The sequence below is a fragment of the Candoia aspera genome, chromosome 2 (genome assembly GCF_035149785.1).
Source record: "Candoia aspera isolate rCanAsp1 chromosome 2, rCanAsp1.hap2, whole genome shotgun sequence".
In the NCBI taxonomy this organism is placed as follows: Eukaryota; Metazoa; Chordata; class Lepidosauria; order Squamata; family Boidae; genus Candoia; species Candoia aspera.
Window position 1 is genome coordinate 244,758,112 of NC_086154.1, and position 144,179 is coordinate 244,902,290.

The 144,179-nt window shown below is 40.2% G+C and overlaps 4 protein-coding genes across 5 annotated transcripts in view; 3 read left to right on the top strand and 1 right to left on the bottom strand.

Annotated features, from left to right (window-relative positions):
• Positions 1-461: 461 nt before the first annotated feature.
• On the bottom strand, positions 462-62,657 carry NNT (nicotinamide nucleotide transhydrogenase). 2 transcript variants are annotated; one of them, XM_063295697.1, is made up of 22 exons: positions 62,544-62,657; positions 57,984-58,189; positions 47,938-48,167; positions 43,786-44,003; positions 42,743-42,830; positions 40,876-40,964; positions 39,668-39,855; positions 39,184-39,317; positions 37,559-37,750; positions 36,166-36,319; positions 34,924-35,085; positions 32,526-32,636; positions 31,382-31,527; positions 29,917-30,112; positions 29,341-29,574; positions 28,112-28,272; positions 24,698-24,877; positions 19,898-20,057; positions 17,452-17,533; positions 5,758-5,876; positions 4,704-4,819; positions 462-2,576 (listed from the first exon to the last, which is right to left on the bottom strand). In XM_063295697.1, exons 2-22 carry the CDS (start codon positions 58,132-58,134, stop codon positions 2,427-2,429), a joined length of 3,261 nt encoding a protein of 1,086 aa, XP_063151767.1. In that variant the 5' UTR covers positions 58,135-58,189; positions 62,544-62,657; the 3' UTR covers positions 462-2,426. The 2 variants fall into 2 exon arrangements, with proteins under 2 accessions (XP_063151767.1, XP_063151768.1); XM_063295698.1 differs by having other exon boundaries at positions 62,540-62,657.
• A 3,282-nt stretch (positions 62,658-65,939) lies between these two features.
• On the top strand, positions 65,940-112,321 carry PAIP1 (poly(A) binding protein interacting protein 1). The gene is made up of 11 exons (XM_063295703.1): positions 65,940-66,292; positions 83,401-83,549; positions 83,822-84,010; positions 88,607-88,719; positions 92,013-92,124; positions 101,411-101,536; positions 103,345-103,451; positions 104,917-105,034; positions 105,160-105,214; positions 109,879-109,963; positions 110,695-112,321. The coding sequence occupies exons 1-11, from the start codon at positions 66,076-66,078 to the stop codon at positions 110,807-110,809; spliced, it is 1,386 nt and encodes a 461-aa protein (XP_063151773.1). The 5' UTR covers positions 65,940-66,075; the 3' UTR covers positions 110,810-112,321.
• A 4,416-nt stretch (positions 112,322-116,737) lies between these two features.
• Positions 116,738-132,578, top strand: C2H5orf34 (chromosome 2 C5orf34 homolog). The gene is made up of 12 exons (XM_063295688.1): positions 116,738-117,345; positions 119,042-119,131; positions 121,306-121,943; positions 123,906-124,013; positions 124,569-124,689; positions 126,161-126,252; positions 127,404-127,473; positions 127,563-127,733; positions 129,712-129,809; positions 130,423-130,515; positions 131,656-131,696; positions 132,151-132,578. The coding sequence occupies exons 1-12, from the start codon at positions 117,151-117,153 to the stop codon at positions 132,390-132,392; spliced, it is 1,959 nt and encodes a 652-aa protein (XP_063151758.1). The 5' UTR covers positions 116,738-117,150; the 3' UTR covers positions 132,393-132,578.
• A 2,878-nt stretch (positions 132,579-135,456) lies between these two features.
• The window catches only part of TMEM267 (transmembrane protein 267), an 8,767-nt gene continuing 44 nt past the window's right edge, over positions 135,457-144,179 (top strand). Inside the window, exons 1-3 of the mRNA XM_063295689.1 lie at positions 135,457-135,506; positions 139,161-139,548; positions 143,203-144,179. The exon at positions 143,203-144,179 is cut by the window's right edge and continues 44 nt beyond it. Coding sequence (XP_063151759.1) covers positions 139,225-139,548; positions 143,203-143,538 — 660 coding nt within the window. The 5' untranslated portion in view covers positions 135,457-135,506; positions 139,161-139,224 and the 3' untranslated portion in view covers positions 143,539-144,179. The remainder of the gene's footprint in view (positions 135,507-139,160; positions 139,549-143,202) is intronic.

The following is a 144,179-nucleotide window of genomic DNA, read 5'->3' on the forward strand; positions in this document are numbered from 1 at the left end:
ATATTAAAGGCAATACTGAAATACTTTGGCCACATAATGAGAAGACAGGACAGCCTGGAGAAGATAATGATGCTAGGGAGAGTGGAAGGCAAAAGGAAGAGGGGCCGACCAAGGGCAAGATGGATAGATGATATTCTAGAGGTGACAGACTCGTCCCTGGGGGAGCTGGGGGTGTTGACAACCGACAGGAAGCTCTGGCCTGGGCTGGTCCATGAAGTCACGAAGAGTCAGAAGTGACTGAACGAATAAACAACAACAAAATCGTATTTGATATACAGTAAATAAACTACTCCCTGAGACAGACAACAAACTTCCAAATAAGATTTAATCAGCTGGCCAGAAAATAGATATGCAAATGAACACATATATATATATAAAATTATAGTTAACATACAAACATTTGGTGCCCACTAAAATCTACACCTCTATTTGAGAATAAAAACAATCAGGCTGTCAGAGAATTTTGCAGAATAGATCTTTTGTTTTCTTTATTATTTTCTTTAAATAATTCTCTCCTGCTTCATAATATAAACACAGTTCTAACATCGACAATTGTACTTCGCATTTTCTTAAAAATGGTTTGTGTATCTTCAAATTAAAATAATATATTAAAGATGAAGGCTACAGCTTTAAGGCAGCATTAAACAATCCAAGGCTAACTTCATTGATGCTTCTCTTCTTGGTCACATTTGCATGCAGGGTGTACATAGAAATGTATGGCACCAACACAATGAAATTAAGGTCCTAAAACAAATCTTGCTAAAACAGAGCTGCCCTGTTGTGGCTCAAGTATCCTTATACATCAGAACAATCTACTGATATTTCGCTATTTGTTGTTGTTGTTGTTGTTGCTAAGCTACTAAAAAAAAGGACAGAATTAAAAAAGAAAAACACAGAACATCATCTAGCTGAGTGCTTTTTCTGCAATGGTCCTACTAAAACAAATGGAATTTCATTAAAAACTTTTTCTCTTGATTCACAGGACCTGGAAGCTCAAACTGGATTTAGTTCACTGTTATAAGTTGATATTCCACACAGAGGAAGCTCAACATATAAAGACAGGAGGTAGCTAAATGGACATAATTTTCATTTGCTATTAAATTAAGAGGTCATAAGCCCAATGATAAAATCAGGATTTATAAACAGTCAAGTTGGGCTAGGTTTAACTCACTTCATAGTAGGCTTCTTTGCCCAGATGTTAAGGCTTTCTAACACAGTTACAGCTATTTATTTTGCCTCTGTCACTACAGATGCTTGCTACATCATTATGCAAACATGACACATTTATTGTATTTAGTTAAACAACTGAGTTTCACTCAAGTGCACTAAACACATTCAAGACTGTGCTGGAAGCCATTAAAAATCTATTTACCACTATACTGAAGCTTCAACAGTTGTATTATTTAAAGTAAAAGGAAGACCAGTTATCTGAATTTTGTGTGTATGATCGTGTTTCTGTGTGTCTCTCAAAGCTGACTGGTTTAGCAAGTCTGTCCAAATAAATTATGAATTAAAAAGGTATTTCCAAGAGTCTGAAATCCCATTTTATCTTCAGCATATGAAGTATATATGACAGCATCTCTAAATGCGCTCTCAATGTATCAAAATGCATTTCAAAAGTGGCCATCATCATCATCTTCACCACCACCACCACACCTTTCATCATCATTTTTGTTTAGAACAGTGTAAGTAGATGCTAGTAAAATACTGTAGAGAGTAAGGAAGATGACCTTGATGGAGATATGCAGGAACCATTACTTAGGCAAAAAAGGCTGAAGCATTTTTAAGTCCAGAACAAGAAGGTAACATTCAGAAGCGACTCAGGCAGATGCCTCCCTAATTCGCTGAAGTATGAGGAGGAGGAAGAGGTACAACAGAATCAGATATGCAGGATTCTGTTATTATAGCCAATCTCAATATAAGTAGTCTTCCTGTGGAGTTTATTTCCAGGTCTGGTCTACTGAGTGGGGCTGACAATTATCCAGTTCAGGGTCTGAAATCTTGATTAGCCAAAATGTTCACTTGGAATCATTAGCAAAGTCTGGAGCCAAAGAGTCTTTAATACTTGTTTCCCTTATATCTTATGTCACACAAAATAGACAGATCCTCCAAATTCCTGAGTCTCATTGTGTTAAATCATAGCTACCAAAGGAAAATTCCTCTAAAATGTACTGCATTCAGCTGTATTTATTCCAGGTTCTGATCATTGTGAACGTCAATGTTTCACATCAATGTTTCAATATTTTGCTTCTTTGTTTTTCCTGCTCTCTTATATAAATTTTTACTGCATTTCTGGACCTTAATGTTCCTTTTTTTTTTTTAAGATCTTCATTTCAAGAGCACCTTCTAACCTTTATCGTTTAATATCAATACCTAACAGTTTTCGGATTTTTTGTTCATACTGGCCAAAGAGTATCTTTTAACATTTAATTCTGGTAGAACTCCCTCATTTTGCCCTGCAGAGCATCACAAGTCTTCTTAGCATCTCCTAGAAGCATGGCAGTGTTGGGCTTGTAAAAGATTGGATTGTCAACTGCTGCATATCCAACACCCAGAGATCTCTTCATCACGATCACCTGAAATAAGGACGTTTGTGTTAGATATAGAGCATCCTTGCAGACATTCAGTAAAATCAATATTAAGAAAAGGACGTACTAATTTCTGCATTAGGTTTGTGTGGTAAGTCTGTTATACAGTGCTTCAATTGCTTTAGTTCTGCTTTTGATTGATTTATAGAGATTTTCTTATACTGTTTTTTGCTGATTGTTGTTAGCCACCCAGAGTTCATACGTAGGATGGGCAGCCATATACATTTTTTTAAACAAACAAACAATGTATACAGCTCCTGAAAACTTTATCACAACGTAACTCAGAGATGATGGGCACAGGTAGATTTCTTTTAATTATATCACAGAATCATAGATAGTATAAGGTGGAAGGGACTTTATAGGCAATCTATTCCAATCCCTCGCTCAATGTAGAATCCACTAAATCAGCAATAACAAGAGGCATCCAGCCTCTTTAAAAACCTCCAGCAAGAGAGAGCCCATCACTGTTCTAGCAAGACTATTTCACTGTTTTAACAGTTCTTATTGTCAAGAAATTCCTCATAATAATCACCATGTATTACTTTTCTTTTAATTTCAACCCACTGTTCCCTGCCCGATTTTCAGTTTTGTGACAGAATTAAATCTACCCACTCCTGCACATGAGAACTTTTTAGATATTTGTAGATGACTACCAGATCTCCTTTCAGCCTTTCCTTTTACAAACTAGCCGTGCCCAGGTCCTTTAAAACTTCCTCCTGGAGTTTGATTTCCAAACCCTTTATCACTAGAACTTCCTCTGAACCTGCCCCAACTTCAAATGCCAGAACTAGACACAATCTGCCAAGTGTTATCTAACCAGCACAAAGTGCCACAGAACCATTACCTTCCATAATCTGGGCACGATGCTTCCCTTAATACAGCCCCAGATTGCCTTGATCTTTTTAACTGCTGCACCATAGCAACTTTTTCCTCACATGGAGTTCAGGTTCATCACCTGAAGTCCTCAAGTGAAGTTTAATTCTTCTGATTTTTTAAATCTCTCTCTTTAAAATAGGTCTTAGGCTGCTTGTATGAAACATGGCACTTACTACATTTTACCAAAGCATTATTTCCCCAAAACACCATGTAAAGGATACTATTTGTTATGTAGCATACTTTCCAAGGCTCACCCATGAATTGTGGTGTTAGAGGATGCACAGAGCTCTAGCTGGTAATTACCAGCCGTCAGACAGTTATTAAAAGGCAAAAGTAAGGGAAACCCTTTGTCAGTTAAAACTAAGGAAAGCCAAAAGCTCTCTGAAAATAATTTTGAAGGTATCCACTCTTTTTGTGCATCCAGGAAAAAAAAAGTTCTCCAGAGATTGAGTGATTGATTGATTTATTGTCCCGCCTTTATTTTTATAAATAACTGAAGGTGGCAAACATACCTCCTTCCTCCTCCTCTTTCCCCACAACAACAACCCCGTGAGGTGAGTTGGACTGAGAGAGAGGGACTGGCCCAAGGTCGCCCGCCTGGCTTTCAGGCCCAAGGCGGGACTAGAACTCTCCTATTACACCTGATTGGCTCTTGGGCTGAGAGTGTGTGACTGGCCCAAGGTCACCCAGCTGGCTTTCAGGCCTAAGGCGGGACTAGAACTCTCATACCGCACCTGATTGGCTCTTGGGCTGAGTGTGTGTGACCGGCCCAAGGTCACCTGGCCGGTTTTCAGGCCTAAGGCGGGACTAGAACTCACAGATTCCTGGTTTCTAGCCCAGCACCTTAACCACTAGACCAAGCTGGCTCTCAAGAATCGAGAAGATGTGGGATTCTCGACCTATGTATCGAAGACTGCAGCCAAAATACAATTGCTTTTCCCATGGATTTAACAGTGTACTTTCAGTATATCCACCAGCCCACTAAAAACAGTGTGTGTGTGTATGTGTGTGTGCACGTGCTAGTACCAGCATTGCCTCCAGTGGACAATTTTCAAATAACTGTATTCTTTACCTTCTCAGCTTATCTACTCTTGTACACTTAGTAGCACATTTCTACCTACGCTGTTCAAGGAAAAAATGATAGGAGAGCTATGGGATATTGCAGATTTCTGAATAAGCAAATGACTTTAAAGAAATCAATAAGGCATGGAATTTCTACTACAATATCTTGTAACTCACCTGCTTTGCCTTCCAAACTTCAAGAACAGGCATTCCAGCAATGATAGAATTTGGATCTTCTTGGGCAGCTGAATTAACTGTGTCATTAGCTCCAATGACAAGGACCAGATCCGTTTCTGCAATAAAAACACAAGGAAGAAACACATATCCATTTATGAACAGAACTCCAGTTCCTACTGTTAGTAACATCTTATATTCTGGGTTAGATACCTCTTATCCTGAAGGCCCTAATCCCATTAAGAACTACAAATGGGCAAGAATGGCAGTCCCTAAACTCGATCCTGGAAATAACACATTTGTTTTCTTCAAGCTGCAAAACACTGCATAAAATTAATGAGGAACAGCATGAAAAGTGTAAAGTTTTGAGACATAAACAAGAGTGGCTTTTTTAATAGAGTGTGTTACATTCAAACTGCTATTATTTAGGTTGGTAGTTGCAATATACAAGAGCAAACCTTCTTGACCGGCACTCCCAGGCTTCGCCACATCCTGCTAAGGGAGCCAGACTAGCTCTACCACTGCGGTTTGTCTGAGACCAGACAACTAGTTGTCATTCAGAGTTTAGGCTCTCAAGATGTCTTGTTCGTTGAAAGAGGTTCTAACTAACTTATTTCTTTTATTTTTATATTTTTCTATGACTGTAATCCTAGCTGACGTTGGCTTATCCCAAAAAACTAAGTAGGTTTGGGCCTGATTTGTACTTGGATGGGAGATCGTCAGGAAATCTCAACACTATACGTTAGCTTGGGAAGTCAAAAAAAGAAAACCAGGAAAAGGAAAAGGCAAATTACTTTCACGCTATCCCTAAGAAAACTTCATGGATATGTTCATGAAATTAACAGGATTCAAGCTTGACTCTAGCAAGTTTGTCCTCCTACATCAGTTGGTTTAAGCATTGATTCTAAAGAAAGCACTGGATGCAAACATAATACTGCGAGTTGGGTGGCATATAAATTTAATAAAATATTCACAAACTAGTATAATATTAGACTGCCTTTTAGGAAAACAAACCATCTAAGGCAAAACTAAAGCAAGGTTATCCTCTTTCTCTCACCGGGAAAGTCTTCATTAATTTCATCCATTTCTAGAACAATGTCATATGGTACACCAGCTTCTGCAAGCAATACATTCAGTTGTCCAGGCATACGACCTGCTACAGGATGAATACCAAACCTAAGATGGTAGAAGAAATGGTGAACTCATGTACAGGATACATAAAAAGCATCAGAAATGCTTTAGCCATTCTGTTATTCATTAGCACAGCAAATTTTCACAGTCTAAATCCACAGTCTAGAGATGGAAGCCTAAGTCTGAGAAAATAATTTATTCAGTGTCACATCCAAGGACTTCAGTGGAGTTACCAAAGATCTAATTGACCATACTATCCAATGAACAATTCTCTCTCTCCCCCACTCCCCCCCTTGCTCTCTCCCTCTCTCACCTACTTTAAAAGGTGTCCTGGGTTCATTTGGCCTTTGAATGGTACACAGGAGGCATACTCCAAAAAACTGCAAGGCTACAGCAAAAATTAAATATGATGAAGTTTAAATTGGATTAACAGAAACAAGTAATATGATTATTCCCAGTAAAATTAGTATCTTTTCTCCTCCTTGTATAAAGAATTGACAATGACAACTTTTGAAGGAGTTTAGAGCAACACATCTAAAGCTCTCAGGGTTTCACGTAGCCTTTGGGGCTACAGGTTATATACGTTTTGGTTAGTGGAACATTGTATCATATTAGATAGAATAAAGAAAAATTGGAATCAAGAAGAAGTAGATACAATGAAAAGGGAATTTGCTTTGTTGTAACAAGTGTGAAGCTTCTATGTCGTCTCAAACAGGCGAAGTTTCTGTTTTTTAATTGTTCATGACCTTATTAAACAAGTAGCTTATTTACTGTGTTACATCTCTAACTGATATCCTTCTCCCAACTTCAGCTGCTATTTGCCTTATGGATTAAAATGTACAGATGCTTCCACTGTCTTCATAAATTGTGAGCACTAGCTACTTAGGGTGTATGTGAATGGAGTAAGATAGCCAATAAGGGTGGTGGGCATTTTGCTTACAAAAAACATTTGAAAACTGCACAGAGCCATGAGAGAGAGAAAGGGCAGGGGGGGGGGGGAGAGGAAATATCTGCTATCATTCTACCGAAGACCAGATGTAGAATCAGATATACAACAGCGGAACAAATAGGACAAAATATTAGGGAGCTTAAAGTTTCAGCCAGCCATTCAGTAACTCAAGCCATGTGAAACAATCCTGATTCTTTCCAGAAAACGTGAAGTGCAAGAGTTTTCAGAATTTCTGCACTGAAGTATATTAGAATTCAGGCAACTAATAACGTTAGATTTAGGCAGTTGTTAATTATAATGCATATTTAGATTTTATACACTATTAGCGATTCTGAAAGCAACATACCCTTTCTTGAAATCATGCCAAATATTTTGAAAGAATATACAAATCTGCAAATTGAGAGCTGTCCAGATTTCAAAAGTAACTGCTCCTTTTTTGTTCAGGGCAGAAGGGTTTTTGTTTACTTGTACTACTGACGTCCAGCCAAAAGAAACCCAGTGAGTCCAATAAAGAAGTTACTTAACAATAGGTCATTGGCCAGTTTCTAGGCCAGGCTTCCACACTGGTTTGAGACACAGGGAGACTCTGCTGTATCATCTGTAACAGATTATGTTTGATTCAGATTTGCCCCCATTATCTAGAACCGGATCAAGCCCTTAAAGATTTGATTTTTTAGTTATGTGCCATCGAGGTGGTGTCAACTCTTAGTAGCCACACAGACAGATCTTCTCCAAGTTGATTTGTCCCCAGTCTGGCCCTTCAGGTCTTTCGCAGTGCACCCATTGCCACTGTAATCAAGTCCATCCACCTTGTTGCTGTCGTCCTCTTCTCTTTCCTAGCATAATAGACTTCTCAAGTCTTTGCATAATGTGTCCAAAGTAGGATAATTTGAGCTTAGCCATTTGTGCCTCAAGTGATAACTCCTGAGTTGATTTGTTCAATGATCCATTTGTTCCTTTTCTTGGCTGTCCATGGTATTATTATTATTCTCAGGAGTCTTCCCAACAGCAGAATTCCAAAGCATCAATACTCTTTCTATCCTGCTTCTTCAAAGTCCCACTTTCGTTTCCAGAGAGTGACACAAGCAAAACTACTGCCTGCACAATTCTGATCTCTGCATACCTTAACTCTTTTATTTTCCTTTAAAGCAAGGGTAGAAAAACTGAGGTCACAACATCCCATGTGGCCCGAGTGTACCGTTTTTGCAGTCCCTTCTGACCACTTTTGCCAAAATTTGGCAGCAAGATTTCCCATCAAATTGAGACTAGAAATACACAAAGCCCTGAAATAGGTGTTATATCATTTAACGAATCACTCCCAACAAAAGCCCAAATGACAAACCAAAGCCTACATTAAAAATAACTTTTTTTAAAAAAATCGCAGCACTGCCCGATGAGGTCTTCAACTCTTGCTCCAGAAGACTGCCCATCCATTCTTTACAGTGCCTTGACTTCCAAATCATGTGTTCCAGATAAGCCTTGCATGGTTAGTATGTTTATATGGTTTTTTTTTATATGAATTGTATTCCTGATGAAACATAAGGTGTTTCCAGGAAAACTGGCAGAGGAGTTCAAAGAGAGAATGGGAAGAGAGAATGCATTATGGGATGATTAGGAGCGCAATAGTATACGATGCAACAAAGTTATAAAACTCAAAAATGTTATTGGGGAAAAAAAAACAGACATCAAGCAGATGTAGCTTACTAGCATCACTTGTGTGTCCAGAAATTTGGCAAAAGCTACAACAGCTATTTGCACATGGATTATTAATGAAATTATAACAAACAAGTTCTGGGATAAGTTGGACACATCAGCTTGTATTGTGCCAATAGTCACTGTGTATTTTTTCCAGCTTTATGTAATAACGAAGCTGGCTGCAATCCAGCAGGGCAACCTTGTGCACACAAATGGGGCTTTTCTTCTCTTGACTGTACAGTATAAAGGACAGAAAGCCCAGTATGCCTGCCAGATCTGTTATCAGCAACATCAGTCACTTCCAGTGGTAAGTAAGGCAAGGCAAAACCCATTCTGACCAGCAATATGCACATTTCAGGGGAAAAAATGGCTGTTGCTAAACAGTCAGTCTATTATAACCCAACAATCTTTAACATTTTCAAATCTGCAAATTCCAACCTGCAAAGTACAGGCAGTCCTCACTTAACAACTATTCATTTAGTGATGGTTTGGACTTACAACAGTGTTAAAAAAACAACTTATGACCGGTCCTCACACTTATGACTGTTGCAGCATCCTCACAGTCACATGATCACAATTTGGGCACCTGGCAATCAATTCACATTTATGACCATCACAGCGTCCTGTGGTCACATGACCACCATTTTCAACCTTCCTGGCCAGCTTCTGGCAAGCAAAATCAATGAGGAGCCACATGATTCACTTAATGACCACATGGTTCGCTTAGTGCCTGCAGTGATTCACTTAATGACCACCACAAAAAAGGTGGTAAAATCAGGTCAGATTCACTTAATGACCACTTTGCTTAGCAACCAAAATTCCAGTCCCAATTGTGGTCATTAAACAAGGACTACTTCTAAGACCTTTTTAACACAGTTGCTTCCCTTCATCACCATCTTTTTCATGTCCTCCTGGACTAAGATATTTGGAATTTGTGGGAATGCCAGTGGAAGATTATGCTTTCTCAGTGCTGCCACTTGAGGGAAATGAGGCTACCCAATTCTTGACCTAGATGAGTCCCTCTTCTATTTCGGACACAACCATGAGGAGTCAACTACAAACATCAAGTAAGCTTAGTTCAAACTAATGCCCAAAGTAGAATTTGCGCATATTTTAAACCATGATTTAGTAAAACCAGTGAAGTTTAACCATAGTTAAGATATTAAAACTGCTCTTATTTTAAATAAGTGAATGCTATGAATCTTACAGCGATGCTAAGGCTGGAAAAGGTGATAGGTACCCAGGCTCAAAGTCTTATTCCCTTAATGCTAAACTATGGTTTATCATTACATCCAAACCAGGCCAGTGTTATTTCTCCATTTTCATGGAATTGGGAAAAACAAGTTAGCCTGTAATTTTATCCTAAACAACTATGGGTTAGCCACACATAGCTCTCTTAGACCCATGGAGAAAATACAGAAAAAGCACTCTCAATATAAGAGCATTGAAGCTTGTCAGTAGTTTTGTGCTGACACAACAATTGCACCGCACACTCTAACCTCATGATGCACTGATGCTATAAAAAGGTGAGCAGGCAACATGAATCAAAAAGGTCTTGCAGGTCATATACAATGAGACAATGTATTGAATCTAAAAGAAATAATTAATGAAAGAAGAAGCAAAGAGCATAATTACATGATCAGTATTTTAAAATAATTCCAAACTATTGTAATAAGAGTGCAGGTCTGCACATTTTTCTATTTTCAAACTAAAATATAAAGATCATTTATTTTATTTGTTTTCTATCCCGCCTTTATTATTTTTATAAATAACTCAAGGCGGCGAACATACCTGATACTCCTTCCTCCTCCTATTTTCCCCACAACCACCACCCTGTGAGGTGGGTTGGGCTGAGAGAGGGACTGGCCCAAGGTCACCCGGCCGGCTTTCAGGCCTAAGGCAGGACTAGAACTCTCCTACTACGACTGATTGGCTCTTGGGCTGAGAGAGAGCAACTGGCCCATGGTCACCCAGCCGGCTTTCAGGCCTAAGGCGGGACATTACTATCATCTTTATGTTATTTTGAAGAGGATTTTAGTATATCTCAATACAGATTTAGATAAGGGTCAGGAACAGACTAAAAGAAATTATGCAGCAATGTACTGAAATTTAGCAAGTCTGAGTATATCCTATGCTCAAGATAGAAAGGCGGATCTTAGTATAATACTGAAAAAACAAACATACAGTCCTGGTCACAGCTTCCAACTCACTCTTGGCTTATACAGAAGAAAGGAGGGACAGAACTTCACCCCCAATAAATATAGCTTTACAACCCCTTGAATGAACATATAGAAATAGAAGTTTACAGTGCCTTGCAGATGTTCATGATAGCCCTGAAACCTAACTCCTGCAGTGTATCACAAAAGACAAAAGTGTATCTAAGGATGCAAGAATCAAGCAACCATGGGAAAGACAGAAATGGTATTACTTTCAGACTATAACAAAATAAATGTTTCATTTAGAGTCTGCTGTGTTTATCTTTTACTAAGTGGGATATATTTATAGTTACACAGGGGAAACATTCATTTTATATATTACTGGTTTATATATTCTCAAACTGTTGCATGAATTCTAAAATTTAAGATAATATTCAATAGACTATATTACTGAAATAGCTCAGCATAATACTTATGAAGAACATTAGATTGCATTTTTAACAAATCAAAAGAGCACTCAGTGATCCAGCACATTAATGCAGTAGAACCAATGTGACTGCAGGGAAACTTGATTTCATGACCAATTCTGCATAGTACTTATTAGGGTAGTGGGGAGAAGGACACCAATGCTCATCTGAATTTGAAAGTACAAGGGCAGAAATCTGCTGGATCAGACTGTCCATCTAATCAAGCATTCTGCAGTTGCCAAAGATTGTTCATGGGAAAAGCAAGAAGGCAAGAACTCCCCAACCTCTTTTTGACACATTCTTGTTCTGGTCCTACCATTATTTAGTGTGTTCAGATTTGTTCTATTCTTCCAGAGGGCAAAGTCACAACTAATTACTGTAGAAGAAAGTCTGAATCAACATTAGGGAAACTGAAGGATAGAAAAACGAGTCTCTTTATGAGCAGAATTCCATGTGATGACTGGGATAACATCACATTATCTGGTGCTCATTTTGGCCTGTGAACTCTGAGGAAATAGAGAGGGTGCTCTGGCCATCCTTGCTCCTCTTAGCTTTTCTGTGGCACAATGGTGTTGATGTTGGGCTAGTTCTGGGAGGTTATTAATGCCTTGCTTCAGGACAAGGTTGTCTCTGCAGTCTAAAAGAGGCTGTGATGGCCCCCTTCTTAAGAATGCTCCTTGGACCTGCCTCTTACCTTTCCTTTTGGGAAAGGTAAGACCGTGATCCCTGGGCAATTAGAAAGCACCCTAGAAGAAGTGGATTATCTGGACCCATTTCAGTCAGGGTTCAGGCCTAAGCACGGGGCAGAGATACACTGGTATAAAAGGTCCTTTACAGTCTGTGAAGACTGCTGAACTAAAGGTCAAGAGAGAATGCCATTTTTTTTGCCACAGGAACAGAGACTTTCAAAGTGAGAACTGGATGCTTGACCCCAACTTGTTAATTAGGTGATGGTGTGGGAGGGTATGTCAGGTAGATGTCAGAAGATAATAATCTGGTTCAGAAAGGTCAGCATCAGCTCCCTAGGAGATGAACAAGGTGTCTTTCGTACAATTGCAGTGGACAGAATTTGAAAGCAGTAACTCTCAGAAGAGGCAAGTACAACTAGCTACAAAGCAGTAACTCTCAGAAGAGGCAAGTACAACTAGCTACAAAGCAGTAACTCTCAGAAGAGGCAAGTACAACTAGCTACAAAGCAGTAACTCTCAGAAGAGGCAAGTACAACTAGCTACAAAGCAGTAACTCTCAGAAGAGGCAAGTACAACTAGCTACAAAGCAGTAACTCTCAGAAGAGGCAAGTACAACTAGCTACAAAGCAGTAACTCTCAGAAGAGGCAAGTACAACTAGCTACAAAGCAGTAACTCTCAGAAGAGGCAAGTACAACTAGCTACAAAGCAGTAACTCTCAGAAGAGGCAAGTACAACAACTACAACTAGAGGAAGACAGACATTTCTGAGCAAGAAGCCATGAGGGCTGGAGCTCAGGTGAAAAATCTGTTCAAACCAAGAGGTGAAATGGGTTTTGTGACCATATCTCAGGTTGTTCCAGGGAGTGTAGGGTCTCCAACTTGAACCATGAAAGACTTGGTATTGAGGAGACCAATGATCCACACTGGAAGAGGAAGAAGGTATAGAACCAACGGAAAGCAGAGAGCTGCCCCTTGGAAACAGTGGGTGTGCAGCAACTTGACGAAAGGCTTGGCTATGAGCATTCCCATCAATTCGACAGTGATGTCCTGGAAGATCTCAGGGGGCTCTATCCCAAGTCACTCCAAGAACAACTCCCAATCTCAAGAGTGCCAACGAGGACTGGACAGTATGATGGGGTGTCCATGAAAGGCAGAAGGAGGTGCAGGAGATTTACAGAAGAACATTGTGCAAAACAACTTAAGACTGCCACTGTTTGAGTTCGCTCCCAAAGCGTGCTCCATAAGCAGGAGGTATTATTGTAATGATCCTGCTTCGTAAAAGTCTGGCAATGTTTCGAAAAGTCTAATGTGTAACCTTTGCAAAGGCAAAAAAAGCTCGTATAATCCAAAGGAGGGGGTAGTTTGCCTTCATGGTGCTGCAAAACGGGTCCATGAGGCCAAAGGCCTGTGATAGGAGGACAGGGGTCCCAACAAACAAGAGTCAAGATGAACAACACTAAAACTAAAGTGAAATGATAAGAATAACAACATCTCAAGAAGAACGAAGACCTCAGCATAAACATGCTATCGCGGTGGCTGTTGAAAGTAAATTAAAGGAGTTCACTAGAAGCCACACCAAGCTGCATGATATGCGTGGGACAGAACTCCTGTGACATCTTCTGTAAACCCCAGAAGGTTCTGAATGGGGCTCTGTGCATGTGTATAACCCATATGTGTGAATCACAGAGATGACAATGAAGAAGCTGGTTTAAATTTAAAGAAAGACATGGAAGGATAGTTTAATCTTTTCTACTTACCCCTGAAGAAACCCACATTTACAAATAAATTTTACCTTATAAAATAGGAAATTCCCATTTTACTAATTGTTCAACTCAAAATCTTTTTTTCCCCCCCTTGTTAAACTGGAGTAACTTCAATGGGACTTACTTCCATGTCAATATGTATTTAGGGTGAGACACTGGTAGATCACAGCACATTTAGGTCTGGATCTCAAATTCTTTCTCACTCTCCTCCCATCACAATCAGATTTAGGGGGTGGGCTCCTGTTTCATACATGCAGAGGGAGAGAGCACCACATTCAGTGTAATGGAGAGTATTTTCAGGGAGTGGCAGCTTGGAATAGAAAATTAACCCTTCTTCCCCTCCACTGCTTTGCCACAAAAATTGTTTACATGTGCCATTTAATTTTAGGGGATAAAATCACATTGCTGTCGATGGGGATATTTTTTTAAGCCTAACTGCTAAACAGCAGAAGAATTATTTTTGGCAGGGAAGAGAATGGTAAAAAGAGTACAGCAGGGAAGTTCACTGCAGTTCTAGTCCAACCCACTTTTAGCTTCAGCTCTGGCAACCGTTGACTGCTGCCTCCTGTGTCTGTGCTATGTGACCCCAAGAAATCTGGCCTGAGAGAATGTGCCTCTTCCACATGTTTTTTAAAGCTATCCACCCATGTTTATGCTCAGCTATAATGGTCTCCTCTGACTCGGAAGAGTCGTGGCTGAGGGGCTTCATCCAGCAGGTTGTTGGCTTCAGGAATCTGTAAGCAATCAACCACCTGAGGCTCACTCAGTAAGCAAGGAGCAGGTGCAGGAGGAAGCAGGTACTCCCAGCAGAGCACACAGCCCCAGGACATGCTGACAGTAAAGGCATGAACATCTGTCATTGAACCACATCTGCATCTAGCCTTGTGTCCTTGCTTCCTGCTCTGTCTCCAGAATCTTGCTTCTTGAACTCGGACTGGCTGACTAACCTCCCTGGTGTTTGACCCCTGGACTGTTGTGGACTATGCCTCTTAATCCATGCTCAAGTTTGACTTTGGACTGACTCAGGCAAGACCTCTGCACAGCTGGCCTTTATGTCTGACTGCTTGCTACTTGCCAGTAATCCAGTTCAAATCAAACTGGCATAGGTGCGCTCAGTCTGGAACAGTGCACCATTGTTGCAAAAATTCAGTTTTGGTTATTTGTTATATTTCCATCAGAACACCCACTAATGAAAAGAAGTATCAGTTAGAGCATATATTGTACAGAACTTTCCTATCTCTCTGTTAGCTTTCAAGTACGGTAGTTCCCACATTCACCTGAAAGTTACTTAGCTGTGAGACTTCAAGGAAAAATAATATTTCTTAAAGGAACATACTGCAACAATTTACAAGGCCCCTATTATAATATGAAGTAAGATAGTGGGGACTGAGAGGAAGGGAAAGAGGTAGAAGGAAAAGTATGTAAGGCATATTTCTTGACTGAGTCTATTAACGCATCAAAGATGCAGCTCTACTACGAAGGAGAACTTTGTGATAAATGGTGAGGTTAAGAAATAATTTAATAAATTCAGGCAGGCTTTACCTCTACCCTGGCATCTTTCTGAATCAGAAAGCTCTGGCAACAGTACTAACACAACACAACTGTGATCCTTTCATAACCTGTTATGGCTATGGACAAGATTTGCCAAAAAAGCAGTGTCTCGCCACCACAGACATCAGGCGACTTGTCAGGCAGTGTGACAGATGCTAGCTTTCTTACCATCATACAGGTATTATGCACTGATGACAACTGTGTGTCCATGCTGGCATTTTATCTGTCACAGATGTGTAAATGTGTCATTACATCTGGATGCAGAGTGGTCCAGAGACCTGAGGCTCCGTGGGCCTACAGGAAGCAGAGGGTGAACAGCTGCACTCAATAAACACCATGATGAAAGACCCAACTTACCACAAACAGAAAATACAGATTTCTTTCATTAAAGCCCTCTAGGTAATGGTTGTGGCAAACGCTTGCCAAAACGGGCTTTAAGATCTAATGCAGTTACATCAAAAAGTTCCGTTCTCCTTTCTCCTGTACAAAGCTCTGATACACAAAAGCTGAGGCTTTTATGCTTTCTGTCACTGACTAAAAATAAAATCAAAGTGAAAAACTAGCCCACACAGGAGCCAAAAAAAAAAAAAGATTAAGGGAAGGACAAGGAAAAGGGCAGTCAAACTCTGTTTAGCTGGTGGGTTAATTCCTGCTATAGCAAGCAAAGTGATGGCTTCTCAGATCCAACCACAAGTATGTTCACACTAGAATTTAACTGCTAGAATTATCCCTGAATTGCTCACACAATAGCAGCATTCATATTTTCAGTAGTAGAAAACTCAATTTGAGTGTTGAAAGATCTAAGACCAGTTCCATGATTCAAAGTGTTAAATGGGAAGTATGAACAGATCTAGCATTTCAAGTCAGTATTCCTGTTCACATGGAAGGGGGAAATATGTCCTTAGATGCCCCCATTCTAATGGCATACATAACAACTTCCCCCAACCTGGTGTTCTCCAGATGTGCTGAGTGGGAGGTATGGCAGTTAAACTCCCAAAGAGCTGGAGAGCACCACGTTGGACAAAAGTAGTACAGAAGACCCAATCCTGGTTTTAAAGCGGATGGAGGAAGCGTGAAGTACAAGAGGCAAAGAAGTTCTACTTCAAATGAAGCACAAAACTGATCACAAAACAGCATTGTTAGTTAGAGCCTACTGCTGCTATTCCTTTTCATGGAAGGACAGCCAAGGTATGGCAGCAGAACAGTACGAAGTAGGACTGACACCAGATCTTTTCATGAGCTGAATTCAGCCCAGAAATTCCATTTCTGGCCTTCAGAAGGAGACAGGACTCAATATAGGCCAAGTGAAGTTGCCATTTCAAAGGAGCACAATGTGTTAGAGTTCACTGATTACTTGAAGATATCTCCCAGGATCAAGTCCTATGGCTTCCAATTTGAGATTCTGCCTGAGATTTCCAAAAATCAATGAGCAAAGCAGACAATAATGATCTATGTAGAATGGCTCAGTTCACAAACCACACTGCAGCTATGATCATGGCTTGGTCAATTAGCCAGGGTTAAAGATTAAGCCATGGGCCACGATTTACAAACTGCAACAGCCAGCTTCACACATTACAAAACAAAACTAAGTACGCCATGACACTTCAATGTGCCATTAGTTCATCAGCATCAACATCTTACCTATTCAAATACCATTTTATATACCTGTCATTAAAAAAAACACTTAAGGTACTATTTGAAATCTTGAAATATGAAAAATAATAAAACAAAGCATAATAGAGATCAGTTCAAAATAAACCAATGCCTAGCTCTCAAAAGTTCAATTGCCTCTCTCAAATGTATTACCTTATTAATTCATGGAGCATCAGTGTGCATTATAAAAAAAAGTCCTGCTTTCTGCTCCATGGATTTTCCAATCCTTAATTCAACACAAGGAAGACAAGGAAAATGGAAGAGGGTAATGGAAAAATGATATGCATTTAATTCAGTTGTGTGTTCTTAGCTTAGTAAGAATAGAGTATGAGGAACTCTATTAGAATTTTTGGCCACATGCTATCCTGAACATTTTATGGTAAAACAGGAGGTAAATATAGCAAATACATAAAAACAAAATACAAAAAAAAGGGAAGAAAATGGCCTTTACCAGCTCCTGAGAAGCCCTGCCTTGCTTTTCACAGGAAGTCATAAAGCCACCCTGATGTATGTATGTATGTATGTACTGGGGGGGGTGGGGGGGGTTAAGAAATGCCAGTACTAGAAAAGCTCTCCAGGTAGATTATATATTTTACATTTAGAAATCAAAAACAAGAAAAAGAGAAATTCTGCCAAAACAACAAATCCTAAAAACTGACAACTGCATTATGAAACCACCATCCATGTATCCACTTACCTGACTTTCTTGCCTTGTTCCCTCAGCATTTTCGCTAAATCAGCAATCGGATACTGGGCCTTTGCTGCACATAGGCCATAACCTGCAAAAATGGGGGAAAGATCCACAATAAATTATGCCTTTGAATAAAGCTCTGAGGTCTCTCAGGGTTCAAACCCACAACTGTTCTTTCACATTCTGACTATAAAGGTACCATATGTAACAAATGGTTGGTGCATATTCTTAATTAAGCACCTCCTGGTGGGTACACTAATGTGTCTCTGTTTTCTGTTGCAATGCAGCATGGTCCAGATCCCATCAATTCAACAGTGTCATCTTGTGGAACCCAGGAAGTATGCCTGCTCTGTTGCAGCACCTGCCTTCTGAAACAATGTCCCCCCAGGGATCCTGATGGCTCTCACAGTGATGAATTTCAGGAGCCTATTAAAGCCCTGGCTATTCTCCCAGGTTCTGGGGCAGAGCTGAGCCCTGCTGGATTGCTTTTTTTGGTTATATGTTGTTTTAGGGGATGTTCATGATTCCCTTTTCTTTTTTGTCATTTTTTATTTTTAATTGTAAGCCCCTCAGGGTTGGTGGGAGTCAGGTGGCTTAAAAACTGTATAAATAAAATAAACCTTAAGTGGCCAATGATGTACTGGTTAAGTCTGAGGAGAACCAGGTTGAAGCTGACCCTCTCCCGTGGGGAGCTCAGTGGGTGATTTTGAGGCCACTCTCATTCAACCAACTTATGCCACAGAGTTGGGGAAAAACTGGAGGACGAGTGCTAGATATGCCTGTTTACTCCTAGAATACAAATTTGATAAAGAAAATATCATACACTGTTTGCACAGATTCAGTCAACCTAGCACAAAGTAAGGTATTTTTTCAGAAAAGAGTTCTATGAACACACAATCAATTGTTGCTAGGACCTGTAGTTTTTGCCACATAGAAAGCAATGCACAGAAGCTGTGTCAAAACTAAGATGGGAGAAAGGCAAGATAAGGACTTTTGGCTACAGGACTATCATCATCATCATCATCTCCACTACTCTATCTTCTTCAGGTTCAATTTGGTCATATTCTATCTACAAAAATGGACATGTTTAATCCATTTTTTTAGAAAGAAAAAAAAAGTTCACTTCATAAAATGAGAAACCCAAATATCTGTCTTTGTTTTCATTTTGGAGGAAAAAAGAATTCTTGAGACAAAAGTGCATCAAGAGAGTGCACTGAAAAAAGATGCTGCAGTAAGTTGCAGTCCAAGAATAAGAGTGCTGTGTATGCTTTCATGAGCTGAGTCCAAATTAAAGCACAAACACATTTATCAGAATAGAATCTTGTGCAGGCAAGCATATATAGAACTGAGTACGGAATAGAACAGAATCCCTAACTGGGCTTTACATTTATAGTCTGAGCTACACCATTAGCCTAGTCATGCCTTGAGACCAAAGATATAGTGGAATGGATGCACCATTCTCCTTTTAATTCCTTAGGCCATGGTTTCTCAACCAGCGTTCCCTAGAACCCTAGGGTTCCGTGAAAGGTCATCACGATTTAAAAAAATAATTTCATTAAAGAGGTAAGTTTCCATTCTTTATTTTTAGTTTAAGAACACTGTTAATGCATATATACAGGCCTACACATGAAATGGATATAATAATTGTGTAACTTCTGGCCTATATTTGAGCCTGAATGTGCAGGGGTTCCCCAAGGCCTGAAAAATATTTCAAGGGTTCCTCCGGGGTCAAAAAGTTGAGAAGGCTGCCTTAGGCTAACCCATTTGAACTTAATGTAGTAATGATTCTCTAATATTGTATTTTATTTAATAGATTTTTATCTATGTTTCCTCTAGAAGTTTCAGGTGGTATATACAGCACTCTACCCTCCAAATTTTCATCACAACCCTAGGAAGTACGTTTGGTTTAGAAACAGTGAATTGTAAAGTTCCACAGCTCGGAACAAACTTAAGCCTGGATCTTCAGCAAGCATAATCCAATAGTGTTCCTCAACACACCAGAGAGGCAAGACCATGATGAATAATCCAGTCCGCAAACATTACACCCTCAATGCAGTTCTCCTTTTGATATCTGTGCATTCTACATTAACATCTGAAGGATGGAGTTGTACAGCTTACCTTCGTATATTGCAACATTTACAAGGCCAAGAGTATAAGCTATATAGAAAGGGATTTTTTTAATCTGTTACACTAAATTGCCTCTAAGATGTAATCTCTATGAACTCACTTTTACATGCCCTGTTGTGAAATATAAGCTATTGGGAATTCTGAGGAGAAAGTAGCAACTGCTTATAACTCACAAGAATGTGGTTATTTTTAACAGGGACAAACTGCGGGCATAAAGTTAGTTTGATGAAAGCCTCTCCTTGGCCTCTATGCTCAAACAACTGGTATGCTTGAAAATTCTCAGTTTACATTCAACAGTTACAGAATACAGGCAGCCCAATTTCACCTGGAGTGATTATGATGTTATTGGCTTCCTTTATCATATCAACTGCATTGTCCATATTCACTTCTGTATGAGTGCCAGTAATTTCCATTGGCTTCCCACCAGCTGTTGAAGTAGTACCATATCCTCCAAGAATCACATTAGCAAGAGAGCGATTCATAGCCTAAGGGAGAAAAAAAGCACAACTGGGTGTTTTAAATAAGTGGACATTTAAAACCAAACTCAATGGACACAATTCCACCAAGCAATATTTCAGCAAAGGTTATTTTTTTGAAGTGTCCTCCCTTCATCCCACTCCAAGTTTTGATTTCCCATAATATTCCAACCTCAAGATGATACAATTATGCAAATACCAAACATAATTCTACCTAAAGGCATTGGAAAATATCAAAGGTCTTTCTCTGGAAAAATATGAAAAAGGAAAAGAAGGCAGAACAGACTAGAAGAGGCAAAAAAAATAGAGGATTACTGAAAACAGCATTAAGGTCAACAGAGTATTACTAGCATTTACTGTTTCCACTATATAAACATAATAAAATATTACTTTTTCAATATTTATTTAAAAAAAGAGGAGGAGGGAAAACAGTATCATCACTATAAAGAGATCATTAAATCTTCATAATGAGTTTTACTAGATACTCTTTTCTAGGACCTCATTTATGCAGATTTATCGACATCTAGTGGCCATCGAATGAAAGAAAAGAAAGAAAACTAAGTTAACAGCTGGACCTTTTTAGCTACTTGTCTATAATAAATGGCCTGTGTTTATGTGCAGTTCATAGATATCATGGTTCCAACATTGTTTTAACATATATATTGTCTTCTTATCAAATGTGTAATCAGAAAATGTAAGCATGAACACAAGAATATTCACACATTTGATATGAACATGAACACATCCACTAAGCCAGTTAAGAAAAAAACTATGGCAGCTGAGGAACAGCAATATCGTACTAAATATTTTTCCAACTTTCTGGTATTACAGTAATAAATCAAGCTGCTGCCCAGTTTATTTTATCTTTATGCACTTTCCCAGGAGACAGAATCAACTCAAATGTTATTAGTGTGGTGGACACATACGCTGTATAATAACATTTGAATGAGTTCTGTCTCCTAAGAAAATATAGCAATACTAGATTGTTGTAATGGTACTGCTTGAATCCAAGTGATCTAATTCACTGCACAAATTGCTCAGAATGGAGGTCAAATCAAACTGAGCACTAGCCAAGGCCACTAAAAAGATGGCTGCCTGCCAGACAACCCAAAAGGACTCCCTTGAGTAGTTTTTCTGCAGATGCCATCAGGTAGGAGATCTAGTACAGCTTCTTTCCGACTGCTAGTCCTGCTTTAGCATCCATTCATATTCACTCCAGGTCTTGCACCACAGTCGCTAAAGCTCTTACCCCCTTTGTGCTTTATGACTTGCAATTGTTTCTTAAACCATGGTGTACTTTTGGTGTCAATATGGGGCAGAGGGAGCTACTGTCTCAATTTTCCTACCATCCCTAGGAGACTTCAGTATTCCATACATTGAGCAGAGATGGCAAGGTGGCCAGCCAGGTTAGGAAAACATCCTCGCCTATGACTCAGTCAGATCTACTGGCCTCTCTGGGTCGACCAATCTGTCAGTCCTTCAGGGTAGACTCAGTCAGGAAACAGACACCACAGGAATGCTGGCATCTAAAACATTCTTTATTGATAAAGGCCAATTGTATCAGTTAATAACTCAGCTAATAAACTATACTTTATTCTCCTTATTAATATAATAAATTCTACTTGACTGATATAGGCTAACTGGAGAGCCAGTCTGGTGTAGTGGTTAAGGCATCAGGCTAGAGACCGGGAGACCGGGAGTTCTAGTCCCGCCTTAGGCACAAAGCCAGCCGGGTGACCTTGGGCCAGTCCCTCTCTCCCAGCCCTAGGAAGCAGGCAATGGTAAACCACTTCTAAAAATGCTGCCAAGAAAACTGTAGGGACTTGTCCAGGCAGTCACCATGAGTAAAAAACTGGCTCAAAGAAGCAAACACACACATAAAAAACAGAATTTTGAAAGCCTGTTATCTCCCTGCATAGTTTCTCCAAGGTTATCTCCCTGGCTCTCCACACAAATTCATTTGGTCTCTACCCTTGCAAACCTCACCAATCAGTGGTCCATCAAGAGCCAGTTTGGTCTAGTGATTAAGTACTGGGCTAGAAACCAGGAGTCTGTGAGTTCTAGTCCCGCCTTAGGCATGAAAGCTGGCTGGGTGACATTGAGCCAGTCACTTTCTCTCAGCCCAACTTGGTGCAACGTAGACTAGCCTTCTCGGCACCCAGGGCAACGTGACTTCTCATGGCTAAATAGTCTACACATCTGGCTGCTGGACCTCACAAAGATTTCCCAGCAAGAAAAAGCAGCATGAACACTGAACTGCTATGCCATATGATTAAAAAAAAAAAAAGTGGTCCATCCAATGGTAACGGTATCAGATATCACTTCTGAGAGCCTGTATGTAGACTACTTTGTCCAGAACAAAAGCCAGAACAAAGGTATGAAGGTAGAGAGAAAGGAAGATAACCTTAATGAAGAAATGCAAGTTCTGTTGCCATGGTGAGAAAAGGTAAAACATTTTTTAAGCCCAGAATGTCCAAATAATGTTTGAAAGTGGCTCAGACACCTTCCTAATTCACTGAACTATAAGGAGGTGGAGGAGGAAAAACACAATCAGACTTGCAAGATTGTGTTATTTTAGCAAATCTCAATAAAAGTAGCTTTAGCCTTACTGGAGTTGATGTCTTAGTCTGATCTACCTAGTGGGGCTGACAATGACCTGCTCATGGATAGGCCCCCCAAAAATCTTAATGAAGAACATAGAACCCATAAAGGACATGAAATTCAGAACTGAACTCATTAAAAATAGCCTTGGCATGAATACTGAAGTCTTTGAAGCCCAAAGGCTTGGAGTCTCCAGTCACCACCACTTGTGTCAGTTCAGTCAGGGTTTCTGCCAGGCAGCTGGGTGGCACTAACAGAATCCATGCCTTCACTTAACTGTTCAGAACAAGAACACACCCCAAAGCCAAGTTCCAGATTGGGAATCTGGGGAAAAAAATGATGCTATTCTTATGGGCTATTATAACATCCCTCCCTCACCAACCAGTGTGTACCACTACTTTATGGCATAGCCAACTAATAATAAATGAGACTCCTCCTCTGAAAGTCCACCTACTAGAAACCAATGTATTTTCCAGCTTGCGCATAAGCTTAGTAGCCTATCCACATGGACTGATGTGAGGTTTCTCTCTTCTGTAGAGATTTCCCTCTATGAGGAAAACAAAATACTAGCATCAACAGACTAGAACTTTTTTGAATAAGTTACTTTGTAGGCTTTTTCAAGAGGCTGTTTTAATATTATCTTGGTTTTCTGACATAAAAGAGGCTTCTAAGGGAACTAAATAGATCTCAGTGATCAAGTGGAACAGTGAGATTCCTAGGAAGAATGGAACGTTCTAGAGTTCCCTGGAATATTCTGTCTCCAAAACAGATTTTTTTTAATATACCTAAACCATCATTTGTTTTATGTTCATTTACATTTTGGTAGGATTTAGCTTAAAGTACTCCATGTTCTGAATTTGAATGATACATTTAACTGTAAGCAAGGAATGGAAGGGTAGTTTGAAAACTTCACATCTTGTGGAAGAGGAGCTGAAGGCAGCAAGCAGACAGGTTAACCAGCTCTTCTGATTAATTGTGACATGTAAACACTCTTAAAAACAAATGAAATATCCTTATCACTGTTTGCTCTCCACTTCCATAGCACAGTAAACTAGCAGCCAAAGCAATATATGGTAGTAGCAATAGAATTAATGCTAAATTAAAATATGCTGAGTTAAAACAAATTAATTTAAAACTGGGTTCCTAAAGTTAAACTCCTTGGTACTTTCATCTATCGAGTTGAGTTGAGTTGAATTGAATTGAATTCAGTTGAAGCAAGCCTCTGCCCAATTACAGCTGTGGAAAGATCACAGGATATACTTGTTTATTCAAACCTTTTCATTGTTTTAACTATTTAACAATTTTAATTGTTTTAAAATATATTGTTTAATTGCTCTAATAATATATTAAGGTTTGTTTTTCATCATATTTCTTTAAGTCATCCTGAGCTGTTATGGAAGTGGGCAGCACAGCAGTACTGTAAATAAATAAATGGAATGAATAAATAAATACAAGTCTGATTTCAGTATACATAATATTTAATAGCTGACAAATATAAAGAACTTCTGAAGCAGACAAGTTGCCATTCCTGCTATGACACCCAATCCATCGATCCCAAAATTTCAAAGGGTCTTCAAAAAAGAAATCTTTCTTTCACAGAATTCCCTCCTTCCAGATACCTGTCTTTGAATACCCTTCTCAAACTTTAAAAACTGCCTGGAGGATTTTCATTCTATTGAGTATTTTTGAAGTATCTATTCTCAAGTTTCTGTCCTGTACCAATCTTCCTATTTCCCTTTTCAAATATTTTTAAATTACCTGTGCAATTTTATTTATATGTTATTGTTAGTATGGAACATCAAGTGGCCACATGGCAAGAACATAATGTGTGTCCTACCTCTAAATTGGCTTCTGACATTCATAAATGTACCAATACCATTTAAAAGATATACATATAAAAGTTAGGACAGAGGAGAAAGGAGAAAAAGATAAAAGGGAACAGGCTGAAAACACACAGAAAGAGAACAAAATATACAATAAAAAACTTTTCCCACACATAGAGGAAGAGTAATTAAACAGATTGAGTTGGAATGGAATCTTTTTCTTACCACACACATGATATGAGACAGGATGGCACCAGAAAAGCCAATCAGGGCACCCACAATTGTTAATAAATTGTTGTTAAGCAGGAATCCTTCAGCACAGAGTGCCCAGCCAGAATAGCTGTTCAAGACAGTAATAACTACAGGCATGTCAGCCCCCCCAATGGCTGCTGTCAGAGTAACTCCCTGTGGACAGGAAACAAAGGCAGAATTGAAAAATTCATGCTTTCAAGCAGACAGCATCATTAGGTCAAAACATTTCTGAATACAATCTGGAGCTTACAGACATACTCTTGCTTTAAAACAAAACCCATCAGAATCTCTTAGATACAGGTAGTCCTCAACTTACAACCATTCAAAGTTACGACAGCACTGAAAAAAGTGACTCATGACCGTTGCAGCATCCCCATGGCCACGTGATCAAAATATGGGCACTTGGCAACCGGCATGTATATACGATGTTTGCAGCGTCCCTGGGGTCATGTGATCGCCATTTGCGACCTTCCCAGCCAGCTTCTGACAAGCAAAATCAATGGGGGAAGCCAGATTCACTTAACAACTGCAGTGATTTGCTTAATGACCACATTTTTAAAAAAGGTCATAAAATCAAGTGTGGTCACGTGATGCTTCACTTAATGACTGCATTGCTTAGCAACCAAAGTTCTGGTCCCAATTGTGGTCATAAGTCAAGGACTACCTGTATACCAAATGTGGCATTAAAATAAAACAAAATTTGGGGCTTCCGGTGGAAATGGCATTCTGAGTGGCTGTGCCCGCTGTTTCAGCAGCGGAGTGGGCAGCATGGCAGCTTTTTTGGGGGGCTCAGGCAGGCTTTCTGAAGCCCAGAACTGTTCTCTGGATCAAGGAGAATTCATCCCATTTGTCCTCCAGAATGATGGCTTGCAGCTAGGAGATCGCAAACAGCATTTTGTGGTCAACAGTAAGAGCTCCCAAGAGGCAGGGATGTCATCATTTCCAAGCCACACTGTAGTGTTAAAGGACACTAAGAATGGCCACCCCATTTCTAAATTACCAATTTGTTTTTGTTTTTTTAAGTATACTGTATATACCCCAAGAGAGGCTTTTTACAGCAAGGAAAAGATGTTTTCTTGGTGCTTAATGTTATTTTTGGGATTGCTTTTTCATTTTTTTTTACGTCTTGGATTTTGTTTTCCTTCAAAAGGAAATTTCAAAGATTGAGTAAATAATTGTCTTCCTGTTATTATTTTTGTATTAAATTTGAAGATATTAGCATTTTCCTACACGTTGAATTGGCTGATCTGAACCTTCAGCTTTCTGCCTTCACTTTCCCTTGAGAACAGTCTGCTATTTACTCTTACTCTGTGTAAACAACTTTTGAACTTGCCCTTATCTTCAACTTTCACTGATTAAGTTCCTAGGGGGGCGCCATAATTTACTGTGTGAGATATGGAGGATTTCAAACAGATCCTTTTTGACCTTCACCAGGACTTCAAACAAGTATCTTTTGACTTTTATCAAACCTTTATGCAAGATATCCAAGACACTGTGGAAAATATGAGACCTAAAATGTGCCAGCAGTTTGGGGTGAAATTGAGGAATCTAAGAGCAATAGAAAGGTTTCTTTGAAGACTGAGCTTGGGATTTCTGTCAAGATGCTGGATGAAGATTGGATAATGGAGCTGGAGAAATCTAGAGGAGAAAGAGATCTGCAAGCTATAAATAGGGTCGACCTCCTGGTGGAATGCCATGAAAAGAACCTGGAATTTTGGAGGGGGGCAGCTGGGCAGTTTGATTTTCTTAACGAGAAAGCTCTGTCCGTATCTTGGGAATATGTAACTGCTCTGGTTTATTTTGAAGTGGGATAAGGGTTGAAGAATGTTTATTTGGCTTGCTTTAAGGATCTGACCAATGTTATTTGTCTTTAAAGATTTGGACTTACTGTTTTGAATTGGCTTTGCTTTTTGTGTTTATTAAGATTTTGGGCTTACTAAGATCGAGATTATTAAACTGTTATACCACGAAGTATAATAGCTGACAACTTATGTGCCTTTTAATCTGGTTTTTATTATAGTAGACAGAAATGTATAAAATAGTGGTAGGAAGAGAATAATTAAATACATTTTATCTTTTGGAGGGGAGAAAGATGTTTAGGAAGCTTATATAATTTTTTTCTTCATTTTAATATAAGGGGAGGAGTAACTGTACTTAAGTGATTTTTATTGTGTGTTAAAGGGGAAAGATTTATAGAAATAATGTGGTGTTTTGGTTTAATATAGAGTAAGAGATCGATTATGGAATTTTTGCATATCCTCGATGTTAGCACTCGGAAGCCACATCTTCCTATAAATCTAAAAACATTTTCGTTTGTGTTTCTACACTTTTTTAGTTTTTTTTCTTTTTTTTTGTAGTTTGTTTGGGTTTTTTGTAGTTTGTATTCTTTCCTTGAAACTTAATAAAATTTGCTATAAAAAAAATAAAACAAAACTTGGATGATCATGTATCTCTTGATATACTTTTCATAGTATTGGTAATCGGGCTTTTAATATGCCCACGAGGAGAGCCTAAAAGAATCCCACCGGGCATTATTGAGATACTTTCTCTCTCTAGAAAGAAGTTGTTCAACTGCATAAACTCTGGTTATCCTTGAAGCCAGCCTCACATCAAAAGGGAGCCTCCAGATGTGTTGGGTTACAATTTCTGGAATTCCTAGCCAACTTGGCCTATAGTTATGCTAGCCAGGAATTCTGGGAATTTTAGTCAAACAGGGCTCAAGGCTAGAGAAGGCTGCTTAAGTCATCAGGTCAGCGTTGAAGAGAATTTTTGTATGTAACTCCAGAGGAGCATCTGGAATGGGAACATCTCCAACAAATAAATTCCCAGCTTTAATATAAAGCTTTGAATTATTATGTTTTTAGGTAATAGTTTCCACGGTGGTTGTGCTCTTTTCAGGACAAAGTTTTTCTTAATAATTGATTGAAACATATCCTCTTTAACTCCAGCCCATGAATTCTAGACTTGTCCTTTTTTTAAAAAAAAAAACCAGGCCTTTAAAGATGATTATCATGTGCTTTCTCTATCTCGTCCCTGTTACATAAGCTTTGTTTTCCATACCATTGACCATTTTTGCTGTCATTCTCTGAAATGATTTCAGAATTTATATCCTTCTTAAAAAGATGCATCCAGACACAAAAATCTTTAAAATTTTCTCCATTAAAGAAATGTATTATGCTAGTCTTTGACCATAATGAAGATTTGATTTGATTTGATTCTCCATTAAAGATGTATCACCTTGCTTCTTATTTATGTCTCCTCTTCATTAAAAAGACTTTAGGATTCTCCATACTCAGAAGAACGAACTGATCAGGTTATTTACCACACCCAGTGACAATTTGGAATATCTTATTCACTATTTATAATTTATTATAAATTCACACTCACCATTACAGCAGACAGGGCAGACACAGACCCTAAGCAAGTCAACCCTGTTGTGTAACTTGGATCAATCATATATGGAACCATGCCACCTATGCTGGCTGTTAACAAACCAGCATTCAACAAGTGTCGTCCTGGTAAGAGGAGTGGGGCAGAATTCAGGATGCCTACAGATATAAAAATTATTTAATTCAAATTCTGGAACTGGTCTGGTGAAAAGAAATCAGACACAACGACAAAAAGGTCAGGAGAACAAATCCCACCGACTCAATTATCAGGTCTCTTTTTTCTCTTTGTCATATTAGCATAACTACATCCTATGTTTGACCAGGATTCATCATTGGCTGTTGTCTGCTGGCATCAGATACTTGACTAAACATTCCTTTTCTACTATTCATGATTTCACTGATATGAGCCTTATGAAGAAGAATGCAAAGCTGCTAAGAGGGCCAACCAAAGCTCCTGAACTTATGACAAACTTTTATTTATTTACTAGATTTATATCCTAGAGCTTCCTCCAGGAGCTCAAGGCATGCCCTCCTTCCATTTCAGCCTCACAACAATAACCCTATCCAGAGGTTAATGCGAGAATGCGGAGAATGCGAGATCGGAAAAAGCCTACATATTCAGAGGACTGCCCTCAAAGGGAAATCTAAAGTCTTGTCTTTTAATTAAAAGAAATGCCAGGACTTAGGGTACCATAAATATTACTTGCATTAAAACTGAATTTTTCAGTTATTATCACAAATGCATGAGGGGAAAAAAAACCTTCCCAAGAATTTCTGTTCAATTATGCCTTGCAGACGTTTCTCAGGTGTAAGAGCGTAGTTCTCACTGAGTTGGTAAATCTATGTCTGGGCTCTACCCGCATCTAGTTCCACCTTATCAATTATTAAGCAAAGCATGGTTCTCTCTGACATGTTAGTTTTCTACCTGCAGCATATTTCGATGCATGTGAAGGAGCAACAGAATTCATACCTGAATTTATGACACCATAAAGCCCACATATGGACCAATTACAGTTTTTCCTATTTAATGACCTTCATACACACCCTGATGTTGGCAGAGAATTACAGTAATTGAAATCTAGTATCTCTAGAGTCACCAAGTTGTGAAAGATCGGGTTTAACATCTCAGTGCAATTTTAGCCAGAGAGAATGGATACTGAATGCATGTCTCTCACACACACTTAAAAAGAAAACAGGGCACACTGTGAAAGAAAAAGAGGAATTTACCCTGTAGTTTTCCATACGCAACAAGAGAGCCACTGAAGGTTACTCCTCCAATATATGTGCCAAGATAAGCCACAATCTGTGTGAGATTTGCAGCTGGATCAGTTGCAAAATGGGGAAATTCAATCATGTACTCTGCTATACAAGTGAGAACAGCAGCCAAGCCAACCAAGCTATGGAAAGCAGCCACTAGCTGAGGTAAATCTGAAATCTGGATACGTTTAGCAATTGTCAGACCTGCGGAAACAAAAATAGTTGCATGTTAACTGTGAAAGGGGATAATATTGCTCAATAATTCAGATCAGAGTACACACTATTGCTTCTTCAACATCAGCATGACTTGCGATCTCTGTGACTGGCATTTTGTGCTTTAATTATATTTAATTAGAAATATATTCTAAAGAATCTCAGTGTCTATACACGGAAACTAAGGAGCAGGTTTATATCAAATTCTAACAGTCCTATTACTTTTTCAAGTAGAAATTCTTTCCTATCACATACTGCAGATGCATTGCTATTAGGCAACAGAATTATGTTAAGTCTTTCAGATCATGTGATCCCCCTTTGCCCGGCACTTACCTATGGTGCCACCAAGGGCCATTGCACCCGACATCTGGGCCAGAAGCTCAAGGGATGGTTTTAGACCTCCAAGGGTAGCTGCCAAACCTCCAGCAACACCTATCATACCCAAAGCATTGCCAAGTCGAGCTGTTCCTTGGGTGGAAAGGCCAGCTAGGGCACCAACACAGCACAATCCTGAACCCAGGTATATCATCTTTAAAAGATGAAAATAGATATAGACACATTGTTTAGAAAGCACTTAAAACTGCTGATTTGACCAGGGTACAAAGACTACTCAGTTTGGTTTCAAAATCCTCATAGCATGTACTGCCCACCCCACTTTCTTTTCAAATATATTTCTGTCCAAATGAGATTTTGAGCAAATCTGGCAGTTTGCAATGGAGTGGTGCTAGCAAAATGCACTAAGGAAGTTTGTTCTGCCTGTTCAAAACCCTGTTCCAATATCATCAGCACCAAGAAAAGACAGAACTGATTATATAGTTTGTATAGAAGACCTCTGGATGCAATCAAATCCATTCTTAGCATAACAAATTCTACATGAAGGATGGCCACAAAGGAAAAGAAACATGCACATTAGTGATCAAAGCTTTTTTTTAAAAAAATCAATACACTGTATTTTTGCCTTTGCTAGAAGATCAGGCTTTGTCATCCACTGCAACTGAAAAAGGTTGGGCTCTGCTCAATGGCTTTTGTCAATGGGATAGTGCAGATGCTAATCTGATTATGGGATAAAGAAATATGCTGAAAAATGTGCACTTCCTTCTGTACAACTCTTCCTTAAAGCCAAATCCCCATCTAAACCACCAACATAAGCCATGGTTAAGGTTAACCAAGATTTCCTTTTAACCTAAAAGCCTTCTCTGAAGATGGTTTCTGATATTAAGGCATAATGGTAGTAGCAGCAGGCTCCTGAAGCCTGACTGTGGAATTTACTGCAAGGAGTAGAACAACACTGAAGCTACCACCTTCCAATTCTGTTGGAAATGAAGTAAGGTTTTTGAAAAATGGAGATATTCTTCAGATCAATTTCTCCTTCTTGCTACCAAGATAATACCAAGAAGTTACATTTCTCTAGCTATGTCATTGTGGCACGACTGCAAAGGATGTAACTATTGCATTGGATGCTGCCAGTTCCAATTTCATCTCAGCCAAGAAAACAATAGCTGGTCTTAAGTAAAACATCAAAAAACAAACAAAGAACATCATTACCCTCCAATCCATTTGCAGTATATATATATATGAGGTATTATAAAGGGTATTTTTCATCTATACATGCTAGACTCCCTCCACTTCGTCCTAGCCAGCATAGAAAGACATCAGGCAAGAGTAAGATGGACAACACTGCATCAACAAATGGACAACACATCAGCATCAGATGACATCTGTAACATGTTCACAAGACTGTAGACTTATTCTTATATGAAAAAAAATAGTTCTATGGGTCCCTGAGCAACCTTTGTACCTGTTCAATGTTATACCCGCTTTGGAGTGCTGCTCCATATCCCCCTATAAACATAGCAGCAGGCAACAAGTATAAATAGTTGTATTCAGGAGGGTCCGTAGGGCGCTTGAACATATCCAGCATTCTCTGAGTGACCAGGAAGCCACCTATGCCACAAAAAATAATTAAAAATAATAATTAGATTTGGAAAAGCTAAGAAGTGCTTTAAAACAAGGGGATGGTTATATTGAAGCCACAAGTTCAGTTCAATAGGAAACTGTCAGCCTCCCCTAGGAAGGACCATCATGTGGCTGGGCAACATTTTGATGCAGGCAAGAAAAGCAAGGAGTAATTCAGAACAATTACTATTATTGGAGCATGGGCCATATTTGAGGCATCCTGTCAACTACTTGAAAACAACGGAGCAGCTCAGGCCCCAAGCCTTTAGCTGAGGATTACTGGAAAATCTTGTAGCACTGGTCACAAATTGCTAAAAAAAAACAGGCAAATAAGCCAGGTCAGGTTTAGAATGGAAAGGCATTCCGTTTATAGGCAGTTCTCACTTAACCACCACAAAAGGGACTGGCAAATTGGTTGTTCAGCAGTGTGGTGGAGAAATGAGTCACCACGTGGCCAGACCCGATTTTACGATTATTTTTACAACAGTTGTTTGTTAAGTGTAGCATGGGTCGTTAAGCGAGTCACTGCAGTCGTTAAGCAAATCTAGCTTCCCCAATGGACATTTTTTGCCAGAAACTGGCAAAAAAGGCTGCAAATTGCGATCATGCGACCACAGGACACTGCAACTAGTCGTAAATGCAAGCCGGCTGTCAAGTGCCCGAATTGCAATCACATGACTGTGGGGCCAGTGTTGCAGTTTGCGATGGTCATAAGTACAAGTACAGGTCATAAAGCACTATTTTCAAGGCTGTTGTAACTTCAGACCATCATTAAATGAGCAGTGGTTAAGCGAAGACTACCTGTACATTTGCTGAATTTTGCTGCTATTGCCCAAAAGCTTCGAACTCACTTTGTTTGCTGGATTCTCTCAAACTCCCCAAGCACCCAAGAAAATTGTACCTCTCAAGCTATTCTATCAGCACCACTTTTGAAAATGCAGGTTTCCGGAAGATAGGAAGTAGGAAAGCTTGGAGCTGCTTGGTACCTGCAATGTTGACAGAGGAAATAAAGGCAGCAAGAACAGCAAGGCCCTGAGGCATAGTTCCAGGGAAGTATCCCCCTCCCATCAGGGCTAATCCGCCAACAGCAGTCAGTCCTATTGAAAAAGAAGAACATGAAACATTAACAGTGCTGAACTCCTTGTAGCACAAGGGAAATGCTTCAGGTTGCAGGATGCATTTCTGATTACCACTGCTAGATAGTACCAACACATTTGAAATTATCCCACACACTGTGCATTTTAGGTCTCTGATTACATAGGTGGACCCATCGTCATACTGTTACAACGAGTCTTTTAATGTTGCCAAAATATGTTCTCTCACTTCCTCAATCCTTCTTTCTGTTGATTTGTACTCTCTCCTTTGCTTTCCATCCCTGTTATAAAATTAGCTCTTCTACTATGGGTTCTTGAGTGTCTATTGCTGTCCAACTAATCAAAAGAAAACAAAAACAAAAAATTGCTAAATTTAGCCTTGATTGCTTTAACCCTATCCCTTATAAAGACTATATAAAATTCAATGTAACTGGACTAAGAATGCCTAGATCAAAAATTATTTTATTGTACGTAGTTTTCTGCTATATAGTTATTTGCTATATACATTCTAAAGGCTTAATTCTGTATTTTCAGATCTTTTCACGGGTTAGCAACATGTAACAGCCTTTTCTCTACTACACCTTTATTTTAAGCATATCATATGCCTGCAGCTAGTCAGCAAAGGTTTTCATAATAAAGAATATATTGGATACAAACATCTACCCAATGCATTCTTTGTTATGAAAATCTATACTGTATTGCTGTAGAGGAATATAGAGAAGACCTTGGAGAACATATGCAGAGACTATTAGCAAAAGATGAGCTCAATCCAGGAAAGCCAGACAGAATGAGAAAGAACTTAAACTGCCCTTCCTTTAAAAGTGAGAGAAGGGAAAACATTGTTACGTTTTCAAGATTCTGTTACAGCATTATACCCTATATAAATAAAGTAGAGTGCTACTATTTCCTGTGGTGTGTGTTTCCAGACCTGGCCTACTCAAAGGGCTGAGCACTAGATAATTCAAAACCTGCCATGATATTTTGGCAATATCTTGACCAATTAGAAGTTGGAACTTAATGTAGTCCTACAACTTTAAACATGCCTGAGCAACCATGGGCGACATGCAGAGTTAGAATGTTATTAGTGAATATAACAACTGAAAAATATGACGAAGTTTTATTCATCACTGGTTTACTGCAAGAGCAAATCATAGATAAGATGAAGTAGGTCTTGACTGTTCTTTTCCATCCTGAAGTTCTCCAGGTGTGTTGCACTTCCAGTATCTGTGGCAATATGAGTAGTGGCCATGCTAGAATGGATATGGAAGCTGAAGCCCAACATCTGGATGCTCCAGGTTGGAGAAGACTGTAATAACCTTTATTGTCTATGTTAGTTTTTAAGATATTACAGCACTTACACTAATGGCAAACATAGAAAAGCAAAGCCAAACTCTGGGCTTGGGAATATATTCCCTAACAGGAAGTATGAACTGCCACCAAGTGTACTCTCAAACAGAGAATTGTAACTAATACACATAACTCACACACTGATTTCATTCACACATTTTCATTTTTAATGTATAAAATTGCCCCTCAATCACAGTTAAGAACAGAAATATTAATGTTCAAAGGAAACATTTGCACAGCTTCATCTGGGGCACCAATTGCACCTGTTCCTGGATTGGGAGGTCCTTCAGACAGTCACTTATGTCCTAGCCACCTGATGCTTCACTGTTGCAATGCACTGCACATGGAGTTGCCCTTGAAGACCACTCGGAAACATCAGCTGGTCCAGAATGCAACACAGCCAGTTATGCCTTGATATACTCATGTGTGACTTCTGCTCCGCGAGCCGCACTGGTTGCCAGCTTGCTCCCAAGTGTGATTCAAGGTGTTGGTTATGGCCTATAAAGCCCTACACGGCATAGGGCCCAGTTATTTGAGGGACTGCCTATCTCCCACACTATCTGCCTGGCTGATTTGAGCTAACAGGGTTGGTACACTCCAGGTTCCTTCAATCAATCAGGACCCAGGAAGCATGCCTCCTGTCACAGTGCCTGCCCTCCGCAATAAGGTTCTCTCTGGGATCCATGTGGCTCCCACCCTGTTGGCATTCTGGAGGGCCATAAAGACCTGGCTGTTCCCCCAAGCCTTGGGCTAGGCTGGCACCTTACTGGCTACTGGAAGTTATGGGGTGTTTGGGTTGTTGCCGCATTTTCCAACTTCTTCTTCTTTTCTAGTTCTTGTTTTATGTCTATTTTTATTCTATTTAGTATATTGTGAGCCGCCCAGAAGTCACTTCAGTCAGACAGTACCAAATTGAATAAAATAAATAAAGTCACAGCCATACCTGAGATGGCATTAGTCACCGACATGAGTGGTGAGTGGAGTGCAGGAGTCACACCCCATACAGTATGATATCCAACAATCCCAGCCAAGCCAAATGTTGTCACCATCTGAGGGAAAGCTGAAGTTGGAGCTGCAAGACCCAGCCCAAGCACGCTAGCAAGTCCTGCAAGACAAAAGAACATTTAGCCTTTTGGAATATATGGATCCCCTGTGATCATCATCACCTCCCTGTGCGTGGAGGCTGAGAAGACCATTGCTTGTTCCAGATAGATAGTGAGAGAAGCAGAAAGTATATTTTAACTAGCTGGCTGGCTATGTATGGAAAACAGCTCCCTTAAACCATTGACAGTGTGCTCTCATTAGAGGCTATCCACTCAGTTTTGCATCAGGTTCCTGGGCCTTGTCTAACATAGCCCTGAATAAATGAGGTCACCATCACAAGCATGACTGCCAAACATATAACCCTAAAGGGATTTACCTCTAAAGCCTCTGGGTCAAGGGCCCCCCACTTTTATTTTCATTGATGTGGATACTAGAAGAAGACTGGAGACAGAAATCTGAACTGCTACAGCCTGATGTTAAGAGGTATGCCAGGAAAATGTAGGTGAATGGAAATGAAAAAATGGCCAGAGAGCAAAGAGTGAAGCAATAAAGAGCAGAGGGAGATGTGGTGCAACTTAGCAGTTGCAAGGGGGAAAATGGCAGTTTGCAGACTAGTCAGAAAAGTCAAAGTGACAGCAATGATATTCCCTCTTACCAAAAAGTCCTGTTGTCCAAACCTAGGTCAACTGCTGGCCAAACATCCAGGCTTTAATCCAGGATTTGATGATCCAGGATTTAATCCTGGGTGAAAATACTGACTTGGTGTAGATCACTGAGTCTTGGCTGAACTAACAGAGAGGAGAGGAATATATATCTATCTCTGCTTCTGTCTGCAAAGATTAGATGGTAAAGTAGTAGAGTGTGGTCTACAGGAATTCCATATTGCTCAATGTCCCATTTGACAGTCTGCCAACTTTAAGGCCATGCTGCTGAATCTGAATGGCTGAGTCTGTGCAGGGATTTTCAAACTCCAAGAATTGTCCAGTCAACATAGTCCCTGCAGAAAATTCTAAGAATTGAAATCCACACATCTGGAAGATGCCAAGACTGGAGAAGGTGCATTTTCTTGGATTGGCCAAGGCCAGCTCTTAACTGTGACAGCAAATTCCAGAGAAGCGAAAGAGTGGCACTCATTTCTCACCTGCTGTATACGCAGAAGCAGAGGTCATTGTTTTCCTAAAAGGTGTAATAGTAGCAGCTTTCTCTGCTTCCAGCTCTGCCACCGTCTTCTGCTTCACAGGTGCTGCCTGAGGAATGTTCTTAGGAGGTGGTGCTGGAAAAATCACTTTTCCATCCTAAGAAGGAAAAAACAACAACTAAGGACTTAATTAAAAGATCAAGTGATTTACACCAAAGATTCAAAAACCACAGTCTCCAAGTCAATGAAACCTTCCAGAGGCCCTCTTACCTTCGAAATTGCAAAAGAAAAACAAAAAATAAAATATAATGGGAGTGGTGACTTTGATAACTAGAGGAGTTCTGTTTGTTTGTTTACATTAAAGCAGTCTTTGTCAACATGGCACCCTGAAAATGTTTTGGGACTTCAGTTCCCATCATCTCTCCAACTACTGACTAGGATAATCTGATTTGCAGTCCTAATGCACCAGGAGGCACCTGGTTGGATAAATTAAGGTAACAGACAAAGCAATTTGTCTTTTGGGAAGGAATTCCATGGTAATTACCACACCGACAAATTTTTACCATTGCAGAAGGCGATACAGGGAAATAAATCAGCTCCAAAATTGGAGCAATTTCAGGCTGATATTATGGGGCTGTTAGGGGAATGAAGAGATTTTGGATCTAGGGCCTTCAGTGTACATACTTTCTGCCACCACTAGTGGCAGCTTCTCATGGGTATTTCAGTGGACTTTCAATATTATAGGTATCGTATTTGGGCATCCTAGAGACCTTCCTCTCCATGGGCAGAGTGGCACTTATGTCTCCCAATTAAACTTTAACCACTTTCATAATAGCAGCCGTATATGTATACGTATACGCATATGCATATGCATGTATATTTTCCCATTAATATTCTCTAATACACAGATGCATGAAGACTTTCTTCGCCTTTCATTTCCTAACTCTTTATCCCTACCACATCCTTGGGCTTTTTTTTCCCTTATCCAATTAGATTAAAAGGAAATGAGAAATATGGAACAAGAAAATGGTGAACGGGAAGTTCCCTATCCCCAATTATAATGACCACCTCAAAGAGATTTTTCAAGCATAAAAACTTGCAATCCACACTTTCATGGATCACCACGTAACACTTATTTTGGCCCTTATGATTCCATGGACTAAATTCCTCTGAAGTCAAAGATCCTAACAGAGTAGCACATCAACAGCACTGGAAAATAATATTAATTGTAAAAAATGAATGAAAAACAAACTACTTTCCTTGCAAGGGACATTTCAAAATGGGAATGAATGTTTCATTCACAGGAAGTTCAAAATAAAGAGCTATAAATAAGATTTACATAATGTTTAATAACATTTACATCCTCAGCTTCAGGAAAAAAAAGAGCTTGCTTTACCTTCATTACTACTGTTCCTCTAACAACATGGTCAAGAGTGCCATAATCAAATTCATCCTTCAGGTGAAAGTAAAATTTTTCTTTGTCCGGGCTGATGGCTTTCAGGAGCTTGATGATGTTATTGGAATACAAAGTACTGGCTTGGGTAGCCATTCTGCTGGGCAGGTCTGTGTAACCTATATGTGTGATTCCCTGTAGACACCAAAAATATAGATGATATGAGAATAAGAAACGGCCTTATGCCAAGCCAGATTATTCATCTAGCTCACCCAACATGGTTGCTGCTGCCTGAGACCGATTCTTCAGAGTTCCAGGCCTAAATGCATCTAGCTGTACCTGAAGATGCTAAACTTCTACATGCCCTTTCTCATACTCTTGCATATATGATTAAATAAACTTAGAAATAATTTCTGAAAAAAAGAGTCAAAAGAAATCCAATTCCTCAAAATCAACATCTACCCGTGACGGTAAATGTTGACGTAAATAAAGCAATTATTTTCCTATTAATTTTTTTAAACAATAATTTGAGTTTATATGGGGCATCTTCCATGTCTATAGGCCTACGCTGATTAACAAATATGAGGATTAAGGTGAGAACCAGTGATTCTCAGGATGTATTTATTTGTATTTATTCTATTTTCTATCCTGCCTTTATTATTTTTGTAAATAACTCAAGGTGGGGAACATACATATTATTCCTTCCTCCTACTATTTTCCCCACAACAACCACCCTGTGAGGTGGGTTGGGCTGAGAGAGAGGGACTGGCCCAAGATCACCCAGCCAGCTTTCATGCCTAAGGCAGGACTAGAACTCACAGTCTCCTGGTTTCTAGCCTGTTGCCTTAACCACTAGACCAAACTGTAGATGATTGTTAAGTAAACATACAACAACTTGGTTTCAGGGCCACCAGGCACAACACCAGGTATCTGTTATTTCAAAAAACTGGGAGGAAGAAGCTACAAGTTGAAATAGTGAAACTATAAAGGGAATTTATATCTTCCCCTGGTAGCAGCCAATTAACTGTTGTGCATGGCTTTATTCTTGCCTATAATCAAGACTGTAATCTAGCCATGACTTTCTGGATAAGCCGGCAGGGAAGGCTGCAAATGGCGATCATGTGATCACAGGGCACTGCAACCAGTCATAGTGCGAACTGGTTGCCAAGTGCCCAGATCACAATCATGTGACTGCAGCAGTGCTGGGATGGCCGGAACTCCAAGGACCGGTTGTAACCACCATTCGTTCAGCACCACTGTAATTTCAGACAGTCGCTGAACGAATGGTTGTAGGTTGAGAACTACCTTTAAGCGGACCCAAGCAGTTATTCAGCATGTCCCTGCCCAAGGAACACTAAATATATTAATGGTCAACCTTTTGCCAATATTGACTAAGAAGATGTGTATCTGAACATTTGTTCCACTCAGCTGTGGGTAAATTGTGTACACTGTTAAGTTGTGTAAGTATGATATAACTACCATATTCAGAATCCTAAATATTTAAAGACAAGAAATATTAGGAAATAATCACTTCATAGATGAGAGTGCTGGGCTGGGGACAGTTAGGTTAGGAACTCCTTACTTTATACTAAAAAAAGGTATGGCTATAAACAACCCAACAAAGCTACCTTGTGCACACAGAGATCCCCTGGCTTTGTAGTTTCAATATTCCCCCCTGCTTCAGCAGCTAGATCAACAACAACTGAGCCTTCCTTCATCAATTCAATCATATCTTTCCGAAAGAGGATTGGAGCCTTTTTACCTGAAAAGACAGAGACAATATTCGAAAGTTTTAAGTAGTACTTAATAGAAATAACCAGTTCTGTCATTTTTCCCTAGATAAAAAGAACATTTAAGCTTTTTCAGTTGTATAGATTTCCAGAGAAACAATCTTACATATAGACTTGGAAGGGGCCATTTAGACCACAAACCTGCTACACAGTGTAAAAATCACCACCTTGTTCACTCCTGTTCTAAATCCACTATTCCAGAACTGCAGCCAATCGATTCTTGGCCTTTTACTCACTTTCTTCAACATGAGTTGGAGCAAAATGTATTGCTCCAATTAAACATTCTAGAGAAAAATGAACGTCTATTCTACAGAATACATACCAGGAATAAGTGCTGTTGTAATAATGATATCAACCTCTTCACATTGTTTAGCAAAGAGCTTCATCTCAGCTTCAATAAACTCTTTGGACATCTCCTTTGCGTATCCTCCTTGGCCTTCCCCAGATTCTTTCATGTCAACTTCCAAAGGCTCAGCACCTAATGATTTAAATTGTTCTAATGCGGCATCTCTGTCAAGTAGAAAATAAAGTAAACTCTTAATAGCAAGGAAAAAGGCAAATAATGTACAGAACACTAATACCAGAAATTTTTCTGCACATGGGTCTTCAAAATATGAAATCATGTCCTCCTTGAAAATGACCTGTAGTAGAAGCTTAGGATAAATTCAGATGTGTAACCAATGTGAAGATGAGTTCAACTGTGCATTATTCATAACAATTATGCAGTACTATGGAGTGTCCCATAAAGCCCAATGTACAAATGTTAAAATGGCTTCAATTCTTTGGGAGAAATACTGGGATACCACCCAGAGAAATTCAAAACAACATTAGTCTGAATTGCCTAAGCAGGTGGCACCACCTAGCCAACCTTAGTTCTTCTCAAAAATTGCTAAGCAAGTCTAGAGCTAATAAATACCTGAAGGGAAAGCCATCAGGAAGCCCCAGAACTATAAAACTGGGGAGTCAAAAAATATAATGAAAGAAAATAACGGTAAACCACTACGTGGATGTGTTTGTATTTCATGAAGAGTCAAGTCAAGGTGGTTTTCTTTTACTCCAAAATCTTATGTGAATTATTGGGATGCAAGCCAGAGAAATTTAAAAGTTTGAATTATTCCTTACACCATGTAGTATAGTGGAACTCAGCCATTAAGCCCACTTGGGCTACTCAGTAATTCTGAAAAAAAGCCACAAAAGCCACAAAGTTATTTTAAGAAATGGAGAGAAACTCTGTGTAAGCTGCCCTGGTTGTCCCTGAGGTACAACAGGATTATTAGCTACTAGTAATAAACCTTTAAGAGCTAATTTGGGGTGGTGCTTAAGGCATCAGGCTAGAAACTGGGAGACTGGGAGTTCTAGTTCCTCCTTAGGCACAAAGCCAGCTGGGTGACCTTGGCCCAGTCACTCTCTCTCAGCCCTAGGAAGAAGGCAATGGCAAACCACATCTGAAATCTTGCCTAGAAAACTGCAGTGACTTGTCCAGGCAGTCGCCAGAAAATAAATAAACCTTTTAGATTTATATATATCTACCTGGTATCAAATCCACGAACTACAGCTCCCATTGATTTAGCTGCTCCTGCAGATGCTAATCCAGCAACTCCACCTCCAATGATCAGAACCTACATCCAAGCAATGCATTATAATTACTTATACCAATCTAAATTGTAAATATTCAATGGCTGATGTGAATCAACATACAGTGAAGGTGTATTAAGTAGCTCCCAACTGTCTGCCCAATTACATGAAGCTTCTTAAAAAGGAAAACATCAGCCAATCAATGGTATTATATATCAGTTATCCAGCTCTTAAGGATGCTTGCTGAAAAAAAATAACGATCAGTGAAAGTACTGTTAAATTCTCCCATAGTGGAATGTCTGATTTCCAGTTGATTACCCAGATTCAGAAAGCTGGAGAAGGTATAAAAAGATGAAGATTACTGGAAATGCCATACACCTTATTCTTTTGATTCCATACATACAGGCAGTCAACACAGCAGGTTAAAAATCTAATTTCTTCAGTCACATCCAGAAATGGCCAAAACGATTCCCAGGTTCCACTGCTTGAAATACAGACAGCTAGTCAGGTGCATTACTATGTCAGTGCTGATATCATCAGCACAGCACTCCTGTGTTGCACAGTAAGAAATACAAGCATTCTTAGAGGGACCTCAACTTTTTCAAACCCACAAAGTTGTATTTAGAAAGTAAATTTAATAGAGGAAAACTTTTTAAAAAGCTCAGCGCAGTCTGATTGCACTTAGCAGTTCTGGAACACAAACAGATGATTAGGAGGAAAAAAAGAAAATGGAGGGAAAAGCAATAAAACTGAATTGCTTGAATTCTATATAGCAGCACATCATGCCACATTTCATTGCATATTTGCATAATTTATCGTCCTGCTTGACACAGAGAGAAAACATCACTTTTGATTAGGTTCATCTTTAAACTAACAAGGTTTCACCAGACTTTGTTCACAAATCTGAAGTTTGTTTATCATCACTATAAAGAAAGCAAGCTTGACTTCAAAAGGTTCTGTTGGATATTCAGTCATGCTTTCAATACTTGTTTGCAAGGAACTGTTTGCATAACCTGGAGAAGCATTTTCAGCATTCTTGGCAACGAATTCTGTTATCCTTAGCAGACATCAGACAATTTCTGAGTGCCAAGCTAACTGGTTCCTCTGTCAATTGGAACAAATGGAATTTACTCTTCCTCCTCCAGCAGAATTTGCTGCTACCATCTGTACTTGTATAGTAATACTCAAGAACACTGCAGCACATGAGCAAACTATCTGCCCTTTAAAGCATAGTGCGGATTGGACCTAATTGTCTTCCACTTTGGAAGAGGTGAAGTAGGAAATCCTACAAAGATAAATTTATAACTCTGCAGATTATATTCTGTACTATAGTAACAGAACACAAATGTTACAAAAGATCTGTTACAGGTCTGTAATGAAGTCTCTCTCTTTAAAAAGTTATTTCAGCTACAATTCTAATGACTGGCATAGTCATGTTATTTAGCCTGAAGTCAAGATAAAAATTACAGATTCACTCTATCCATAATTGCAATTCAGCAGACAGTCATTAACAAAGCCTTGTTACTGTTTACCAGCAGCAAGAAGCCAGATTTTATATTAATTTTAAAATCTGTGTATCTTAAGATTCAGTTTGAGAGACGTTAATTAGTAAATTACTCAGCATCACAAATCAACAAATCTCTGCCAACATCAAAAGAAATTACATTTGATTTGCTGGAAGAAGGCCAAAAAGAGATTCTCTGGAGAAGAAAACTCAGCAGAAGAGATTGTAATCAGAATATGAAGGCACAAGGGGCACTGCTACCCACTTGTGACTGTACCTGCCAGTTCATTACAAGCTTGCATCTTTCCCCATGCATACCTTAGCTGGAGGAACTTTGCCAGCTGCCGTGATCTGACCGGTGAAAAAACGACCAAAATGATTCGCTGCAAGCACAACTGCTTTATAACTGTTAAAAGAAAGAAAGGCAGCCATCAATCTTACTGCATTTACATTTCTCCAAAGATATCGCACGGTGTCTGTGTGTGGCCTCAGAGAGCAGCATTTGCTGATCTATCCTCCAATCCTATGTTCCCACCATCCACATAACCAACTCCTTAACTTTAGCATAAAGGATAGTTTAAATGAATCTGGTAACTGAAGGGAAAAGTCAGTCACAATTGGTCATCAGAAAGCTGGACACCATGTAAATAATGGAAGGAGAGTGTAATAGTGCTGAAAGCACAGCTGCTAATTGTGAACAAGTTCTCATTGACACCATTGTGCCAACCTACTTGCCATTAATTTTGCCTGCTTCAATTACTTCAGGTATGAAAAGATTTAAGTCCTACTTCAGTCAGCCTGGCACAGCAGTTAAGGTTTTGGGAAGTTAAGGCCAGGGAAACACACCATCAACTAGAGAGGCTCACAGCATTATGTCAGGCTAACTGCTATTTTGAGCCCAGCTTTAGATGGTGGCTGTGAGGAAAAACTGAGAGAGGACACCATGAACCCCTGGAGCACAGGCTGGCTATTAATCTAACATGAGTAAGATTTGTTTACTACACATATTTTGTTTTTCTACTTCTCTCGTAGCATATCCCATTCTCTGGCTTCCCCAGTTTCAGATTTTCTGACCCCAGAGAATTCCTTCTTCAACTAGTAGATACTCATCCCCAATATGGGGAAGGACCTACTGGGCCTCAAACTTCTATTCTTCCCTTGAACTCAAATAGGCATTGCTTTCTAAAAACTTCCCAGCTGGATTTCTTAGCTCCCTGCCTTGACTAGCACAAGGACAATGAGTTTGTTCTGCTCACTGAAGAGGAAAACACCCATTAGTCTGAAATATGAATTCCACTCAATATCAAACTATTTATTAGTAGAATTCTGCAAATGAGCAAAAGGTATTTGTGGTATCATACCCAGCAATGTTGGCCATGGAGCTGAGAGCATCATATCCCTGAGCGATGGTCACACGTGGAACCTGGTCCATAGCCAAGACGGTTGTGTTTTTTTCTGCTAGTTTGTTCAGCAGATCTGGGTTTTGAGCTGGATAGATAAAACTGATCAGGGTACCATGTGATTTAAACAGCTCGATCTCATGGATGCCAAGTACAGAATTAAACATTGGAGCCCTCACCTGGAGAGGGGTGGAAAAAGAGTAAATCACAAAACCTCATATTGCAGGTATGAAAATAAAGTAAAATAAATCAGTATTCTAATTATATTAATTTTAAAAAGCATTTCATGCTTTATTTTAATTGCTATATATATTTTGTGAACTGCAAATGGAACAGCTCTACAGACTTGGTAAACAAACAAATAAAACGCCATTTAATAAGTTTTTACTTAATAGTTACATTATTATACATTATAATTTATTAATATTATCAATTTATATTATAAATTATCACATTAGTAAGTGTAAGCCCTAAATAGGCTCAAAAGGGCAACTGGGAAATGCCTCAATTACTTGTTTAAGAAGGAAATAGCTAGCACGAGAACTGGAACTGGATAAGGAGTCTAGCAGGAAGACAGAGAATTTTAACTTTTGCTCCCACTGCAATCTCGATGGGACTGGGCTTACAACATCTGCCAATCGTACTGGGGGGAAAAGCCCTAATTTGCTTACCTAGCAATGTTCTTCTAGGGCAAAAGGGTGTTGGGAAGGGGGAATCCAGCTTTAGAGTACTGCACAACAATAGCTATGGTCCTGACCACCACCCCCCTTACATTCATTCCTGTTATTTGCTTTTGAAGACCATCTACACACTTGTTAATTCTGCAGAACATCTAATTTTCACGTTCTTTACTACAGGAAACTCCTTGAGTTAATGGTACATAAGATTTCAATGAATAATTCATGGCTCATACTGAAGTCTTACTCTATGGCTGTACCTCTCACACAAAATATTTTAGAAATGACCTTGTATTGTTTTGGAGAGCATGAGGCGCTGGCTTGCTTAAGGATAACGGCTTGCACATTTTTTAAGCTAGGTTTTCAGTAGGGGCATCCTATTTGCCAATTCATGCTTAATAATGCCTCTTCCTGAAGACTGCTATTAGTTAATTCAACATTTGGTGTGTCATGGTAGCAAAAGATGAAAAGTTCAGTTCCTGAGATCACCTAATACCCTGAAAAAGGATCTTAACAGAATTCCTGGAGAGCTTCTGTCCATCAGCAAGCTGGCTGGGGAATTCTGGAATTGAAGTCCATACATCTTCAAGTTGCCAAGGTTGAGAAACACTGGTCTAGATAATACTGAATTAGATACAGATATTCCTCACTTAATGACCATTCATTTAGTGACAGTTCAGATTTATGAAGGTGCTGAAAAAAACAACCTACAACTGGTGCTCACACTTATGACCGTCACAGCGTCCCCAGAGTCACATGATCACAATTTGAGCACTTGGCAACCGATTCACATTTATGACCATTGCAGCATCCCCTGGTCACGTGATTGCCATTTTCAACCTCCCCAGCCAGCTTCTGGCAAGCAAAATCAATGGGGAACTGCGTGATTCAATTAACAACCACATGGTTCGTTTAACAACCACAGTGATTCACTTAATGACCACTTCACTTAGCAACCAAAATTCCAGTCTCAATTGTGGTCGTTAAGCAAGGAGTACCTGTAATACATTAGTCTGACTAGGTAGCTTTCTCCAACCTGACTCCTCGTTTTGGACCATCTGTTATCACTCAAAACCAGCATTCCTACTTTCAATGTAGACAGGAGTTTGCGATCAACATTAAAGATTCCGTCTGTAGAAGCTAAGTGTTAGCACAATGTTGCCACTGACGAGTAACAGCAAAATGGACTTTGCCCAGTCAACAGTTTGACTGATAACTGCATCTGCTCTACAGCAACTGAAGTTTGCTCTCTGCAAGACAAAGCTTTATCAGATGTGCTTTGTCCTAATTCCAAAGAAGCTCGTGTTAGCATTTATAATGCTATGCATGTTTTTAAAAAGTATTGCCAGTGAAAGATTTCGAATAATAAATCTAGCTAGTAAAAAGTGACTGAATTTGTAACTTAGACACTATGGTTCATATTCAAAGTGCCACCACAGATCAAAGTATACTGTGTACTATGCAAATAATATTTTAAGATGTTTGAAGAATTAGGCGAAGTTCACAGTTCCTGTTGGCTAGTAGCACAGCAATTCTTATATGAGGATGTATAGCAACTATATAGCAATTATCTTACATACAGACCCAGCTTGGTGTAGTGGTTAAGGTGCTGGCCTAGAAACCAGGTGGCTCTGAGTTCTAGTCCCGCTTAGGCATGAATGCCGGCCGGATGACCTTGGGCCAGTCACTCTCTCTCAGCCCAACTCACCTCACAGAGCCGTGGTTGTGGGGAAAATAGGAAGCAGGAGTATTAGGAATGTTTGTCGCCTTGAGTTACATATGGTATGTGCAATGTTGCAAAATCAAACTTTGGAATTCAACATGCCTATTTTCTGAGTTCAAAATGGCTGTTGGGCATTTGAAAGTTGCTTCACATTTGAAATGGACTGTTTCCCCCATTTTGGAGGTGTTTTGAGCTTGAAATGTTTCCAAAATGATCAGAACAGCTCATTTCAAATGCAGACCAACTGCTTCAAACTCAGTTGTTTTAAAAATCTGAATTCAAATGATTTTCCATAACACACATACAGGTTGTCCTCACTTCACCACCACACTGGCAACTTCGCTGCTAAGCGAGAAGTCATGTGACTGCAATGGGCTTACAACCTTGCTTCCACTGTGGTCGTTAAGTGAATCACCTGCAGTTGTTAAGCAAGACATCACGTCACCGCTACTTGCAGTTTTGCTGCCAGCTTCTCCATTAACTCTGCTTGTCAGAAGCCAGCTGTGAAGCATGCAAATGGACTGAAACCATGGGAAAGCTGCAACAGTCATGAATTTACTTTTCAGTGCCATCGTAACTTCGAACAGTGACTAAACAGGACAGTTGTTAAGTGAGGACTACCTGTATATACTTAGATTGTTTTGACAGACTTGAAGCAATTACACCCCCAGACAGGATCCCTGTTATTTAAAATAAATTGTCGAACACCGTAAGGATAAACTGATGAGTAAGTGGCACTGACCTCCTTTAATGTACCTTATGCCATAAGCCTACTATATATGTGTATATGTGTGCGCACGTGCGCTCATGCGTGCGCAAGCTCTCTAAATTCAACGGAGCTTTCTCGGTATTCCTTTTTCATGTGTGTGGTTTTTATATTAAACACCTATATCTTCCTACATTTAGGAAGCTGATACTGCTTTGTCTCCTATGAGCTCCTGTATATTCCCCACCAATTCCAAAAATACCCAGCAATCTCACTTGATAGAAGCTCTGGGCAGGCATGTTGTGTCCAGCTGTAGCATGTGTAATTCATACATCCAACTTTTCTCTGCAACTGTACATAATCAGGGAAGATTGGGATTTTGAGGTTTTTTTAAAAAATAGGAACTGTTACATAAATATTTTAAATAAATCCATGATAAGAGCTGTCCCTCAAGAAAGCTCATTGCAGCCTTATATTGCAGTTTTATGGAACCCAGGTGCCTGATAGCTTTCAAGAAATTCAAGGATTCTCTGGCAGATAAATAGGAAAAGCCACCTTTGGATCAAATAAGTATTAGCCTGGGGATTCACCCTGGGAAGTACTAGGAGCTGCTCTGGCAGAAAGCAAAATATTCCATGTTCAGGTGCATGTTCAACATCATTATCAAGCTGAGAATTTTCCTCTGTTCGGTTTTATTCTATAATGGAAACAAAGCCAGACTTAATACTCTCTATTAGGACTGGGTAAAATATTTCAAGCATGAAATATTTCAAGCTAAAATAGTTGTTTTGAAATTGAAATAGATTGTTCTGACCATTCAGGAAGTGCCTCACATACAAAATAAACCTGTCTCAAGTTCAAAATACTTCCAGAGTGGTCAGAACAATCTGTTTTGAATTTGAAACATTTTGGGCACCCTTATTATCTACAGTCTTCAAATTTTGTTTTTGGGGAAACACTTAAAGAGTATGGTCTCATAAGAGCAGTAGGAAAAAGGCAACTGTTACCTTGAGAACTATGTCAGAAGCCAATACTTCCTTTGTGCCTTGGATCTGTGCCCCAGCCTGTCTATAGTGGTCATCAGAAAACTTAGCAGCCTCTCCTGCGCTTGACTCCACAATAACATTAAAGCCCTGCTTAACCAGGGCTTGAACTCCAGCTGGTGACAAGGCAATCCTTTTCTCATTTTGAAAGATCTCCTTTGGAACACCTATAGTCAGGTCCTTATATGGAATACCTGTGAAGGCAGAAATATAAACACCAACTGAATTAATAGTTAGAAGCCTGAAAATTTTGTAACATCCTATGGAAAGGGCCATTTGCACAAGTCTTTTCTTAAAAAGCACTTAAATGCATCCTTGCTTCAAACATAATAGATTTCAGGAACACAGCCTAGAAGTTATGCACAACACTAAAAAAATATTTTACAATTTTCTTATTGTAGCCTTCCCCTACATGGCACATTCAAATTTATTTATTTATTTATTTATCATATTTATTCGCCACCCATCTCAAATAACGACAACTCCGGGAGGTTTACAAATGAATCAAAAGCATAAAAGATACAGTATAAAATATAAATATATAAAATATGAAATAGAAAATGGAAAATAGAAAATAGAAAATAGAAAATCCAAGGCAGTCTTAGTAAAATTTTCTGGGGCCACATCATGGTATCAACCACCCCCATGCTTGACTATCCCCCCTCTCACCCCAAGCAAGGTGGCATAACCACGTCTTAACTCCCTTTCTGAAGGCCAGGAGAGTGCGGGCCTGCCTCACCTCTGGAGGTAAGTTATTCCAAAGGGCAGGGTCCGCAGCAGAGAAGGGCCCCCTCCTGGACCCTGCCAATCGACAATCTCTCATGGACAGGGTCCGTAACATGCCCTCTCTATCTGACCTGGTGGGACGGGTCTATGTAATGGGGCTGAGGCAGTCCCTCAGGTAGCCTGGTCCCATGCCATGTAGGTCTTTACAGGTAATAACCAACACCTTGAATTGGACCTGGAAGCAGACTGGCATCCAATGCAGCTCACACAGCAAAGTTGTTATATGTGCCCTCTTTGGGGCTCCTAGGATTGCTTGCGCAGCCACATTCTGAACCAGCTGTAGCTTCCGGATACTCTTCAAAGGTAGCCCCATGTAGAGCGCATTGCAGTAGTCTATGCAGGAGATGACTAGGGTATGAGTGGCTGATCGGAAGGCCTCCAATCCATGAAGGGGCATAGCTGGTGCACAACACAAAGTTGTGCAAAGACTCCCCTGACCATGGCTGCCACCTGCTCTTCAAGCAGGAGCCGTGAGTCCAGGAGAACCCCCAGGTCACGCACCGGGTCTGTCTGGGGCAGTGCAACCCCATCCAGAACTAAAGGTGGTAAATTCTTGGACGCTAAGGGGCCCCCAGTCCACAGCCACTCCGTCTTACTAGGGTTCAGCTGAAGCCTGTTGTTCCCCATCCAGACCCCTACAGCCCCCAGGCACCGAGAGAGGGTGGACACAGCTTCACTTAAGTCACCCGGGATAGAGATGTATAATTGGGTATCATCAGCATATTGATGATATCTTATCCCATGGCGACGGATGATCTCACCCAGCAGTTTCATGTAGGTGTTAAAGAGGAGTGGAGAGAGTACCGAACCCTGCGGCACCCCACAAAGGAGGGACCGCGGGCTGGATTTCTTGCTCCCTATCACCACCGACTGGGACCGGCGCTGGAGGAAGGATGTGAACCAGCGCTGCCCACCCGCAACTCCCTCAGCTGACCCAAAAGGATACCATGGTCGATGGTATCGAAAGCTGCTGAGAGGTCAAGAAGAACAAGGATGGATGCACTGTCCCCCTCCCGCTTTCACCAGAGATCATCCAAAAATGCGACCAAAGCTGTTTGGGTTTCCAACTCTCATAATTCCTAATGACCACAGCCAACAAGAAATTGTATAAGAATGAATTTGCATTATCTTGCATCTCTCAGCATAGCAGTTTAAGTTCAATGGCTTTTATAATCTCCATGTCTTGCGCTATTCTCCCCTTATTCCATGGACAAAATATCTCAGCTACCTCCTAAGGCCAATTAGTTCATCTATGTCTAAAGTAGATCTGAAGCCATATTTCACTATTTATTTATTTATAGAATTTATATGACCGCCCATCTCACACAGTGATCCTAGGCAGCTCACAATAACCAATAAAAACAGAACACCGCTTCCCACCAGGTACCAGACTAATCAAACTATTACCTCCTGACTCAACCCCATCCTAGCCCAATGCTTGGGGGAACCAGGACTTCATGGCCTTCCAGAAGGCTAAAAGTGTAGGTGCCCCTCAAATCTCAGGTAGAAGACTACTCCAAAGGGCTGGGTGGTTACACAGAAAGTGTGCCTCCGAGTCCCATTAGATGACAGCATTTAAGGGAAGGGACCTAAAGCATACAATCAAAGTTTGAGATTCTATCAACATCGAGGTAGCCCCAAATACTGTGAAAGCTATTCTTGACTCACATACATGATAACCTTCCTAGGGTGCTAAAAGTTATGAAGCAGGCATGGACAATTCTTTAGCAGCTGTGAGTTTCATTTAATTGTGGGGGGGAGAGATGGTGGAGAGGTAGGGACGGAAAGGTCCATAATTGATGAAGCCATATAACAGATCTGGGCAAAGCCAGGCTTTTGCTTTCCAACTGGGGTTGGCAGTTTTATTTTGTTTTTTTAGCTTACACTTTAATATTCCATGTTTGCCATCTCAAAATGTCAGTTTTGAACAAAAAGTAGAGAGGCTCTGGGGTCCACAAATGGGGCTCCAAAGATATGAGTTACCCACTCATGCTATTCATATTCTTTTAAGTACAACTCTCCCTGTGAAGGTTCAAATTAATTTGTGGCAGTACAAGTACATATTAAAACTCTCCTGTCTACACGCTTGGAAATAGCCTTTACAAGCATGAGAGAGGTTAAGCACGCCTTGAAGCCAACAGATGCATCAGATAGCCCAACTACATATACATGATTAAAGCTCAGGAATTAATGGTTGTGAATCAACATCTACTTATTAGCACTGCTGGCTGTACGCTAATTTCTGCTCTGTCTCCTTTGAAAAGGCAGATACAGAATGCATGATGTTTAACAGTAGCCAGTTCCATTGAAGAAGCAAGTACATAGTTCCCCTAATTCTATTATCTTTCCCCAAAAGGAAAGTCCCAGCACAAATTGTAGACTAGATAAGCATAAACAGAGTAGAAAACAACAGTGAGAACTGCAGCTATCACATATGTAGGGATCCACCCTGCAATATTAATTAATTCATTCATTCATTCATTCAATTTAGCCACTGCCCATCTCCCCCAAAGGGGGGACTCTGGGCGGTATACAACAAAAACATTAAAATACTCCAATAAATATAAATACAAATATGACATAAATTTAAGTACAATAGAAAGCCCAGATGACAGTAGCAGTTGGAATATGAGCACCATCATGGGGTACCACTTGCTTATAGGAGACATTTACCATTGAGCATTCACTTTTCTGAACCAAGTGTCAGCCTGTATCCACAGAAGCAGGGAAACACTACTGCCACTGCAGAATTTTTATTCACATGTTGATAAATTCAGCATTACTAGTTAATTAAGCCAGGCAATAAGAATTAACAACCTCCTAGGAAGAAGCTCAAGTTTCTTCAGAGCTGTACATTAAGCATGTATTTATTAGTATAACTGAAAAAGTAGAAAAGTCCACTTTCTCACCCAATCTAATTTTACTCCAAAATTCAAGCAGCAATGTTATATATACTCAGGATATTACTGTGCAGATTCCCAATACCACAACTTCCCTAAGATATTCTTCTTGTTTGGCAAAATTTCTGGAAGACACCTGTTGGAGAAGACTGCCTTACAACTGCAGTAGTATAAGTGTTCTGTGTAGGCAATGCACTTTTAAATATGCCATTCTCATAATATTTCCTCACAAATATGTTTGATGCATACTAGTATCAATCTTTTCTATTAGATCCCATTCCAGCTTGTACATGATACCAAAAAATTAGATTCAGTCCTGTAGACAAAATAAATTGAACTCATACAATATTTTACAGTCAGCCAAATTTTCTATTCAACAATGTACTAATCTTCCCCTGTCCTATCAGGAAAAGAAAAAGACAGAAATATATTTCTTTGAAGAATGAGGCAGAGACCTTCTCACAGCAACAAAGGCGGTAATTTTTGTAATGTAACAAGCCAAAAACAGATACTGAAGTTATTCCTGTTTGGTTCAGCAGGAACCCCACTTAACTGTGTTGCATTATTTACAAAGCTAACATTAACATGATATAAAAACCAAAGCCATTAAAAATAAAGATAAAAACTGGGTTTTTTTCTGGGAATGAATCCAATTAATAAACCTCAGTTACTCTTAATATCTCACAATTAAGCAGAAAACCAATACAGAACTGAAAGGAAGGCAGGCAAGCAGCTGGCTGTGTTGACCCTCATGAACTCCTTTAGTGGCTTCCACAAGAGAAGAGTAGACACACTAAGCCAGACTTAGCCCTTTATATGAATGATGAGGATTCTAAACTAAGAGATCTATAAAAGAGATTGTTGCAAAGACTACTCATTAAGGTAGTCTTTGCACTAAGGTGAGGAATAAAACTGCAAAACGTGTACCTCATTATTGGTTTACTATATCAACAGCTCTAGAAGCTGCTGCTCATCTTTTTTCAGAGTTCTGCAGAAAGAGAAGGAAATAGCCTAATAGAGCGAAATGAAATGAAGACAAAAGAATGCAATGAATAACATGGAGGAAACAGATATTAAACACACATTCTTGCAGTCAAATATACCTACATTTCAAAGGAAACAGACCTATTTAAAAAATACACAAACACACAGTTTTCAATATAAACATATCACATAAAGAGCTGAAGCAACAGAACAGAGGTAAAAAGTGAAAGAAAAGGAAGAAGAAAATTTAAGTGTGGAGCCCTTGATACTCAGCTTGGTTGTTTGCTTGCAGATATTTCATTACCCAAGTAGGTAACATTAGCAGCACTGATGATGTTACCTAGTTAGGTAATGAAATGCCTGCAAGCAAACAGCCAAGCCCAGAGAGCACCAAGGACTCCACAGTTCAACCCTGAGCTACAAATATTCTCTTCTATTGGAAAAGTTTAGGGCAGCTATGGAGGCTGGCAATCAGCCCCTGGATGAATGGTAGGCTTACATAAACTCCAAAAGTAATCACAGATCTTGAAAGCTATAAAAGAACTGCAGGTTGGTTGCTAGTGGTAACGAATAAAAATGAATTTCATACACCACTTCATTAGAAGGCTAATTGAAACTACAGTTCCTCCAACATAACAACTTTCAGGTGGGTCAGAATGTAACTCTCACTGCGCCAGACAATATAGCCATTGATTTTTCTGACCGGAGATAATGTATGCCTACATCATACAATGTATGCCTAAAGGGCAACTGGAGAGGGAGGCTGCTTTATTTCAACTATTCTAAAATGAATGTAGGTGCAACCAAAACAGGCAAATAATATAACTATTGAGCAGGAAATGCCTCCATCAAGAATAATTGGATAGTTAATATGGTGCTTGTGGGCACCAATGAGCCACAAGTACCATCTTTGGTGCCCACCTCTCCCTGCCTCACCTAACTTAATAAATACTCTTTTAACTGGAAAAATATATAAATAGAAAGCTAGTATTCTAAGAACAAAGCACCAGCATATTTATTTGTAAACTGTCTTTGGGTCCCACAGCAGAAGCACTGGAATAGGAGAAAATGTTCTGGAGATCTCATTTAACAACTGGTAAAAGAGGGTTGCATGGTTTGCCCTGTCCACTGTGGCAATCATTTGGGGAAGAGGCAAGTCTTCCAAGGAGCCATTTTGTGAATGTACCCACTGTATACTCTCAAAATTCTAAATGAAATTCTCAGTGCAAAAAGTGCCTTTCCTTGAAGTTATCAGGGGTTTTTTTCTTTGTTTTGTGGATAATTCACCTTGATCCTGAACTTTTCATATTAGCCACTGGCAAAGATGAAGTATTAATATTTCCTGCACCATTTAATTACTGAAAATCCCATGTTTCTCTTTTTCCAAAAAAAAAAGGAAGCAGAGTACCCATTTCAAAACCCTAGTACAGTATATCATTAATTTTCACTCTCATTTTACTCTCCAAGACTTTTATTTGAGCTATTCTTAATCACTGAGAGCCACCATTCCGCCACCTCGTGCCATGTGCCAAACTTCAAGGAAGACGATCTCCAGACAGGCACACTTCCAGACATTTTAAGCATATGTGTAAACATGTCGTTCAGTGATTTAATCAGAAGAAAATGACACCAATTTTTTTTTCTTCTGGCTACAGAATGTAAATGCTCTTCAAAGAAAACAATTACTTTTTACAAAGCAAATATGCTCTAATGGCTGAAGTGGCTATTATAGTTACAGAATTTTACAACAATTAAAAGTGGGTTTTGCTGACTTTTGTTCTGGAATTCTGTATCTACCTGCTGGTACTCAATACCAAACTATTCTTCAGCAATTTCACCAGCTCTGTACTGCACAGTTGAATTCCCTTTTTTCAGGATTACACATTGCACTCCTCAATGCACTATGACTAGGAAAATGCCGTGACTTCTCAATAATATGGTTTCCCCCAAATTCTTTGATTGTTCATTAAAACATCAATATCAGGCACTCTATCAGTCTGTCAAGATTCTTCAGCATTGTTTTTTGCAGAAAACATCACCAATGTCTCAGCTTTTTTTTTTTTGCACCCTGCACAAGCACTGCCACAATTTTCTGTTTCTTCTATCCCTAGATTATACTGCCAATTTATGACAAATCAATTGACTTTCACTCATGCAATTATTTCTCATGAATTTTTGGTCTTTATACTGAGAGACAAAATACAGAGGTTAAGTTCTATGCGACTCAACGTATTTATCATGGCCCTAAAGCCCAAAGGATGAACCAAACATGCAGGTATATGCAGACACATGTAAACAGAGGCCTGAAAACTTCAGCTTTTACTTCAAAAGGATGATACTCCTTAACATATTCTCTCTGCCTCCAATTGGTATCCCATATCAATATTGGGCTGTCAAAACAATCAGATATGTGTCTGATTTTGTAATGGTATGTGGGAAAGACCTTGGAAGATGGGGCAAAGAGATGCTACCAAGGGAATGGTCAGATAAGAAACAGCATAGCCCACAGCTAGATAACGGGCAGGACAAGAGGCTCAGAAGACACCCTCCCTAGTTTCTTGAGCTATAAAGGAGATGGGGGATTGTACTTTCATACTTGCAATATTCTGTCAATGTAGTTTTACAATAAAGTAGAATTATCTCATCCAGCTGTGATTCCTATCTGGTCTGCCCCATGAGGCTGACAGATTTGAAGAAAACTGATAGACAGTAAGATACAGCATTACAGGACTTAGAAGTCTATTTGGACAAGTAATAAGTCATAATCAGATAGTCACATTAAGGACCTTCCTTTATACAAACTTTACTTTAATACAGTGCCTTGAGTGTTGGAGTAGTTTTCCAAAATGTATGAAGCCATGAGGCCTTTGTTATATTTCTTATGGAGTTCTTATTATTTAAAAAATACCTAGGAAAGACTTCATAGTACATATCTGAATATATTCTGTATTAGCAAAATATAATCTCCAAGACATCACTGATTTAATAAACAAGTTGAGAGCTTGCAATCTAGTGAGCATGAAGTTTTCATAGCCAAGAGCCAACCCTCCACATTCAAAAGAGTTTCCACCATTCCCTCCAACTTACTATCTCAGAGAATTGCTTAACACAACAACAATAAAAAAGTGATGTCTATAATTTTATATAAATGCATTCAGACTGGATACGTTATACTGTTTTTTAACTGACTAACATTACATATTCAAACACCATTAAGAGCACTAACAGCACACAGTACTATATGAACAAAAATGACATACTGTCAAGTTCGTCATTGCAATGTTCACTGTACATCGTAACGTTTCGCATGCCATGGTGCTGACGCGCGTTCTGGTTGGGAGGGAGCTGCTGGGAGACCTTGTACCAGGCTTTCTTTTCATGGGGATGGAATGTGTTTGGGTTATCATTTGTGTTCAAGGTCCTTTTTACCCGTTGATTAGCAGAACGCGTTAGGAGCACCTGGGATGGGGAATTTGAAACAGCTGAACGAGGGGGGAGGGATCACATTCGCACCGAGGGTTTTTAGTTTGTATTTGGCATGCTTTTGCTCATTCTCAGCTTTCTTTGTGATTGCTTACTATGCTTAAATAAATCAGATATTACCAAGCTCCTGCTTGAGAGTCTGTGAGTGTTTTGGGATAGGCAACCGTTACGCATACTTCCTATTGCAAAAGACAAGGCCACACATGTTAGGAACTGTAGTGTCTTCTCTGCTGGGACTCCAACTCTTTGAAGTACTGATAGCTGCAGTCCCAATGCATCTGGGAATAGATTGGGGAAGGCAATAAATGGGAGTAGAAAGATGAATTAACACTTTTCTAGGTCCCATGCCAAAATATATAAATCACTTAAAAACATGTGTGTGGAAGAACGTGCTCTGTGAAATTCTGCCACTGCAGACTAAATTGTAAAACATGCATGGACACATGCCCATTACATTAATTCAGGAGACAGTCTTATCAGTCTGTTGCTTTACCAGCTTTGTTATAAACTGGTTTGTGTAATGCATCTAAAAGCCATTCATCTAAAAACTGTTCTAGACAACTAAGTAAAAGAGCAGTTAATTCACACACACATTTCTAAAGCGCAATTCCATACTTTCAAGGAGAACTGTTATCTTAGTTAGCAAGGTACCAGTTGTTACAATAAAAGGACAAGTGCTTATATAGTACAGGGAGCATCTGAAGGACATGCATTAATGCGGGCCAGGGCTCTTGAATGAAAGGTTTTGTTCTACATGCTAATTCTGAAATGCAGTGTTTTGTTTTCCTCTGAGAGTACATCACTACTATTATAAGAAAGAAATAAAGAGATACAAGTAGACAGTAGAGTAATAGTTCTCATAAAGTCCTATTTATTCAGATTCTACATTTCCTCCAGAGCACCAGGTGACATATAAAGCACCTTCTTTACCATTTCTTCAGCCACACACAAAAAAGTGTGAGATTGATGAATACTGAGTGGTCAGTTTCCATGGCTGAGTGTGAACTTGAACCCGACTGTCGCCAGTCTTACCCCAGGTCCTTAACTGCTATACAAGCAGTTCTCATAAACTATAATGTACTTGGTTTGGGTTTGGTAGAGCTGGAATGTGAACTTAGGCACTAAATTATGAATTACAAGTTTCTGTCTTATGTGAACCAAATCAAATCAATGTTCTTTTCAAAAAGCCATGGTTTAGAACAGTGTACAAATCCTTTGTATTAAAACTTTTTTTTGGAGAAGAAAAAAACATATATATACATCAATATTTTAATAAAACATACAGCTCACCATCATAGATTATTTTTTGCTCTCATATTTTTCTACTGTTTCTTTTCTAATTCAAAATAAACTAAACAGATGCTAGCACAGAATCTGAACAGGCAACAATCAGATCAACAAATGAGTATTGGCAAAGACTATATGCACACACACCCAGCTTAGTATCCTCCAAGCTAGTCTTCTGGACTGAGATAGGGTGAAGGATCACTGCAATTGCTGTAGGTCACTAATGTCTATTATTCAATTACTTCTGCAGTTGGCTTCTGCAGATGGAACGCTGGAAGTACTACGTTGCTTTTTCTCTAGGGTGTAAATGGCTAGGCTTTTCACATCCACTCCTTTAGTGTGATGGGTGAACCCAGTTTCAAAATCTCTGTTAGAACAGAGCTAAAATCTACTGCTTATCTTTAGTAACTATGATTCCTGTAGAACACAGTTGAATCCTGGATTCTTTCTCTTTGTTATATTAGTAGTGTGATAGAACGCTGGAAGGCCAGAAGAAGGTATTGGGAATTGCCTTTGTGTGTTTTAACACCAGATAGAATTAAACTGAAATCATGAAAAGCAGTTACATACCTGGTTTGATAGCTGCTTTACACCAGAGAACCTGGTGGGTAAGGAATGTCCGCAAGCATGGTGTCTTCACAGTCTTCACCTTGTGACACATCACATTGTTGAAAAGGGGACTGGAGAAATTAGTAACAACCGTACGTAGGATGCCTGCCATATTGCCCAAATCCAGCAAGCAAGATTACACCTTAGGAAGCTGAGCAGCTGCCCTGCTGTATACAAAAAACATTTCCAATTTTAGCAAATAATGACACTTGAAACTTGAAAAGTGTGTATGTTGCTGAAAAGAAGCCCAGTTTGGGGTTACAAAATAGACTTGGATTTTAAAATCTTTGACAAGGTCTGTGATCTTTTGTCCGTAAATATATAGCATTTAGTAATCCTTTTAGATACACACCTTGAGAACATGTACAGAATATTGCAGCAAAAGTACAACAAAGATTGTATTTCATCATGACTTCGATGCAATGTTAAAATTTAAGCTAATATATACACAATTATGTAGTTGTAAATCCATCTTATCTGAACAGGAGAGTTGGTAGGGGACATATTCTTCAAGTACAAATTCAAGTATAGTTCAATCCCCATCATTTTCAAGTAAAGGTAGGAAAGAATGGTACCTGAACTTGAGATTTCCCACTAATTTTCAGTAAGTGAAAACCAAGAGTGATTCATGATGGATAGATGGATGGATATGAAGTTGCATTTTTTCAGAGATTAAGACCGAATTTTCATATTTAAATTACTTAAACAACTGCACCTCAAAAGCAAGTGCAACAATTTAAGGTATCAAAAGAGTGCTTGTTGGTTTAGCTTCCACAAACGAATATGGACAAAATAGTAAAGAATGCCACATTATCAACTAGTGACATACTTCAAAATGGGTATTTTATCTATTTAGGAATGGGATTAAATGTCATTATTACTCTAAACTGAGGATATTTGGTTATCTACCTGGACTGCAGATAACCCAAAACCTTGAAAATAAAAGTAGCAAGATTAAGCAAATTGCAACCATGAAAACAAAGGCTGACAAACAACAGGAAGAATTTTTAAAAACACAAATTATACATAGGTGGTAGCCAATGGCACAGATCTGTTAAGCTATACCCAATTCTAAAGTAAGGTTACACAACTGTCAATGCAGGTATTTCATAATATGCACAGTAATTAGAATCTTCATTGCTGGAACAGTTAGCACATTTTAAATCTAACCATGGGAACATTCAAAAGATTTAAAAGTGGAGTCTAGCATTCCAAGGTACTCATACCCACAGGAAGTTCATACAATACAAAAGCCAGTGTAATACTAAACTAATAAAAGATTTACTTTTTGGATAATGTATATAGCAACAACTATTGCATATTTAGCAACACACAGGAACCATATCTATTTTCCTACTTATTAGAAATCCTAAATTTAAAAAAATCACTAGAGCATTGAAAAAATGCAGAACTATTCTAAGTTTTCAAAGTAACTGGAATCATGGACAACATTTTGGTAATATTTTCATTTTAAAGATGAGCTCCCTGGAAGCTGCTTCCTATTATGAAGCTACCCAACTACAGTGAGGTACAGTAATAGTATTTCAACTATAAATATGTGTGTAACCATTTCCAGCACCAGCATGAACAGTTTCTAAGGAAACTGCTATAAATAGAAAACACTAACAGTGAGAAACAGACTTATGCCACGTACTCAGACATTCAGAACACATATTCTTTCCAGCAAAGGGAAAATTAACATCATTTGTGGTGCTCTATGCCCTCAAGGGTGACAAGCTGGCAGATAAAAGAGTTCCCTTAAATCAATAACCCACATTAGTGCCCTGGCTAACGAGGCATTACCAAGTCTTCAGGAAATGCAGGAAGCTGAATTCTCCATTCATTAGGAAGCTCCAAATCCCTGTCTGCTAAAGACAAGGCTGTGCATAATCTGCCCCAGACGTAGATGATTGGATACAGTTCCTGTCAATCTCCAACCGGAGTCAAGTTCATTCATTGAGTAAAGGACTTGTGAAAGCTGTCTTAGCCTGTGAACTTTTAACTTACAAGCAGTCTGCTGTCACTGTCCAATCTGCTTCAAGGAGCCCTACTTTTTACACATCAGACGTTTCGGCCTCTTTTAAATCTTTAATCCATCATCTTTAATCCATCCACTGATATAAAAATAAAATGATTTTTCCCCCGCTTTTGGAGCTATTTGGAATGCACCTGTAAATTTTAAATTAATTTTCTAATCATGGGGTTTAAATACTTAAAACATTTGGTTTCTCTTTACTTCAATAGCTTACTTTAGATGGTATAATAGAGTACCATCTAGAGCCCATCTTCAGGAATCCTCGAACAGTATTTTTTAAACATTGATAACTAGATTCCCAAAAGGGTTTTCTAAAGCTTTACAGCAACCATTTCTTATTTTTCTTCTTTCCTATGCTGTACAATCCTGGCATATACATAGCATTTTTAAAGAAGTCTTCCAGCCAATTCTGAACATCCCAGTTAAGACAGGGATGGATACAGCAATTACTGTAAATTTATACTGCTAATTCTTGGTCATGAGATGTGTATACCTAAAGCACTAAAAATTACTGGCAGAAATAGACCTAATTACATTTCCCTGGTTTGCATCTGATGCAAGATACACATTTTCTTTTCCTGTTTCATTGGGGTACACTGTCTGCAATGAGTGAAAGCATGAACTATCTGCACTAGGTCTGAATATCAGAAGTAGGTTGAAATCCAAGACAGATTCAGACTTCTACAAAGGCATCCTCAAAAGTACAGGCAGTCCTTGCTTAACGACCACAATTGAGACCAGACTTTTGGTTGCTAAGTGAAGCAGTTATTAAGCAAATCCAACCCAATTTTACGATCTTTTTGCAGCGGTCATTAAGCAAATCACCATGATTATTAAGTGAAACACGTGATCGTTATGTGAATCATGTGGCTCCCCACTGATTTAGCTTGCCAGAAGCCGGCCAGGAAGGTTGAAAATGGCAATCACATGTCCACAGGATGCTGTGACAGTCATAAATGCTAACCAGTTGCCAAGCACCCAAACTGTGATCACGTGACGGTGGGGACACTGTGACAGTCATAAGTGTAAGCACTGGTTATAAGTCAGTTTTTTCAGCACCATCATAAGTCTGAACCATCACTAAATGAATGGTCATTAAGTGAGGACTACCTGCATTATGCACGTAAGTATGGTCCACCTTTTAACATCTTCCAAAGACATTTTGACAGGTGTGCCTCTATGACAGTTTCACAGACAGTATTCATTAAAGCAGGATTTAAAAGAGATCTTACTAATAATGTAATGGGCACCCTCCAGCATTCATCTCAAAACTTAAGAGGGAGGGGTGTGACTCCCTAGACCAGCGTTGTCAACCTCAGCAATTTTCAGATGTGTGGACTTCAACTCCCAGAATTCCCCAGCCAGCATGGGGGTTGAAGTCCACACATCTGAAAGTTGCTGAGGTTGAGAACAGTTGCCCTAGACTCAAAACTGTTGAAACGATGTGGAAAACACACAGTCCTAAGTCATTGTTTCAAACCTCTTCCCACAGCCCCTTCTACTCATTGTGCTAAAAAGCCTCACTAAATCTTGGCTGATAGAACTCCGAGACTCAGCCAAGGTCATCGCCACCATTCCCACTGCACGTTTGACCTCCACATAACAGAACACCACTGTGTTTGACTTTAGTTGCCCTCTGTCAGGGAGAAAAACTTATTAATTCCTTTCTTTTCCAGGGTTTTTTTTTTTTGCAATATGCAACATTCACTGATTCAACTGCACGCAGATTCCTGCTATCTTTGGTTTTCTTCTTCCGCTCCCCACCTACCGAAATAACTTTTCTTTCCTTAGAAGGCACGCCGATTTTTACATATCGGGAGCCTGCCCGCGGAAAATTCCTACTCTCCGCACGCGCCTGGGGGTGCCAGACCTCTGCACCCCGCAGCCCAGCTAGGAGGCCCGACGCGCCCCAGAGATCCCCACCGAGCCCGAGCGGGTTTCTCCAAAGAGCTTAGCAGCCAAGCTCCGCTTCTTGCACCGTGAAAGGCGCTTCCTCACGAGAAGATCGATCCCCGCCTCCGGCAGCAGCATCCACTGACTTCCAACAAGGAAGCAAGCCTGGGAAGCAGCTGTTTCGTTTCCCTCTGCAACTTGGGGGGGGGGGCAGCGTCGCCGCAGGTTTGCCACCCCTCCTTTGCCCAAACCCGCATTGCCGTGCGCGTGAACGGCAAGTGGCCCGGCAACGGGACAACTAACCTCTTTGTCTCGCGCTCGGTCCCAGCCAGGAGACGGCTGGGCTTTTCCTGCCCGCTCCCCCGCCCGTCCCTCTCTCGCGGGCGCTTGGCTACAGCGGTGGGCGATACAACGAGGGCGAGGGAAATCCTCCAGAACGCCTCCGGGCTGCCTGCTCGCAGGGTGGCCCTCGCGCGGGGCATTAAAGGGCGAACCGCTCCCACCCCAGGGCAACCGCAGCGAGCAACGGTCCGCGACAGGCCGCCTCCCCTCCCGGAAGCGCACAAACAGGGAGAGACCGAGCACCTACCTACCACCTCTGCGTCCTGCCTTGCAAACGCGGCGGCGCTGACCTCCCCGACTCGCCCGAGCCGGCTCGAGACGGGAAGCCGAGGGCCGAGCCAGCGCGAGGCCCGGGCCAAGAGGGCGGGGCGGGGCGGGGCGGGGCGGGGCGGGCGGGCGCGAGCCTCCCGCAACGCGGGGCTGGAGGGAGGCTGGTTGGGACTGGAGCGCCTCCTACCCTGAGCGAGCTGGAAAGAGCGGGGAGGGGACTTCACGCTCCTTCAAAGCGAGGGGGCGGCAAAGGGTCTGCGGGCACGTGACGGCGCCGACGGCTTTGCGCCCGCTCGCGTGCGCATGGGCTCGCCCTGCCGTTTGCAGAGCGAAAGCGGGGAGAAGCGCTTAGGTCTGTCTCCGTCTTTGCCGTAGGGTACGAACTGGCTTCCTCGGGGAAGACTTAAGGAGGGAGACGCTTCTCTGGGTCATGCAGGGGCGGGACCGCTCCAGGCATTTCTGTTCCCCTTTCTCTTTCTGCAGACCGGGCAGGGTCCGAAAAGCTTGAAGTGTTTCCACCCAGCGCCTTGTGGTTTGCTTTTGGTTCAGCCCGAACGCTATGTGGGAATCCGGAGACTATGGCATACTCAACAAGCCATAGTTTGAAAAACCCTCCTTCTTGTGACGTGTGATGCCGTTCGTTAGCCAGGCTATTTAGGGGCTAATGGAGCGCTTTTAAAGCACAACAGTTTGAGAAAAGCTGATTTATTACAGAATCATGACTACCACGTTAAAAATAATGTTTCAGAAAGAAGTATCAAAAATTCATTGCCAATTTTTCCAACTGAATGTGAAACCCAGGTTGAAAGTGTCGCTTTTTTAAATTGTTTTTCTGTGGTGTGTGTGACCCAAATAAGATTATTTTCTCCCCTCCTAGTATTAACATGTTCAGAGATTATTGACCCACTTTCCTAATGGAGTCCTAGCTTTAGCTGAGAACTGAAAAAATAACTCTAAAGCTGCCAACCTTTGAACTGATAAAGTGCTGTGATTATATGGATTGTGCTTATGCCACTGGGGAACCTGAAATAATAAATGGTTTATATAAATAAACCTTGATATGTTGTTTTTTTACACAAGCCAGAAACCATGCACATTCCAGTGACTGGAGCAAGCATGTAATATGCTAAGTCAGAATTAGGCAAACTACATTGTTGCTTCTCACTACAGGTAGTCCTCACTTAACAACCATTTGTTGAGTAACAGTTCGGACTTAAAATGTTGCCAAAAAAACCAACTTGCAATCAGTCCTCACGCTTATGACTGCCCCACTGGCCCCACAGTCACATGATCACAATTTGGGCACTTGGCAACCAGTTCGCATTTATGACTTACAGCATCCTGTGGTCACATGATCACCATTTTTGACCTTCCTGGCTGGCTTCTGGCAAGCAAAATCAATGGGAATGTCATTCACTTAACAACCATGTGGTTTGCTTGATGCCCGTGATGATTCACTTAACACCTGCTGCAAAAAAAGGTAAAATCAGGTTGGATTTGCTTAATGACTATTCCACTTAGCAACTGAAATTCTGGTCCCAATTGTGGTTGTTAAGCAAGGACTATCTGTAGTGATTTATAGCATCTGCAGGTGTGACCTGATTGTCGTCGTGGCAATAGAAGGCCTGCTATCTCTGTTCATTGATGGTTGGATGATGCTAGAAGATGCTATAGATCAATAGTGAGGAAATCTTAATTTGTGAACCTAGCCAAAGAGTACTTCAGGAGTTGTTGCTTGTACTAGACACACAGCTGGGAGAGGTAGCTAATACTTCAGACACAAATACTATCTTGAGATGCATTAACAGCAGCATAGAATCCAGATCATGGAAAGTAGTTGTGCCTTTTACTCTGCCCTGGTCAAACCTCACTTGGAATACTGGTTCTGAGCATTACAGTTCAAAAAGGGCAATGACAAATAGTGAGTTCAGAGGAGAGTTAACAAAGGGTGAAGAGCCTAGAAACAAGCCCTATCAGGAACAGTTAAAGGCCCTGGGTATGTTTAGACTATAGAAGAGAGACGATAGCCACATCCAAGAAGGAGTGGACTTATTCATTGCCCCAGAGAACAGGGCCAAAACTGGTAGGTTAAAACTATAAGGAAGTAGAGTCAAGGTAGACATCAGGAAGAACTTCCTGACTGTACAAGCTGTCAGCTGGTGAAACAGGGTGGCAGATGAAGAGGTGAAATCTTCCCTGGAGATTTTCAGAGGCTAGATCAGTGTTTCTCAACCTTAGCAACTTGAAGATGTGTGGATTTCAACGCCCAGAATTCCCTAGCCAGCATAGCTGGGATTGTTGCAAAATAATAAGACCAAGCCCCTCTGCTTTCAATCCCTGTTCTAAAATAACTTAGAATTAGGTTTGTAGCATATATATTGCAGAGAGCAGGAGATCATTGATTCTACTTTCTCCTCTGGCTATGATTAATCAGCATCAGAGAGTCCAATAACCCACTGGATTCACACATTACATTTTCTTGTTTTTGTTTCTTTGACAAAAATGTAAAAATATAAAAACCAATTTACATGTTCTTTAATGCTGTGTGAATAACATATATATTATATTAAAAAGAAAGGGAAAACAATAAATGGCTGCATTCAGATAGATAGATAGACAGACAGACAGACAGACAGATAGATAGATAAAAAAGCAAGGAAATTTGACCAGATCGTTGAAAGACATCTTCCTTGTCATTCTGTCCAAAGAATGGATTGTTTTAACAATGGTTTTCTGGTCAAACAAAAGCTGGAGTGGAATTCCAAGTGCCAGTGAAGAATATTTATTAATCAAGCCTGATGCATTTTAGCTACATGCCTTTTCAAAGGGCACTTTGTAAAGGTGGTAGAGATCTATTGCATTGATACCCCTAGTTCGCAAAGGGCCCTCAAAAAATTAGAAATGTTCTGGCTTGATTGCCTCCATCCTCTCTTTTTTTCTCCTGCCCTCTTTCCTTTGTTTTTACTGAACAAGCTGCAGTACCTGGACTGGCTCATAAATCTAATAAACTCAATCCACCCAAATCTTAGCAAAAGGTTTAAACCAAGGGCTTTGCCTTGTTTTGAATTAGTCTGACGGGCAGTGATTTCTGGCGGAGTGTTCTGCATGAACCAGCCCCTATAGCGCATTCAGCAAACATTGGCTTGCGATGCGTCCCAGTGGAGGAACGAGACTGGAGGAAGATGAACTCCCTCCCCTACACTGACTGCGGACGCTCCGAGCATAGGGGCTGGAGGTACTCCTCGGGCTGCTAGTCCTGGGTTGCTATGGCGACGGCCTGGGGGAGGCCTCCGGAGCGCTGGGGGCGCTGTGTGCAGATGGGAAAACGCAGCCGGGCCGAGGTTTGGGGGACGAGAAAGCGCTGCTTCTCGTTCGCTGGCGTATGTGACCAGAAGCGGCGAACCGGAGGGGGAGGACGGAGAGCGGCGGAGCGGGTTGAGGGCGGCGGGCGGCCCGGACTGTGCTGCTGCCTCCGCACCCGGGAGGACCCGAAGAGGAGGCTCGAGGGCTGATATGTCCGACAACGGCTTTGACCGGGCTCCCGGCGCTGGTCGAGGCCGAGGGGGTGGTGCCCCTTTGGCCCCGGAAAGCGGAGCTCGCTTGGGAATCGGCGGCGGCGGCGGCGGCAGTTTCGGAGCTCCCGAGCAGCTCCTCAAGCAGGGCTTCGTGCGCCCCCAGGAGCCTCTCCGGCCGCCCAAGACGTCGCCTCCGGGAACCAACCCCGCCTCAGGTACTGCGCTCCGTCGCTTCATTGCCGCCGCCCCCGGGTCTCCTTGACTCCCAGCTGCAAGTTTCTGGTTTGGTTGAGGAAATGGGGCGGCTCAGCCCAGTCACGTCTCCAGGCTGACGAGGCTGGGCCGCCGGGAACCGTCCCCCGCTTGCCTATCCCCAGGAGAAGGCGAGCCTGGTAAGGAAAGGACTATTCCCACCCCCAATCCGCCACCCCTTCTATTAATGCACCATTGGAGGCTGGGGTTTGTTTTGCTTCTCGTCTCCTTCCGTCCGCTTCAAATGGCTCTTAACGCCCTGTAGTTACTCCTCAGATTCCTCTGTTTCTAGCCCTCTCGGGGTTCTGCACATGGGGTTGCGAAGTAATAAGCCCAGGCCTCTCTGCTTTCAAATAAATAAACAGGCAGACTTCCTAATTTATACCGGGTATCCTTTTGCTGTAGTCTTTATACAGTACCATCAAATCGCATTTAACTCTTTTGGGGTTTTTTGATGGGTGTGCAATTTGTGTGAAATTTGGCAATTTCATCAGAATAGATCCAACCATAAGCTTTTGAGTTTTCATTGCAAATATTAGGGAGCAATTCTAGGCACATTTTACTTCGGTTTAAATATCAGTGAATGTAATCAGACTTCTCAATAAACTATAGGTTGTAGCTGTTACTCATCTTTTTCAAATATCTCTGCTCATGGAAATCAGATTTCCTACTTGAAGGGATTCAGAAACAGGATTATTAACTTATGGAAGGCTATCTGGCCTCATTTTATTAGTGGGGTGGGGATATAGGTATACATATTGTTGAAAAGTATCTCTAGGTCTGGCTTCAGCTGCAGTTATCTATTTATTTTTCAGATTTGTGCTACTGCCCATCTCCCCCCAAAGAGGGACTCTGAGCAGCTAGCAACCCTATTTCCTGCATACCCCTTCCTCTGTTTAGATTGCCCTTTAAAATGACCTGGAATAAATATGTTGGGTTGTAACAATGTGTCATTGATCTATATTTGTGTAACCTCTGATATTACATAGTAAGGTATGTCTGATTTGACCTTCTCAGTGCATGAAACCATTCATACCTGTATCTCATGAGAATAAGAAGATGACTGCACTCTTAAATAACTTATTTTTAATTTTTTCTGCTTTCACATCTGATGCTAAATTTTATGCCAATTGATTTGGACATTTTTTTCAATCAGTAGAATTTAGTTCCAAGTTAATATGTTGTTGGCTGAGTGAAATCCTAAACACGTGAATAAAAATGCAAATACAAAAACCCAGTCCTAAATGGGATTCAGAATACTCAAGCTTAGGGTTGCATTAAATTTTGTAGTACTATACTTAATCCAAGTAAGCATCATTAAGATACTCAAGGAGTAATTCTATTCTAGGCATATAAAAGATATAAACTGAATCTATATTTTAAGTAATTTTACATGACACAATAAGACAATATGAATAAATAGCAAGTCAGGTAACACCCTTTACCTGTTAAGCTCTGAGAAGAAAATTCTATTAAAATCATTAGCTTATTTCTAAATTTCTAAATAAATTTGATGTTTTCACTTATTTGAAAACTTTCTGGACCATCTTTCATAGATCTCAATAGTTCAAAGTCAAAAATTAAAACAGAGAAATGATGCAGACGTCCCTATTTTTGTACTTTACAAGAATATTATCAAGCTACAAATGTGAGTGAAAAAATCAGAACATGTGTTTTCAATTAATGCCTGCTCTGGAAAAAATATATTTTTATGCAATTCTGTCAAAATAAATATTTATGGCACTATTAAAATAATCATGAGATAATGTGCTGTATTAAATACTGTTAAAGCAAGTTGATTGCTAAAAAATATTTCTCAAAAAATAGGATTTATATTCCATACAGTACTGCTGTTGATCCATTGTATTTGTACTCTTTACACATTCATTTTAATAAATATATCTTCTTGCATATTAGAAGGATGCTCACAGAGTTGTTATGTACGAGATGGGCGGCAGAGAAATTTAATAATAAATAGATAATTTTTTGGCTTCCTTTCCTCTTCTGAGACTGAAGGGTGGGGAAAAAAATAATATTTAGACAATATAAAGGCCTGTACTGGGATGGAAGAGGTAAAGTTTTAAAACAAAAATGTTCTTATCTTGAAATTATATGTTCTAAGCAGGATTAGTTAACTTTTCTTTTTTTGCAGGGGGGAACTGAAACACCTGGGGTGTTTAAGTCAACAAGAAGATTAATATTTGCATTTTTGTTTGAAAGATAGGAGATTCACTATTCACTACTCTAATATCTTAAATGTATGGCAGGTCCTCCATTCTAGCTTGCTCTAGTGTAAGAATGAGCCTCCTGCTATTGCTGGCAGAAATGCATGATGTTATTCTCAACTCAACCCCAGCTGGTAGCTAACGTAACTTATGCCTCTGTTTTCTGGCTCCACATCAGATGTGTTTTCCATCTTGCACAGGCTGAAGGCTGTAGGCCAGAGAAGTCCACTGGGTATTACTCCCTTTAAACAATTCTACAGCAGTCCTTCCCCAGCCTAGTGCTTTTGGATTGTGTTGGAATTGTAGCTCCAGAATTCCCATTCAGCATTCTGGAGAAGGTAGGAAGGACAAGACACTTTGTTTCAGGTAATCAGCCAGATATTCTACCTATCAGATAGTTCCTCAGTTCTGTCTTTTGGATGCTGTTGGAAAAGAGCTGCATTAGCTTGCTTATTTATTTTATTTATTTGTGTCAGAAGCATCACAATTAAAATAGTCATACTGTAAAACATAGAATTTAAAATATAAGATATAAAAGTTAAAATATATAAAAGTTAAACAGATCTTGCCCAGAAACTGGCAACATTTATTGTGTTCTGTCGCGCTGTCATGAGGTCCTCAAATGTGCATTGATCAGGGCACAGAGGACAAGTGTATATACGTGTTGTTGTCTGTGTGTCTCCACATTCACTAAGGGCAGAGGCCACCGGATAGCCCCATTTGTTCAGCGTATCTCTGGATCTTGTTATGCCCATGCACAGTCTGTTCAGCGATTTCCATACCTCCCAACTTTTGCCAGACCCAGGTGCCAGCTCCTCTGCTGGTTCCATCCAGTGTTGGTTCTTTGTAGCTTTCCATAGGTCCACTCTACTTTTAAATTCATCGAAATCTTCCATCAACCTAAGGAAACTTCCTGGATTTTGATCTCTGTGGAGCTGGTTGTAGGCCATAGAGAGGGTGTTGTTTGGATATTGATGATTTAAGCCTCTCTCTATATGCTGCTGCTGCTCTACGGAGAGCAGGCGGAGCAATTCCGGCTAGATGGTAGATCTTATCTAGAGAGGTAGGTTTCAAACATCCAGTAATACTTCTGCTAGCTTCATTCAAAGCAAGGTCTACTTTCCCAGCATGTGCTGATTTATACCAAACCTTAGCTTGCTATACTATATGAACACAAATCATTATGCACTATAATTTTATTTTGCAGCTTTAAAATGACTCTACTTGAGAACAGTATATGAACAGAATTAATTATGACAAAAATGTTACAAAGTCAACTTTATTTATTCTAAATATTTTGGAATTGTGTTTTTCTATGTGACTTGCAGATTTTACATTGAAGAACCCTATCAATAACTTTCTTAAGTTTGAAATCTGCTGTAGATGTTCCAATTCAGTTTGGGTTAGAGTCAGGGTCACTGGGCTTATTTTACTTCATTGATTTGAAAATAGCAAAGAATCATTTTTTATTAGGACCTTTTAGAAAAATCTTGGACTGTGAGATTAGTACAACACTGCCTCTGTTCGATAGCAATTTAAATTATCACAGATTCTAATAACGAACTCTAAAAATGCAGAAAATCTTATAATTAAATTGATGCATAAGAGATTCTTACAGCCCCATCGTATGTATTCTTGTAGACAGCAGTCTCTGAACAGAATTACTGTGACCAAGAAAACAATACCAACCATTTCTATTGTTATGGGCCATTTTTATTCTCTCAGGAACCTCTCTTTACTTTATTTGAATATATTGTATTGATTTCAGTATAGACTTGTGATATCAGTAGTAGTCATTTTCAACTCCCATTACTTTTTAACTTCAGAGTGCTTCCATTGCTTTCAGAGGACATTCTTGTATTTTAGTACAACCCTTTCCAAAGTTAGTCAAAAATGAGATTGTTTGACCAACTCTGAGGGGATGCTCTATGTTCAGCTTCTACCATCCTTAAAGCGGGAAAAAACAACGTAATATGTGTAGGGTTGAATTCCCAACTAGTAATTATATCTGAGCATTTCCTTTCAGAATGTTGTTACTGGTGAGAGCTAGGGTGATTATCATCCTGCCAGGGTAGTAGAATAGATGGGAAGGAGAAATGTGTATGAGAAAGCCAATGTAAGATTGTATGAGGGGGTCAGAGGAAGAGAAGCTGATTGAAAATAAATGATTTAGACAAATATTTTTAATTTATAGATTTAAAGCATTAGTTGTATAAAATAAAAATACAGAAATATTTAAAATTAAAAACAAATATTAAAATATACATGGAAAACAGGTCTACCAGTGACTGCAAATCTTGACAGCTACAGGTAGCAGACTTTATCATATGCTGTGGAGCAACAGTGAAAAATGGTATTTTCTTCATGTCCTGCTCATTATCATCTTTAATGGATCTGATTGGCCACTTTTGCTGCAGTGGCAACAGAGCTGTTCTTGAACAGGGAATGGACTACTGTCCAGTAAATGCAGCTTAAGTTAAAAAATATGTACACACTTATTATTAGTCATGAGCTTTTATGTGACCTTGTCTACCACATGAGCAGAATTTATGAGCCAGATGGCTAGAAGAACAGTAATTGGATCTGGTTAAGTGACTCTGATTAATTCTATTTAATGTATTACTATTTATCTGTTGTTCGAGGTAAGAAAATTGTTTATTGGATCTGTAGATATCCAACAATCAGAAGCTCCAAATGTTCATACAATTCACTTTCATCCAATTTGACAGATCTCCCATAGCTACCACTTCCACCTAGTGTTACAGCCAACAACATTCAGACTCTCATCCCAGGATGGGATTTGATAGGAAAAGGAGGAAGGACAGATGACCATTGATTCTCATTCAGTCATAGTTTAGTAGTCCAGCATTTTATAAATGCAAGTTATCTTTAAAAAATTAAGATCACTGCCTCACCCTCAGGTTTTAGAGATTCAGAGTCAATCAGTTAAAAAACAAATATGCTAGGTCAGAGTCTGCCAACACAGCAAGGATAGAGAAGTAGAAATGCCTCACCATTCTTATCATAAAATAGGCTCAGATGTGAGCACGTACTCATCCTTAGTCAAATTCACTTTTGCTCTTTCTCCATCAGTGTGCTAGATGTCTCTTCATTTCATCTCCTTGAGTTCCTTGGTAAACCAAAAAGCCCCTCAAATCTGTGGATTCTGCTCATTTCAGAGGAAAAGAATACTTAATGGGAAATAACGTATTTCCCAAGTTTCCAATTTCTCTTTCCAGATGTTTTTTTTTAATGTTCCTAGACATCCTCCTCCAATTCTGTTCTTTCCCTAGGCTTTCATATCTTGAATGATGTTACTGAATTTAAAAAAGGTAGAACAACTGGGGAAAAACTAAAACAACAATCAAACAGTCCAATCCATTAATGACAATCAAAATCTCTAAAAACATCTTAATGGAATACAAAAATGAAATGACATCTGAGCCAATCTCTACCTGTCCTCAGTAATTAAAAATAAAATATAATTATTTTTTATAATTTTATTAAAATTACAATTGCAACAATAAGAACTAATGCAAACTAAAGAAAAAATAGAAGGTACAGAAAAGGAAAAAATAGAAAATATAAGAATATAGTAAAAAAAAAAAAAAGAAATATATAAAGAAATGACTTCCCCCTTCATCACAAGTATAAACAATTTTAATAACTTAGCACCTGCTCTTAAAATACAACAGATGATCTCTTCTTCCCATATTCTGTCTCTTATCTATAAACAAATCCTTAAAACCTTGTCATTTTAGTCCTGATGTCAGCAAAAGTCCATTAATGGTTACCAGAGATAGCAATATATCTATTTTAACCTTGATCAAATAAACCAACTTTATATTCCTTCCTTTTACTTTTAACAGTCTTGATCTTTAATCCCTTCAAATAATGTCCTCAAACTTGATTTCTTTTCATTCATTCTTTGTCCCTTCTCGCAAAATTCTTCAAAGCTTTAACAAGCCTCTTTTTTGTAAATCCAATATAAGAAAAATTATCCAGGTCACTCTTTTGGTTTGTTATTTGTATATTCATTTTAATTATTAAGACATCAGCCAGTTTCATTTGTATATCCAGTGTAACATCTTTTTCCATGTCATTCTTGTAGCCTGTCATTTTAAAATCCACTTTCAGATCAGTCTCAGTCTTGTCCAGTAAAATTTGTTCCTCTTCCATAACATCTTTTAAACACAGTCTATCTATAATGGCAGACACTCTTAAAATTAACTTCTGGGTCCATTATTCAAAAATATCCTTCAATGTTAAATTATTTTGCTTCATTCTGTAGTTGTAAGTTAAATTTGTTCTTTTCCTTTAATTGTAATTTTTAGTTCCTTCTGGTTGCATCTGATATCCAACCTTCAAAGTACCATCCGATCATGTCTTTCTTAAAAGAATTCAAAACAACAGCATTTTCCAACAGGAAGGATTCTTAGAATTAATTCCAAAATCTTATTTCAGATCCATCTGGATCCTTAGCCTGTTTGTAACTTTCCAAAATCAAAGTTTTAATCACACTTTTGCTGTTTATTTCCCCCCAAAAAACTTTCTTTAAGTCCTTAAACTTGTATTTACCACTTCTTTCACTAAGGATTGAAGGAAACTCATCCAGTGCTGTAAAACTTGTTGATCCAAAAGTTCCTAATAGCTGGAAAGCAGTTAACAAGCAATTTCTGAAAGTGATTAGAAGGAAATTTGCAAACCCAGTGTCCTTTTAAAGGCACTGACTGTGTTTTGAGCAAGATAGCTATTCCCTCATCTCTCAGAGCTCTAAACTCACCAGAGACCGCTATCTTGTGGTCTCCTCATGAGGAGCAATTGTCTGGAGCACTTGTGGGCAATCTCAAATCCTCTCCTTGTCCGGAGAGGAATTACAAAGAGCCGATCTACTTGCCAGCTCTTAATTCCACTGTGGTTGTTGGCTCTGCTGTCTTCAGTTCACCATTTCTTCCGCAGAAGTCCCAAAAATCAAATATAATTCTTTGACAATCTGCATTTTAGGTAACAAAGAGTATGAATCTGAATTTCTTAGATCAGTCTAAGCATAATGGGAGTTGTCTTGTGGGCTACCTGTGAGAGTTGGAAGTTTAAAGTCCTAAACGGGCACTTCCAGTCAATGATAATGTAGAAAGAGACTACTTTCCCCCCTGTTTTTTAATATTAGTTATATACTGAGTATGCTGGTGATACTCAGGTACAAGTAGTCCTCATTTAGTGACCACAGTTGGGACTTGCAACTCAGTTGTTAAGTGAAGCAGTCACTAAGTGAAACTGCAACTGTGCTTATGATCTTACTTCAGCTTTCCTTTGCTTTATGGACCTGCAAAGTTGTAAATGCAACGTTTGGTCGTAAAGTTACTTTTTCATCACCATCGTAACTGCAAATGGTTGTTAAATGAGGCAGTCACTAAATGAGGACTGCCTATATACTTAAGTACCCTGGGCTGAAATAGTAGTTCCATTTTGTGAGAAGAGCATACAGGACTTCCATTGTTTAAGAATTGCTACTTGCCTTCTGGGATATTTTTATCTACTTGAGGAATACTAAAATAATATATTTAATGCCTTCTGTTCGTTTGATCTGGATTTTCCCTTATCAATCTTAGTACATGTATTATCCAATACCTGTGATAGGCATCCTGTTACAGGGTATACAAAGTGGCCACTGGTTCAGTGACCATTCAAAGTTATGACAGCACTGAATGAGGAAACTTATGGCCAGTCCTCATAGTTGCGGCCATTGCAGGGTCCCCACTGTCACATGACCACGATTCAGACACTTGGCAACTGGCTCACAATTATGATGGTCACAGCATCCTGTGGTCATGTGATCACCATTTGCGACCTTCACTGTCAGCTTCTGACAAGCAAAATCAATGAGGAAGCTGGCAGGAGGTTTCAAATGGCAATCATGTGACTGCAGGACACTGACCATGTGGGATTCGCCTAACAACAGCAACTGGCATTGCCACAGTTGGCACAATCACATGACATTGCACTATAGGACCACATCACTTAGCAGTTGAGTTACTGGTCCCACTTACAGATGTTAAGTGATGACTACCTGTATAATATTTAAGAGTATGTTGCTTTTAGTATCTAAATAGGTGATTGTATAAAGCTATTTCTACTGAATCATTCTGGCTTTTTTATTTATCCATTCTTCTCAGATACTAAGAATCAAGATACAGTATATGTTTGTCTCAAGTTGTGGTTGTTTATTCGTTCAATCGCTTCCGACTCTTCGTGACTTCATGGACCAGCCCACGCCAGAGCTTCCTGTCGGTCGTCAACACCCCCAGCTCCCCCAGGGACGGGTCCGTCACCTCTAGAATATCATCTATCCATCTTGCCCTTGGTCAGCCCCTCTTCCTTTTGCCTTCCACTCTCCCTAGCATCAGCATCTTCTCCAGGGTGTCTTGTCTTCTCGTTATGTGGCCAAAGTATTTCAGTTTTGCCTTTAATATCATTCCCTCAAGTGAGCAGTCTGGCTTTATTTCCTGGAGGATGGACTGGTTTGATCTTCTTGCAGTCCAAGGCACTCTCAGAATTTTCCTCTACCACCACAGTTCCAAAGCATCAATCTTCCTTCTCTCAGCCTTCCTTATGGTCCAGCTCTCGCAGCCATATGTTACTACTGGGAAAACCATTGCTTTAACAATGCGGATCTTTGTTGTCAGCGTGATGTCTCTGCTCTTAACTATTTTATCGAGATTTGTCATTGCTCTTCTCCCAAGGATTAAACGTCTTCTGATTTCCTGACTGAAGTCAGCATCTGTAGTAATCTCCGCACGTAGAAATACAAAGTCTTTCACTGCTTTTACATTTTCTTCCTCTATTTGCCAGTTATCAATCAAGCTGGTTGCCATAATCTTGGGTTTTTTTGAGGTTTAGCTGCAAGCCAGCTTTTGCACTTTCTTCTTTCACCTTCATCATAAGGCTCCTCAGTTCCTCTTTGCTTTCAGCCATCCAAGTGGTATCATCTGCATATCTGAGATTGTTAATGTTTCTTCCAGCGATTTTAACTCCAGCCTTGGATTCCTCAAGCCCAGCATGTTGCATGATGTGTTCTGCGTACAAGTTGAATAGGTAGGGTGAGAGTATACAACCCTGCCGTACTCCTTTCCCAATCTTAAACCAGTCCGTTGTTCCATGGTGTGTTCTTACTGTTGCTACTTGGTCGTTATACAGATTCTTCAGGAGGCATACAAGATGACTTGGTATCCCCATACCACTAAGAACTTGCCACAATTCGTTATGGTCCACACAGTCAAAGGCTTTAGAATAGTCAAGAAAACAGAAATAGATGTTTTTCTGAAACTCCCTGGCTTTTTCCATTATCCAGCGGATATTGGCAATTTGGTCCCTAGTTCCTCTGCCTTTTCTAAACCCAGCTTGTACCTCTGGCATTTCTCGCTCCATGAATTGCTGAAGTCTACCTTGCAGGATCTTGAGCATTGCCTTACTGGCATGTGAAATGAGTGCCACTGTTCGATAGTTTGAACATTCTTTAGTGTTCCCCTTTTTTGGTATGGGGATATAGAAAAGGTAAAGGTTTCCCTTGACGTAAAGTCCAGTCGTATCCGACTCTAGGGGGCGGTGCTCATCTCCGTTTCTAAGCCGCTGAGCCGGCGTTGTCCGTAGACCCCTCCGTGGTCATGTGGCCGGCATGACTACACGGAACGCCGTTACCTTCCCGCCGAAGCGGTACCTATTAATCTACTCACATTTGCATGTTTTCGAACTGCTAGGTGAGCAGGAGCTGGGACTAGCAACGGGAGCTCACCGCGTCACGCGGATTCGAACCGGTATGGGGATATAAGTTGATTTTTTCCAATCTGATGGCCATTCTTGTGTTTTCCAAATTTGCTGGCATATAGCATGCATTACCTTGACAGCATCATCTTGCAAGATTTTGAACAGTTCAGCTGGGATGCCGTCGTCTCCTGCTGCCTTGCTATTAGCAATGCTTCTTAAGGCCCATTCAACCTCACTCTTCAGGATGTCTGGCTCTAGCTCACTGACCACACTGTCAAAGCTGTTTTTGATCATACCCATGTTTGCCTGGAATTTACCTCCGATGTTTCTAATTTTCTGGAAGAGGTCTCTTGTCCTTCCTATTCTATTGTCATCTTCCACTTCCGCGCATTGCTTGTTTAAAAATAATTCCTTATCTCTTCTGGCTAACCTCTGGAATTTTGCATTTAATTGAGCATATCTCCCCCTATCACTGTTGCCTTTTGCTTTCCTTCTTTCTTGGGCTACTTCTAGTGTCTCAGCAGACAGCCATTTTGCCTTCTTGGTTTTCTCTTTCTTTGGGATGTATTTTGTTGCCGCCTCCTGAACAATGCTGCCAACTTCTGTCCAGAGTTCTTCCGGGACCCTATCTACTAAGTCCAGTCCCTTAAAGCTATTCTTCACCTCCACTGCATATTCCTTAGGAATATTAGTGAGCTCATATCTAGCTGATCTGTGGGTCTTCCCTAATCTCTTTAGTCTGATCTTAAATTGTGCAATAAGAAGTTCGTGATCTGAACTACAGTCAGCTCCAGGTCTTGTTTTTACCGACTGTACAGATGTCCACCACCTTTGGCTGCAAAGGATGTAGTCAATCTGATTTCGGTGTTGTCCATCTGGTGAAGTGCATGTATAAAGCCGTCTCTTCGGTTGTTGGAAGAGAGTGTTTGTTATGCAGAGTGAGTTGTCTTGGCAAAATTCTATCAGCCTATGTCCTGCTTCGTTTTGTTCTCCCAGGCCATGCTTACCTGTAATTCCAGGTGTCATCTGACTGGCCACCTTAGCATTCCAGTCTCCTGTGATGAAAATAACGTCTCTTTTAGGCGTGTTGTCCAGTAGGTGCTGCAGATCCTCATAGAACTGCTCTACTTCAGCTTCTTCAGCATCTGTGGTTGGGGCGTATATTTGGATCACTGTGATGTTAGATTTTGTTTATACCTATACCTATACCTATAGCTATTTCTTATAAGAAGAAGAAAAAAGTGATGCTGTAGGGTCTGGTCCTTTTGCTTTATAGCATGCTAGCTTCCATTCTACTCCCTTTTTTAATTTAAAAGAACACAGATCAAAGTGAGGCAGGAATGCTACCCAGAATAAGTTTTTTAAGCACATACATAGCTTTCTCTTAACACGGGCATTAAAAGCTGGTGTAGCATTCCAGTCTCCTGTGATGAAAATAACATCTCTTTTAGGCGTGTTGTTCAGTAGGTGCTGCAGATCCTCATGAATGCAGCAATTAGCATATCTCTAATATGTACTGTATATAATAGTTTTGATTGTACAGAGTTAAGGAATATGTCCTTTTTGGGCTTCAGTTCTGTGGGGCTTTTCCCCTGACTGAGTTGTAGAGTTATTATCCATCCTTGAGTCAACTCCAGTATAAAATTTGCTGTCTGCATTTCTGATCTCTATTCTGCCTCTGTTGTCTCTGTTTCCAGTCATTGCCAGTCACCCAACTCCCTTCAGATTTACTGACTTTGGGGCTGTGAAGGCAAGTCATAGGGGGACACACACAAACACACACACACACACACACACACACACACACACACACAAGATGTTGTCAGGGCATGTTTGTGCCATAATTAAATGCAAGTGCCAGCATGGCCTGCATGCACTTACCTGGAAAATGAACAGACTGGGATTTTCTTCTGAATAAACATGCATATTCTTGCTTTGCGAATTTTATAAGTATGTTGCATAGTTTAAGCTAAATTATACATTTGATATTGGCAAAGCATTAAAATTTGTTTAGACTTTAGTCACAAAATACAGATTTACGCATACATGCACCCTCCTTTTTACCCTTCCTCCCTGAAAATCCTAGTAGCTTTTTCCCAGGACTTCAACTTTTCTGGAAATTTTGCTTTCTGAATGCAGCTGTATAGCTTAATAGATGCCCTATATACATATTATTGTAGATTGAATACCTACAGTGAAAAGGAGTCATTTCTAGATGAGCTTGTCTCCACTAGTAAAGAAATAAAGGTACACTTGCAATTTTTGTAATATTTCTTACAGGGGTGTAGAAAGACAGAACTACAGCAAAGTGCTTTCATTTTTTAACTTAATAACATAACATAATGACATTATATATAAAAGAAAAATTCCCTTCTCACCCCTGTGGATGGTATGTGTCTTCCTCAACCTTGGGTCCTCTGCCAGAGGCCTGGGAGTTTGAGGGTTCTGCGCAGTATCTTAGCTGTTCCTAGCACTGCACTATTTTGGACAGAGAGCTCTGATGTTGCTCCCAACTTGGGAGTCACAGCCGCAAGTGCCCCTACCACCACTGGGACCACGTTGGCCTTCACTTTCCACATCCTCTCTAGTTCCTCCTTCAGGCCCTGGTACTTGTGCAGGTTCTCATACTCCTTCTTCCTGATGTTGCTGTCACTTGGCACTGCTACATCTATCACCACCGCTGACTTCTGGTCCATGTCTACTACCACGATGTCCGGTTGATTGGCCAGTACCTGCCTGTCTGTCTGGATCTGGAAGTCCCACAGGATCTTAGCCCTGTCATTCTCCACAACCTTCTGTGGAATCTCCCATCTGGACTTGGGAGGGACTAGCCCATACACTGCACAGATGTTCCTGTACACAATGCCATTCAGTGTATGCTGTTCCTGCCTGCATCTTACACCCTGCCACTGTGTGTAGGACTGTCTCTGAGGCCTCTCTGCACAGTCTGCACCTCAGGTCCTGTCTTGTGTGGTAGACCCCTGCTTCTATGGATCTGGTGCTTACTGCCTGTTTTTGTGCTGCTATGATCAGTGCCTCAGTGCTGTCTTTTATTCCAGCCCTTTCCAGCCACCGGTAGGATTTCCCAGCCACCTCAGCTATCTGTTGATGGTACATCCCATGCAGGGTCTTGTCTTGCCATGGCACTTCCTCTGCTTGATTTTCCTTCCATGTGTGCTGCTGCCTCGGGCATTCTCTCAACAGCTCATCTTTAGGTGCCATCTTACTGATGTACTCCTGGATGCTCTGGGTCTCATCCAGGACAGTGGCTTTGACCCTGCCCTCCCTCTTTCCGCCTGGTGTACAGTCTCTGGGTGTTGGACTTGGGGTGGAAGCTTCCGTATATTGTGAGGAGCTTCCGGGTCTTCGCATCAGCAGCCTCCATGTCCTCCTTTGGCCGGCTCACTATACGGGCAGGGTATCTGATGACTGTCAGGGCATACATGTTGATGGCATGGATCTTGTTCTTCCCATTAAGCTGGCTCTTCAGGACCTGTCTTATCTTTCAGTGGTACTTGGATGTTGCTGTCTTCCTTGCCTCCTCATCGTGGTTCCCTTGAGTCTGTGGGATACCAAGGTATTTGTAGCTGGTCTGTATGTCTGCTATGTGGCCTGCTAGTAGTTCCACCCCATCAGTCTTAACTACCTTCCCTCTCTTTACTACAGTCCAGCCACACTTCTCCAGTCCGAATGACATCCCAATGTCCTCACTGTGGATCAGTGAGTTGATGTCTCATTCACTCTTAACATACAGCTTGTTGTCATCCATGCAGAGGAGGTGGCTGATGATAGTTCCACTCTTGAACTTGTATCCGTATCCAGTTCTGGTGATAATCTGGCTGAGATGGTTCAAGCCCATGCAGAACAGCAGTGGGGACAGTGCATCACCTTGGTATATGCTGTACTTGATGGCCACTTGTGCAAGCTGCCTTGAGTTGACTTCCAGTGTTGTCTTCCACAGTCCCACTGAGTTCTTGAAGAAGGTCCTGAGTGTTCTGTTGACTTCGTATAGTGCCAGGCATTCACAGATCCATGAATGTGGCATTGAGTCATAGGCTTTCCTGTAGTCAATCCAGGCTGTGCTCAGATTGGTCTTTCTAGACCTCGAGTCTCAGGCGACTGCTCTATCTATGAGCAACTGGTGTTTGGAGCCTCTGGTGTTGTTCCCAATGCCCTTCTGAGCTGTGCTCATGTACTGGCCTATATGGCCCTGCAGCTTGGCGGCTATGATGCCTGATAGGACTTTCCATGTTGTGGGGAGGCAGGTTATTGGCCAGTAGTTGGATGGTGTTGTTCCCTTGTTGGGGTCTTTCATGATCAGCAGTGTCCTACCCTGTGTTAGCCAGTCTGGGTGGGAGCCTGCTGCTAGTCTGCTATGTCCTGCTTCATTTTGTTCATTTTGTTTGTTTTGATAAATTTTTATCAAATATGATAGGATGTACAAAAAGTAAAATGATTTATTACATACTCTTTACCCTTTATTTTAATTTATTAATTTATTTATCTAATTTATCCCTGCCCATCTCCTCCCGTCAGAGGCCTCTGGGCGGTTTACAACAAGCAATTAAAACCATCACAATAGTACAAAAAAATACAGTAAAAATACTATAAATAAAAATAAAGAATAAAGAATAAAAAATGCAAGCAATGATGCCTGATAGGACTTTCCATGTTGTGGGGGGGCAGGTTATTGGCCAATAGTTGGATGGTGGTGTTCCCTTGTTGGGGTCTTTCATGATCAGCAGTGTCCTACCCTGTGTTAGCCAGTCTGGGTGGGAGCCTGCTGCTAGCAGCTGGTTCATCTGTGCTGCTAGGCATTCATGCACTGCTGTTAGTTTCTTTAGCCAGTAGGTGTGGATCATGTCTGGGCCAGGTGCTGTCCAGCTCTTCATGTTCTTGACCCGCTGTTGGATGTCTGCTACTGTACTGTGATGGTGACTGGTTCCTGCTCTGGGAGATTTCTGTGGTCTGCTCTCAGGTCCTGCAGCCACTTTGCATTGGTGTTACGTGTCTTCTCTTTCTCCCATATGCTCTTCCAGTACTGTTCAGTTTCTGCTGTAGGTGGCTGTGCTGTTACTGTGTTGTTGCACTGCAGTTGGGAGTACACCTTGGATGGTTCTTTGGTGAACAGGGCATTTATTTTCTTGGCCTCTGGTTCTCTAGTGTATATCCTTAGCCTGGTAGCCAATGCTGTGAGCCTTTATTTAGCAGTCTCTAGGGCTTCAGACAGAGTCAGGCCATTATATTTTTTCAGTAGTCAAGTCTTATCCTTAATCTCCACACCCTTCTGTAGTTCCACCAGCTGACTGACTTCTCTTCAAGTTGCCTTGATCGTAGCCTCCAATCTCATTTTCCAGGGAGGGGTATGTACTGCTGTTCTTCTTGATCGTGTAGCCAAGCAATCATGTAGCCAAGCATCTCCAGGATTACAGTGGCTGTAGAGTATACTAGTTCATTGGTTTGAGTTATAGTGGTAGTAGGGATTGTCGTGAGGGCTCTGTTGGCATCTTCTAGCATACTATCTGATGGTACTTCTCCACTGAGCCTTGGTAATCGGTCTCGAGAGTTGACTGCAGCTAGTTTATCCATGATCTTTTGCCTCATATCAGCTGCAATGCTTTGTAATGGAGGGGGTGGCAGTGATGTTCCAGCTTCAGGTGTTGGCTGCACCTCCAGTTGTTCCTCTGGGTCTTATTGAGTTTGGGTATATAATGTGTAGTTAGTCTATCTCAAGTTGCGAGAAAATGCTGAAAAGACAAAACAACATTTAGTGATGGCGTGTTATCTAATCCAATTTAGAATTCTTAAATATTTCCATCAAATTATAATATAATGGCAAATACAGGATTAACTACTGTTATAAAGATTGTACTGCAAGTTGGTAATGAAGTAAAATTATAAGCTGAAGAAAAAAATGTGTTTTATTACAGTATGTTTGTGTAATACTGATTGAAAGTATATAGCTACAGAAAATTAAACATTTTCTTTTACTATAGGTCTAGAAGAGACTATAGAAACTAAATCTGTCAAGAAGACATAATTTGAGATGTATGTTTGACTAAAAGTGTAACTTAAAAAATATTCAGAGTTATTGTGGATGGTTTGTTAGGTTGCCATTCAAGAATTCTGTTCACAGCTTCGTCATTAGTTAAGATCAGATGAGTGGTTTCCAGGTACCACTTTTTCAGAGGTGGCTTCAGAGTCACAGAACTTTCAAGGAGCTTTTGCTTCATTTAGATGTGCTGTTAAACCATTTCCTGTTTCACAAAGCTTTCTGTCTATTGACTTCCTAGTGCTTTAAAACCATTTTGCTGAGGCAATACTTCATAGTATTTAATTGCTTTTTACTATTATTGAATCTAATATTGTAAACTGCTTTGGAAAGATTTTTTGTCACTAAGGATGAAGTATTCATAGAATACAATAAAACAGTGAGTGAAATCCAGTTCTATTTTTATGTTCACAGAAGCAGTTTCCATTGCCTCCAGGTGCCTTGAGGGTATATAAGGAGGGAACGCAAACATCCTGCCATATGCGGGAGTTCACCTGCTCAATGAATGCACTTAATATATTTTACTGGTTTATTTATATAACCTTTTATAATTGCGTATCTCCTAATTATTTGCCAAACGGGTAATTTTATAATGGCAAACTATACTGCCAGAATAAGGTAAAGATAGGTTTCCCTTGACGTAAAGTCCAGTCGTATCCGACTCTAGGGGGCGGTGCTCATCTCCGTTTCTAAGCCGCTGAGCCGGCGTTGTCCGTAGACCCCTCCGCGGTCATGTGGCCGGCATGACTACACGGAACGCCGTTACCTTCCCGCCGAAGCGGTACCTATTAATCTACTCACATTTGCATGTTTTCGAACTGCTAGGTGAGCAGGAGCTGGGACTAGCAACGGGAGCTCACCCCGTCACGCGGATTCGAACCGCCGACCTTCTGATCGGCAAGCTCAGCAGCTCAGCGGTTTAACCCGCAGAGCCACCGCGTCCCTAACTGCCAGAATAGATAGAGGTAATTTTGAACTGTCATATGGTACAGCATATGACAGCTAATTATTTGGTTTTTGTATAATTTTTCAGAGCAAGCAAGAGCTGCATCATTACCAGAAAAAAAAATGTCTGGCTCAGCAGTGACTAAACCTCAGGTAGCTGTGCCTCCAGTGGTAATGTCAAAGCTGTCAGTAAATGCACCTGAATTTTACCCATCAGGATACACCCCAAATCATGCTGTAAGTATTGAGAGTTCCTCTTCGCCTTCTACACCTAAATAAGTGAAATTTATAAATTTATTAGATTTTTTAGGAGATGCATTTGCTCTTAAAAGACCAAAGACTTCACTCCAAAATTTCCTTTTGTGATATAGAAGTATCTAAAAACTAAGATGCTTAAAATTAATAAATGTTATTCCATTAGACACATGAATGCTAAACTAAAAATACAGACATTTTAATTATAAATAATGTTAATGAAACAATTCAAATTGTCTCTTATTTGTTTTTAGGAATCTGCTTTAGAAGATGACTGTGATGAATATCCAACTTCAAGAGAATATGTGCAGGATTTTCTAAATCATCTTGCAGAGCAGCCAGCCTGTTTTGAAACTGAAATAGCACATTTTGCGGAAACTTTAAATGGCTGTGTGACTACAGATGAAGCTTTACAAGAACTTGTTGAACTCATATATCAACAGGTAACTTGTTGGCTGATTGTGGTGTTAGAAATTTGTGTAAAAGCAAGTTTACATGACCCATGGCACAGGACCAGGTTATTTGAGGAATTTATTGTCTCCCGTTTCTGCCCATCCACCATGCTCCAACAGAATGGGAATGCTCCAGGTCCCTTCTTTGAAACAGTATCATCTCATGGGACCTAGGAGATGTGCCTTCTCTGCTTTGGTGCCTACTCTCTGGAATGATTTTCCCCCTGAGATTCCACTAGCCCCAATCCTGCTAGCCTTTAGGAAGACTTTGAAGACCTGGATTTTCCCTCAGGCATTAGGGGCAGGATGGTAGATGAGTTCATCTTGCAAGGTCTAACAGTTATGTGCCAACTGTGTGATTTGTTCTTGTAATTTCAGGTTTTTAATGAAGTCTATTGTAGTTTTGGTTTTATTGCTGTGCACCACTGAGAGTCCCATTTTTTAAAATTAGGTAGCCATATAAATCCTTAAAATAAATAAAAAGTAATGCAATGAAGCCTTTACCTCAAATAACTAAAAGCTTAATGTAATTCAAGCTTTTGAGATGTGGAAGTTAATTGTAAGCATTTAAAATAAAACTTAGCCATACAATATAAAATAATAATAGAAGTATTCCTTTGAATATTGAGCAGCAAAATAATTGTGCACTTTATCTGCTTCAGTACCTGATACAGAAGAATATTACAACCTACATAACTGAGAAATATTTACCAAAAAATGTTGTTAAAATAAATGGAAAGTATGTGTAGTAAACTTCTAGGCATTATTTTTAGAGGAAAATCATCAGAGAATCAGCTGTTTTTGATTAGAATCTAACCAATAGGGAAGTTTTAGTATTTAAAGCAGAATTAATAGGAACTTGCGGGGGAAATGACCATATATTTTGCAAATTATTGATTTTAAAGGCAACTAAAGCTGAAAGCTCTCACGTGTATATTCTGGATATAAAGAAAATGGATTATAATAGAGTAAAAATAATACCATTATATTGCTGGAGAAGCTAATGTGAAAATAGAACTTAAGATGAGTGGGAAATCCTAAAATTTGAGTTATTAAAACAAAATTGCTAACAGTTCGAACAAAAAAAATGAAAGATAGTTGAAGAAGTTAGTGCTCAGAATGTTTTTTACAGAATCTGAAAATCAGAAGGACACATAGATAGAAGAAATCTATCAAGAAAGAGAGCTTAGAGATAGTCCAAATTTGTAGAGATGGTGTCAGGGAGGCTGAAGCACAAAAATCATCTGAATTTAGTGAAGGATGTTAAGAATAATAAAAAGGGCTTGTGTAGATATGTTCAAAATAAATGGAGGGGCAAAGAAAATAATATACCATCCCTTCAGTGACGATATAAGGAATATACTTATATTCCTTGTAGGGAATATAAGTAGCAAAGAAATAGCAAAACTATTCAGCGTCTATTTTGTCTTGGTCTTCTTGGAAAAGGGGGCATGGATTCCACTAGGAAATTGTAAAGAGCAGGTAAAAGATGCAAATATTCCAGTTTGAGTTAAGGGAATGTTTACTGGCTCTGAATTGAGTTCAGATTTTTAGACCATATGGATTGCATTTTAGGGTCATAAAATATCTGGATGATAGTCTGGCCAAACTTCTCACTATTATCTTTGAGAAATTCTGAAGGGGTGAGGTACCAGATGACTGGAAGAACATGCAATGTCTATTTTCAAAAAGGGAGAAAAGGCAGATGCAGGTAACTATAGATCAATATCTCTGACATCAGTACCTGAGAAGATTCTAACACAGATTCTAAATCAGTCTGTGAGTGTCTTGAAAACAATGAAGTTATTGCCAGAAGTCAGAATAGATTTGTCAAGGCAAATTTGCTAGCGTTGGATAAATTCTTAGTAGATGGTGGACATGGAATGGGTATAATGCATCAGGACTTCAGCTAAGCATTTGACAAAATATCCCATGATACTCTGATTGGCAAGCTAGTTGAATATGGGCTGGGTGGTATGTTTATTAGGTGAATCCTTGGATGACTTGGAAGCCTTACAAAGGGTGTTGTTGATCATTGTTCTTTGTTCTCAGAGAGTGCTTTTCAAATGGAAGTGCCACAGAGTTTGGTCATTAGATAAATATATATTCCCTAATGGCTCAAATGAAAAGGGGAAGGGATTTTTGCTCAGATGTGCAAATAACACAAAAGTTAGGAAAGCTAAAACTCCAGAAGATGGAAACAAAATACAAAATCATCTTGATAGACCAATGTCAGAATTGAACTTAGCAGGATGAGAAGAGGGAGATGACAGCTACCAGTTCTTTACCATGAAAGGGCAGGAGAAAGAAACCGAGGATTTAATACAGCATTATGTATCTATATATGACTGAAATCTTTAGCTTGATAGAAACTGCTCTTCAGCTCATTTAGGATGTTGTGACTGCAGTAATGGAATTTTATCCATTCAAATCAGGGCCTAGATTTCTTGTGAATGTGCCAAATTCCAGAGAAAATTATTGCTAGTGTCTGAGGCAATCTTGAGAAATGATAAAGAAATGGGCTGAAAACAAAAAATTAAATTCAACAGAGATGCAAGTACTTTGCTGAGGAAAAAGAACAGAAGCATCAACAGTAATATAGTTTCCAATCATACAAAATGATCGTTTCACTCTATTTTACAGTGGTCATGACTCATTTTGAATAGTCTGTCCAGTTCTGGGCTCCAGTCTCTTAAGAGAAATTTGAACAAACTGAAACCCAATGCAAATGATGTCACTGAAGATGATCAAGGAGTGTTATACAGAAGGCAGCAAAAGCCTGTTCCCTGTTACCCCTGAGTGAAAGACATGGAATAATGGTCTTATGTTAAAAGAAGGCAGGTTCTGATTGGATGTTAGGAAACAATTTGACCAGAACAGATTATCTAGGGAGACCTAAGCTCCTTTCTCTGGATATGATCAGACAGATTTTAGACAGCCATCTGTCAGGGATGCTTTAATGTGGATTTCTGACCTAAACAGTGGGTTGTACTCAGTAGCTTAAATGCCACTTTGAACCTTTTTTCTGTGAGGGAAGTTAGGGTAGGAGTTGGTAGGTACCAATTCAGTACAAATTTATGTAAAACTTCTTAGATATGTAACAGAGAGTAATAGGTGGGTTTGCTTACAATGCTTTCATAATAAAATAGTAGGTATTAGGACAGTCAGTCTTGGTTTCTTGATTTGGCATCTCTTATAATAATAAAAAAAAAAGCCACCGGTCTTTGTTAATGTTATGTCATCATCCATTTAATCAAACCAGAAATCCACTCAGTTTTTTTTAATGGATAAATCTTGAAATAGTATCTTACGCATGACATCTCTCTATCCTTTTATGACACTATACTAATAAGTTTATCTTATATATGTATATCAATAAATTGTTTGTTTTTTTTAACCTTGGAAAACTGCTGCTGCATAAATGTAGCTAGATAATACTTACTGTGGAAGATAGTAGTTGTAAAAAAAAAAAAGAACATTTGAATACCAAAGTTGAGGCCATCTGGATATTTTGAAAATGAGGACAAAGAATATTAATCGAGAATGTGAATTCACTAGGGAATTCATTTGAGACTGCAAAGCAGCATGTGTTGGTAAATATTCTGTTGTGAATTACATTAAGTGCATTTAGTTTCTGTTTAGTTTCAGCATGGGTTTTAATTGTTAAGGGAACGTGAAAGTAGCTAGGGCAATTCCATTTATCAATGTAACATTAAGTTTCAGGGAAATATATCTCTAAAAATTGAAATAGTTCAAGAATTCATAATACTGGACACATCTGATTAGAATCCTTATGCTGTTTATGTGCATGTTGGATAATATTGTATCTTCACAACTGTACCAAGGGAAAGATTGGGTGATTCTAGTCTTAAACATGTAATGTATCTTCTTGTGTGTGTGTATGTGTGTGTGTGTGCACGCCTTTCAGTCAGTCTTGACTCCTGGCAACAGCCTGGACAAGTCCCTGCAGTTTTCAGAAGTGGCTTGCCAGTGCCTCCTTCCTAGGGCTGAGAGAGAGTGACTGGCCCAAGGTCACCCAACTGGCTTTGTGTGGGACTAGAACTCATGGTCTCCCAGTTTCTAGCCCACTACACCACACTGGCTCTCATAAAGAAATGAACAAATAATTTGGGGGAGTTCATATATGCTTAAATGAGGGATTGCCTAACTTCTAAGCAATCTCTCAGTTCTTCTCTCTTTATGAGAGTGTAAGAACTCCTAAATCTGAGAAACTCTTCCATCCCATCCTCAAAATTCAATTCTGAAGTCAAATATAACCTGAATATTCCTTTAATAATTATCCAGTAAACCATTTTTTTTGTTTTGCTAATCTCCATATTCTGCCATTTGTTCTATGTCTGTTGTACACTGTTTGCTGCTTTGAGTTATCTGGAGTTTGTGGTATAAATTTTAAGAATTTAGCACTGTGTACTATTGAGTTTTAGCAAAAATCCAGAGTGAGGTTCCCCACCTGAAATTCCTGAGGCAGTGTTCAGAATATTACCTGTATTTGAAATAAGTTGAAAACATACAACTACCACAGGACTTTTGAAAATGTCTAATTCTGATTGTTCTTCTGTTTGGAAGGCTACATCTGTCCCCAATTTTTCCTATATGGGGGCAAGGCTGTGCAATTATCTTTCTCATCATCTTACCATTAATCCACAAAGTGGCAACTTCAGACAATTACTGCTTCACAGGTCAGTACATATATATGTGTTTAACAAGAAACTCATGATTCAATATTTCCCGGCAACTTTTCAAAGCAATTTTATTCCAAAATTAATTCTCTATGCGTTGTTACCCACTTTAATTCATAAGTTCTTGTTTCAAATTGAAATGGAAGTTTGCAGATTTTATAGTATTGAGAGAGAAGCTGCCATTTGCAGGAGACAAGACTGTCAACCTTGATTTAAGCTGTGTTGTGATTTATATGTTATTCTGCATTAGAGCTCTGTACACTTCGAAAATGATTCAAGAGGTAGTGCTTCAGACTACATGCTAGTACAACACCTTTCTACTCTTCATTAAAGCAGCCCGTTTTTTCCAGACTTTCACTCAAGTGTGCAGAAAGGTGTTGCTGCTTTAAGATGTTCGTTATTAATGGAACATTTTAAAGCAGCAGTATCTGTTTTCCAAGCTCATGTGAAAAGCTGAAAAAAAATAGGATTTGTAATATGCTAGATTAGAGTTTCTCAGGACTGTTTTTCAACTTTTAAAATCATTTCTCTTTTTGATATAAATGAAGAACACTTCAGACTTGCTTCTTCCAATAAGTTCATTTGAAATTTCAAAGTGAATAAAATATCTTAACTAAAAACAAATCAAATCATCTGCAAATTTAGGGGGAAAAAACAATCTCAGGATTTTGTTATATCAGACATTTGTTTCAGTTATTGTAAGCATTGAGGAAGTTTGCTTGCCACAGACTTGAATTTTGAGCAGTGTGGAAGAGCAGAGCACTGGAGACTGAGACTTTGAACGTCAAACCTTTTATGCTGTTTTGTTTTTATATTCACAAATGTAGAACAAACAAGCTTTGCAAATGAATATTGATGAAAGCAAGATGATACTCAGAGCCTCTTTACTTCTTTTTAGAACAGTGTTTCTCAACCTCAGCAACTTTAAGATGTGTGGGCAGGGCTGGTTGGGATGTTCTGGGAGTTGAAGTCCACACATCTTAAAGTTCCTGAGGTTGAGAAACATGTTTTAAAATAAACAAAAACATACTATCCGATTCATCTTGCAGATAAACTAGCTGAAACTCCTTTTTTCCCCTTTGAGATCAAGAATCTTGCCGTTGAGGGCTTCATCAAGTCAAGAAAATGAAGCTTGAGTTTGTCTATAAACACCTATTTATTTATTATTTCAGTTTTGAGCCCACTTGACTCCATAGCAACTCTGGGCAGTTTACAGATAATAAAAAATTAAAAGAAACAAAGTGTATCAAGAAAAAAGAAGATAAGTGACCAAAAGACTGAACCAAAAAACTAAAGACACAGAACTAAAAAACTAAACCGCGATGTAGCATTTGTCCCTTGAAGCTTCAGGTATAGAATATTCAAGGCTTCAAATATATCACCACTTATGACAACTTATTGTTTTGAAAGTTTAAAGCGCTTGGACTTCTAATGATTGGAAAGATAACTTGGATAACTTCCTTCAGCTCATATATTTGTCGAGACGTATTTCTCTTTGATACCTACTGGGTTTCAGTAAGGAGCAGAAGAACATCATGCTTGGGCCTCAGTCTTCATAAAGGAAGGGAAATAATCTGTATTATGACCCACCATTTTTCACAACTTAGTATTGCAGCTGAGGACTGGGGTTCGAAAGCCAGCACTTGGCAGTGAGTGACACAGTCCGTTCTAAAGTCAACGTTTGGGATTTTTGTTTTGTTTTGTTTGTTTTTCTTTTTTTTGTTGTTTGCAAGAAATCCTGATTGTGAATTTGCTAATTGTGTCCAGTTCTGCTCATTTGTTCTGAAAAATTTCACTATATCTTCCAAGGATACCAGCAGCTTTAATACATAGTCGCCTTCAGGACATGAGAAAAAATTTCTTCTTCCTTGTGAAATTTAGCTACACACCACATATGGACAAGTTGAATGCATTTTTTTCATCAGTCGATTTTTCATAACTGGCAGCAAAAGGGCAGTGATTTGATCTTTTCCCAAACTTGATGTTTGGTATCCTCAGCTAAATCATAAATTTAGCATCTCACCATGGAATGGGAAATTCTCAGTTTCCTCTGCAAGCAAAATCCTGGCAGTAGTCAGAATTGAAGTCCTCATGAGAGTTTCTCTAAGTGTGTGAGGTATTCTTTCCTCCGCAATGAGAAGGGCTATTTCAAAGTTTCCATGGCCTTTGGATAAAATATTTTAATAACGTTCATTTCTGTATGCATATTTTTTTAGTGTTTTACTGCAGTATTAATATGCCCCCGAGAAAAAGTAACAAGTAAAACAAAAAAAAGTTGAAAAATGTTCAGAGATTCATATTTAATTCCAGCCTTTATGTGCTCTGTACATCATCTATTTTATCATATATTTTTGTACTAAAATACCAACTTTTATTTTGAATAAGAGAGAACTACTGCAAAACTGGAGATTTTTTTCTGTCCATTCCAGTGCAGGAAAAGCAACAACCATCTTTCTGTTCTTTCTCAGGAGAAGTTGCTGATAAGGTCTGGGGAGAACCTCCGGTGTAAGATCAGCCACAGAGATTAATTAATTAATTAATTTTTATTTGTTCAATTTATATAGCCACCCATCTGAAACCAGTGACTCTGGCCAGCTAAGAATCATAAACAGTCAAATAATTAAAACAGCACAGAATAAATATAGATTGGAACAAGCTACCTGGGAGGGGGGGAAAAAAGGAAGTGATTCTTTATCTGGTATTTAAGACTGACGTCCTGATATGCCCCTGGATGAAAGTCATACTAGATATTCTGGTGTGAAATGCTATTGCCCCTAAATATGTCAGACTGGAGTTTTACTTTTATATGGGCCAGTCATTGTTTACATGTTTAATATTATTCAAGAACTCAGTTGAGATGCTTTTTCACAACTTTATCCTACACAGTGCCCTTTTTTTACTTTTGTTATGTAGGAAGTGGAAGACTTCGAGAATTGAACAATATAAATGTGTAATTTCTCCTTGGGTTCCCTTCTTGGCCATGTTAAAGCAGACAACTGGCCCTCAAGGTGGTGTTGGATGATAGTTACGACTGTTCTTAAACTTTGACCATGCTATCAGGGGCTAAAAGGGTTCAGAAAGTGACATCCCAAGTACCAACAAAGTACATAAAGTGTCTATTTTATAAAGTTGCGTAATCTATTTGAATGTTTTGTTACTTTGCAGCTATAGATATGTAACTGGATAAATTTTAATCTGTCTTTTCCCTGTCACCCCTTATCATTGTATTTGCCTCAGTTTTTAATCGTATTTTATAAACTTTGCCAATATAAGTACAAAGTTGTCTCTTTTAGGTGTCGAAAAGAGTATGAAAATAGAGATGGAGCTGCCAAAGGAGATGAAGCTGTGAGGAAAAGATTTCATGCATTTGTGCTGTTTTTGGCTGAACTTTATCTAAATCTAGAGGTAAAAAATATTTCTATCTAGTTTAATTGTTTCTTAAAATATATAATTCTGGCCAGACATTTTATAAGGAAAGCGGCAGAAAAATTCATCTGTATAGCATTATAGATGCTTTAGATATATTTGCAATATTTTAACTACCATGTGGGATGACTGTTTCGTTGGGGCAGCCTGGTACCGTGTCTTATACATACACAAAACACAGATTGAATCCAAGATGGCGACCGGGAGCAGACACCGTTGCCGACACCGACTGCTGCTCTAAGGGGAAGACTCCTGGGTCCCCCCCCCGGGCTTTCACCTGATTGGCGGGGGGGTTGGAGGGGATTTCTAGACTCCCCGGCCCTCATACCTGGACGGAGCACCCTGGACGGAGCGGTGAGGGGCAGCGGACCTGGGCGAGCCCCGGCAGCACGAAGTGACGCAGCAAGTCCTGGAGGTTTGGTGGTGCAGCAGATTGGTGGCGCATGGGACTCGGAGGAGGCTCAAATGGCGTGAGGGGTGTCAGGGTGACCCCTGGGGATGCTGGATGGTGGCCTGCGGTGGCCTGGAGGCACGGGGGAGTGGCCTGACAGCGCGGTGAATCGACGGCGTTGCGGGCCAGCTGACCGGCCTCGGTGGACCAGCCTGGTGGGATGGTTTGGCGTTGCGGCAGATGTACAGCTCAGTGGTGCGACGGCCCAACTTTGGAGGGCCAGCCCAGCGGAGCAGTTCGGCGGCGCAGCAGACCAGTGGTGAGACAGACCTGAAAACCCACCTTGGAGGTCCAGCCTGGCAGAGCGGGTGAGCGGTGCAGCAGCCCAGCAGCGCAGCAAGCCAATGGAACGAGCCTGGAGGCCCAGTTAAGTGGAGCAGATCAACTACCAGCCAGATAGTGAACTGCCTGGCTGACCAGGGAGAGCCCGGGATACGCCTAGGGCTATAGGCCTTGGCGTAGGCCCGAGGACATGGAGGGAGCTGGGCAAGGAGATCTGGGCCATCCCCTCCCTACCTGCCGGAAACGGTGGAGAGCTGTTGGGGACCCTCTAGTGTGAATGAGGACTCCCTCCTGGGGTGAGAGACGAGGGGGGAGTCAGGAAGTGTCTGATCGTGTGGGAGAGCACTCTCCTCCTGAGTGAGAGGCAGGAGGTAAGGGGGAGCGAATGAGATGCCCCTGGCCGACCGGTGAGAGAGGCCGAACAGGGAGAATTGTGATTGAAGAATGAATGGGTGGGCGATGGCTGGGCCCAGATGGCGCCGAGAGCGTGAGGTGGTGCGCCAGAGGGCTTCCCATTGCCCTGTGGGTAACTGTGTATGTGTGAGGGAGTGTGATTGGATGGAGGGACCTCTACTCCAAGCAGGAGACTCCGGAAGTGCTGGAATGGGGCTAGGTGGATTTGGAGTCTCTGGGGGCTGCAGGGCGGGCCATACTATTGAGGTGGTGATGGGTAGGGGACATTATGGCGGGAGCCAGAGGGCAGGCCATCTTTGGGGAAGACGCCCCCGGTGTTTGTTACTGGTGGCGTGTTCCGGCCTCTGCACTCAGACCCAGGCGCTGGTCAGCAGACCCACAGGGGCCCTGGTCTTCGGCTGTTGCTACTTAACACCAGGTCTGTTAACAACAAAGCCCCCCTCATAAGTGACTTGATCACTGAGGAGGGGGCAGACCTGGCATGTATTACTGAAACCTGGCTGGGCGCCCCTTTCGGAAATGTGCCTGGCTGGGTTTACAGTATGGCACCAGCCGAGACTCCAGGGCAGGGGGGGAAGGGTGGCGGTTGTCATCCGGGAGTCTCTGGTGGCCTTCAGGGGCCCTGCCCCACAAGTGGCCGGTTGTGAGACCCTGTTTTTCAAGTTGGGTGCACGAGAGCAGTTGGGAGTGTTGCTGCTGTACCAGCCTCCCTGCTGCGTGGCAACCTCCCTGCCTGAGCTGCTGGAGGCCATCTCAGGGTTGGCAGTGGAGTTCCCCAGGCTTATGGTTCTGGGGGATTTCAACCTGCCTTCCCTGGGGCGGGCCTCTGAGGCAGCTCGGGAATTCGTGGCTGCCATGGCAGCCATGGGCCTGACTCAGATTATTCGCGACGCAACTCGAGACAGTGGCCTCACCCCGGATTTAGTTTTCTTGTCGGAGCAGTGGCAATGTGACCTGAAGGGAGAGTTACAGCTATCCCCATTGTCATGGTCAGATCACGCCCTGTGTCATGAGTACTGATGGGGAGCTGGAAGGGGCCTCTATCCGGGGGGAAAACGCATGCGTAGTACTGAGGAATTAAGCAGCCATTCAAAGAGACACAGATCAGACCCGCCTTAACTTTTGGGGTTTATCTGTCTGGGTTTTTCACACGCTTCTTCAGTTTGTTAGGATTCTGTTTTATGTAGCAGTAATAAACACTAGAGACCTACTTGTCGTCTCAGCGTGATTTCTGACTGTTAGGACATCAATTGATGTACAGACCGTACAAGACTTCAACATCCCGACCATAGAATTGCCATGTCCCATAGAAGTGGAGACCATTGATGGCCAGCCCCTCAAGGCAGGGCCGATTAGAAGGTTCACAGAGCCTGTGCAACTAACAACGGGAGACCACACTGAGTGGATCCAACTTTATGTTATGGCATCATTTAATGTGCCTATAGTCCTGGGCACACCTTGGCTGAAGATCTACAACCCATTGTTGAACTGGACTACGGAAGCAATCTCCTTCCCAGCTAAGGAATGCCAGCACCACAAGATTCAAGCCGCTCTCCTCTCTCCAGCAACCAACGCAGTCACGGAAGCAGGGGGGGTCCAGTTGCCAGCCAAGTATGCAGATTTCGCAGACGTTTTCAGCGAACAAGAGGCCACAGCACTACCCCCCCATAGGGACTGTGATTGCACCATTGAGTTGATACCAGGAGCCAGGATTCCAGCAAGGAAACAATATCCCATGTCCCCCAAAGAACTAGCCACCTTAAAGGATTACTTGGATGCTAATCTCCAAAAGGGTTTCATCCAACCATCTACTTCCCCAGCGTCTGCTCCTACCTTCTTTGTACCAAAGAAGCCTGACCCGTTGGCACCGACAAACCAGGAGGCACCCATGAAAGTGGTACACGATTTCAGTTCTCTCAATAAACTCACAAAAAAGGAAAATTATCCCTTGCCGCTAATATCAGATCTGCTGGATCGCTTACAGAAAGCACGCATTTTTACTAGGTTGGACCTCAGGAATGCATACAATCTGATCTGGATGAAAGAGGGGCATGAATATCTGACTGCCTTCGACACCAGGTTTGGTAAATTTGAGTACCTTGTTTTGCCCTTTGGCTTGTCTAATGCAGGAGCCATATTTTCCCGATTTATGAATCAAATTTTCTCTGATTTACTAGATAAGTATCTGGTCATTTATCTAGATGACATATTAACATTCTCTGAGGATGCTACAACTCATGTAACCCATGTACGTAACGTCTTACAAAGACTGAGAGAGAACAAGCTGTTCGCCAAGCTAGAGAAATGTGCCTTCGATTTAACTGAATTACATTTCCTGGGCTATAAAGTATCAACAGAAGGCATATCCATGGATCCTTCTAAGCTTCAGGCAATTCTCTCTTGGCAACCCCCCCAAAATGTGAAAGATGTACAAAGTTCTTAGGGTTCTGCAATTTTTACAGGCGGTTCATAAAAAACTTTAGTGACAGGGCGAGACCCCTCACACAGCTTTTGAAGAAAGGATCAAAATTCATTTGGGGAGAGAGGGAGCAAGCAGCATTCCGAGAATTCAAGCAACTCTTTGCATCCCAACCGCTGTTAAAACACCCTGATCCCACGAAGCAATTCATAATGCATTCAGATGCTTCCGATATTGCCATTGGGGCGGTGTTATTGCAATATACAAACAAAACCGAGAATACCTTACTTCCTTGTGCCTTTTTTTCACGCATGCTCTCACCAGCAGAGAGAAACTATGATGTTTTTAACAAGGAGTTGCTGGCAATTAAAGCAGCATTCCAAGAGTGGAGGCACTGGCTAGAAGGTGCAACCTTTCCTGTGAAAGTTTGCACCGATCACAAGAATTTACAGCTTCTACAAAACACCAGATCCCTCACCCCACGCCAAATCAGATGGAGCCAGTTTTTCTCCCGTTTCAATTTTGTTATTTCTTATGTGCCCAGGGCGCAAAGCTGCTTGGCAGATGCCCTGTCTCGATCCTTTCAGGCAAACCCCCCCACTCACCAGGAAGTACAGGCTGCTATATTACAACCTCACAACTTTGATCAGTCTATGAGGGGGAACCAAACAGAGATTTTAGCAGCAGGCAGACAAGCAGAGGACCTATTTACAAGAGTCAGAGCTCAGCAGCAACAAGACCCATATGCCAGGGCCAGGATGGATGGCCTCCAGAGGGGCCCGCAAGACACTGCCTCACCATTCAATGTGGAGGCAGGAATCCTCTGGCATAGCGGGCGATTATACATTCCCCCCTCATCGAGGGAAGAAGTACTGAGACTTTGCCATGACCATCAAACGGCAGGCCACGGAGGTGTTTTCAAAACTCTCCATAGAGCTCTGAGAGACTACTGGTGGCCTAAGATGACTGCAGACATAAAGGGCTACGTGGCTTCTTGTCATACCTGTAGACGAGTCAAGCCTCTCCCAGGGAAGCCCACAGGACTTTTGCAACCCCTACCCACCCCCAGTCAGCCTTGGGATACAATCTCCATGGATTTCATCACTGATTTACCCCCGGTCCAGGAGCTGACTTCCATACTAGTGGTGGTGGACCTTTTCACAAAAATGGCGCATTTTATTCCTTGCAAGGGCCTCCCATCTGCGCAAGCCACAGTGCAGTAGTTCATGGACCATGTTTATAGAGGCATGATAAATCAATTGGTGAGTGACAGAGGCCCTCAGTTCACTTCCAGATTTTGGAGGGCGCTTTTCCAGTCATTAGGGGTCCAGATCCACCTATCATCATCGCATCATCCGGCTAGTAATGGGCAAGCTGAGAAAATTAACCAATGGTTACAGCAGTATCTCAGGTGTTACACCACTTATCAGCAAGACAATTGGCCAGCCCTACTCCCCATGGCAGAATTTACATATAATAATTCTGTACAGTCCTCTACCAAGATGTCTCCTTTCCAAGCACTCTACGGGGTTAACCCTCGGGTGTTGCCCACCTCTTCCCAGCAGGGAGCTGTTCCAGCCGCGGCTGATTTTCTTAAAGAGCAACAAGCCACACAGGAGTTGTTAAAGGAGCAGCTGAACAGGGCAAAGAGTGCTTACAAGAGAGCTGCAACGGTCCAACGGAGGCCCTGGCCACCACCTGGAATAGGGAGGCGGCTGGGGCCTTGGACAGGATCGCACCTGTGCGACCTCTCTTGCCTCATCACACTCGATGCTCCCTGTGGTTTACAGAGGAGCTGAGGGTTTTGAAGAGGACTAAGAGATGTCTAGAGCACCGCTGGAGGAAGACAAAGACTAAATCCGACCGAACACTGGTTAGAACCACTATTAAGGCCTACCTGGTGGCGATAAAAGCGGCGAAGTGTCAATACTTCTCCGCTCTTATTGCGTCTGCAGAATGCCACCCAACGGCCCTATTTAAAATCACTCAATCCCTTTTGGGGAAGGTGGGTGCAGTGACCCACCTACAGGGCCATGCAGAGGAGTTCTCGGAGCATCTGCAAGACAAAATCGCTCGGATCTGCTCTACGCTAGACTCCAAGCGTGAGGCAGGGTCTGTGGAGATACCAAGGGATCGTACTTACCATGTTATCTGGGAACAGTTTGATCCTGTTGGACCCGAGGAAGTAGACAGGATCCTCCAGACTGTAAATGCCACCACTTGCCAATTAGATCCATGTCCCTCCTGGCTGGTGAAAGCAGCTCAGGAGGTGACATGTGGTTGGGTCTAGGCGATGGTTAATACATCCTTGAGGGAGGGGGTGTTTCCAGCTGCCTTTAAGGAGGCATTGGTACAACCTTTCCTCAAGAAACCAGGGCCGATCCCAGTCGGTGGTGATAGGGGGGCAGAGATCCGACCCTCGACCTCTCCCTTGTGGGGTGCCGCAGGGCTCGGTCCTCTCTCCTCTCCTATTTAACATCTACATGAAACGGCTGGGCGAGATCATCCGTCACCATGGGATGAGGTATCATCAGTATGCCGATGATAATTGTATATCTCCATCCCAGGTGAGGTGAGTGATGCTGTGACTGCCCTCTCTCGGTGACTGGGGGCTGTAGGGGTCTGGATGGGGAACAACAGGCTTCGGCTGAACCCTGGTAAGACGGAGTGGCTGTGGGTTAAGGGTTCCTCCGTATCCGGGACTTTGTCATCTTTAGTTCTGGATGGGGTTGCACTGCCCCAGACAGACCCGGTACATAACCTGGGAGTCCTCATGGACTCACGGCTCCTGCTGGAAGAGCAGGTGGCAGCCGTGGCCAGAAGGGCCTTTGCACAGCTTCGTGTTGTGCACCAGTTGCGCCCTTTCCTGGATCGGGAAGCCCTTCGGACGGTCACTCATGCCCTTGTTATCTCCCATATAGACTATTGCAGTGCGCTCTACATGGGGCTACCCTTGAAGAGTATCCAGAAGCTTCAGCTGGTCCAGAATGCGGCTGCGCGGGCTATTTTTGGCGCCCCCAGAAGGGCGCACATAACACCTTCGCTACATGAGCTGCATTGGATACCAGTTTGCTTCTGGGTCCAATTCAAGGTATTGGTTATCACTTTTAAAGCCTACATGGCATGGGACTGGGTTACCTGAGGGACCGCCTCTTCCCCATATCATCAGCCCGTCCCACCCGCTCATGCAGGGAGGGCATGCTGCAGACCCCGTCAATAAGAGAATTCCATCTGGCGGGGTCCAGGAGGCGGGCCTTCTCAGCAGTAGGACCTGCCCTTTGGAACATCTTGCCCCTGGAGGTAAGATTAGCCCCATCACTTTTAGCCTTCCGGAGGAAGTTGAAGACCTGGCTCTGCCACCAGGCTTGGGGCAGGGAGGAGAATCGACATACATGGGGTTGGCTGGTGCCTTGAAGTGCCCCTCCTACATGATGGTTGAAGAGATCATAGCGATCTGGATTTTATGAGCTGGGGTAGTCAAGAAATTGTTTTGGTTTTTAATGGGATTTTATTGGAATTTTATTGTGTTTTTATTTGACTTTTTATTGTATATTTATTCTGTGTTGTAAACCGCCCAGAGTCCCTCCGGTTGGAGGAGATGGGCAGTGACAAATTTGATAAATAAATAAATAAATCTTCATTTTATATATGTATAATTTTTATTAGCAATTTTAAACAGAAAATAAAAACTAACAAGAACTGATACAAAGTAAAGAGAAAAGAGGGAGAAGAAGAAAGAAAAAGTCAAAAGTGCAAAAAATAAAAAATAGAAATAGAAGTTGCTTCCAATTTCCTTTACAGCAAGTATAATTACAAATACAAAATTACCTCTTACTCTATGGTTACAAAAACAAACTCTTTTTTCTATTATCTGTTTTTTTCTAATCGACTCCAAAGAGTGGAAAGACTCTTTTGTGCGTATAATAATCTCACTGCAGTCATTATATATAAAAACAAAGTTCCATGACTTTTTTCCAGCTGTTTGTCCATCAATCCCAAAAGAAAAGCCTCCAGTTTCAATTGTATGTTAATCTTCTGCATTAGTGTATGAATTTGTATCCAAAATTTTCCAGCTTTTTTACATGTCCATCAAAGATGATAAAATGTCCCTTCATGTTGTTTACATTTCCAACATAAATTTGAAGTACCTTTATACATTCTAGACAATTTCTCTGGTGACATATACCAATGGTACATCATTTTATCAATCAATCAATCAATCAATTTTATATACGGCCAAATGGCCCATTTTATAGAAATTCTCTTTAGGAGTATAACATAATGTAAATTTCAATCCTTTCAACCACATATTTTCCCATTGTTCCATATGTTGTAACCAAGTTTTTTTGCTCATTTTATCATACATTCTTTCACCACTTCTTCTGATTCATATTCCAATAAAAGCTTATACATTTTAGCAATTACATGTTCATCATTTGTACACAATTCTATTTCAAATTCAGTCTTACAATGTTCAAAACCATATCTACTTTAAACCTTTCTAACAATTGTATATGAGCAAACCATTGATAAGTGTATCCCTCTGCAATTAAATCTTCTCTTGGCCTTGAAAAAATAATATCTCATGGTAAGCTAACCATTTATGTTTACTTATCATTTCTTGTCTATAAAATGCTTCTTTTGCTGAGAGCCACAGAGGTGTTTTCAGACACAACCTGGATTTGTATCTATTCTATATTCTCAATATGGCACATCTGACACAATGATTTTTAAAATCTACATTAACCTTAGCTTTATCATACCACAAATATCCATGCCACCCAAATCTCAGTTCGTGTCCTTCTAACTCCAGAAGCCTTCTTTCAGACTTGCAAGATTGATGTTAGCCTTCCCAGGTAAACCAGACAGGAAACACAACCACTTTATTGTTAGGCAACTTTAACATTAACATTAAGATTAACATTGCAAGTCTGAAAGTAGAAATCTCCTGCCATCCCTATTTACCACCTAACCAGTTAGGGTGGGTCCTTTCTGCTGGTTACTCAGTTGCAGACTCCTCCCTCTTTCATCAAATCGTTCACTAGGCAGCATCTCTCCCCCCACCCTTTCCAAGGTCATTCTCACATTCCATTACATTTAGCTGCCATTTTAAGAAAAAGCAGAGTTGCCTGTTCTTGTCTGAGTATATCACGCACATTCACAGAAGCATCTTTTTTTTTTCATGGAAAACTGTAATGGTTTTTTTATGATCAATTCATGATTGTACATATAGTCCCTGTATAAGCTTTATATTCTGGTGAGAACTCTAAATCCAGTATTGTTTTGTTGATTAACTGGACTGAACTGAACTATGCCATTTCGACCTGAGTGAGATATCTCCCTGGATTTTAAAACTACTTCCCACTGACATAAAGGGCAATATTCAGATATCCATGGTGTAGAACGTATTGTTTCATACTTTTTACTTTTTCCCTAAGCTAGAAAAGGGTGCACACAAAATTGGGAATTCTGTCCAAAATGAAAATTTTGTAATTATAAGTATGAGAATTGTTTCTCAATAATCTGGAAAGTGCCCACTTGAGGAATATCTGTATTCTATTATATAATCAGCTGTTCAATTAATATAGAAAAAAAATAGCTCCAGATATTTTCATTTCAAGATCTTGGAGTAGTTTTTTAATTTCCAATACTGGTTTTACAAACTTTCATGCAAATATTATTTTTTTATATATTTATAGATTAAAGGATCTAAAGGACAACTAACTCGAGCTGAGATTCTTCAAAGTGGACTTCATGAGCTATTAAACACACTTTTTTCAAATCCTATGGACAACAATTTAATTTGTGCAGTAAAGCTACTAAAAGTATGGCATTTTCATGGCTTGAGGTTCTTAACTATCTTTTGAAAACAGTTGTGTTGATTACTAATAGTGCCTCTTTAGGTGTTGATTACTGTGAGTATTAATATAAATACTGCAAGAGCTGGTGTGGTTTAGTGGTTAAGTTGTTGGATTAGACTCTCACAGAGTCTAGTTGTTTGGGGAAAATAGGAGGAGAGAGTGGTATGTTTGCCAGCCTGAGCTTCTGTACAAGAGACAGGATATAAATAAATGCTTTGGGACCTCCAGTAGATAGTGTTCTATTTACCCTGGGGAAATAGGTTCAGATCTCCTGGCAAAAACGGGCTGGAGGCTGCATGTTGCCCATGGACAGCCTGTCCTATTACAGGGTATTCTAGTGCACAGTATGCTGATGATAATCCAGTTGTACATCTCCACCCCAGCTGCCCAAATGAGGCTGCCAAAGTTCTGTTCCAGTGTCTGGAGACTCTGGGGGTCTGGATGTGGAGGAATAAGCTTTAACTCAACCCTTCTGAAAAAGAATGGCTTTTGGTGTAATGGGCAGAAGGAATAACCTTGAGGAACAGGAGGAAGAGCCACAACCAAGACAGTGGTCAGACAAAAGAAACCTGAGTCTGGGACAGAAATGTAATTTGAGGAAGTATCTCAGACAGGACCCTCCCTAGTTCTCACAAAGATAAAGGGGGGGGGGAAGCATATTCATACTTGCAAGATTATGTTACCTTATAGTAAAAGCATTCATAACTTTAATTTCCTAGTCTGCTCTACCTTGAAGGACTGACAGATCTTGGGACCCACAGATCTAAGAATTGGAGAGTTTACATCTTTGACTCTGAGCTGGGCTGCACTACCCTGTTCAGACTCAGTGTGTATCTCCTCAGCTCACAACTCCTGAAAGAACAGGTTACAGCTGTGGCCAAGGAGGGCTTTGCACAACTTTGTCTTGTGTGCCAATTGCTCCTGTTCCCAGACCAGGGGGCCCTGCTTCCTGTTCCCAGACCTTAGTCAGCTTCCAATTGGATTACTGCAATGCACTGTACATGGGACTGCTCTTGAAGAACATCTGGAAGCTTCTATTGGTCCAGAATGCGGCAGCTCAGGTTGTTATGACCAGGGCATTTCTCTTGTTAGGAGCACACCTCTATTCCACAAGCCACACTGGCTTCCAAAAGGCTTCTGTGTACCATTCAAGGCTCTAGCTATCACCTATAAAGCCCTACATGGTATAGGAGCTGGTTATATGCAGAACTGCCTGCTCTAGGATTGTCCCACATGCTCCAATAAGGCACACTCTGGGTCCCCTCACTGAGACACTGCCACCTTTTGGGACCTTAGAGCTGTGCCTTCTCCCTGGTGGCCCCTAAGAGAAACAAACTGCCCCCGATATATGGCTGACTCTGACCTTGCAGACCTTTAGAAAGGCTTTTAAGACATGGCTCTTTCCCCGGGCATTTGGGTCCAGATGAGTGAAGCCCCAATTGCTTGAGTTGCGGTATATTTTAGTCTGGTTGCCATTTTATTGCTTCAGTTGGTCTTTAATGTATTACGTTGCTTTTGGGGGATGGGGGCAGGGTTTGTGTCTGTATTTGTTAACTTTTGGTATGCCACCCACAGTCACTTGGTTTGAGTTGGGCAGCCATATGCATTTTATAAATATATAAATAAATATCTTTGTAAGAAGCATAGACCCTAATAGAAAGGACGTCAGAAAGCACAGTGCTTATCCAGCTCTGAATGCAACCCAACCCAACTTTTTAAAATCAGTTTAGTCTAACAAATGTTGTCAGTCAGTGCTTTTATTTGTTTCCTAGTTGACAGGATCGGTCCTTGAAGATGCATGGGAAGAAAAAGGAGAGACTTATATGGATGACATAATACAGAAAATTGAAAATGTTGTCTTGGATGCAAATTGCAGCAGGTAGTAAGATAATTGTGGTTTCCCACTTATACTATACCTTAAAAACTTTCGTGCCATTTCTTACAGAATCAAAAGAGTAGTTCAGCTTATAGCTGTCTTGCTCATTTCCTTTGAAAGTTACCACTTTTTGTAGGAAAAATGGACTGTGCAATGTATATTAAAATATCTGTCATATTTAAGTAATACACCTTTTAATCACTTCAGTTGTCAGGTTGCATCTATTTGCTTATCATTTATTTAAATATGTACATTACAAAACCCCAGGGCAAGTATCTTTGAGGATCCTAGGAAGTAGACATCTGCCTACTTTAAAATCTCCTTACATTTATCTTGTATAGTGATATGATATTATGTATAATTATATTTAGCTTTATTCACAGAATAATGGAATCTGTCCCATGCTTTATTCACAAACAGAACAGTGGGATATCTTCCATGCTGTAAGATTAAAAATAGCAAATAGAATATAAGATTTATTATAAGATTAATACCAACTGTGTGCTGGAGCTCTGCAGTGAACTCACAGGGTGCTGCTAGATATTTTAAATTTTGCAGTGTCCATTTGCAAAGCTGGGTTTTGCAACAACCTATCTTTGCAACACTAAGGGTACCATGAACTGAGAAAATTAGGGAACCTCTGGATTAATTAATAAAGCAAATAATAACCAGGGAGCTTATTATATTCCTAATTAATTCTACATTCTAATTCCATACTCATTCTTTATTCTTTCATTGCCATACTTAAACCAAAGTAAGCATCAGATGGACCAAGATGAGCTTTGGCAAACTGTCCGGTGCTTACCAGCAAAGTCCTCTGTGCCATTCTGTACAGTCTGTGACTTTTACTAGCCCTTGCATTGCAACCTTAAAGGAACTTCTCAAAGAAACATCTGTCTTTAGGCTTACAGTGGTCACACTGTGTCTGTGTCTGTCCGCTTTCTTCTTTCTTATTTGTGGAAATCAGCACATGTCCCAAAATTTACTGCTTGTCTAGATCTTGCCTAGGAAGGTAAATTAGGCTACTTATCATGTATGAATCATTGCCTATAATAGGTATTAGGAAAGACCAGAGCTGCTTTTCCCATAAATGTTACAGAGTTAAGGAAATGCTTACACAAACGTTTCAGAGAAGGCCTTGCACTTAGAGAGTGATAAGGAAAGAGGCTGGAGTCCTTGAGCTGAACAGCAAGGACAAAACAGAGATGCTAAATTTAAATAGCTGGGTTTAACCAACCTAAGCAGCGTTGGTTCTTCAAAGCCATGTGTCATACTTAATGTATATATTTAACACCCCTTTTATGTGTATGAGAATACTGATACCAAATTAAAACAAAAGTTAGTTACTCTTTGACAATGCATTAGCATTACATTTTATTACATTCTGAGCAGCTATAATAAATTACTCAAGTATGTTCTGATGGAAAACGGTGTAATAATTTTTATTTTCTACTTTTATCTGTTACAGAGATGTAAAGCATATGCTACTAAAACTAGTAGAACTGAGATCAAGTAATTGGGGAAGGGTACATATTACTTCAACATACAGGGAAGCAACTCCAGAAAATGATCCTAACTACTTCATGGTAAAGTATACTGGCATTCCTCTTCCATAGATTATTCCTGAGATAACTTTACTGAAAGATATTTAAAAATGCTAAGGCATATAAGTTTAAAATACAGTAACTAATGAATCATATTTTAATTTTAGAATGAGCCAACATTTTACACATCAGAGGGTGTGCCTTTCACTGCAGCAGATCCAGGTATGTTCTAACAATTGCTTTGCGAAAAATAGCTAAAATAGGCACTAAGTAAATTTAAATTTTATAGCTATCAAAGAAGGCAGACAATCAAAAAGTGAGACAGAAATTTATTAAAAGTTCTAGAATATGCTTTCTATCCATTCAGATGGAAGTCTAGTGCCACTTACACTACATAGTTTCATTGTCTGCAGTCACATCAACAACATATTGAACCCATTGTTTTCTCTCATTTGTAGACAAATTATTAGCGAAGCTGAGCAAAACCTAGAAATACATTGTTTTGTGGCAGATCATCATGGAGAAAATCCATCTACAGGTAGTCCTCGTTTAGCAACCACAATTGGGACCAGCAACTCAGTTGTTAAACGAAGTGGTTGCTAAGCAAAACCTCAGCTGTGCTTATGATCTTTACTTTGCTTTCCAGACCTGCAAAGGTCATAAATGTGACGATTGGTTACTTTTTCATCACCGTCGTAACTGTGAATGGTTGCTCAACAAGGCAGTTGCTAAATCAGGACTATGTGAGGATTGCCTATTCTAAAACACCATCAGACTCATAAACAGGATCATAAAGATATCTGATTTATTAAAGAATAGTATGCAGGATCACAAAGAAAGCTGATAATGGAAAAAGCACGCCAAATGCAAACTAAAAAACCCTTGGTACAAATGAGATCCCTCCCCCCGTAGAATCTTCCCAGGCTCACAATCCCAGGTGCTCCTAATGGCTTCTGATGGTCCACGGGAAAAGTCCTTGAGCAGAGCACATAACCCAAACACATTCCATTGAAATGAACATAGATACAGAGCTTGGCTTCAGCAAAAGATCGTTACCTTGTCGTGGTGCTGGAGCTTGAGCACCTCAATGATGCCATGAGCTAAACCATGAAGGGCCACCCAAGACGGGAAGGTCATGACAGAGAGGTCAGACTAAATGCGATCCCTGGGGAAGGTAATGGCAACCCACCCCAGTATTCTTGCCGTGAAAACTAAATGGATCAGTACAACCAGAGATATGTCAGTATACCATCGGAAGATGAGACCCCCAGGTCGGAAGATGGTCAAAATGCTACTGGGGAAGAACAGAGGATGAGTTCAACTAGCCCCAGATGTGATGACGCAGCTAGCTCAAAGCCGAAAGGATGGCTAGCAGCCGACGGTGCTCGTGGTGAACGGCGAATCCGATGTTCTAAGGATCAACACACCATTGGAACCTGGAATGTAAGATCTATGAGCCAGGGCAAATTGGATGTGGTTATTGGTGAGATGTCAAGATTAAAGATAGACATTTTGGGCATCAGTGAACTAAAATGGACTGGAATGGGCCACTTCACATCAAATGACCACCAGATCTTCTACTGTGGACAAGAGGACCACAGAAGAAATGGAGTAGCCTTCATAATTAATAGTAAAGTGGCTAAAGCAGTGCTTGGATACAATCCAAAAAACGGCAGAATGATCTCAATTCGAATTCAGGGCAAGCCATCTAACATCACAGTGATCCAAATATACGCCGCAACCACAAATGCTGAAGAAGCTGAAGTAGAGCAGTTCTGTGAGGATCTGCAGCACCTCCTGGACAACACGCCTAAAAGAGATGTTATTTTCATCACAGGAGACTGGAATGCTAAGGTGGGCAGTCAAATGACACCTGGAATTACAGGTAAGTATGGCCTGGGAGAACAAAACGAAGCAGGACATAGGCTGATAGAATTTTGCCAAGACAATTCACTCTGCATAACAAACACTCTCTTCCAACAACCTAAGAGACGGCTTTATACATGGACTTCACCAGATGGACAACATCGAAATCAGATTGACTACATCCTTTGCAGCCAAAGGTGGCGGACATCTGTACAGTCAGTAAAAACAAGACCTGGAGCTGACTGTAGTTCAGATCACGAACTTCTTCTTGCACAATTTAGGGAAGACCCACAGATCAGCTAGATATGAGCTCACTAATATTCCTAAGGAATATGCAGTGGAGGTGAAGAATAGATTTAAGGGACTGGACTTAGTAGATAGGGTCCCGGAAGAACTATGGACAGAAGTTCGCAACATTGTTCAGGAGGCGGCAACAAAATACATCCCAAAGAAAGAGAAAACCAAGAAGGCAAAATGGCTGTCTGCTGAGACACTAGAAGTAGCCAGAGAAAGAAGGAAAGCAAAAGGCAACAATGATAGGGGGAGATATGCCCAATTAAATGCACAATTCCAGAGGTTAGCCAGAAGAGATAAGGAATTATTTTTAAACAAGCAATGCGCGGAAGTGGAAGAAGACAATAGAATAGGAAGGACAAGAGACCTCTTCCAGAAAATTAGAAACATCGGAGGTAAATTCCAGGCAAAAATGGGTATGATCAAAAACAAAGATGGCAAGGACCAAACAGACAAAGAGATCAAGAAAAGGTGGCAAGAATATATGGAAGACCTGTATAGGAAGGATAACAATATCGGGGATAGCTTTGATGGTGTGGTCAGTGAGCTAGAGCCAGACATCCTGAAGAGTGAGGTTGAATGGGCCTTAAGAAGCATTGCTAATAACAAGGCAGCAGGAGACGACGGCATCGCAGCTGAACTGTTCAAAATCTTGCAAGATGATGCTGTCAAGGTAATGCATGCTATATGCCAGCAAATTCGGAAAACACAAGAATGGCCATCAGATTGGAAAAAATCAACTTATATCCCCATACCAAAAAAAGGAAACACTAAAGAATGTTCAAACTATCGAACAGTGGCACTCATTTCACATGCCAGTAAGGTAATGCTCAAGATCCTGCAAGGTAGACTTCAGCAGTTCATGGAGCGAGAATTGCCAGATGTACAAGCTGGGTTTAGAAAAGGCAGAGGAACTAGGGTCCAAATTGCCAATATCCGCTGGATAATGGAAAAAGCCAGGGAGTTTCAGAAAAACATCTATTTCTGTTTTCTTGACTATTCTAAAGCCTTTGACTGTGTGGACCATAACGAATTGTGGCAAGTTCTTAGCGGTATGGGGATACCAAGTCATCTTGTATGCCTCCTGAAGAATCTGTATAACGACCAAGTAGCAACAGTAAGAACACAGCATGGAACAACGGACTGGTTTAAGATTGGGAAAGGAGTACGGCAGGGTTGTATACTCTCACCCTACCTATTCAACTTGTACGCAGAACACATCATGTGACATGCTGGGCTTGAGGAATCCAAGGCTGGAGTTAAAATCGCTGGAAGAAACATTAACAATCTCAGATATGCAGATGATACCACTTGGATGGCTGAAAGTGAAGAGGAACTGAGGAGCCTTATGATGAAGGTGAAAGAAGAAAGTGCAAAAGCTGGCTTGCAGCTAAACCTCAAAAAAACCAAGATTATGGCAACCAGCTTGATTGATAACTGGCAAATAGAGGGAGAAAATGTAGAGACAGTGAAAGACTTTGTATTCCTAGGTGCAAAGATTACTGCAGATGCTGACTGCAGTCAGGAAATCAAAAGACGCTTAATCCTTGGGAGAAGAGCAATGACAAATCTCGATAAAATAGTTAAGAGCAGAGACATCACACTGACAACAAAGGCCCACATAGTTAAAGCAATGGTGTTCCCTGTAGTAACATATGGCTGCGAGAGCTGGACCATAAGGAAGGCTGAGAGAAGGAAGATCAATGCCTTTGAACTGTGGTGTTGGAGGAAAATTCTGAGAGTGCCTTGGACTGCAAGAAGATCAAACCAGTCCATCCTCCAGGAAATAAAGCCAGACTGCTCACTTGAGGGAATGATATTAAAGGCAAAACTGAAATACTCTGGCCACATAATGAGAAGACAGGACACCCTGGAGAAGATGCTGATGCTAGGGAGAGTGGAGGGCAAAAGGAAGAGGGGCCGACCAAGGGCAAGGTGGTTGGATGATATTCTAGAGGAGACGGACCCGTCCTTGTGGGAGCTGGGGGTGTTGACGACCGACAGGAAGCTCTGGCGTGGGCTGGTCCATGAAGTCACGAAGAGTCGGAAGCGACTAAACGGATAAACAACAACAACAGAACTTGGCACAAGGTTTCACAACAGCTCCCTCCCAACAGAAATGCGCGCCAGCACCATGGCATGTGAAACGTTACGATGTACAGTGCACACTGAAACAGTGAACATGACAGACTATGTGTATGTGGTTGCTAAGAGTTGGCACCAACTTGATGGCGCTTAATCAGCGATTGCTGTCAGTCAGGCTTTATTCCATGCCCTCATCCTATATTCAGTGGAGCCCTTTTGTCTTTGACTTTTCACAGTTGTACTCCTTTGCTTAGGCACTTAGTTGCTTTTGTCTAATCACTCAAAGCACATACTGTCTCTTTCCACTTTATTGTGCATTGCAGTCCTTTACTTTTGTTGGCAATGAGAATAACGTCATATATTGCAAGTTCTTTAATGGGGAGGTATGCTGCTTGAGTGCAAACATTATTTGAAGAAAAGCCTGGGGAAGAGAAAACTCAGAATAACTAAACACAATGAACTAGAGTACAATAAAATGATATGTTTAAGCAAATTATTTCAGTGGTGCCAATACAACTGCAGGTCACACAAATTATGTTTGCCTATCTGTTATAAATGTATCTGTAGAATATCTTTAATAATAGATATAGTGAATAAAATAAACTTGGATGTGGCACTTCATAAAAATGCTGATATTATAGATTACCAAGAGAAATACCAAGAACTTCTTGAAAGGCAAGATTTGTTTCACGAGTATGAGGAAAATGGAACAGGAGCTGAAGACCGGTAAGTTCTTGTTTTAGTCAAACATGTGATGCAGACAGAGTCACTTTAGTTTGATCATTAAAATTCATGAATTGGGCATCACTTTTCAAGAGTATTCTTGTCAAAATGTATCATTTTGAAATACTTTAGTATTCATGAACTTTTTATATGCATCTGAGTACCTCTTTTAATTTTACTTCATTATTTACTCTGATAGGCTACTAAATTGTAACAATATTGAATCAACTTTAGTGATCTACAGAACTATATTTACTAATTGTTGCTTTTGAAAAGAATATTTGCATAACATTTTAGGCACTACAGTAAAAAGCTACTTTGAAATTATTGTTTCTACCTTTCTTCCTGTGCAAAGGGATATCATCCTTGTTCAGTTGCTTACCTGATCATTTTTTTTCTTTTTTGGATCCCATAAATTTATCTGTTTATCTTTGAATGTGCAGTGGAGACCTTCGCAGCTGGGATGTAGGGGTTTCCTGTTGGAAAAAAGACTTGTTTTGTACTTGGGAATTTAAATTGCCAATTCTTGTAAATAACTGCCGCTAACATTTATAAATGTGAACTTGTTTGCACTTCAGCTATTTAGACTTAGTTTGCAGTGGGAGATTGCCAATATTCAGCTTATAGAAGTATAGAATGATAACATTAATATTGGTGCTTATCTTTTTTTTAATTAATGTGTTTAACATTTGCATTTTGAAAAATCTGTATTTAACACTTGAATTTTGTTGCAGATATTTTGTTGATGAAGATGATGATGATGATGATGCAAATGATGAGATGGATCCAGAAATTGAAGAAGCATTTGAAAAATTTTGCTTAGAATCTGAACGCAAGAGGAAACAATAAGATGTTCTTCATTAATATAAATGTTCGTTTTTTTAAAAGAAAAACCAGCATAGAATGAACAGCAAGTAAATGAATAGAAAATCCTTTAGTCCATATCAGAGGAAATTAAGTTTCTCCAAGTATGCAATTTCCATTTTGTTAAACAGAATCTGCCAAAAAAAGCAATTGTAAAGTTAAATTCTATAACTTGAATAATATGTAAATATTATAGTTTATTTTATGTACAGTTAAATAAGCAGTGTTTTTGCTGGAACAAAATTATTTGGCGTGTCACATTAATCTAAAGTTCAACTTAGGTTAAATTTGTATTAAAAAGTCACACTTTTTCTGAAGTAAAATCCCTACAATCATAATACATTTTGACTTGCTTTTGGAATGGATTTATACATCCTTTCCTTTGCATAGGTCGTAGCATTCATCCCATATTCTTAGGTTCATGGAATTGCCAAACTGTTCTCTTAATGTTTTACAAATCATGAAAATTGTAACCACCCAGGAGCAATTTGGAAATGTGCACAAAAATTTGATTTTCAAACGGCTATATAGTTAATTGGTGTGTTAGTTCATGGAAGCAGTCTTCAACATTATTAACTCTGTTTTAGGTGTCATATTAGTGATTTTCTGAATTATGGGTTTAGATGATCAGAAATGTGTCATGTGTTTTTTCCTTTCCCCATTTCCATCTTAATACTTCCTGCTTTGGCCATTGTTTATTGTCATGCATGTTTTGACAAAACACTGATTAATGCTATTCAGGATTACTTTGAAATTCAGTTAGCAAATCTGGTTCATCAAGGAAAGGAAAAGATTGCAAAGTCCCAAAAAAATCTATGGTTTGGGCACCTTCCTAAATCTTGATTCACATGTAGCAGCCTAGAAATTCTATGACTCTGAGCTTTGCTCACGTTTGCGGGGGATAATTAGATTTTTAGTCTAGCAACATTGGGTCCTAAGATGAGGAGTTGCTGTTTTAGAGGTTTCAAAGCATAATGTCTGAATTCAGCCATTTTTTGTTGATTTTCACTTTGAATTTTTAAACAAGCTACTTTTTTGTTCAAAGTTCATAATAATTTGTGTCTTTGGAATACATACTAGAAAGAAAACAATTTTGCCTCTTTTTAGTTTCCATCACATTTATCAAGTAAATTGTTTACATATTAAATACGTCTCCTGGTTATTATGTCTTCCCTTTAAGTCATCTGTTTTTCTCTCTCTAAAATTTTTTCCAAGATACTTTTAACATTTTTGTTCACCATTTTATACTGAATAGATGATCTAAAATCTTACTTCCTAACACCAAATGTGTTGAACTTCTTGAGAAATAGGTTAAATAACTTATATAAAGACAGAGGTTGTAAATACATATGTAAATAGTGCTGTTTAATATTGCACTGTTATAACTTGGTACAATTTGTGTCTGTTAAATGAGTTAGTAAAAAATTACATCTTCTGGTTGTTTAGCCTTTAGTTAACACCATATTTTGGAAAAAAAAATAAACAGTTTTTTTTGTTGTTGGGTACATTTTTGTTTACTTTTTTTAGTGTTTTCATTTTCATAAAAAAGGATATTAAATCTTGTTTTCTTCTGTGCTGAGCAGCAGTATCTTTATAGTTGCTGGTGAAGTCTCCTTTGAGGCTTGACTCTTGATGACTACATGGACATGTCCATATTTTCTTGGTAAAAATATATATTGCTTCCCGTTGCCTCCTACCAGGATGTTTTTTTTTTCCAATTTCCAGTCTAGCCTAAGGCCTAGCCTATATTTCTTGGTGGTTTCCTCCCAAAATATTAACTGGATTCAGCCTTGTTTACTCTCTTCAAAATCAGTCAAGATCAGCTAAGTGCTAAATTTGTAGTCATACAAAAGTGTCTCTGATTAATCCTCAGAAGAATGATTTACTCCCTAAAGGATGGTATACTTTGTCAAGATAAGGTTGAATTAATATGTAGCATCATAAGATGTTCTTTAAAATCATATCTTAAAGCAACATATACAACAGAAATATTTTCAAATACCTAACTGATTCTTAAATTGACCTGCACATTCTGCACATAATTAGTATCACTTTTCTTTTGATGGATATGGTTATAAAAATAAAAATCAGCCACTTTGTATGACTTGTAATTGAACATATACCTAAGACTTACAGATAATTGCATGTATTAAATTGTCTACATGAGCCTTAGCAAGTAGTGTGGATTTATCCGAAGTGAAATCAATGTATAAATTGCCCCGGTTTTAAATTTTTGACTTAAAATATTACACCTGCCACTTAAATGTTTTGAAAGTATGAAATTAACTGATCAACAGAAGTTACTTGTTTGCATCATAACTCGCTTTTCATTGCAGTTCATATTCCTTTTTGCATTAAGAGTTAAATTTGTTTAAGATCAAACTACATGGTATTGCAACTTTTCCTTCTCAGAGAAAGATATGGGTGTGGGATATGTATGTAAAAAAATCATTTCCTGGCCCACCGTCTCTTTTCAATTTGTACAGCATTTGTATCTATATTTTACTAGCAGAATACTACACTCTCACTCTGCCCAACTGAACATCATTTGTAGTTTTGCCCTTCATGAGAAGAATCAGAAGCTTAGCATTTATGGTTTTATGAGATTTTAATGTTTATGATTGAAGTTTGATTTTATTGTAAACCGCCCAGAGTCCCTCTCTTGGGGGAGATGGGCGGTAATTAAATTTGAATGATAATAAATAAATAAATACATTCAAGGATGCTAAACTAAATCATTTTCAGGCCACAATTTCTGGGTGTCCTTGTTTAAAGTAAGATCTGGTTAAGTGAAAGATGCCCTTCTAATTATAACAGGTTGATCATTGCAAGTCCAGAGCAATGATCATCTACCAGTTCAAGATTTCCCTTCAGAGGTTTTTGAGCTAAAACATTCTAAGATCAGATAATCATGTATTTAATGAGATTTCCCATTAGACTCAAACTTCTAAAAAGAAAAAAAATCAGAGAAATCTTGTGTGCACAGTGAGTGATTGTCATGTTTTATGCCTTCTACAGTGTTTTGAGTTCCATGCTTACAGAGATTGGGATCTAGTAGGCGCTGGGGCAGACAACAGCTTGGAAGGTGGTTGTGTTCTCATCTGGACTAGGTTCACACATCCACAGAGCCACTGGTGCAATAACATCAGTCCCCAGAGTTACAGGTGGCTCTGCAAAATCTTGGATTACTGAATCCTAGAGCTGGAAGAGGCCACTTAGGCCTTGGCATCCAACCCTGAACTCTGGGCAGGAACTGAAATATCCTTGGTAGATGTTCAGCCTTTGAATACAACCACTGAAAAGGAGCCCATCCACTCACTAGAGCTTGGCTGGCTGGGGAATTCCGAGAGTTGAAGTCCACACATCTTAAAGTTGCTAAGGCTGAGAAACACTGCACTAGAGAATTAGTTCTATTACTGTACTACTGTTGATCGGAAGGTCGGCGGTTCGAAACCGCGCAGCGGGGTGAGCTCCCGTTGTTAATCCCAGCTCCTGCCCACCTAGCAGTTCGAAAACATGCAAATGTGAGTAGATTAATAGGTACCGCTTCGGCGGGAAGGTAACGGCGTTCCGAGTCGTCATGCTGGCCACATGACCCGGAAGTGTCTATGACAACGCCAGCTCCAAGGCTTAGAAACGGAGATGAGCACCGCCCCCTAGAGTCGGACACGACTGGACTTTACGTCAAGGGAAACCTTTACCTTTACCTTTATTAGCATTAGCAAAAACACATTAGCAAGTGTTTTCTAATATTTAGGCAGAGTCTGTCTTGTAGCTTAAGACCATTATTCCAAGTCCTGCATGCTAAAACAATAAAAACATTCAGTGGTCTTAACTGTAAACCTATCTAGTGCCCTCCCTTTCTCCTCTGTAGCATTTCCTGGCTGAGGAGGAGGAAGTAACTCTCATGGCCTGGATACATCTTGGCAGCTTTCCCTTTCACGGTTGGCCTATGATGGCTGGAGGGAGCACAGCTCACGAGTCAATTGCTTCCACACAAATACCAAGATCCTTTTTGTCTAACCGCAGCAAACAGTTGCATCTCTTCCACTTTTCAGGGCTCCAGCCTCTTCATGCTCAGCAGGTACCATTAAAACAAAAATCTAAAGACTCAGAACCCACTTTATCTGCAGGAATCTGTGTGTGTGTGTGTGTGTGTGTGTGTGTGTGTGTGTGTGTGTGTTTCAACAGTGCAGAGTACTAAATCTGGGAGGAACAGTATTTGCACAGCACGCTTCAACGTGTGTGTGTGTGTGTGTGTTTCAACAGTGCAGAGTACTAAATCTGGGAGGAACAGTATTTGCACAGCACGCTTCAACGTGTGTGTGTGTGTGTGTGTGTGTGTGTTTCAACAGTGCAGAGTACTAAATCTGGGAGGAACAGTATTTGCACAGCACGCTTCAACCACAAACCAGCCAGCATAATCTCAACTAGTATGTTGTGTGAACGCAGACCATTGTGGTTCAGTGTATTATGCAATCCTAGAAAATGAAGTTAATGGGGTACATCACTGTTGGATTTTAGCTTAATGTGTGGTTTGAACAACTCAGCCATTGCTGCTTACCAAGTTTTACAATCTCGGCCAGCTGTGATTTGCCCATGAAGCCACGGTGAGCCAGATCATGACTTAGTGTGTGATGGGCATTCTTAATCAGCTGTGTTGGAAGATAGAATCCCAAAAAAATCAGAAAAAGAGAAAAGCTGCAGTTTGTGGGGGCTGGTTTGTGTGGGGAAGGGAAGAACATTGGAAGTGGCTCACTTATTGTCCCTCAGAGGCTACTGGAAATGACAGTGACCACAATTGGACCATGGCCCTAGATCAGTGTTTCTCAACCTTGGCCACTTTAAGATGTCTGGACTTCAACTCCCAGAATTCTCCAGCCAGCCATGCTGGCTGGGGAATTCTGGGAGTTGAAATCCAGGCATCTTAAAAGCGGCCAAGGTTGAGAAACACTGCCTAGATGATGCTTCCAAGTACTGTATTGCATCCACTGACCAGCACGGAGGTGACTTTTGCTTTCCTTACAAACGTACAAGCTGATTTCACGGGGATGTGCACACTCTGTGCATGGTATCCGTACAAATTCATAAGGATCTCTAAACACTTCAACCTCGGCGGAGGAATCCCATAACGTTTCTGATTCAGGAAAGACCAGCAGTGAGAAACACCTGCCTTTTCCAGAAACTAGCGGTTCAGAGAAAGGCGCCGTACCTCCGGAAGCTAACCCTCTCCTGGGTCCTTTCCAAACTCCGCCTTCCCTAAAGAGGCGCCGCTAATCCGTATGAATCCGACCCCCTTCTCTTAGCGCCGCCCCTTGTGTTTTCTCCCGCGCTCCTTGGTTGGTTTCCCGGCTTCTTCGCGCGCCGACGAAAGAAGGTTTTAGTGGAGTGACTCTGCCGTGAGATACGTTGTTTATATTGGGTTTCATATTTGCACGGGGGCAAGATTAACAGGCGCTGCTTTGCTTCGCGTGGAAGCAAGGAACAAAGCGCTCTCGTCTCGGGGATTCCTGGAGAAGAAATACGTATGTGTGTGAGCAACCAGGCGGGTCGGAGTTTTAGCCAGCCCTCCCTGGTCTGGTGTCGTCCGGATGTATTGCACGACAAGTCCAGGCAAAAGAATTTCTAGCTAATAAGAGATGATGCACGACTAGCATCTCACGCTGAGCATCCTTGCACCGTTTTATGTTGGAGGTTTAATCACCCAGGCCTTGGGGGAGGGAGAGGGAGACCCCTGGCTTCATCGCTCTTGCCATCTTTTATCTTTTTATTGATTTTATTGTAATATCTTTGATCGTTGTGAGCCACCCAGAGTCACTGAGAGTTGGGTGGCATGCAAGTTAATAAATTATTATTATTATTAATGTAATGTCTGCAAATCTGGGCAGGGTGGGGGGTTGTTGAGCATGTGAAATAACTTCCCTTTCATTCCCTGGTAGTCCGATTTTTGGAGGAAATTCTACTCGAGCAGCTTCTGTGGCACTCAAATTCCAATCAAAACAGTTGTGAATGGTAGGTATCCCAGCCATTTACTTTTATTTTCAGGGAAATACCTTAGGAAATCCATCAGTCTTTTATCCTTGAGTTCAACCGCTGATGAGTCCCACAAATGGATAGGCTCAATTTCTGGTCCTGCTTCACAATCTTAACTGTAAATGTAGTAAAAATACAGTCTTCAAGTCAAGCTGGGCTCCTGGTGACTTTGAACGGTCACTGAACAAGCAGTAAGTGTAATCTTACTGATACTTGTGCCATTCCTTGTCCACACCCCATTCAGTTGTGATTCTTTTTACAGATTCACTTTGAACGTGTTTTTTATTGTTGTGATGGGGTCGGAAAGCCTCATGATCCTTTATGAAGATAATTCAGTGGAAGTCTACTATGCAGACAGATCCAGATTGCTCCTTTCTCCGTGTGGATCAGAGTTCTTATTCGAAAAGGCCATTCCTCCCTCTGCTCATCCAGTGCAGCCACCAGAAAGGGTTCGTCAGAGGACACCGTTTGCTATTAGCATCTATCGGGTAAACAAAACCTTCTTTCTCTAAGCAGGAGAGAAAGATGGAGTGCTGTGGGATAATAGGATTGTAGCAGGGCATGTTTTGATCAGCATAGAAATCAATGCTAAAGAATAGCTATTGAAAGGGCTGAGCAAAAATTTGGCAATTCTGAAAAGTCAACAGAGGGGATCAATTTATCACTGACATACCAGCAGACTGAGGCTTTGTTCAATTCAGTTCTTTCTGTAATCACGCCCAGTGCACATTATATGACTGCTACTGCCTACACAGCCAAAATGCCACCACCCACAAATACTATAAGGGGGCTTAGAAGACATTCAGTGAAAACAATGTTAAGCCCCCCAAACAATCCAATTAAAAAGTTAAATATGTTTTGAGTTTGCAGAATACTGACTGTTGCAGGGACAATGCTTAGGAGTCCCTAGAATTCTAAACAGGAACACTCCAAAGATGTTTTTGTAGGTTGCATTGGTTCCAGTTTCAAATTGTGTTGTTGACATTTCTTTGGAGAACCATCATACTCATGTCCTAAGTCTGGGCAGCCCATAAGTATTTAGCTAGCATCTCTTTTACAAGAACAGAAAGCTGGACAAGGGAATCCAGTTAGATTCTTGTTCTGTTTCTAGGATACCTCGTGGGAAGAACGGTACTGTGGACAAAACTTTGACAATCTTCCTTTGTAGTGGGCAGCTATAGAAGAAGGATGTTTTGTTCATATGAGGCAATAATGAACAATAGGAAACCTCTGTGGAATATTTCCTCAATCTCTGTAACATGAGAGGGTTTGGGGGAGGTGTGCAGAAGTTCCTTAAAAGGCAAGTTGATTTAGGAAGGATCCCTGAAGATAGAAGAATCTCGAGAACCATCGTTATTTTCTTGTTTTCCAGCAGCTCTTGGATGTCTCAGGCAGAAGTTCATCCTTGCAAACTGTTCAGTTTGAGACTCTCTAAGTCAGTGCTTCCCAGACCTGGGTAAATTACCCAAAATTAAGTAAAAGTGGTTTTCTTTGGGTAACAACACATGAACCCATTAAATGGACTTAAAATGTTTTACCTACACTGGGTAAAAAGGACTTTCTGATAAGTGGTTTTGGGTAATGAAGGAAAAAGTTTGGGAAGCACTGCTCTAAATGGAAAAGCAAGATTCTGAACCCAGGCCAAGAATTTTGAATATGTTCTACCTTCCTATTATATTTGCTATCTTTAATAGCCATGCTTTTTTGCTTCTTAGCTATGCCATAAAGCTTAAGCTTGTTCTTTTTTTCTTTATTATTTCTTTATTTCCTTTTTACCAGTATAATAGAGCAGTCTTTATTTGAGCCCAAGGAGGGTGGACAGTTGTGATTCTGTTTGTTTTTAAGTCATCTCTCAGGGCTGCAGCACTGAGTGGTGCAGGCCTGGATGCCAGTAAATCACCTTTGAGAAGACTGAGTAGATGGATTTTGCTCACTTTCCAATTACAAGTCAAAAACTTCTATTTCCCCTGTTAAGATCAGAGAAATTATGCTGGAGGACATTTTAAAATAGCTTTTTGCCTCCCAATATAGAAGCCTATTACTTTATTTTTCATATACTAAATGCAGTAGAAGAGAACATAGATCCTTCATGGCCATTCTTGTAAATATATACCAATAACGATAAAGAATAAGAATTAAGTGGTTTTGCTAATACAGAAACTCAAACTCTTTCCTTTGTTTTAGAAACAGCTCTTGCGGGCAATAGATTTCCGAAATCAATACTCGGAACGACCCTATTTACCTTCAGACATTATACCCCCAGAAAGGAAAAATGTAAGTTTTGAGTATATGTTTGGATTCCAATGACATATTTAATTGGCTAATTTTATGTATTACCTTCTTGGATTATCAGACAATAACATATAATTATACTGATTCAGCTGGAAGTACAGACATGAATTTAGTACACGGGCCTTTCTTTGCACAACACACTTTACTCATGCAGCTGCCTACCCAGTCATAGTTAATTGCTGATAGATCAGTAAGCCCAAAATCCTATTAACCTGGTCAAAAGCCACCATCTTCTGCACTACAGGCAGCCTGCCAATTTCCTCCAATCTTGCTTGGTGTTTGTGTCAGGAGATTTGTTAGAAGTTCATTATCCAATAGTTACTTCCCCATTGGCCAAATCAGGTTTGAGCACTGCAGTCAGTTTTGGGCAGTATACTCTGTTGTCATTGGCTTTGATGCTAAGCTTTGTAGTGGGACACTTTCCATGTGAGCCCTTCTAGTTTGCCACCTCATTTTTACTGGAGGACTAAGTGGGGCTTGTCTTCTACTTGTGAGGGTGGCCTTGGAAGACATGGAAGAGATGCCACCTAGAGAATGGTCAGATAAGAGAGAAAGGAGTCCACAACAGAGTAATGGTCAGAGGAAGAAAATTAGGAAGGGCCCACCCTAATTACTCAGGAGGTAAATAGGGAGGGCGGGAGATTTGTACTTCAGACTTGCAAGATTCTGTTAGTGTAGCCTTACAATAAAGTAGAATTAGCTCATCTCAAGCTGTGTTTCCTGTCTGGTTTACCGGGGGTGGGCTGACACTATTCCAGTTGCATAGGCTTATTCAAAACAGGAATAAGGGAAATTGTCAATAATTTTACAATAATTGTAAAACAAAATTTCAATAAGGGAAAATCATCTGGCTCAGAATTACCCCAGATCTGGCAGAGTCACACATTGTGCTGAACAATTTATTGACCTGGTTGTGCATGTTGTACAAGCCTTGCAATTCAGTCTAAATACATACAAAATGAATAATTAATCATTCTTACCCACAAGTAATCCTAAAATCCATGACGTAGCAGATCTGTATATTCTTAGCTGCATTTAACATGTTCTTCTAAATCATTGATAAAACATGATTTTTATGTTAAGGATGTTATTTGATTCTGAAATATGTACATTCCCTTAATTGGTATCTGCTTTAGGTAGTTTCTCTATAAATAATTACACCAAGAAAAATAATCCATTCCCATTTTCCATATTTAAGGATCTCAGCTGCACCCCTGTTAATGAATCATTTGTACCTGTAGAGGGCAGAGGGAATGGCCTTGAGGGACAAGAAGAAGAGCTGCTACCAAGGCAGATGAAAGGGGCCTGAGTCCAGGACAAGAATGTAACATGAGTAAACATTTCAGACAAGCTCCTCCCTCATTCACAAGAAGGTGGAGGGAGGGGGGCAGTGCTTTCAGACTTTCAAGGTTCTGTTATAATAACTCTATACTAAAAGAAGTACTGACCTATGTGACATTGGTTTCCTAATCTGATCTACCTTGAAGGGCTGATATCATTTTAGCGCAGCTAGAAGAAATGCATCAGGTTAAAGAGCCTTATCACAAACACCCATTAAATTATATGAAAATTAAGTTTGTAATATTACCATTCTTTTTTGTTATTCATAATAATTCTTGAAAATTCCTGGAAATTATCTTTGCTTGTATAAGCTGTAATGCTTGCAAGCTGCATCTGTTTGTTCCATTATCTACTCTGGTCCACTTATTTGTATTTAGCCTACAATCTTATGCCTCCTGAGGTAGCATCTCAGGATCCATAGGATGATTGAATTTCCTTCTCTAAGATTGAACTCAGTATGTTGACCTCCAAAGAGGGGAAGCTCTGACTGAGATTCCCACTGCCACCTCCATACCAGCCTTGGTAGCTGGCCGTTTCTAAGACATCCCAGGGGAAAAAAAACCCAGTAAGTTGTGGTGGAATTTGTATACGTGCCATGCCAGAATAAGTGCTGTTGGATATGTCCCCTGTCCTTTCCATTCCTCAAATCAGAAAAATATCTTGAGTTGCTCTAAATGTATTCTTTCCTACTACACACATTCCTCTGTGAGCAGAGAAGTACAAGCATTTCTTCATCTTCTTTTCTGTTCTGCAGTTGGCAGGGCATTGGGAAAGTCTAAGCTATCAGAACTTTTAAGACTCATTCTCTACTGCAGGTCATTTTCACAGATATCACTGAAGCCAGGTGGCCTGGCCTTCATGCAGCTAATGAGGAAATACATCTGCTAAACGGCAACGTGAAAGTCTCTTCTTTAGATGGGCATGCTTCTCTTTTTTTATCAGAGCTTCAGCAAGAATTTACAGTGGAGTTTTTATGCAAAGTAAGCGAGACGCTACCAACTCCATTAACATTTTCAGAGAGGAGCTTCTGTGAGTCAACCCAAGAGCCTTATGGAAGTTCCAACCAACATTCTGACTTAAAAACATGTTCCAGGCTGGTGGGAACAAAAACGAAGGACAACAGGGGTATAGAAAATTCTGTGCAAGAGAACAATTCAAGTGCTCTGCGAAAAGAAGATAAGATCTCCCAGTCTTCCGAAAAGAGTTCATTTGAATATTCTAGGGTTATACAGCATATATCGGTGTCGTCCTGCCCTGAAGAATGGAAGTACCCTTTGTCATTAGCATTAAGGGTCAATCAGTTGTTTAGTGGAAATGAAGTTGGGTCTCATAAAGGAAAGAATGAAGATGATGGTGTGGGCCTGGATATTCCTAATGAATACAGAATGGCTAGCGTGGTTACTTGTTTACCTTCGGCTTTACCTCTCAGTTGTCATGCTCCGTTTCTACACAGGTAAATTAGTTTTATACATTAAAATGTCTTTATTTATATATTTGATTGATTGATTGATTGATTGATTGGTTTTTATAGCCGCCCATCTCAGCAACTGACTATATCCTTTATCTTTTTAAAAACTTTGTCGCCCTTAAATAGCTAAAAATCTGTTTAAAATCAGGGACAAACATCCATACTCTTTTCAGTAGCTTTTTTATGTTGGGAGTTTCCAAATACAATGAAAACCTTATTTTAAGTGACTAATTGGGGAAGATGCTGGCTGTTAATTCCCAAATGGCCAAGAAATATGAGTCGTCATGGTGGTTTTGGTTATTTGTATAGCAGTGTTCATTATGCAAATGACACAGTTATGTCATTTGTATTAATTTGCATCGTTTGGGTGATGATACCATTAGGCAAATTATGTTAATCCCCATGGAAATTTGTTCCAATAATCTCTTGAGGTCTGCTCAATCAAGGCTTCTCTGTATTACCTTTGTTCTTCTAGCAGAGTGCTACACCCATGTTCTAAACCAGCTTGAACATTGGCTAGCAAACTTGGCTTGGTTGCATTATGAAGAGGCAGAGATGAAGCTTTTCTCTCTCACTCTGTCTCCCCCACTTTCTTCCAGTTCACTGCTCTGCCCGCCCCCGCCCCCCATGTCTACCTCTGATCAGCTGCTGTCTGGGCTGGTCCAGACCTCCAAGCCTGGGCTGGTAAAGGGAAAAACCAAACATCCCTAGTACCGAAAGCCTTGGATAAAAGTGTCCAGCTACTGGAGGGGCAAGCCCACATCAACCTAATATAGCCAGTAGGTATCATGTTGATCCAATCCCACAAGGATCCCTAGACAGTGACACCAACATGGTCAGCGAAGTCCATCATATTGAACTCATGGACAAGCTGCCATGGCTTGTTGCCTCCTTAAGGAGGAAAACTCTACTTCAAGACCTGAGCAGTTGAGGACAACATAAGGCTGACTCATATATAGGTTGGTGATGAGGTGAAGGCAATGTCATGAGGATAGGGCAGAAAAAACAGATTGCCAGGCCATGGTCATGCTGTGGTTAGGTTCAAGTTGGGAAAGGCCCCTATTGATCCTAATAATAACTAGTGAGGTTTCTATCCACCATCCAGTTTAACCCCATGGGTACATTTCCAAACAAAGTTTCTGTTTTCTCTAAATGTGTGCAACTCAGAAGTATTACTGTACCTAAAGGTGATTCTGGAAGCTGACACTTTGCTTGGGAGCAAGCCAGAGCATTTCCCCCTCCCCCTTTTTTAAATTAAAAGTATTTTTAAACAACTGAAGTGAGGTGATGGAGGGGGGCATTAAGGAATGTTTAGCGGACTATATTGCTTATCCCTGGTGTACACTTCAGGATGCAGTTTTGTGGATATGTTCCAATGAGACCTCAGTGGGATTTCTTTCTAAGAAAGTAGGGGTTCATTGTGGTTAAGTATTTGTTTTCAGTTTTAAGCATCCTCCCCTAACTGATTCCTTTCCAGATAATGCTGGGATATCAACTCCAGAATTTCTAGCCAATACAGACAATAGCGGGTATTGCATCCATGCATCTGGAAAGGACCAATTTGGGGGAAGTTACTTTAAGGATTCCATTCAAATGTTGATTTTGAGACCTTAATATTAAGTATTCAGCTTAAGACAGAAACCTGTATTGTACAACAAATACTTTGATGTAATTTGCAGCTGTTTATTACGTTACATTCAGCTTTGGATGTAAAATCTAAATAATCTTATACTCATTAACACTGATATTTTAAATCTTAGTTAATACTGTTATAGTTTCATTTTTTCTATCTTTAATAGTCTAAGTCATCTAAACATTAGAGTTTTAATAATCTCTAGTCAACACTATAAATCCCATTGTATTGAAATAATGTAATGTTTTACATATGTCTTATACCAATATAATAAAACAATTCTTAACAAAAGGTACTGTTGATTTGATCCACAGGTGGACTTTCACTGATTTTTTCCAACAAAAAGAGGAGGAGGAGGAGGATGGATATTATTCGTACTCACAGCCTGTCAAAGTACTTTGGAGCAAGGGTATTGTTTACAGGTGTGTTTGTCTGTGTGAGTGTGTTTATGAAAGGAGATTTAAAGGCTAACAAATCTGTATTCTTATCTAATGGTAGGAACACTGAAGAGTTTGCAAAATAATAATTACAGATTTTTAACAAGCATTAGTTGGTCTAAAGAGTTGGTGAAATCTGATACCTACAATATGTTACACTGACTCTGCCTTTAGACTACTAACTCCACCTTGGGAGTCATTTCAAAATGAAGACCTTATGGTTTAAGACAACTAGCATAAGTTTTTGCTTATTCCCTAAATCCTGTTTTTTTTTTTAAAAAAAACTTACTTGATTAATTGTTCTGTAGAAAGTGAAAACTTGCATACCTTTTGATATTTCTTTAATTTTGGTATCATCTAGTTACGGATTTTAATTCTTTCTTCCGAGGATCAATAGGCTACAGTTGCTTTTTAAATCCCATTGGTTTCCATTAGCCTTCTTCCAGAATAATTAAGGCTGGATTTGTCTACAATTAATCCACACAGCCTATTGAGATACTAAAAAATATAGTGGAGGTAATGACCAATACTTTCTATCAGGTTTTCTCTTGGACTGAGAACCATAGAAATTTACCCTGGAGATGGATCTGTTTTTAAATCAGAAGGTTTCTTTCTGGGAAAATATTTCACTCGTTATTATGTTCACCAACAAACAAAACAGGTAAATATCACAATGTAAACCTATTCTTGAATATTTTATGCCAATTATTTTTCAGGAATACTCTAAAAATTAGCCCATAGGGTTTCTCAGCCAGGGATCCATGGAACCCCAGGGTTCTGCAAGAGGTCACTAGGGGTTCCCTGGAAGATCACAATTTTTTTAAAAAATTATTTCAAATTCAGGCAACTTCACATTAAAGAGGTAAATTTCATTCTTTATTTTTAGTTTAAGAACACCGTTAGTGCATATATAGAGGCCCACCCATGAAACGAATATAATAATTTTGTAACTTCTGGCCTATATTTGAGCCTGAATGTGCAGGGGCTCCCCGAGGCCTGAAAAATATTTCAAGGGTTCCTCCAGGGTCAAAAGGTTGAGAAAGGCTGCCATATGAGATGAGTATTGTAGATTAAGAACCATGACTACTGTTAGCATGACTACGTAGCTAATAAACTAGTGAGAGAGAGGGAGGGAGACATACAGCATGAATGTGTACACATGTGCAGTATAGTTTTCTTGCCTCTTTGGAGATGGCAAAGGAGAGAGGGGAATGCACAGTCTATTAGGGAGAAGATGCTGATGCTGGGGAGAGTGGAAGGCAAAAGGAAGAGGGGCCGACCAAGGGCAAGATGGATGGATGATATTCTAGAGGTGACGGACTCGTCCCTGGGGGAGCTGAGGGTGTTGACGACCGACAGGAAGCTCTGGTGTGGGCTGGTCCATGAAGTCACGAAGAGTCGGAAGCGACTGAACGAATAAACAAAAGGGATATATTTTATTTACTTATTCATGTATACCCAATCCTTTGTATGTAGGGGGCTTACACTTATACTGAATCCACGAGATGTGAGTTGTTTGACATCTAGACCTGCAACCATGGTTTGGATGTTTGGTTTGCCTTTCATGAAACAGAAGATAACAAAGCGCAAGGCTCTCCTGACTGCTCCTAACATAATGACATCTAACTCAACCTTAAGAGAGCCCTTTCTTCACAGCCAGTGGCCAAACACCTTTTCCAAGAAGGCAAACTGGTGATGTGCTTCCTCATTATGTTATCCAGCCTCCCCTCTTTCCAGGATCTTTCCTACCATCACTACTTACCTTTTCTTCTTTTCTGGGCAGATAGTCCTACTTCCATATTAATCCCTGGATTTTGCTCTAAGAATGAGGTCCTCTATGTTCACACTGAAATTCCTACAACTATCAACCGTCTTGGGCAGTCTTGCACTTCTAGATTTTTGTCAGAGCTGCACCAGAAAGCAGCAGACCTACAATCTTTTGTGGCATTTTGATTGCGCATAGCACAAAAAATAAGAGATTAGAGCAACGTAACATCAAAGGAACAATTTGTTTTAACCTTATAATGAGCAACTGTTGACTTGGGGTCCAGTAGTTTAATGATCTGTTACACTTGCTCTGTTGCTTAGCGCTTTTGTAAACAGCTATCTTTTCTTTTTCGTTCACCTTTTAGATAGAAAAAACTATGTATTCTGTAAGCAGCCTCCCACCTGATGTCCCTGGGAGTCTCTACTCTGTGTGGACAATCATAACACAATCAGTAAGGTGAAATACTTTGTTTTCTTACAGCTGTTTGTTCATTTATGCCACTGGAGCTCAGTTTACGGGGTAATTTGCAGTAAAATTTAGTCATTTTCAATAACAATGACTGAAGGACCACAGTTGGTCAAAACTGTTCAAAACACCAAAATCCACAAACCTGGATTAATTCAAAACAGAAAATAGAGGCATAAAAATTCACATAGTTAAACTCCAATATTATGGGGGCCTTTGTTTGCATCAGAAGCATTAGAGGAAGTAACAAGACTGGGGCCACTACTGAAAGGTGTTTTTCTTGTAGTCATCCTGCTCTACCTCACTTGCTGGAAGTATTCAGACAAGGATTATAGATGAAGATCTCAACCTTTGAGTAGATCCACCTGGTTCCAACTTATGCAAAACTTTAAGTGTCAAAACCAGCACATTGCATTGGGCTTAGAAATGGATCAGAGGCCCCTTAATCATCAAAGATGGCCCTGGGAGTCTCTTGAAGATGATTCAGTGGTGGCATCCTATACCCTCAAATTATGACTAGACTTAGTTCCTTTACTGATTTGGCTTAAGAAGGAACAGATCCCAAAAAAGTTATTTGAGGTAGATCCAGATGCAGAATACTATTTGAGAATAGAACCAATTACCTACTCTCATCCATAACAGATCGGTATGACATATATGGATGCCTTATAAAACAAATCTGTATCTTGATTCTGAGGAGGAACAGCTGGGAATTTAATGCCAGTCTACTACAAATCATCAAGCAGTCTTTCACCAGACCCTTCTCTCCCTTCTGCTTGTTCCAGATGTAAAGTGTTGAGCATAAATTGGTAATACTTTTTTCCCAAACATTTTTATTTTATTAAATATTTAAAAATACAGTCAAGAAATAAAACAGAAAAAAAGATAAGAAAAGCAAAAAATAAATAGCGTAGAGATTTAAAAGCATTATAAGAATAAATTTTTTTTTTCAAAGTAACATTTTTGTGTAGTAAAATACCCTTTGTTAATTTAGAACTTCAGAACATTAAGATCAAGTTCATGTGCAATAATTAACAACAGTGAACAGTATGATATGTATAAATATACAGTATTTAAATGTTTTAAAGGCCTGCAACTTAATCTGAAATTGGGGTCTCTTTTTTTTTAATTTTTCTAATTAGGGTTCTTCAACATGATCTTGAGAATATGCTTTCCTTAACACATAATTATAATGTTTGCTGCTGGAAGTTGGTAGGTATAAATATAATATTCAAATACTTGCATAAAATAGGTTTTACTACTAAAATGTGTCCTATCTGATTTGATTTGTTTTGTAATAGTCTCCTGAGACAGGTGGAAGAGAAATGTTACCACTCCCTCTGGCTGAAAAATTTGTTCCTAATGTGGGAAGATTCTTTGCATATTCAGATAAGAAAGTATATGCTGTGTTTTGCGATGGGGCGGTCCTGAATATGGAGTGGGATTTCGGTTCTCGCTCTGGAAGATCACAGGTGAGCAATAAGGAGAGTTAATTATATTTATTTAATATTTAAAATAACTGCTTTCTGTTCCTCATTTTCCTGAGTGAAAAATGTGCACTTTGCATGGAAGGTAAACACAGCTTAAATTTTGACTGGTTAGTATTTTACTTTTTCAGTTTTATCATGTGAAACTATAAAATAAAACGAGAAGACATGAGTCAGTGGTTCTCCAAACTGAACTCAGCTCTCCAAAAAGCATTAATGCATAATAAAAGATATGGCACAATATCTTTTGAAGCAATACTATACTCTGCGGGAGAGCTGCCCCCATTAAAAAAATCCCAAAGGGATAAATCAGTTCAGAGTGGCTGCCCAAGTGCAGAGTTGCCATCCTTTAATCTAAGGTTTCTCAACCAGGGTTCCATGGAACCATAGGCTTCTGCAAGAGGTCACTAGATGGGTGATCAAAATTTATTGAAAAAATTATTTCAAATTCAGGCAATTTCACATTAAAGAGGTAAGTTTCCTTCTTTATTTTGAGTTTAAGAACACTGTTAATGCATATGTAAGGCCTACACAGGAAACAAGTATAATAATTGTGTAACTTCTGGCCTATATTGGAGCCTGAATCTGCAGGGGTTCCCCAAGGCCTGAAAAATATTTCAAGGGTTCCTCCAGGGTCAAAAAGTTGAGAAAGGCTGCTTTAATTGGTGTTTCTCAAACCTGGCCACTTGAAGATTGGCTGGCTAGGGAATTTTGGGAGTTGAAGTCCACACTTTTTAAAGTGGCCAAGTTTGAGAAACACTGTTTTAAATAGTCATATGTTCTGAGTTGGGGGAGGGGGGGAGACATGAAACTGTCCAACACCTGCCCTGCATTCAACACTGCCCAGGATAGACTCTAGATAGACAGACAGACATGCACACATACACACACACACACCAGGGCCTGAAGGAGGAGCTAGAGAGGATGTGGAAAGTGAAGGCCAAAGGCGTCCCAGTGGTGGTGGGAGCACTCGGGGCTGTGACTCCTAAGCTGGGAGAGGGGCTCCAACAGATCCCAGGAGCAACATCCGAGCTCTCTGTCCAGAAGAGAGCAGTGCTAGGAACAGCTGAGATACTGCGCAGAACCCTCAAACTCCCAGGCCTCTGGTAGAGGAGCCGAGGTTGAGGAAGACACATACCACCCATAGGGGTGGGAAGGGAGTATCTATCATCTGTCTTCTGTCTGTCTGTCTATCCTATCTATCTGTATGTGATGGATTATGGCGGTGCCGCTGGTTCTCAGGAATGAGGGAGCACATTCCAAGGAGGTGGAAGAGATAAGAGGAGGTACAGTTTGGGGAACAATAGTGGGAAAACGAAGAGGTTCACAGTAGTCCTGCTCTAGGGCCTTCCCAAGTTATTTCCCCTTAGGTTAGGTAGAGTAGCTTTAGTCTGGCAAGATTCTGTCTGTACGGTGTGAACAAATAAAGAACTGGAGTTTGGCTGGACTGACTCTTTGTTGTTCTTGGGCTGGGCCTGACACTGTAGGAGCACTGTAAATACGAAAGAAACAAGGTAGGCTATACAGAACCAAAGGAAAAGGTCCCCTATTCTAATAAGGGTCCTTTCCAAGTGTTGAAAAATACAATCATGCGTGCAGCACAACCCCATCTGCACATAGTTGAGGATGGTTCTTTTAAAAGAACAAACCAACTCTTCATTTCAGTGTTACATCAGGGAATGTATGCGCAGAAGCATACAGATGTGAAGATTTAGCTTGCCAGCAGGTGGCAGTCAGAGAAGAGACTTAATGCGCAGGGGGTACAACTGTGGCTTATTTAAACAGGAAGGGCTTGTTGTGGATCTTGCAGAAGATCCAGAAAGCTACCTAGTCCCCCAGTTTAGAAAAAGACTAGGAAATAAACAGTGACCTAAAATAAACGACAGTGGACAGGCAGGGATTGACTAAGGGACAGGAGACATTCTCTCCTAATTTTTATTTTTTGTTTCTTCCTTCCTTCAAGAATCCTCAAGAGGCTAATGACACAGGTTGGTGTAAACTGACTTCACCTGAAGGAGCACAACAGCTTTTCCAGATTGATCATCCTGGGCCCTATGAGAGGTACTTGTGGGGAATTTTAGCAGACTTAGTCCAGTTCAACTTCTCTAAAACAGGTGGGGGAAGTTGTTTTACAAATTACTTTAGCAACATAGCCTTTTTTTTAAATGTGGCAGATGTTAACATAATTGTTGACTCATTTTCTTTGCTTTTTCTGAATCGCATTTTAACAAACAAGTTCAGAGCCCAAACAGCTGCGCCAAAGACATGGTTGGAGTAGTTTTTGAGAATTACTTTTTTTCCCCTCACTTGTGTGTGTTATGACAGTTCTTCAGATTTTGTGCAATCCTTATATTAAGCAGATAATCATAGATAAATTGGTGATTATTTTGTATGTACTTCATACTGCTGCCAAAATGGCTTCTAGGATCAAACACTCAAGTCCCTCCTGTCCCTTACCTGGGACAAGAATGTCACCATCAGTTCCATGTGTCCTTTATACATTTTGTTGATAAGCCCATAAAAGTTACGGGCCCTCCTGCATTTTTGTTCTGCTCTTTAGTTTACTTTTTACTAACTTGCTTGGTATTCATAAGACATAACATGCCTGCCATGAGTTTTTAAAAGCTGTGTCCCATTTATACCAGATATAACAAAACCTCTTTCTCTAATGCAGATATATCACAACAGTGGTGGAATGGTGCAAAAGCCTGAACAAGGACAGAGGGATGTGTACCAATACACGAGAATCCATTCAAGAACAAAGCTGGTATTCCTTTTAACTAAGAAAACAAAATATTCTCAAATCTCCAGTGCTGCATTATAGGAGCCAGGTCTTCCATTGGATTCATTATCTTGGCCTTGATATTCCAAGGGACTTTTTTCCTATTTACTTAAAAGCATAGTTTGTTCTGCAAATTAATAGCAAACTGTGCATTCAATTGAGGCAATTCTTTTTTTTTAGTAGAAGTATGTTAAATGGAAGCAATGAAACAAAGGAGACTGTTAATGTAGCCCTCCTCCTTCCCCAACACATGACCCAGAGCTGAGTACATGCAGCTTTCACTGCTTCACCAGTGCATGTAAACATAAGGCCACTGCTGGTGTAAGGATCAGAAAGAATTACAGGAGCCATGGTCTGCTTGCTTTCTCAATCTTATTTGTTCATAGAGAACATTGACCATTATGAGTGGCAAGGAACATAAAATTCAGGACTGAGAAACTTTCAGCTCTGATGTTGTTACTGGACTTCAGTTTTCAACATAGCCAGTGCTCAAGAATAAGAGTCATAGTTCAACAACATCTGGAGGTCCTCAATTTCTCAGCTCAGTATAGCTTCAGGCACGGGGCCACTGCTTATATTTTATGTCTTAATATATTTTAATCTTGTTCTTGTATTTAAATTCTATAAAAGTTTTTTAAGTTATAACTTGTCTAGAAATGTGTGATATGAAGGCATAATAGAAATATTTTAAATAATATTTATTGGCTGCATGGTCTATACGTATTTAACAAATTCAGGCAAGAACAAGGAAGTCACATTCATGTAAGAATATAGGTGAATAAAAATGATATTTAAATCTTAAAAGGGTGTTTTAGGTCTGGCTCTTTAGGGAAAACTTTCCAAAACTGCAGTGATACAACTGAAAAAGCTAAGCTGTCCAAACCAGGATATCTCAGAATTGGTGAGATGCTCTGAATTTTATTGGTTGAAAATGTCACAGCCCTAGTTTTGACAGATAATGAGTTACATTTTCTAATGTTAGTTCACCTACATCACTGAAATCTGATTGTGCACAAAGATTTATAGCATTTTAGAGGGCCATTCTGTTCTACCATATTTTGCTAATGTTACATCAGCCAAGAAAAGAAATGTTTATTTTAATTAGGTTTTTCTTTTTCCCCATAGGTCAGTTGCTGCTGAGCTTGAAAAAATAAGAAGATTCAATTGTATCCTTTTCCTACCCATTTGTAATCCCTACAACACTTCTTAAAATAGATAATCTTTAGTTTGAGACATCCAATAATTGACCTTCCGGAAACTTCATTTGGTTCGTCAAAGCATCAGAAAATAGCTGGGAACAACGACGTTCATACGTTACGGTTTTTCTTGTGACAATGTTTGCTATGCGATAGTTAGCATTAACTATGGATTTGCATTCTCATTTAATGAAACACCCCAGAGAAAATTCTAAATCGTGCTGGGCATGTCTAGTTATGTGTCCCTCTGAGTTCACTGGGACATACTCAAAGGGAAGTTTTTATAGAATTTCTAAATATGTTTCTTGGCATTGCAGAATCCAATACAGTGAAAAACAGCTCAACAAGTTCCTTGTAATTTGAGTCAGAGAAGAGAGAGGTGGCTGTTTTTAGTATCACGTTTCTCCTTAACTACATACTATAGTTTTAGTCGAGAACAGCAATATTCCAGGTATGATTTCAACTGTGGGAAAAAATCTGTCATCCAGCCTAGATACAGGAAGTGTATCGAAAGAAGTCTTTTTGGCTGAGGATGTCAGTGTAAAGAACATAACTGAGACTCTGGAAAAAACTTCAAAAGTTATAAATGATATTGACTCTCTCCTGGCTTCTTCCACAAAGCGTGCTGGGGTCAAAAATATTTCAAATAATGCTGTCCCTCTTTAACCTGACTGGAAAAGCAAAGGTTAGTACCGAGATACTGACTTCACAAGTGATTATGTAAGGTTTATATACATTATAACAAATCATAATTTATTTTAAAAATCTAATCACTTTGTAGTGATTAGAACACCACAAAGAAATGTGTAACGTGGCTTCACTGAGATACCTATATTAAAATAAAATTTACCACATGCATGAACATCTTGCACTATTGACTTGTTTTTTAATAGTTTTTCCAATGTTTTTCAAAGTCCACAAAGGTTGAACCAAGACAATATGTTCTAATCAAACTGACACAATATTTTATTACCCTTTCTCTTCTGTTTCCTGTTCGACAAGAAAACTGCAGTCACATTGTTACTTTTTTCATGTCTTTGCCTTATCACTGAGTTATTTCTTCAGTGCATAGGACTTAACGCTAAGTGGTGCCGAGCACAAGTTGAAATGTGAGTGCGCTCTATATTCAAAAGCAGTCCTTGAATGAGGCTCTGTTTTAGCTGAGCCATTTAGTCACCAGTTACGAGACAGACAGATTTTTATCCTATATTGAGAAACATCCTCGGGACATAACGTTCCTGAGATTTGTTGGTACATAGTCTTTCACCTTTAAATAATTTCTGCAGATACAGATGATCTTTCCCTCTTTTTATTAAAAACAATACTGTACAGAATCACATCAGAATCAATATCAAGGAGGTCAGTAAGTTAGCAAACTACAGCATACACATAATCATAATCTCTAGATCAGTATGCCAATGCCAAGCCTTCAGTGGCAAGATAGCTGCTTGCCAGTCTAAGACAAAAAACATGAATTGTTCCATTGGAGAGTTAAATGCTTGTGGGTATCATGGGTACCTGTGGCCTTTCTGTCTATTTACCTAATAATTCATATGTTGTGTTTGGATGAAGTTGATGAAATAATCTTTCCTTTTTCCTTTATCATAATTTTTCGTTTTATCAAATATTTTTACCAATGTACACATATTCTTTTAATATCACACCCAACTGGCAGACATATTTCAGGTGGGAGTTGTACATAGAAGAATTCTACCAGTGTTTAGCCGACTGGTGTCTTCAATGAGAAGGGTGGTGAGAAAAGGGCTGAGGTGGTGTTGCCTTTGTCACATCCCATCATTACTGCCATCAGTCTTGCAAGTCTCCTACTCCCGTTGAAGAGAGGTTGAAGGTCTTGCCTTTGTTGGTGGTGATGGCCTCCAATCCTCAAGACATTCCACCATCCCCCAAGCACCTTGCTGCTGCCCCCCAAGTTCCTTATGGCATAAACTCATAAAGCACACCCACTTCATCTGATGCATTCCAATGACTGAAATGTATCCAGCCTTAATAGGTTTGATGCGCTTCTTCATTTCTTTACCTAAATAAACTATTCAGAGCATATTCCTGGTGACCAGGGGGAAGAACAAAGCCTTATTTATAGTATGTGCAATCATTTATTTGATATAGCACTATCAGTTTCCACTGATCTACAAGGTCAGGGTTAGGTTCAGGGAGGTAAAGGTAAAGGTAAAGGTTTCCCTTGACATTAAGTCCAGTCGTGTCCGACTCTAGGGGGCGGTGCTCATCTCCGTTTCTAAGCCTTGGAGCCGGCGTTGTCATAGACACTTCCGGGTCATGTGGCCAGCATGACGACTCGGAACGCCGTTACCTTCCCGCCGAAGCGGTACCTTTTGATCTACTCACATTTGCATGTTTTCGAACTGCTAGGTGAGCAGGAGCTGGGACTAGCAACGGGAGCTCACCCCGCCGCGCGGTTTCGAACCGCCGACCTTCCGATCGACAGCTCAGCGGTTTAACCCGCAGCGCCACCGCGTCCCTTTCAGGGACGGTTCAGGGAACACAGTGAAAAATAGGACTAAAAATATAAAGAAGATGAAACTAATGACAATAGGTACAACAACCAGCCTGAGAACTGGCAATGAAAGTATTGAGTTGGCAAATAACTTCTGCCTGTTAGGATCATCAACAGTAGAGGAACAAGCAGTCAAGAAATACACCACAGACAAGCACTTGGTAGAGCAGCCATGAAGGCCTTGGAAAAATATTCAGATGGGATGTGTCTAAACCTACAAAGGCAGAATTGTGCAGGCAGTGGTTTTCCCTGTGACACTCTGGAAGTAAAAGTTGGGCTTTGATGAAGCAGGATAGGAAGAATGTTGGTGTTTAACATTGGTCTTTTGAACGTTGGTGTTGGAGAAGACTCCTGAGAATACTGTGGACAGCCAAGAAGACAAATAAATAGATCATGGAACAGAGACCCAGAGTTCTCATTCAAGACACAGCTGACCAGGTTCAAATTATCCTACATCTGACACATCATCTGAAGACCTAGCTCTCTCGGGAAGGCTGTCATGCTGGGAAAGGTGGAAGGAAAGAGAAGACAACAACTAGCAACAAGGTTTATGGATTCAGTTACAGTGGCGATGGGTGCACCATTGGAAGAGCTAAAGTACCAGGTTAGGGACAGATCATGGAGAAAATTTCTGGCTGCTAAGCGTCAACCCCAACTTGATGACACGTAATCAGTCAATCAGGTCCCAGGCCATGATGCATATCGGGCCTTTTTAAACTAGCCTTTGATCTCAGGTGGCAGGATGTTGTCTGTAGGCTGGATTAGTCCTTGGATGGGAGACCACAAGGAAATTGCAGGGTTGCAAGTTAGCCTTGAAAGTAAAAAACAAAAACATCTTGGAAGACGACAGTGCCAAACCCTTCAACAACGTTGCCAAGAAACCTGCACGAACATTTCCGTGCAGCCTCTAGGATTCTCGTGTCCCCATACCTCATTTTACAAAAAACACAGAAATGTCAGGTTTTTATAAAGCGAAAAATGAAGCCCAACCAGGAGCACAGCCTTACACGAGCGAGCACCCTTTTACTTCCCCGACCTTTAAAACCACGGCTCATTTTCTGCAAGCCTCAGCCTGCCGCAAGGAAGCCGAAGCTTGCGCTCCAGCATGGCTGGGGCCCAATCCAGGGATGGCGTGTGGGGGTGGTGGATGGGCGGGGCTTCTGTTCTCCGCAGCCCGGTGACCGTCCCAGAGTGCTCCGCGCGCGTTGCCGGTGAATGCGCGCCTTTCCCTTTCGTTCCGGTGGGAGGTGAGCGAAGCCGCCGGGGCGGAGGGGCCGTGGGCACCCCAGGGAAGGGGCCCCAAATCCCCTGAAGCCGGGCTACCTGTGGGGAGGCCGGAAGGGCGCCGGGGCTGGGGAAGAGCCAGCTGCGAGCGGAGCCGGGCTGGCGGAGGACCGCCTCGGGGGCGAGAGGGAGGGATGTGAGGAGCGTCGCCAGTGTTGCGCCCAGCCAGTGTCTTTCCCTCCCGGTGGGGGTGGGGGGCTGCCTTTTCTCAAGGCGAAAATTCAACAGGGGAAACCTCGCTGTGCTCAGCAGCAAGATAGCTTAGAGGGTGGACGGTATTCAGCGATGGCTATGAAGTCTCCCCGCCCCCCGCGCCTCCACCCCTGCATCTTCGGTGTTTGGATAAAGCCTCGCCAGCTGAGCTCCTGTGGACTGGGTGGCCATTCTGGCAGGCGAGGCCTGTGGGGAAGGGTAATTAAGGGTGTGGGTAATTAAGTGTGTAGGTGATTACATCTAAGGGAAGGTAGCAGCCGCAGCAGCACTAACTGATTCGGGTTAACCTCAGAAACTAAAACATGGACAGACCCAGCTGGAGGGGAGGCTGTTAGGGAACTGCAGAGTCCTGGACTAGACTGGAAAGTTTGAAAAAAAAACTTGTAACAAAGACAAAAGCAAGCCACTTGTATGGTTTCCACAAAAGCTGCATGGACATAATCCGTGAAGTCACAGGAGTCCAGCTTGACTCAAGGAAGACCTTACTTTCAATATAACTCAAACACAGAAAACATTTGCCCTGCAAATATTTTGGATTTCAGTTCCCAACCAGCATGGGACTGTGTGAGGTGGAATACACAACAACTGGAGGGCAATAGGATGCATATTTCCAGTATAAGTGAAAGGTTGTTTAATTCTGCTGTTGATTCTTATCTTGTCTTCCCTTCTGTCAAATGTTAGATGATGAGCACCATAGGTTCTCAAGATCATTTCTTATATTCTGTAAAGCATTGTTTTTTGAACTTGGCAACTTTAAGATGTGTGGACTTGAACTCTCAGAACTGAAATCCACACAAGGGAGTTGAAGTCCACACATCTTAAAGTTGCCAAGTTCAAAAAACAATGCTGTAAATTGTCATGTATGAATACTGTGAAATTAATCAAGGGGGGGACTGGTGATTAGCTAACAACAGCAGAAATTGAGAAAAATTAACATGAGGAAGAATTGGGGCGGTGTCGCATATAGGTAAAGACACTGATGTAAACAGTCATGATAAAAGATACTTTGTTTAGAAGCAATAGGGTTAAACTATTGCATAGGAGGATTAAAATACAGGTATAAATTGATTTGATGGGTAGAAATGGAGGTAGCAGAAACCAGAAATGTGTCTTATTTGGGATGTTGAAACAATAAAAGGGCTGGGTTTTTTAAAGTAGATCACAAATTATATAGAGTAGTAATTATAATCAAATACCATTCAGAGGAGAGGTGAGGAGGAGGATCGGAAAGAATAGAACAGCCTTCCAAATAAGTCCACAAATTGGGCAAGTAGATATTTGGAAGCTTCTGCAAAATCTCAAGTTCAGTCAGTGCTGTTGCTAGATAGCAACAGGTATCTAAACTAGTTACCTAATTTAAAAAAAACAACAACTGGTGTAGCAGAATATCACAACTAGAAAAGTGAATGTAAGTTGCTAGTTTAGTTATACTGTGAATGATTGTCTGTATTAAAACATGCTTTTTAGTTAAACTGTTATCCAAACATTTATTTATTTATTATTCAAATTTCTATTACCGCCCATCTCCACCAAAGAGAGGGGAGTTACCAGATACACTGTGTGTTTGAAGTATACTGTCAAGCTTCCCTTGGGAATGCATGTTTTCCACAGATTTTAAATTCATGTAATTTATCTTTAAATCATTCTCTGCAGCAAAACAGGTATTTTTTCTCCTTTCACTAAAACACAATTCTCTTGAAAGCTAAAATATTATCAGAAGATTACTGATTTTAGCATGAAACTGTCTTTATAAAATCAAATAACTAAGGCAGGATATAATCTGTCCTATTTTAAAATCGAGGCCAGGAAGAGAATGTGTTAAAAAATTATTTTCAGATAAAACCACTAATGTTACAGTGGTGACAGCCACATTTTTAACTATGGCTATAAAAACAAAGTCTCTGCAGGTAGTCCTCACTTAACCATTCGTTTAGCAACCATTCAGAGTTACAACAGCACTGAAAAAAAGCAACTTACGGCCAGTCCTTGCACTTAAGGACTGTTGCAGCATCCCCGTGGTCACGTGATCAAAATTTGGGCGCTTGGCAACTGGCATGTATTTACAAAGTTGCAGCATCCCAGGGTCATGTGATTGCCTTTTGTGACTTTCCCAGCCAGCTCCTAACAAGCAAAATCAATGGGGAACCGCATGATTCACTTAATAATCTTTAGTCATTCACTGTTTACATATTAGGTTTTTATATGAATTCATACTAAGTTCACAATTAGGGATAGTCTTGTCAATAGCATAGAATTGGTTCACCCCATCCTTAGCTGAGTGTGCTGGAGGATGGGGTACATAAAATCAGCTCTGAATAAGGCGTTAGTAAAATAGTAGATCATACTGTTCTGTAATGCTGATCTCTACAGAATCCCAGGTTTCCTCCTGTTGCTGTTTCCACTTAAATTTAAAAACTTGAATCACAACCTATCTCAGATTCAATTCCATGATTCTAAATGGATCTTTAATCACTAAACTTTTTTCTACTTAATATCATCAAACTTCCCTCACCAAAGCTATATTGCATGGATAACAAGCATACCAGCCCCTCTTCATTCTTAATTATTTACTTTTGCCATATTCTCTAGATTTATCATGTTTTAATGATTGCCAACTGAATCCTCCAAGAATGGCTGAAGGAAAGGCATATATCTTATAGACATCTGTCAGAGAGCAGCAACTGGAATTATTTTAATATCACCATCCAGTGCTGAATTAAGGATAAATCGAATGCTGAATTAAGGATAAAATTGAGTTTAAGAGTCATTTCATCCTAAAATATAGTTTGAACATAGCATTCAGAAAGTATCATCCCATTTTATGACAAGGACTGGATAATGTGAATATGGACAGCAAAAAAAAAATAGTAAACATGTTATAGACATTGCTTGCTAATTAACAAGCAATGTTAAATATGATTCATATGATTATTTTAATAATAATTGTTTCCTTTATAACTAGTGTTGCAAATCAAGCCTGTTTAAAAATTGATCTGCGTACGTTGAGTTTATCTTCCTAAGAATAGTTGAAAAGTGATTTTTTTTTCTTTTGAAGATAAACTTACCAAATGCAGACAAGAGCTCATGGCAATATGTACTTTTGCTAGAGAGGAAGGTTAGACAAACAAACATTTTTAGATATTCAAAAGTGCTTCTGAGAGAGAAGTGGAATAAAAATGATAAAAGATGCGACCACCAACTTTTGAAAATTTAGAGGGGAAAATAATACAGTGATGTCAAAATGCTAAAAATGTTAGAAACAGTGCATTCCTTTCTATAGGACAGTGACCCAAAAATGTGTTTATGGAGATTCACCAATTTCTGTTATACTTTTGCTTATTTAAGGAAGAACAATGTCAAAGTTGATAAGTCCTCTCATTAAGTTTTCTTTGTGATGATTACAGAATGACTCAAGATTTTACAGACAATGGGCTATATGTACCCTGATGAGGTTTTGTGCATGGAGACATGCTGCTTGCTATGGCATCTGAGACTGAAAAGGCACATGCCCTTCTCCAGTTGTTCAGCACAGCGTCTGTTATTTCAAGTCTAGGACTGGGGATTTTCTGCTTCATAGCAGATAGACTTCTGCAATTTTCTTTCATTCAGCAAACTTACTGGCTGCGGGCACTGTCTGATAACATGGTGCATGGTGCTATAGGGTTGTGGTCTTGGGCAATAGTAATTGGACTCAAGAAAAAAAGTGATTTTACAGAAGTAATTTTAGCTGGTTTCCTCTCATCTGTGATTGACGTGGATCACTTTATTCTAGCTGGCTCCCTTTCACTAAAGGTAAGCAAAACATAGTAATCACCTGAAATTTCTGAAATATTTATGAGTAAATCAATCTGAAGCTATTAGAAATATTAATATAAAACGTTGCAAAAATTCATTTAAATATTTTTATATCAAAAATGACTTCAAGCTTTATCTAATCTATTTAGTAGACTTCTAAGATACAACTTTTATTGCATAATAAAAGTAGTATTTGGCAGACTTTGTGTGGGCCCCCCTGATGTGACACCTTCGTTCCTGTGCTGAATTTGATGAAAAAGAAACTTGGACAGCTTTTCATGCTGTCTGGTGTCCAAAGCTAGGGAATAGTTTACATTTAATTTTAGGGTGAAGCCACTCATTCACTCTGCAGATAGACCTACACAGTTTGATACCAGGCTGGCTTTACCAGCTATGTTTACTATGAAAAGAAATAACACAGCTTGTCTAATCCCAGAAGCAGATCTTTCCAGGTTCTTTATTAGAGGAAGTTCTGGAGTTTAGAATTTGTTTCATGGAGAGCATCACATAAACCCTGACTAGTTTTCACAGTAGTTCATTGAATAAGTCCTAATAGCCTGGTTCAGTCATAATGCTAAGTCATATGGTTACGGTTTCATACCACATTGGCTGGCTTCACACAAACCACATTATGCTTTAGTACATTATGTGGAGGAATCCATGGGTGAACAATGAATAAAAGATTCACAGTGAAGTTGGGAGCCTTAAAGGGGTTTTATTCTCCAGAACTATTCTCATTCTCACCTGTACTTAAACTGGAAAGGATGTACTCAATTATAATTTAATGTATTTCATGAGAGAATTGAGCTCAGTAGCTTATGTCCTGTGAGCCCAATCATTTGCCTTTCTGGTGGATTCCTGTTTGTTATAGAAAGGCTAAGTCTAGTAAGAGATACCAACTGAGACATGGGGATAGTAAATGAACAAGAAATTAAGAAATCCTATTCCTCTGATTTTTCCCATTACACTTTTTTAAAAAATTAAAATTCCACCTTATATCAGTGCTATAGACTTCATTTTTTGGAGACATATTATTGTCCAGACAATACAAGTAATTATTACTAGTTAATATTCATTCTGACATATTAGGTGTGATTGTGCAAGGTAGAAAGAATCAGGAGAGTATTGATCTGCTATACCAGTGAATAGCGACTGGCATGTCACAAAACCAAATTTCTCATTGTCGTCTTCTGTATATTATATCATTTAATATCGGCTTGAGACATTGGCCGTCAAACTCTAATTTTAAATGTGCTAACTTATGATACAGAGTCAGTTTGGTGTAGTGGTTAAGGCACCAGGCTGGAGACCGGGAGTTCTAGTCCTGCCTTTGGCACAAAGCCAGCTGGGTGACTTTGGGCCAGTCATACACTCTCAGCCCTAGGAGGGAGGCAATGGCAAACCACTTCTGAAAATCCTTGCCAAGAAAACTGCAGGGACTAATCCAGGCAGTCCCCAGGAGTCAACAATGACTTAAAAGGCACCAAAAAAAGAAAAGTCTTCTATTCCCAGAAATGGGGAAAGAATTAGGGATAGGCAACTTTTGAGGCTCAGAGACACAGGGGAGAAAAAAAAACAGGTGGGACAGGGAGCCTGGTATATATAGATGAATATTCCGTTTGACAGCACAGTGCTTATCAGCTCCTTGCTGCTTTTAGTTGGATCCCTTATCTAAAAAAATGGAAAGAAGCTTTCTGAGAAGTCTGGCCATATTGAGGCTGAGAATCAATAAAAAGTCCCGTCTATTTGTTCAGAAAAACTTCCTTATGCTGAGTACCTATTGGTGCCCTTATCCTTCCTTGACCTTAAATTATCTTGGTGAGGTGTTGTGTTTGGCTGCTTGGTTGGTTTCTTAGCTGAGGAGGGGGGAGACTAGCATGACATCGGATACAGTCATAACTGTATAACCGAGGAAGCAAAACCCTCTGATCATACTGCTCTCTTGTCCCCTATACCACACCCTTCAGTTACTTTGCTTCAAGAACTGTGTCATAGTAGCAAGGGTTCGTTGTGCTGTATTTAATAAGCAGGTTGGCCAGCCAGGAAATCAGGGATAGAGGCCTAATTGCTAGATTAATATTCAGGCTTTTTAATCTGTAACTTCCATATTTAAAAGTATATTGGTATCATAAAATTATAGTTAATTAGAAGTGGCTAATACAGAATTATAATTGATGGGTTTTTTCCAGTTAAAAAAAATACAGTTGGGGGAATTTACTTTTCAATTACCATCAATTTTTAAAGACATTTTTAGTTTTCTTGGCTTGTGTTCCTTCTTTTTGGAGGATGTATTTAAGAAGAAAGGATACATTTGAAAACAAAATTTACCATTACACAGCAGAGTGAAATAAATTTCTATTCAATTTTGATATTTTTAAAAGATCTGTCCTGTTACATTTTAAAACAGGTAGCACTGAAATTGTTGTCTCTCACCTTTTTCCAGTAGATGGCATACTTGAAAAAGAAATGTAGGCTGCTTTTTCATGCAGGATTTCTAATTCTCAGCTGCTCGTTTAACCTTTATTTCCAAACTTTGATTTAGTAGGATTAATGTTGTATTTCAGTGACTTGGCTTTTTTAAGTTTGATAGATAGAAGAACTGGAAAGCTTATCCATTCATTGTCATCAACATAATTTATACTCCTCACTTCTGGTTCATATAAGCTGCCAACTACAGGTGAAACAATAATTAAATACAGTAGTTATTTAATTATTCAAGTTATTTGACAGAGGAAAATATCCATCTAGCCTAGAACTGAAGTTTCAATGACAATCTACTTAAGAAGCCTAAAAGTGGCCTGAGAGACAGTGACTAACTGAAAGTCTCCCAGTTAGCTTTCATGGCTAAGGGCGGACTTGAACCTGGATCTCCCCGATAACAGTCAACACCTGAACCGCTTCACCACACACTTCTGTATTGCCTGGAGTCCAACCTGCAATAATATTGCTAAGTAATACTGCAGGACAGTTATAAACAACTTAGTGTTTGAGTTACTGGTGGTTATCATAACACATTCTCTTCAAAAAGGCCTCAGTCAGCCTACAAATATGGGAACAATGCTGTTTTATTTAGTCAGGTATTAGTAACATGTGCAAACAATCTTGGCTGAAGTTGGGAAATAGGATTATTTATAAATGGTTTCAAATAGGTACTGTTCTACAATCTGTCACTGGCAACTTTAAACAAAGATTTTATTTTTGTTCATTTAGGATTGGTATGTTCTACTTAACTAACTCCCAAATCTGTCAGAAAAATGTAGGGTCAGAACTTCTTGCCAAAACTAGAAAGTCTGTAATTGATATTGGTTATCTCACCCTTGTTCCCAGTTCAGCAGCCAAGTAAATTTTAAAAGTTAATAGTAGTTCCAGGGCTAGCAGCAAGAGAACCCATCCAAGCTATAAATTAAATGGACCATATTTACCAAAAATTGGAATAGCAGACAATATGGAGCACGCCAAGCGTTAAATATAAAAATTCTAGTGACAGATAATCCTGACAATGGAAACTTTCTGGCTTGTTTGTTGATTTCTGTCAAAATGCAAATCAACTAGGTTGGTGCTATTGTTAAAATACATTTTTTCCTTGCAAAACAATATTTTTTTCCTTTCCAATGCAAGCTAGGATTGTACAATTTTTTTTCTCCCTCTCAGGCTGCCCTGACTCTTCCACAAAGACCATTTCTTCACTGTTCTACTGTGATTCCAGTTGTGTGCCTGATGTTAAAATTTGTTATGCATCTTCTCAAGCTGAAGGATTCCTGGTGCTTTCTTCCCTGGATGATGTTTATCTCCTGGACTTCACATCATATTCGAGATGGAATACGTCATGGCCTGTGGATCTGCCCATTTGGAAAGACAGTTCCCCTGCCTTATTGGCTTTATGTGGCAATCACAGCAACTTTACCTCATCTCTGTTCTTTTATTATGTATTTAACTGGAACAAGAGAACTGATGTTGATAAAACATGGAATTCGTATTGATGTGTAAGGATATTGTAGATGACTGTATTCTTGAAAACAGTTTTCTCTGGATTACTGAATTAGGTCTAAGTTGATATTACATAGCCTTATTGAAACAGTGTTGATTTCCTGAAGTCACTGCTGCACAAGGTATTGTGACTGTGGGCAATTTATTTATTAGTAGCTCCTTTTTAAGATTTTGTTGCTGTTATTATCTAATTTTTGTTAAGTATGTGTAAATAGCTGCTAGTCCCAGTCATATTGTTCCTCTTGCCTGTACCTGGTGGCTAAACTCCCTTCTAATTCATGAATTCTAGTTCAGGAAGCAAACAAAATACACTTCTCGTGATTCAGCATCTGTTTAACATTGGGACTAAAGACCTTATAGAGGCAGTTACTGTAGACTCCTAGGCAGTAGACACCCTCTGCTCCCATATAAAGATACCTTGAAAGGTGGATAAAATGATGTCTGTCCCAGCATTACTTAGAAGTTCTTCTCTATCTTCTGCTTTAGGTATTTTGCCATAGATATCTTCAGCTATATCTGCAGCTTTTTGAATATATGAACAACATCGTTGATAAAGTTAATATTATTCAGCATTGCAACAGTAGTGATATAGCACTTTATTGAAAAGAGAAGGCAAGAAATAGGGGGCTTTGGAGCTAATG

Bases quoted from the DNA above. Each gene is read 5' to 3' on its own strand.
- NNT (XM_063295697.1), bottom strand. From the start codon at position 58,134: ATGGCAGGCATCCTACGTACGGTTGTTACTAATTTCTCCAGTCCCCTT. The intron at 42,831-43,785 runs GTATGATACCAC...TTCTTTTAACAG, and splicing joins TCCATGGCCAACATTGCTGG to TTATAAAGCAGTTGTGCTTG. The intron at 29,575-29,916 runs GTAAGTGCCGGG...TTGTTTCCGCAG, and splicing joins GGCCCTTGGTGGCACCATAG to GTCTGACAATTGCTAAACGT.
- PAIP1 (XM_063295703.1), top strand. From the start codon at position 66,076: ATGTCCGACAACGGCTTTGACCGGGCTCCCGGCGCTGGTCGAGGCCGA. The intron at 66,293-83,400 runs GTACTGCGCTCC...ATAATTTTTCAG, and splicing joins GGGAACCAACCCCGCCTCAG to AGCAAGCAAGAGCTGCATCA. The intron at 83,550-83,821 runs GTAAGTATTGAG...ATTTGTTTTTAG, and splicing joins GATACACCCCAAATCATGCT to GAATCTGCTTTAGAAGATGA.
- C2H5orf34 (XM_063295688.1), top strand. From the start codon at position 117,151: ATGGGGTCGGAAAGCCTCATGATCCTTTATGAAGATAATTCAGTGGAA. The intron at 129,810-130,422 runs GTACTTGTGGGG...TCTCTAATGCAG, and splicing joins CATCCTGGGCCCTATGAGAG to ATATATCACAACAGTGGTGG. The intron at 131,697-132,150 runs GTATCCTTTTCC...TACATACTATAG, and splicing joins AAAAATAAGAAGATTCAATT to TTTTAGTCGAGAACAGCAAT.